The sequence below is a fragment of the Chaetodon auriga genome, chromosome 10 (genome assembly GCF_051107435.1).
Source record: "Chaetodon auriga isolate fChaAug3 chromosome 10, fChaAug3.hap1, whole genome shotgun sequence".
NCBI lineage: Eukaryota > Metazoa > Chordata > Actinopteri > Chaetodontiformes > Chaetodontidae > Chaetodon > Chaetodon auriga.
In genome coordinates this window covers 10792920-10937098 of record NC_135083.1, presented here as the reverse complement: position 1 = coordinate 10937098, position 144179 = coordinate 10792920, and the positions used below count along the sequence as shown (strand labels likewise).

Below are 144179 nucleotides of genomic sequence, written 5' to 3'. Positions count from 1 at the left end.
TTTGCATTTCAGACATTTTTGTCAGGGCAAACTGGAGAGTTTGTGCAGGCTACCCTGCCTGTTGGAACATCGAGTCCACGGTTTTGAAAGAGAAAGGAACAGCGTTAGTGTTTGTGCAGGTGAACAAAGAGGACTGGTTCTCCTCATAGCATGGCCAAAATATCTCATTGTTCTTGCCTGTACCCAGTCTCTTCGAGGACCAGCAAGCTCAAAAATTAAGACTGTGGTCGATCCTATGTGCATTTGTATGTATTTTCAACTTCATCAGAGTCAAAACTAGGATTTGTACTCGTATTTCTTATTGTTAAAGTTGATGACACAGTAGTTTACAAGGAGTACAACCTAAAAATTGCTTTTAACATAAATGCTCAACCACTCTCTGCACTTTCTATCGACTGAGTTTTGTTGATTTATTTTAGTTCCATAGGTACCACTTTATTTACACATGGCAGCTGAGTGGCATCATACCCCAAAGTTTTAGTTATTTCTGACTGTATGACATCATGAGCTATTTAAGCCAATAATGTACAGTACATACACCCAGGACTTGTATGGTTATCTCCGTCTCTCAGGGTACAATCAACCACAAAGCCTATAGGACGCCTTTAAAGGTCTCTGTCTGCATTCATAGATCTATAGTTAGCATGCACAACCACCACCTTCATCATCAACTCACTCGTGCATGTATCACATTCCTCATTCTCTGTCTTTGTCTTTGTCTTTCTTACTGTGTCTCTTTGTCTTACTCTTGAGTTTTGGAAAACAGCCCTTTTGATACATGGGCCAGGACAGTGTGTTTTATTTCATGAAAGCCAGGGGAAAAAAAGAAAAGTCTCATGGGAATAGAGGAAGTGAGAACTGTTTTGTTGGGGAGAAAAAAAGAGAGGAGGAGAGTCACATTGCAGTACACGTTTGACTGTAACTAATCAATCTTCGTCATTCCTCTTGTAGCTAGTCCAGCAGGGATTCAGTAAGACACACGCAGGTGCACTTCCTATGATGTTGTCAAGAGGAGGTTATCAGACACCACAAATGGCTCTTACACTGACACGTGTGAGACCACGAGGAATGAGCACATCTGCACATTCTGATGGATCAAAGCTTGTTTCATTTATTGTCACACGTGGATCCTTTTTAAAATGACCATGCACGTATGTACCGCGTATGGAAAAGTGTCCTCTATCATTTCATTATCATGCAGCCATCAGTCACTCAGGTACTGTTGTCCCACTATAGCATGTTTAGCTGTGATAATATGCATTTCCACTGTGTAATTAAAGCAGGGCATAACAGCCGCTGACAACCTCAACTAAACTGTTTCAGAACTGATTAACTAAATATGTGATGTCAAGCTGCAGACTTAGAATGCAGTGTAGACTTATTCTATGGTCATTTGTGGTATACTGTCTGCTCTTCATTCATCATTCTAAAGTGCTCGCACTTCCTTTTCTGCCTATGATACTTTTGCATGCAGTCTAACAGACAGTAGAGTGTGCATGCTGCAAAATGAACCAGTTCACCATGCTCACCTATCAGTGGTAGAGTCCCTGCTGCATGTTTTGATCCTCTCTTAAATTCCTTACTTTCATCTAACAGACAGCAGGAACTGCCACAGCTCAGCAGGAGTCTGACACGCGTCTCAGCAAGAAGGCTTAGGCAGTGTGCTTGTAACAATAGTCACAAAAACAAAAATAGGAAGGGTGGGCAACAGGCAAGCAGACTAATCCAAAGGCCTGAGGCAGGACGTAAGAGGTTGGCAGCAGGTTATACACAGGTTGGCAACAAGCAAACTGATTTCAAACAAGTAACAAGCAATAGCGGGGAAGCAGAAAGCTATAAAACTTTGTGATACAAAGGAAAAATGGACAAAACTGGGCAAAATAGGACAGAAAACTGTCAGGAGAGCAAGCTGACTGTGAAAGCAAGAGGAGATTGGGCTTTAATTCAGCTTTAACAGGCAGTTTAGTTAAAACGATGGCAAACAAGAGTAACAAAACGGCTCCAGCTGGCTCCATGTGTTGACCTATGCAATCTTTTCCTGTCCCCACTGTCCACAACAGTTTTATGTGTGACTGACCGACTTGCGCAAGGTCTCGTTCATGCATGAGTTGCCATCTCCGACACTGTAGTGCATTGTTTTTCAATCAGTGTGTCTTGGAAGTAGGCAGAAAATGATTTGATTCGTTCAGGTTTCCACAGACCCATGAGCCAATCATCACCAAGGATCTGCATGCATTTAGCATGACTGCAGACCTTGATGTGTAAAAATTTGAAAGGCAAGCCTTGGCAAGATCTGAACAGGTTCTGAACACTTGAATTCACCGTAGTGATAAACAGACTGACTGACTTGCGTCCATCAGATGCTTGAAAACTCTTTTGTGCATGACAGAATTGAGCTTTCGCATCAACTTGAGATCAAGATTTGATTTCCTCCATGCACCACACACACAGTGATGAGTTTGAGTGTCAGTTTGAGTCAAATCCCACAGAAGCGGCTTATCTGCTCAGCCAACTGAAACAAAGTGATTAATGACTAATTGAGTTTTATAACTTGACAAAGCGATAATAATGACCTTGAGCTGCAGTAAACATGCAGTACAGTGAAGGGAAAAGGCTCACACATTATCTTGCTTGGCGGTATGAGCTCTGAAAGACAATCCCATGAAGTATGTGCGGTCTCTTCATACATAAATTCCATCATCCATGCAAGCCCCAAGGCCATAATAAGTTTACATTGTCATTGTCTCCATTGTCTAACAGTTTTCAACAATGAAAGGTGGTCAGGTTACACCACTGAAGGTAAACAGCGTGAGAAACACACTCACGTGGTTTTGTATTTTTTGTATTTTCTTTGTGCCAAACATATTCTGTGAAAGTGCATCTATCTTGAACTGTATGTGTTGGCAATAAATCACACTTTTGCAGCTGGCTGCCTTTAATCTTCTCCTATTGTCTTTATTTCATTGGACCCTGTCCCATGTTCTATTGACCATGTTTCATTTTTCACGGCTGCTGCACACGTGAAATTTTTTTGCCCCTCAGGCTGAGAAAACTGCATTATGTCCTCTGCTGCTTGCTTGCTCTACTTATTACTCCTCCCTCCTCTGCCCCTCGTGGCGGCATCTCATATCTCATGTCATTTGTTTGAACTGCCTGGGTCTTCTTCGTTTGTGCTGATGTTCACACCATCTTTCAAGCCTCACTCATTCAAGATGACCCCCCTTCTTCATCTTCCAGTGTTTCTGAGTGTATCATAAAAAGTTACCAAAGATACTTGGGATATTTGTTTGGAGAGGATTGTCAAGCTGTTAAGCTTTACTCCAACAGGCACCACGTCTCCAGACTTCTGTTTATCAATGAGCCACCAGAGCAATTCTCAGAGGGAAAATTACAGGTGACGTTTTTGAATTCAAACTTTTTTTTTCTACCTTGCAGCAGTTTGATATGTTCCGGCAATCATGTTTTTTTTTTTTTCCCCCCCAACTTAGGAGCTTAAAAGTTTTGTCAGTAGTGTAGGTTATCAAGTTCCAGCTGAAGTGAAACTTTGGCAGCGAATAAAACTGCAGGTGCTGCAAAAGAGCAACACTCATATTGAGCTCCTTCTAAAGGGAAGCAGCTCAGAAGTCAAATGCTGTGGCTTACAGAGCAGCGTGTTGTGAGGGGGTCAATATGTTTACGGGTCAATGTGTTCAATTGATGGGAAAATAATGGACTGTAAGCATATTTTCAGATAGCAATGACATAATGTTTGCTGCTGAGATGGGGTGATCATAATAGGCTTTGCATGTGTGAGTCAGAGGTTTGCCTGAGACCACCTCGAGTTAAAGTCAAGTGGAGAATTTTACCCTCTGCTGCAGTCCTTTCATGTGGTCAGGAGCAAGTTTAACAGGAACAACATGATAAAAAATGATCTGCGCTCCAGTGATCTGTCACAGAAGCAAAAAGGTGAGCGATTACGATTCTTTTTCACTATCACAAACCAACCAAACGTAAATTAATGAAAGGAATGAGAAATAAGAGCTAAGTTGTAATAAATAGAAGCACAAAGTGAGGGCACGCAATAATTAAGTTTCCATTCAAGCACAAATCCAAATTTCCAAATAATACAAATAAAATCTACTACTGCTATGTGAATATTAAGATTTGGGCCTGTCCAGAAAAACAGTTGTTAGTGATAATGTTCTTGTCAGGTGTCACTAATCCCTTGCAGAAGAAAAGCATGCAATGAGATGATGCAATCAAAAGAGTCCCCGACAAATTTGAAACAATAGAAAACCTTATGGAAAACATGATGGAAATTTCTGATGTTTACTTCATATGTTATTTTGTGTCTGATCTGATGCCTCTGCCATCACGCTTCATCTTTTTCCATCAAATTTAGAGCTTCTTCCACTGAGAGCTCCACAAGTCGCCCCCCCGCCACACATTCAAACCCCCATCCTGCGGCCTCTACAGTCAGCAAGCCGGTGGACTCCGTTTCCCAGTTGGTTTGTCACCCTGTTTTCTCATTATGTAACCTCTCTGCTTCTCAGTCACTCTCTTGCTGCTTTTCTCTGCCTCACAGATCGTCTGTGTCTCAAGCTACTCTCTCTGTTTCTTATTTCTCATGTTGCTACCTCTTAATTAGGCGACTCTTCCACAGTCTCTTCGCCAACTGTCTGCTTTGATGCCTCTTTCCTTCTCTGTCTCCTAGCACCTTCAGTCTCTGGCCCATGTGTAGCTCACCTTTGTCTACTGCCTTTCCTCCCCAGGTCCTCTCCTTCTGATGAACCACGATGCTTTCTTTCTGTCTCTAGATATATTATTTCTCTCCCTCTCCCTGATTGATTAAATTTGACCAACTTTCTTTCTTATTCTGAATTAATTAGCAGAATTTCCTGACTGCCAACTTGTTGACAGGTTGACCAAAATGTGGCCAGGTTTCCAAAACACCTCGGCGGTCCCGATGCTGTGCATTTGTATTTGTCTGTGGTCCGAAATGAGACAAGTCCTGGGTTGCACTTTTCTCCTGGATCCAGAGTCTCTGGACAGTTTGGTTGCTGACAGTATTACAATCTTACAATTCCATAAAATAGCTGTTGACAGCAAGCCTTGCACAGTTACACTTACAAATCCTCAGATTTACAGAAATATTTGTCATCCACGTCATCATCTCCAAGGTCATAACTCTTATTGTATCTGCCTGTCATTCCCTTCAGTTTGGCCTGCACTATTTCAGTCATTGTTACTTGTGATGTCCAGGGGGCGGATGATGTGCCCTGCTTCATTTCATGGTCAACTTGTATTGCAATGCTTGAAACTTAAGGCTAAGTTTTTCCTCACTCTTGAGGACACTTTCACTTGATTACATCCCAGATTAGGGTTATTGATTGGTCTAGAACTCACTGATCCTTCAGTAATTACCTTGAACAGACACTATGCTGTGGAAAAATGCTGTGGGTCACTGACACACAAAGAGCATTTCGTTGAAAAAGGGAATGAATTTATCCTATTTTTTCCAGCCATAACTTTTAGAGATTCAGTCAAATCAGACAACAAAATGAGCAATAAAGGATTCCACATATCCCAGCTTTATTACTTTCCACACATCTGAGGTCCACGTGGGCTCAGAATCTCTTTCCACTCTTCATCTTTTCTATTAGTTCAATGTCTGTGGTCTCTGAGATATGGATTAGCCCTACCGGGGGTCAATTCATCATTTCTAAACAGTATGGCACTCCTTCTCATCACAGCACTGCTCTTTCTGCTGCTGCCACTGCTCCTCTGGCAGCTACATATCTCTCTCTACACCGTCAACATTTAATCAGTTTCCCTGCCTTTTGATATAATATACTTGCTTTCCATTGAGCATATTAAGTCTTCTCCATGTCTGTCGACACTTACTGTATGTCAGATGATATAGAACAATTTATTATAGACATGGTTACACATATTGGCAGAATAGGCTCCACTCCTGTCTGTACTCCCCAGTGAATGCAAGCAGCAGCACAGAACTCTGCTATATAGAGCAGAACCCAACTGACACACGTCATTGTGAAATGGGAGATGCCATTGCCAAGTATGTATATGAAACTAGTATGAGAAAAGAGTGGGGTGGTGGAGGGGCAGATGATTGCCTCAGTGACTTGTTTGTAATTTATGACAATGACAATTGACAATTAGGGCAAGCCTACATGTCAGATCCTACACCTCTGTTCAGTGGTTGAACAGTCAGATACAGAGATGATCCTTTTGACAGCTCTCAGTCTCATTTTGGCTGCTGAGCTAACATTATAATCAGCATTAAATGTCCAGGGAGCTAAAGAGATATTGAGATATTGATGAGACAAAGGAATAACAGATAATGTGACAGTCATTTTAGTTTAGCTACCAGAAATGACATGTAGCCAGCTAACATATGAGAACTGGACACAGGGAGGTTGAAGTGACAGGACACATGATGTCATAAAGGGATCAATGTGGTAATGGCGTACTCTGGCTCAGACCCTTCAATTACTTATCTGGCCGAATGATTGTGCCAAGCTTGAGTAAAATGGTTAGATTCCAGTGAAACTGACAGAGCAGTGACAATCTGGCAAGTAGTGAAACTTCAGCTCCAATACCAGATTCTACAAACTGTAACTGTATTGACATGAATGTCAAGACTCTTGAACTGCAAATCTTGCAACTAGGTGTAATATTGTAAAGGGAGAGGCTGTCCGCACTCTACAATTGGCAAGTTCCCAAGTTTTTATTAATGTAACGTTTCACAAAAACACCTTTGGAGCTTGCAAGTTCCAGTATGCAGCAGACTCCTTTTCTTTGTTGCTGTTATTTGTCCTATACTCATGCAGTGTTTGGTAGCTCAGCAAGTAGGCTCCAGATGGACAACAGAACCACCCCCAAGTGATTACTCAGAGTGACAGCCTGCTATTTATCTACATCTATGACCCCATAGTGAGAGGAACACACAACTGAGGGTTCAACTCATCAGTTATTGTTAGTTGGCTCTCTTGCTGCCTTGCTTTCGCTCGCTCAACCTCTTTTGTTTCACCCGCCCTTTTAATCCCATCTCTCTATTTCTGCACATCTATCTTTTTCACTCTGAACCTAAATATTAAGGTAAAATGAACAAGGACAGAGATAAATATTGTTTTGCCCTGCGGTAAATGAGGGATAAACAACACTGGAAAAGTTCAAGACAGAGTAAGTGAAGCACAGAAGCCAGGAGGAAGAAAAATAGAAGCAGTAATAATTATCTGTTACTGAGCTGGCATTACTCAAAGTCCAAGACCAAGAATCACATTTATAGTGAACCCACAGAAATGTACAATATCCTAAAATGGGGCTCAGAGTTTGCATTGCTTTGTTTACCCAAATGTTTACCCAGTGTTTGAAATTATTCCTGTGGCTCCCAACCATTTGGGCTTGCAACCCCTCATAGAACAAACAGTGCCTGGTTGGGGAACCTTGTCACGTTCCAGATGTCTATGAGCAGTTCAACCAAAGAGGGATTTCCCCTCTAAACTTCTCAGGTTTGACAGACTGAACTCAACTGGCTATATATAATGTACCAGTACTGCCACAACTATAATTCTTCTGTCATATATAATAATACATCAGGTACAGGGACCATTTTTCTGCTTTACAAATGACAGTTTCAGTGCATTTTGGTAATAATATTTCTTACTTAAGTAGGAGTACACATTTTTATATGAACATATTGGTACTTTTACATGGATAAAGGACCTCAGTACTTCCTCCACCGCTGGCTGTGTGTTTGTCTTCACTGCTCTCTGGTGTCTATTGTTGCCTCGAGGGTTGTGTTTGCATAGATAATGGGATGTGTTAATCAAACAATAGTAAAGGCACACCTGCATGACAACACAATGTAAATACTTTTTGTCCCACCCAGGTCGCTGTTCGACGAGCCTCCAGGAATGCAGAGCAATCCTGTGCTCAGACTGCATACAGGTAAATGAAATCAAGTAAATTCAGATGCATATGTCACACCATTATACAGTTAGGAATCAGCTGTCTCTCCTAATATGCTCCTTTATTAAAGGATAAGCATAATGTGTCCGTGGCTTTTTTCGGTAGTGGTAGATCCAGTCTTTTGCAAAGACACAGGCAGGCAGGGCATGGATGGAGACAGGTGAGGACAAAGCACCTGAGCATATACAAAATCAAGGGTCAGGCAAGCAGGCAAGAAAAAAGGAGCAAAAAATACACTTAGGCATACTTGCACGAGTCTCAGTCATTACCACTTAGCGTAACGGGCGATTCAGTGAGTACTAAGTAAAGAGCCATACTATGGCGGCAGGTGAGTCTTGATTGAATGACTGAGTGCAGCTGAGCTCAGGGGAGGAGGAGGCCAAGCTCAACCTGTCAGCCACATCCTGCGGGGGAATCATACTCACACTAGCTAGACACGAGAGAGACGGACAGGAGACAGAGGGAGAGGGGAAACACAAGACACAAAGGGGAAAAAGGTGGGGAAACTGGAGATCCCCACAGCTGTGCTCTTTGTAGAAAGTCTAGAAAGTAGATATGATCATATATAATATACTGTATTACTTGAGATAGACTTGAAAATATTATATTTCCCTTCTCTCATGTGTTACCACAGGTTGAATTGCTTATGAAACATCACAGTGTTACAGTGGTACATGTGGGGGTGCTGGCGACACAGAATGACTTCTTACTTGCTTTCTCTTTGTGTGGTGCAATAGCTCTGTGTTGTCATGAATGTCTTTCAGCTACAACCTGCATAGACATCAGACATGCACCTCCTGATCTAGTCTATTGCATGTGCAGAAAAAAAGCTACTGTAAAAGTAGAACCGCAGTAGTGAGCATAGAGTGTCTGGCTGTTGCAACTTTCCAATATAGACACAAAAGCTGGACAGTATGAGTCAAAGGAGTCTGACTGGATTAGTTATTCTCTCCATTAGGACCAAAGGAAGATGCTGGAAGTGGAGTGCACTGTTTATGATGTCTTCAAGCAATCTGAATGCCCCTCAGACAGGTGAGTAAACACCGTTATGTAACTTGGATGTTATGTTGTGACTATGCAAGGAGAGAGAAAAGATGAAAGTGAGTTTTACTGTGGAAGATTGCCCTTTCTCCCCCAACATGAATTCGCAACTGCAGCCTTGTACTGTAGTGCAAATAAGGACTGTATGTGTCAATATGTTCAAGTTTTTCCATAGAATATGAATAATATTACTCAGAATTGCTTTAATTCTTGACATCGTTATGTCTTCACCATGGTTGACGGCAGAATATTTAGTCAACCCAGGTTGGTGGGCTGAGTCAGTCTGGAGAAAGATTATTGATATTACCATCTCTCCTTCTCCACAATGCGATTATATGCTAGCATGTCACATTTCCCTTCCCTCTCCCTCCTACGAGGATGAGCACTACCTGTTGCTGATTGGCTGGAACAGTGTTGTGTGGTTCAATCTGAGCCACTGTTTCCCATTTACCGAACCAGAGCTGTAAAAAACTGATTTTCTTTCAGCGCACACACAGAACGGACTGTCAGTGGACTGTGAGGAGATGCTCCCTGAATTTTAAATTCAGTGAATAGCAACAAACTTTTTCCAGAATGACTCACTTTTAAATAAGTTATTAGTCAACACATACTGAACCTACTGCAAGCATTACATTCAGTATTGGCACTGGCATTATCTATCACCCTAGTCCGTCTTTCTTGGTCAATAAAAGTCATACATCAGTAAAATAATCAAATTAATGACTGTTTTCATTATTCATTAATATGCTGATTATGTTCTCAATTAACTGATTAATCATTTCCTCTATAAAACAACAGAAAACAGTGAAAAATGCTCATTACAATATCCAAGAGCACAAAGTGACATTGTCCAAGGTCTTTGTTTGCCCAACCAACACTCCAGCGCCTAAAAATGTTTAATTTACTATGAAGTAAGACCTAGAAAAGTGACAAATTTGTATTGAATATTTAGCATTTTAACATTTTAGCATTTTTGAGATACTATGGGGTATGTCTTCCTCCTACCTTGCTGTTGCAAAGGTTGCCTAAACCCCTTGAGCTCCAAACCTCCAGAGAGGGAAAAAATCGGATCCTGTGGATAATGTGTGAAAGAGAGATTATCTGAGATTTACAACACCGGATAGATAGTCAATATACTGTCTCAGTGCTACTTAAGGGCACTGGAAAGTACAGTGTAAGTGCTACTGTAAAGAAAAATATGCTCAGGAAGTGCTGCTTCAGCCATCCTCCTGATCAGGATGCAGACTTGGATAGGAATGGGCAAGCATGAAATTTCTCATGACAAACAGAGGGGAGGAAAAAAAAAAAACATTTGCCTTGCTGGGAAATCAAAATGACACCATAGACACCGAAGAAGTGAAAGTGTTGTTGATCCTACACCCTCAACTTGTCCTCTTGTGTCTTACTGCATTAGACAAACCACCTCCTTCTCTTACTACCTATTCCCTGTCAATTCTTTGAATACATCGTGTGGAGTGTTGCGTATGTTTTGGGCTTCACGGTCACTTTCCTCTCTCTCCCTTCTCTCTCCTTTTCACCCCAACTTTTTCTTTGTCTCTAAAAATGAACTAGGTCTCCAGTAGTCTCACCAGTATCACCTGCTACACTCTGCAGGCTTTGACCCTCATCTTTATTTGAATGGTTTGTGCATTGAAAGTCTGAAAAGAGGACACGAACGTATTCAGCTCTATAACGGACTAACCCAAGAGGAGTGATTATATCCTGTATCTAATCCATTCTTCTTCAGTGACAGCAGGTGACAGCGTAGCCTGGTCACCTGTTCTGTGATGACCTTGCTCTTGCCTTGATCTCATCGGAAGGAAAGGGCTTTTATTCTTCATTGACCTTCATTGATTGAATTCTATGACTGAGCGACCCTCCTGCCCACCTCTGTCCATGTTATTCCTACTTGCCACTGTGAAGGATGATGATCCCACATTGCTTCTCTACTGTGGCATCGTCCTGAAACACTGAAGCTGTGCAGCCTCTTTTCTCCACATTCTGTGTGGTGGACATGTTTCAGGACAAGCTACTATTTCCTTTCTGTCAGCCCCACTTTGAGCAAAGATGATATGTATGTGTGAACAGCTGAAAAATGGGTCACCACCGGCGTAGATATCGATCGTGCAGCAGGCCCAGAAACAGTTAAGGGTTCTCTTCCGTGGTAGGACAGAGAAAATTTGTGCTTGTCTCGCTTAGCTTTTTCTGTTCATTTTTCCATTCACTCTCTATTTTAGTTTTGGCCACAAGTGGGATGTTGGTGCATAGTGCATAGGGCATAGTGCATAGTGCATTTGGAGGGGCTGTTTCTGTTGTTTCTGTTGTTTCTGCTGTTGTAGTTCCTCCATTTTCGATAAAAATAAATAGGGTACAAAGTTGCTTTTTCTTTCTCCATTCTACAGCATTTTGTCACAGCTCTGTTGCCTAACTTTTCACAATGACATTTTTTTTTCATGTGTTAAATTAACCCTTCTCAGTCATATATGAGCAAGCTATTTTCATAATAGCTGAATTTAAGAAGTAAGGTTGTCTCAGTATTGGCAGGTTCAAACTCAGTTTACAGGCTGGGAGTTGCATTGTGAGCCTCTCCATGGTGACATAACAAGTGCCTGCTTTGCAACTGTCCTCTAGCCGTCATTAGCAGTAGCTATAACTCTTGTCCCCTGGAAGTACAGGAGAAGGTCAGGTGATGTTATTAAAAAGTGACAGTCTGCAGAGGGAAGAGGTTGCAGTGGGTGGATGCATCCACAAAAAGTTGGACTATAACATAGGATACTTCAGTCCAAACCCATGTTACCAGCAGGTAAAAAGACCTATTTTTTAAAAGAATTTCTGATATTTCTTTCACCTCAACCAAGTATTTATTCTAACCAAAACCATGATCTTTCCCTAACCCTAACCAAGTTTTTTTTTTTAAACATAACCAAATTTTATCCACTTAATCGTAGCCTTCTTGGAACAGTGATGTCATCCTGTCGATAACAGTGCTAGATCAGATGAAGTGTGCGTCATTGTAGAGGACAACAACCAAAGATCTATTTTTTCATTGAATTTTGGAGGACTTGTTCGATCAAAGGGAACCAAGCCCATGTACTGTGGCTTTTTCCTGCTCTCAGCCTCATGAGCTAGAACGGAGAGCAGATTGACCGTTGACAACAAGTGTAAGAAACACACCTTGTCAAAGGGATAAAATGTTAATTCATATGAATAACAAATATACTTGCCTCCTGAAAAAATACCTGCTCTAGTGCTCTAAAAAGGTGATTTCTCTCAGTTATTTTTTCTTCCAATCGTGTCTTCCTGCAGCATTGTTCCCTGTTGTGGGTCACCTCCTCTGAGCCTTGACTATCAGAAGGGCGAGAGTGTTATGGCCACTGCATGTAGTCCGTAAGCGCTACCTCTCTGGAGACAAAGTTGCTTTCCAAGCAACTCTTTGTGGCCTTGGCCGCAGGCCACACGTCAATGCATCAGTACTGTGCTGCTCTCTTCCTTGTTACATGACCATCACATCTTAGCAATCCCACATATTTGAGGAAAGGTTAAACAATTCCGCCTCTTCCACTGCCTTAATCAACATACCTAAGTGGAGTTAGCAGCCGGTTCATAGGATCAGGATGTATTAGCTACAATGAAATCGCGGTCATTTCCATTCCATGAAGGACATATATGTGGGGTCACTTTCTTCAGGCGTTTTCACACCTGTACTTTGATTCATTTGTTGCAGAATAAGACAAATAAGACACACAAGGACCTGTGCCATTTGAAACCAACAGGTCATAGACTTTAAAGGTTATAATATGTCAGGGACATATTAACAGCAGTTTCAACAGCAGTTTGTTTAGATGGTCAGTGAAGAGCTGGAGAATTTGGGGGATTTTTTTGTCATAGCATTCTTTTCACTTCACGCTGAGAGTCAGTTTTGATGTGATGAGCAACTGTCGCAAACAGAGCAGAGCAGGTGAAGCCAAATGGAGACAGCAGGCAGACAGGATCAAAAGCAGAACTATTTATTGAAAATAAAAACTGAGACACAGGGACAGGTAAACAGAGCAGACAAAGACTAAACTGAAAACTGGACTGAAATACAAACTAAACTTATGAGGGAATGTGATGCAGAGATGGATGGAGAAGCTCAGATGAGGAGAATGAGTTGATAAAAGAGGAGAGTGGGAAAGGAGCTGATTGGCTGAGGAAGACACTGGGAGCAGGGCAGGGCTAATGAGGCTGATTCAGGGCGGGAAGAACACAAAGGGGAAACAGTGCAAACAAACAGACAACAAAAACTCAGAAAAAACAAAACCAGACAGGACTGTGACAGGAAGAGGACTGTTTGCTGATCGATGGTTGTGAGTCTTGTGGGGCCGCTTCATCAGTGTACATATGATGGAACTGGTTATCTAATGTTTGGTGCAAGTTACATTACCGCTGCTCACATTTTAATATTAACATATATATTACTTATGTTCCTTGATGAGTCACACAAGAGATATAACAGCACTGGAGACCACATCTTTATCGCCCTGTCGCACTGAATGCATTTTCAGGCTATAATCGAGCAGCCAAAAATAGCACTGCATTAAATCAAACAATGCAGGAAGTCCAGTTTGAGTAATACCAGTGTGATGGCTTGTCAAACACCAAAAAGCAGCACCGTAGTTATAATGCACAGCAGAATAATCATGGCAACAATAATTTTATTTTCCTTTGTCACCACAATTGCAAGGTAAACCACAGGACTATAGGAATGTGGGCTCGCACATATTTGGTTGGTAAATGCAGTGCATTGTTAAATAAACTGCCTTGGGACAAAAGTACCTTGCATTATTTGGCCAGAGACCTCTGCACGCTGCACCCTTGCAGCACCAGTACAGTGATGACACTGAGGTTAATAAGGAAGCTTTGTTTTTGAACGTGGTGCTGTTAACTGTCTGTACAAGACCAGAGAGAGACAGAGAGAGAGTGTTTTAATGTTAAAACTTTAAGGCATCCTTTGTAACGCTAATTTACATCTTGATTAGGACAACAAAAATGGGCATATCACCAATGGTTCATGGTTCAGGGCTTCTGAAGTTTTTCATCTGGATGTGTGTGGGTTAGCATCAGGTGAACCTTCTTACAATATTTTCAGCCTCTCTCTCTTTTCCCTCGTGTTAGCCCTCCCTTCTCCTCTCTGAAGGGCTCACTGATGGATCGCTACTTGAGTGCTGTTCCAGATGTGCTTGGCTGGCCGTGCCATACCATTATGTGGGTTCACGTCTAGGAGTGTGCGAGTGTGTGAAACAGAAAAGTATAAATGAGCAGAAGTGAGCAGTGCAGCAGTGAGCCAGCTGACCAGGGGTCATGGTGAGATGTTTGATGAATGTGTTCCTCAACTCTCCAGCCTTTCCAGCCAATGAAAGGTCACTGGACAAGCATGCAGCCCCCAGGGACAACCAAGACATTGCTGCCCACTCACACCAGCTGTAAGAATCATTTATTGATGTATTTATGATTCCTCTGTATCAATAGAATACAATGATTTGTGTGTGGTTTGTCCAGTAAAATGAGCAAGGAGCAATGGCACAAAGAAAGAAAGCTGTCATTTGGCAAAAGCAGTTTAGTTTCATTTGTAAGCACTAAAGAGTTTGTAAGGCCAAAAATGCTAAATAGTAAACAATTAAAAAGTGCAGCTTTCTAAAGATCTATAAACAGGAAAGTAAGATCTTACAGTTTGTGTGCCTCTTTAAAGGTAATAAATAACAACACTCAAATCAGGGTTTTCAGCACAGTGTAGAACTTGAAGGACCACATACTCATAGGAGCATATCACTTTTTTTGTCAGGTACTCAAGCACGTACCAAGAGATGGTATCTGGTACTTATCCCATACATAGCATGGTCTTAATAAACACAGTCTTCCTTGTTGTCCTGTGTCTCCCTCACTGTCCTCTGCTTCAGCCTCCTGCATGACATGATGGAGATACACCTCCCAGTTCCTGGTTGAGCCTCTGATTAGCTGTCTCCATCCACAAATGAACAGCTGGCTTGGAGTCAAATGCCTCTGTGGTCATCTTTGACTCCCCTCCGGCAATTTGTGCTCTGCATTATCCTCCCCCCCCCTTCATATCAATATGCCCCTCTGACATTCACTCCTAGCTGCTTCAATAAAGGAAAATCGTTAGCGTAGGAATACACAGGATGTGTGCGTTTAGCCTTATGAAATGAGCGTAGAAAAACATTACACAGAGCTTGCTATTGTTCTTCATTCAGCTTGTTTCACCTCTTAGTGGGCAACTGGACTTTTCATCATGACTCGCTTTTTTGTTAGTAATAGCCTGTGCCACATTCGTGTGCTCCTTTCTCTTCGTGTTTATCAATCTGCTGGATGTGAACACAGGCGACATATCTTGCACCACATTTTGGTGCACCCGTTAGCTTCAAGCCACGGCGCATCTTGAAGCCACAGAAAAATCTTTTCTTCTCTTCTGGTTCAGTATGATGTTTCTTTGAGGGTGGTGGAACTCCAAAGTAGCTAATGTCTGCTGTTTTTTGGACATCTCCTACAGTGTTTTGAAACAACAGGACATTATGTATTTGTGATTTTTGTCACGAATGCCTGACAATACAATGCATTTCTGACAATATTTCTGACATACCGCTGTCAGTTCAAGTGTGTGATGCTTTCAAGGTCATCCATAGTGTTCCTGAAACATAGCAGACAATGGAATTTACTCCACTACTGCTTCCTCGACTGCATACCAGGGTGACTGCCATCTCAGCGACCTTCAAACTGCAACTAAAGCAAAGAGGCTATTCAGGCTATTCTTCCCACATATTAATGAATAAGAATGCTTTCTTTGCCTTTGTGACAATTGCTGTAACTGTCAATTCAAGACCATGCAATGTCAAGAACAGACACTTAAATGAAAACATGTACTGTGTGGTTTAGAGCTGAAGTGATACTGTAAGTTGACTCCACAATCAAAAGAATCGACAGTGTATACTATAATCTGAAGAGGTCAAAACTCTAGCAACACTTGTAGTATAAAGGACAACTTTATTGTGAGACCGACACCTCTTGGCTTGATAAAGGCCTTTGATGATGACCACAATGAAGGTCAAAAGCTTGCATTGCATATACATTCATTAAGTGGCCAGAAACCCAACTTTGTCAGTGGGGTGACCTCCAGTCAGCACTAGTCCAAGCACGAGTCTACCATGCATGTGTTGCAATTAGCTTTTCTGCGAACCAGTTAATGCAGCTGTACATTCCTTCAGCTATGGTTATTTTCTCCTATGCAATACCCCGCTTGTAACACAATCATGTCACGTTACTGTGCAGCATCTCTACTCATCTGTGCATGACTGAGCACCATTGTAACAGCTGTCAATGGGAGGAGGAATCAGCAGATATTATTAACTCACAGTTATCTACCATCACTTTGATTATGCTATTTGTCAGTCACACAGACACTGGAAGAGGCTATACAATAGTACAGAGTCCTGCCTCATGCTGCTTGTCATCTTGTATTTAATGCCATCATTAGCTGGGGTGATGGCCGATATTAACTGAAATCATGTGATCTAACAACAGGCTATAAACTGCAAATGGTCTGTGCCTACATATTCATAGTCAATACTGTCTGTATAACATATAATAACATATAATATCAATACTGTTAGTTGCATAAAAAGTCGTGTGTAATTCTGAAATTGAAGGCATCAGAAAAAAAACATTTTTACTGTAATTATTTTGTGATCACATATATTTAATAGTATTTAAATCTTCATGCAGTATATAATGTTTATATAACACTGTAAATGAATAATGATTGAGTCAGTGACTCCAGGCTGAAGATTACAGGCCTGAAAAATAAATTTAAAAGGTGTGAGCTGGAGAGAAGTGAGGTCACTAGACCTCTGTGCTTGACATTTGCAGCTCAAGGCTTAGCTACTGACAGTATCACACACCTGAATTTCCATCTGAACTGTTGGTGGGTGAGTGGAATTGTGGGTAATTAATATAGGCGTGGAATGAAAAAGACAATATCGCTGGTTATGCTGCATTGAGTTAACACTTTTTTAACTGTCCATCGCGAAGTCAGACAATGCTGTAGGAGTGCAATGCGAAATTATTGGAGAACTCCTTTAAATTATCCTAATACTTCTGTCTTCGCAAAATAAATCTAAGCATAATTTTCTGCATAGAACTATGTATTCTATATTTCTGTACTCTGTTATTGTTTCTGCTGTTGGCAGAAGTAGTTGTGTTAATTACGTCTTTAAAAAAATTTGCAGCATCTTCGCTACTTTCACATAAATGCACATAAAAGAGCTTTGTATTAGCAACACCACAATGTATTGCCAATTTTCTACATCCTTGTCCTTGCCTCAGAGTGGACCATAATGTGAATTTGATTAACACTACTCAATCAAAGAGAAAAATGATTTCACATCCTGTGATGAATCCATCTTCATGCAGTTCATCATCAACGTGAGGTAGTGAGTAGTGGGTGAAACAGATGGAGGATAGGTATAGTATAAACTGAATGTCAGTTGAATGAGCTGTTGAGCATGGAAGAGAGTAGGGTGGTAATTAAGTGTGTGCATGATTTAGCCTAAGGTTTCAGACAGTTTAATGAAATATGGTAATTTGATAAAAGAAAATATGACAGTATTACTTTTAACCTTAACTCCAGAACTGAGGTTATTCACTTCCACCCTGCGTTTCTGGCATATAATGAGCTGCAGGTTTAATTTCAGAACTGAAGGTAAACCAAGGTCTGTAGTCACTGTGTTGGCGCTGGACCAAAAAATTGCAATGCATGTTTATCAGTCTTTGAAAGCTCTTTACGAGAGGAGAAAATGAATGAATCACGCAAACACACAGGTGCTGGCTTGTGTGTGACATGGGCATATTTCACAGGCTTTTTCTTTGTCCATTCCAATCATTCCCTCACATTCAAAACATGCATACAAATAGAGTATGCATGTTTATCACATGCATCCCCAGATGAATTCTGTCAGGCAGACACTGCTTGGTGGCTAATCGCTGTAGGGCACCAGCTGCTGAAAGCAAAATATATAAAAAGCATGTTTGGATTGCGCCACAGCCCTCTTGCAGCTCGCAGAACCTTTTCATAGAAGTCTCAATTTAATTATTCCACATTTTCCAACAGAATCCAACCAGCTACATTATATGACAGGCCACCTTATAAACCACCACCACACCAACTCTATATGTAAGTGGAAAGAGAACTATTGTGTACATGTATTGACCCTCAAAATGACTGTGGCTGATAAAAGTGACAGACACAGTGAGGACTAGGCCACTCTGAGGATGTGATGACCTTTAATGCAATGCAGCCGCCATGCTATAACACACAGATGGTTTGTGGGACTTTAATCAACATCTAAGAGGTTTAAACTGCTCTGGAGAATAAGGTACAATAAACCCGATCTCGACTGCCTCAATCACTTACGTCCTGCTGCACCAAGCTCGTGTTGCGCTCCCATGCAGTCAAATACCTTAAGGGATACAGGTCGAGTGTTTGTGCTCGCGTGCATGCACAAGTGTCAACTTGAGCTTGTGTGTGTCCTCTGCTTCACTCGGGTTTGGATTTCAATTGCATCATACAGTACAGTGTGTCGAAGCGGTGCCTGCTTCTGATGATGAATATGATATAAATAGGTTTGATGATTGCATTGGAGAGATGTATTCAAACAACCTTTGCCAGCTTGGAAATTGGTTCTGCTGTTGCTGAAAGAATCCCACATTCCTCATTCATATTGTAAGTTGAAATGTGTGCGAGATCAAGAGGTGCTTTGGTTGCAGCTGTTAAAATAGATTTTTTTTTTTTTTTTTATTGCAGTTCATAAAGATTGCCCACACTCAACACAACATAAATGACCAGGGGTATCAAATTCATGCCGACAATCACACTTGCACACAAAGCTCAACTGGAATCCTGGAGAAAACTTGAGATTGAAATCTATTCCTCAAAGTCAAAACTCGCTCTGGCCAGTACAAATACAGATGTATGCACATGCATGCGCAGACATAATCAACTCACAGGCAAGACAGACAAGAACTAATGTTGTACGGTTCAGTAGGTTTAAAGCAAAATTCAAATGTAATCTTTTAAGATTTTGGATCATTTTAATTTGTATTCGTGTAAGAAAAGAGCAAAAATGGACCTGGAATATGAGTTTCAGTTTGTCTTGAATGGTAATGAGTTTGTTCATGTCCAACTTGGCAGAGGTGTGGGCAATAGAAGGAAGCAGAATGTGTTGAATGAAAAACATGATATCTCTGGTGCTGCTACATTGACTTTTAATCTTTTCTTTTTAATAAGTTTGGCAATGTTACAGTGCAATGCTAAATCGGTGCAGTGCTCTTCTAAACTGACTTTCTTTAGGGACAGACAAATATATTTCTCTAATTTATAACTACTGAAGCTGACGTAGTTGTACAATTACATCATTGGGTTAATTACACAATACATTATATGTGAGAATTCAAGTACAAAAAAATACACTAGATGGCAAATTAAGCAGCAAATGGTCTCATTTCTCAAACATAGGAGACACATGATGACTGCTCTGTTCATGAACGGCAGTGATGTGCATGTGGTTTAATGACCTCAGTGCGCCAATGATGAGTGAAGATTCTGAGTCATTCATTTCATCTTGTGTTTGGTCTTGCTGGTGGCATATAGTCTCCTCATCAGTGTCTAATTACTGCTGTCTTATGCTGGGCGGTTGTGTCTGTGTGTGTGTGTAAAATGAGCGCGCTCTCACTTTTCTTATGACACCCTCTGACTACCCCAGCCTTCTCAATCTCTCCTCATTCTGCAAAGTTTTATAACTCTCCCACCATTTTCCGCTCTCTGGGGATGGAGACAGATGAGGTGGAGAAATATTTGTCTATCTAGACATCTCCCCGTGTTGCTAAATATCTATCCTGCAGGCAGCAAATGTGACCCAGACCCTGACTGATAACTCAAATTGAAAACCAACATGCCAAAACCTCTATTGACGAACTGTCAGATTTCAAATACATGCTGACCAATCTGTCTGTCCAAGCCAGCCAAGTGCTATTGTGGTCCAGTGCACACAGGCCTCATTTGTTCAACAAAGTGTTTCATGCCACACTTACACATTTTATTACAGGGCAAATGCTGACAAAAACACAATGATTCAATTTTATACAGAATGATGATTTTTAATGATGTTTAGTTTATACTTTGTAGAAAAATGCATGCAACATATCAGCATACTGTAGAATGAATGTGCATGCTGATTCCCTTGCAGCTCAAAATCAGATCCACTTTGCTTCAGTCTGTATTTTGTTCCAAACACACTCAGTACAATATACTGTACATTAAAGTAAGCCAGCACTTAGAGAAATTAAACATGTAGTACTGTAAATGTGTCTGACAAGCTTATCAGAGTGAATTCCCTGGCATTTTAAACCAGGCAGGTGATTGCATTGTAATGATCTAAAGCACCTTGAGGACAAAGCACACAAATGGCAACTCAATAACCTGTCCAATCGACAGAAAAATCAACATGTTGACCTTTGAGCTTAATTGTGTCCTTCCACGGCTTAGACCACATATGTCAAACTCAAGGCCCGCGGGCCAAAACGGGCCCACAATTGAATTATATTTGGCCCGGATGATAATATCTAATTATTATTAGAGCTGGCCCACTGGTATAGTGCACGCACCACTAGTACTACAAATCCCACAATGCACTGCCAATACGTTGGCATGTCAATCAAAGGCCCGCAAGCGTGAGTCCCTGTCCCACTTGTTCATCAGCAGTCTGATGGAGCTTGTTTCCTGTAGACAACTTTCAGTTACTCTCTCCCCAAAAAATGGCTAAACGGAAGGTGGATTTTGAAAAAAGGGGTTTTCAAGGCAGGCAGGAGGCAGAGTATGTGTTCGCGGATATGAAGGACAAAGCTGTTTGTCTTCTGTGCGGAGACAGTGTGGCTGGCCTGAAAGAATATAACATAAGAAGACACAATGAAACGAAACACCATGACAGGTAAATGACTCTGGAAAAGTGGCATAAAGAGCCAGACAAAATGAATGCAACTGATTTTTCTTGTATTTAATGTTTAATGTTGTTGTTTATAGATAAAAATGTCATATAAACTGTGTTAGTGTCAGGTTCCATTATCTGGCTGAGGCTAGAGTGCATCAGAGAGCAGCAAACTCAGGTCTTTGGGCATGTTTGGTTTTTCTTTGCGGGAAATGATTTTTTGCCTGTTGTTGGCCTGTGGGAAAATGTTTTCATTTGAAATTACTATGGAAAGCTACAGATAAAGCCATAAGAAATGATTGCAACTGATTTTTCATTTATTTAATGATTAATGTTGTTTTACATGCAATAAATTATAGGCTGTGTTAGTTCCAGGTTCAAAATGTGCAGTAAGGTCATTTCGATCAGTTTTCAACAAACATTGAACCAGTCCGGCCCTCGACTTAGAACAATTTTGAGTTTGAGTTCGACACCCCTGGCTTGGACGATGAACACACACACACAGGAACCTTCATATGTCTTTTACTTTCTGAGAAGATAGGTGAAAAGACATAGACTACAATGGAAACACAGAAGAGGAGAATGGTGTTTATAGCTGACTGGTCAACTAATTAATTAGTCTATCAACAGAAAGTCAGTCGATGATAATTTTAGTAATTTCAAAGCAAATCAAGCAAATTGAACTGAGCTCTGTAAGTGGTTGTGGGTATTCTTACTGTTTTTAGACATTTTATATGTCCTATTCCAATGAAATAATCTGCTGATTATAGTAATTATAGTAATTGTTAGTTGAAGTCCTACTGGTGTGCTCTGTGGGGTTTAAGATGGGAAATGGTGTTCATTAAAGGCCGCTAAAAAAAGAAATGTTAAATAAGCAACAAGATTAGGGCCCTGTCCCAAATTCCATAATAACATACTATTGAGTACGTGTATGCCAAAATAGCATGTGAGATTTTTAGTATTTCCAAAACCAAAGTATGAACTAAGTCGTTAATGAGGCGAATACTATTTCTAGTAAATATTTCAGTATGCAAACACTAGACACTATGGCAGCACAAATATCCCACTATTCAATGCAGTATTGACAACCAACAATGATGGATGGCAACACATGGCAATGTTGGAATAATTGTAGTTGCTTTCCAATTATTTCTCGATTATTTGGCAACAAAGATGCCCCATAGATGCACAATAAATTTGTGTGTGGCTTGCATAATACATGCATGTCAAGGATTTATTACGTGATTATTGTTACTATAATGAATACTGCTAGATATTGGATTATTGCAAATGCTTGGAGAAGTGAGGTTGATTGCACGGGTTACCACAGTGACGCATCTCCAAGGAGGCTGTCAGAAAGTGGCACACACGTCTCTTCTGTGCTGACAGGACGTTTGAGAAGATACATACTACTATTTATTTCACAAAAGTATGTTGAACAATAGTACACATAGTGTGGAATTTTGGACAGGCCTTAGACCTTCATTTTAAAGGTACCAACCTTATCTGGATATATGGAGTGAATTCCATGACATACTATTGACTAATGTTCCCAGGATGGACTTCATTAATTTGTATTATTAGAGACTAAGAGAAATCAGAATGTATTTATATCTGTGAACCAAAAAATTTGGAATTTGTGGGGCTCAGTGGCTTCCCATGCTGCCCAGATGGAGACATTTCCTTTATAACTACAAGTGATGGAATAAGCTAAGCATATTTACTCAGATTCAGGAGGTACTTGTATTTCCATGACTGCCTCCCTATGGAAAACATCCACTATCATAGCAGTACCCAAGAAACCCCTCCGCTCAGAGCCAAACTACTGCCGCTCAGTTGCACTCACCTCAATAATCAAGGCCAAAAAGGGGACTGAGGATGCAGTAGCATGTCTCTCCCACCCCCTTCTTCAACACCTCAAATCACCCGGTAACTTCACCAGACTCCTCCTCACTGACTTTAGCTCAGCATTTAATACCGTTCAGCTACACCAGATGATCAGGAAACTTAATCACCTGAATGTCCCACCACTTCTCATCCACTGGGTACACAGCTTCCTCAGTGACCACAATCCATTACAGTAGGTAGCACAACATCCTCATCCTCCATCACCAACACTGGAGCCCCACAAGGTTGTGTCCTAAGCCCCTTCCTGTTCACCATCTACACCAATGACTGTGTCAGCCCCTCACCCGTCATCCTCAAATATTCAGACGACACTGCTGTACTTGCACTCTTCAATATTGACAACTTGGTTGCAAGCCACCATGACTCCATCTCCCATCTCACACAGTGGTGGACGAACAATCACTTGCAGTTAAATGTCTCCAAAACAAAAGAACTGGTCTTGGACTCCACGCAGGTCGGCCTCAAACCGCACCCACTCCCCCATCAGCATCAATGGTGAAGTTGTTGAAATGGTGGAGAGCTACCTGACTCACCCTGGACAATAAACCAAGCTTTGAACAACATCCCAGTGACATCCATAAACGCTGTCAACAAAGACTCTCCATCATCCACAAACTCAAAGCACTTTCCGTTGCCCCCCACCTTTTGCTGCTACTCTACAAATGCAGAGTTCAACCTATCCTCCTATACTGCTTCCCCTGTTTCTTTAATATGCTGTCAAGAACAGACACAATTTACACACAAGGCTGCCAAGATCAATGGCCTCTCAACCCTCAGCCTCCCAGACCTCGAAAGCACAGCCACTGCACGCAGAGCACACCATAGCACTTGACACCAGCCACCCTGTCAACCCACACTTTGTACCCCTCCCATCTGGTCACCATTACAGGTCACTGGCATAGAGGAAAGTGAAGTTAAGCAGGAGTTTTGTCCCCTGAGCTACAACAGAACTGAAAAGAACATGCAGACTGTCATGTGCCCGAGTTTGTGTGTTTATGCGTGCAAAGTTTGAGAACAACAAACCATTTTCCTTGCAAATGGACAAATAAATCTAAATCTAATCTAATCTAAGAAAAACTTCAGAAAGGGCTTGGATGCTCTTCTGATCAGCATCAATAGCAACCAATGATGATTCATTTACTATAAGCCTCCTTGCCAATTGCAGAGGATATGACACCGTGGCATTTAGAATTTCTTTATAGATACTGAAGGATAAGGAATGAATGGCTGCAAATGGCTCCTTTTGAAGATGTGAAATGAAAGTACTCCTCATGACACCAGACAGACATTAATGTAACATTATGATTCATTATTTTCCATTGATGACCACCATAAATGAATAACCTTGCATGTGCTTAGAACTACATATGATGCAGCTCCACAGAAGCAGATGATTGTAAACAAACACAGATGGAAAGAGGCAGAAAGATATTTAGACATGTCATATGTTCAAAATCATCCACAGTGAGTATAGTACATGTTCGGCGGCTCTTGCCTTTTCTCTGGATCTTTGATTTTTCATTTTCTTAATGCATAGATATATCTGTGAACTCTTTGAACGGAGCATCTCAACATGTTCTCATCGCAGGTTGATGAATACTGATGCTGCTTTGTCTCGCTCCTCGGCATCTCATACAGTCACACGAGGCACCCTTTGGCATCTGTGTGCGACGTGCAAAGCCTTCCTGCCAGGAAGCTTTTCTAACTCATGGCTGGATGGAAATTTCTCTTCCTTTGAGGAACGCTGCAGTCTCCCCATCACTCCACACATATCTGAAGATGTCACTAAGTCTGTGTCTATTTGCTTTTGTAATACACCAACTTTTCCACCTCAACCAAGCACAAGAGTGTTTTTTTACTAATTTTTGCATTTCGACCTCCAGTATTTGGATTGAGTAGCTCCCAGAAAACAAGCTAAAGGTGTGCTGCAAAGGTGTTGTTGTCACATTCTGCATCCCTGTCCCTCCAGCCACATTCCCCCATCCCCAAACCTGTTCATATCATTCTCTACCTGTCTAACCGATGCCCTCTGACTTTTCCACCTGTCCCAGTCACTGACCCTGACTCCAGTCACTCTATCCTGCCCTGCACTTTTTCCTCTAATCCCAGTCACCTGACCTTCTGACCTCCATTCTCTTGTTCACCTACCTGCCTACATACCTACCTATCTGTTAACTCATACACCTTAATTTGGAAGATGTATATGTATATGCAAGGTTGTAAAGAAAAATGAGACAATCAGAGACAGACTCACAATGGCTTACACTTATGCTCCCAACTAGGCTCCCAGTAGTGGGATCCCCACTATTTTCTAGTAGTTTTAACTCCACTTAATGTTCTTTTGGGAGTTCTCTAACATTTCAATACTTGGTTGCCAAAGCACGACAGCCTGTAGTCACTGTACTCACCCAAACATGATAACAAGTTCATCTCTGATTTTAATTATTTTATGATCATTGTTCTTACCAGTCATGATAAAATCATTTTACTTCTAATTTTCATATCCATAACCACACTGATTTGAGGCTTTGGGTTTCTTGGATTTTGTTGCTTGCCTCAGTCTTGTTCAGCTTGTATAGAGTGCCACCCACATTCATGGAAACACACTGGATTTAGTTATTACGAGGGGTGTTGATGTTGACATTTCATTCATTGCCAAGGTCCCTGTTTCCGATCATTTTTGTGTCTTTTTTAATACCACTCTTTTTTACATCAAATGTCCAGAGGCTAATATTGTAAGGCATAAGTTGATGACCTTGTTGACAGTTGCTCCTGCACAAACCAAAAAAAGGCCATTAATCCACAAATCACCACAGCAAAACTGCTGCAATTTGTCAGCTGAAAAGTTGTCAAAAGGATGAGAGACGACGGAGGAAAACCAAACTATATTTTCTGCTCAGCATTTTTATAGCTCAAGTTATAATTTGCAATAATGAAGTCAGGAAGGAAGGAGAAGCCCTTTTCTCAAAGATGATTTCAAAAAACCATAACAATCCAAAACAGTGCTTTTTTCTAGTCTTCTAAACCCATCACCTGCTCTCTGTCTTCAGAACAACTGATCAGTTTATAAATGTGAAGAATTTGCTTTATTTTTTAAAGGGAAAAAAAAAAAAACATTTCTTTTAGAGCCAGTAATGTGAATGAAGACACTCAAACTCGCTGAGGACTTGCCCATTGGCCTCCATCTATGATGTCTATCCTTTGGCATGTTGTCAGAAGATGCCATCAATGCAGTGTTTAGCAGGATGAAGTCTATGTGTATGTGTCCTATTCCTCATCCCACTCAAGCTGTTTAAATCCTGCTTCCAAAGCCTCTCAAGTATCAGCAAAAACTCCTCTTTCACTTCTGGCATCTTCCCCACAGCTTTCAAGACTTCAATGATAAAACCTCTGCTGCAGACCCATTTCTAATTTACCTTTCCTTTGTGAACATGGTTCTTAATCGACTACTCATCTTACCAACAGTGGCATTTTAGAAAAGCTCCAATCTGGTTATTGAGCAAACCACAGCACAGAGTCTGCCCTATTGAAAGTTTTATTATTGTGGAAGTTGTGAATTATTGTGGATGCAAACAATGTGGTCTCCTTCTTTTTCTCTTAGACCTCAGTGCAGCATTTGATACAGCTGACCACCATATTTTAATTGACAGACAGACCATGTGATAGCTTGGTTCTGTCATATTTAACTCGGTAACATTATTAACCATCACCATGTCAATTATCATTTTTACGCTGATGACACACAGTTGTGCAATGCATGCTCCCATTTCCTGGAGGAGTAAACACTTTTAAAGCAGTGAGGAAAAAAGATTCCTTTGATAGGATCCAAAGCAGCAAGAGAAAAACTGCACTTTGCAAACAGATTAAAATTGGAAGCAATTTTAGATTCTGATTAAAAATATAATTCTCATTTTAACAAGGTCATTGAAACATCATTATTTCATCTTCAGGATTCTGCCGAAGTCAGACCTTTTTTAACTCAGAAAGATGCTGAAATACTCACAACCTCTTTTAGTACAGGCCGTTTCAGCTGGCTGCAGCCAGGATGGTAACTAAAACAGAGAAAACAGATCACATTATTTCATTAAGACACTGCTTTTCTTTTAAATGTTCCTTTCGTGTCACATGAAAGTACCAGGAGGGTGCCTTATTTTCATACCTTTAAACAGTGGAAATCACTGTCTCACTGCCTTACATTATTTTGTCTTATTGTACTGACTTTCATTTACTGAATTTCAATATTTTATTGTCATAAAATTGAAGTTATTGTTGTTTATTGTTTTCATTTTTTGGCTGTGTGGTTTTGATTTTGTTATGTGAGGCATGGTGGGCTGCATATCTGTAAGAAATAAATAGAGTTGAGTTGAGCTTTTCTTGGCCAAAAAGGCAAACTTGCAGTTGAACAGGAGTCATGTAGTCTTTGAAGTCTGTAGCTACAAACCGAATATATCATTAGACGTGAAACCCAATTTTTGGTGTTCACACTTTTGCAAGACACTGTGCAGTAAAATGTTACATGCAAAGTTACATGTTGACTGTTGCATTTTGGAGAAAACAGTCACTTCAGAGTGGAGTGAAAAATTCTTGTTAGTCTGGTCAGGTGAGGAGAAGTGAGTCCAGTTTGGGGACGTGACCTCTTTGGAAAATAACCCATGACTAGATGTACGTTTGCTTCCAAGGCCTGTTTATTAGAGCATGTATCTCTCAATTTATCCTCATTCACTGTCTCCCTGCCTCACTTCCGAAACCATTTTTTTTGTTCGCCTCATTCATGTCTGTCCTTTCTTATTTTCAAGCGTATTTCATCTTTAATAATTTGCATCTTATCAATTAATCTGCACTTTATCACATTAGATAAGGCTGCAATTTGATTTTACATTGACCTTATAATTATGGTGTATAATCGTATAATTTCAACATATTACTGTAATTTTGTCACTCACAGTAACTGTGAAATATTTATAAGATTATCATGTGCCACAAAGGATAGTAGGGCAATGTAATTTTAAGTCACTCTGAACAGAAAGCAGACCGGAAAGGGCAAATTAGCAGAATGTTTGATAGATAGTACTGTAGTACATATTAGATCATATTTGTTTAATGTGGCAGAACTGAGGAACTAATGTACATCAGCATCTTATCACAGTAAACAAGGCAGCAACCTCAGATTCTCAGTTGTTTGTGTGGGAATTTGTTTACGAGGATGTGTGCATGTATATACTGCATGTATATACTTGATGGTATGCCTCCTTGTATGTGTGTATGCGCGCTTTCTTGCAAATGTGTGAATGTCACTATAAGTCATGTCTCAGTCTGTGTTCCTGTGAACAGAGTTACATAATCAAAACCCCAACAGAGAGAAATAAAAAGAGGGGAAAAACATTACAGAAGTCATTGTGAGATGAGGCTTGTTATCCTCCTGGCTTAGACCCCTAACACGATTGCCAGTTACTTAAAATAGCCCCCTGTGTTGTTATCTGCATTAGAGAGACAACAGCATCCCACTGTGGATCAAGACCAGAAAGAGAGAGAGAGAAATCAGTTGCCTAATGTGGGACAATAAGATTAGGCAAGATGCCAGGCTGTAGAGCTGTGTGTGTTTAAAGTCAGTGTGAAGGCAATGATATGAATAATGCCACATATCAACTGGTCTTGAATGTCCAGTCAGATTTGTAAAATTATTGACTTCTTGTATGACAGCATGGGAGTTTCGACAACATTTAAAGGACTAGTTCAACATTTTGGGAAACAAGCTTATTCGTTTTATTTGTGAGAATGTGATCAGGGGATCGATATCAAACTCGTATCGGTGTGCTAAGCATGGAGCTGGATTTTGGAAGTGTTTACCTGAGCTTGGCAATCAGACTGGAGTCAGGGAAATGGCAAGGCTGCCTCCAGCTAAAGTTTAAAAATATCCTTATCACGTCCAACACCGGATTTTCGAGGGTTGATACCGATATCAGACCTACATGACAGGACAAAGAATTGACAAAATGACAAAGATAAACTGACTTTATTTTACAATTGAAAAATAAACTTGCACTGCTCTCTTGACATTTCAGTCTTACAGCTGAAATGCATGGGGCAGGGGGTTAAACTCTTCCTTTAACACTTGACCTCAATCCAGCCAGTGGTTGTAGAGACATTTCACTTGAAACCACAAATGTCAACCCTTTGGTGGCCCTAGAGGATAATTCAGGGGATCATCAATACAAAATGTCATGGAAATTTATCCAATAGTTGTGAAGCTATTTCAGTGCAGGCCAAAGTGGTAGATCGAGCATGGCTAACATACTTAAACATATTGATGTTTCTCCAAAGAGGGTATTGAGAAAAGCATAATTTTGGTATCTGTTTAATTCTAATTTCAAACCTTTCTCATCCCTAAATATCAATGGGTTGAAACATACTCTTAGTTGATGGAATGAATGTATTGTATTATGCTGGTAGTGTGGCACAGGAATAAAACTGTGGGGTGGGGAGGTGAAGCCACAGACAGCAAAGAGGAATCACAAAGCAGAGCAGTCCTTGTTCTGCCTGATATCCTTCTCTACGACACCTTCTCCCTTAGGGCATCGTGACATCCAGAGGACACATTCAAGCAACTTCCAGCCTTTGCAACACACACAAACGCACAGACGCAGGATGATTCCCACTCAGGTCCCAGTTTGATGAGAGTGCGCACTGTGCAGGTACGTGATAACAAAACTGTTCTGAGTGATTTATTCGACTTCTTTCCCTTTCAGTGGTGATCCATCACTGTTATGGTCTCTGACACAAGCTCATGGCCCCACTTCAATTCCAACAGCCAATTAAGTAAGAAAGATAATGACTTTGATGTGAGGTCTATATGATCCGTGCAGACATGCATATGTGCACTGCATCATTAGGAGGACTCTCTATCTTCAAACCTTTAGTAAGCCAGGCACTGTTCAGGGACTATTTCTGTCCTACACATCATCCGGAAAGCCCTTCAGTAACATGTATGAGGGGACATTTCTCACGTGTGGCCATCATGTGCTCTCTGCATATGACACTTACAGTACATGGCACTATGGGGACTATAAACAGCAGAAGCTGCAGCGCAGATAAACGTCATCATGGTTTTAGGCAGCCTACCATGTGGGCATGTAAGAGGTGAAGACAAGGTGATAAGTAAAAGAGGTGGGGCTTTTATTGTTGTTGTAATGCTGGGGTGTTTGTGGTTCGTGGTTCATGGTGAGGCAGTGATTATAGACCATAAATAGCAGCACATTGCTAACTGGAAGAGTGCACTCAGCAGCACCAGTGATATAAATGCACCGGCTATGTGAGGGCTTGCACCTCAGCTGCTTCTCACAGTGATAACCAGGACCTAAAGCTTTTATTTTTGCCTGAAGTCTATTTTTTCAACATTACACAAATAAACATGAGGTTGATGCCCAATAAGAAGTCAATGAATTCATATATTTATCTACATTTTGCAACGCAGTGACGAGCACTCTGTGTTCCAGTTTGTAATCCCAAAGACTTGCAGCATCCATTGGCCTGTTTGATTATAGATAAGAGACATAATCTATCCTTGCCACACTCGTCTTCTTTCCTCTCTCAAACTTTATCAGAGCCTATAGGATTATATTAGGCAAACATTGTTTCATATGAGATCATCATATAGCAGTCAAAAATAATTAAGGCCCGAATAGTTCAACCTCAGAGAAAACTGCTCCCAAACAAACACACACGTCTTTTGCACAGTTTGCCAAAATCTATTTAATGTAATTTCAAACTATGAAAATAGCCTACTTGGCCTTCAGGCTCAGTGTAAAATTATGAATGACATCAGAGTCAGTCATATACTTTGCATCAGTTTTTTAATGGTAAAATAGGTCATGAGTGCACAGAAACTTTGGCTGCTCCTTTGCTGCTTGAAATTTTCAATCATAGTACTTTTCAAATATTTGAAATGTGAGGACAAAACAGATCCGGTACAGACAGTCGTTTATCGCAATCATGATGCCGATGTCACATTTGCTGACTAGACACATGACCACCACATATATTGTCCCTATGGCAGAAACAAGAGTCCAAATTGATGCAGCTGTTGATGACTTGCAGGCCCCACTGGCTGCTTAAAAGGAGTGAGGAGTCAGCAGTCAGTGGCAGTATACAATCAAAGAACAGTCAATAACAGGTTTTTTAAAAAGTGTGACCACAAGAGATCTGTGAGCATGCAGTCATATATGTTCAAAAAATATATTGATTGATCCAGTAGTATGTGAGATGAGCTTCAGACAGACGGACACACGCATGCACACACATGACCGAACACATGATCCCCTCAAGACTAACGCCTGGCGGAAATAATTACAGTGCTCATCCATGAGACCTTTAGTGCTAAGCTGTTATTGCTGTGGGGCGAAAAAGATGATTGCAGTCTTGTCGGTTTTTGTTCTGCCATGGTGAGTCACTGGTTCATGGTGACTGGGTCAATTCCCCACCTCAGGATATGTGTAAGGCTTGTCAAAAATGCTGTCCCTGCCCCTGTTAGTTGGCCAGGGAGCAAGAGGCATGCCCCTTTTTACCAAGTCTGAACCCCAGCAGGAGCTAGGTTATTAAATTGTACAGCCTAAGCAGAAAGATATTCCCATACCGCTATGAGAGGGAACCAGCTGTGAGGGGAGGATTCAGATCCTTTCAAGGTCCAGTGTTTAAGGTTTATGCTGATCTACTGGCAGAAATAGAATACAATATTTGCAAGTATGTTTTCATTAGTGTATAACCACATGAAAATACGAATCACTGAATTTTCATCATCTTAGAATGAGCTCTATTATGTCTACAGAGAGCGCAGGTGCTCTTCCTCAGAGTCTGCCCAGTTTCTTCAGTAGCCCAGAAGGGACAAATCAAACACCGACTTGGGAGAGCACCTTTCACGTTCTTCACATTTTTAAAGGCCACCATAGGGGAGGGTGAGGCATGTGGTATTAAGTTGGCTGGAATCTGCAGCCTCACCACCAGGTGGCACTAAATACTACACACTGGACCTTTAAAGTAAAAGTATCATTATAATAGTGCAAAAATACTCCTGCATTCAAAATCCAGATCCCACAATAATTAGCATCTTCCAATACCAATATCAATCCAACATTTCTATTTACATGAAGGAGCTGCCCAGTGCGCCTTCAAGCTTCAGTGCAACCTGAAAATGAGATAAAATAGAACTCAATTCATCCAGGATTACATTTTATTGATCATGATTATGTTGTTCAACCGGGAGAATGAAACTCCTTAAATGTCACAGGCACATACTCTGATTTTCACTTGCATATGGAGCGAAGTGTTTGCACTGTAAGCTGTCATTAAGGAGAGCAGTGCAGCACTAGCAGTCTGAGGTGGACAACACACAGCAGAGGCGGCCTACAGTAAAGAAAGGATTGGATTTTGATCAGGATTATTTAACCAGTAATAATCCATTAAAATATGCCTCTATCATCTCAAATCAGATCCCATCAGCTTGGGACATCATTGATGCATTTTAAAGTAGTAGCTGATCGAGGAGGAGCCCATTGTTGCATATACTCGAGCCCCTATGCAAATACTTGAATAAAGTATCTCAAAACATCACTTAAGTTGTATTTCAGCAAATGTGTTAGTTGCTGTCCAACACTTGATGGGAATTACTGATCACACTACTCAGTTTAGCTGCTGGGCAGGTTGGCCATGTTTACTAATAGGTACCTACAGCTTTTATCCCTGGTTAAACTGTGTGCTGTGGCCATGGAGAAAAATTGGAGTGTAAATTGGAAAAAAGGATTCTTCCCTCAGAGCTCAGTACCTGAGCCGTGTCAGACAGTAAAGTAAAATCTGCTAAAAACAAAAACAAAACAAAATGATCTCTTTAAAAAGTCAGATTTACTTTGATTAATATACTCTGCATCTGCGTTCAGCCATATTCTGCACACTTATGCCTGTGCACAGCTGCATCTTCAGATCCAGCACTGCCAGACTTTCAACTGCGTGTGTGTTGGTGCAAGTGCAACAGCTGGAGGGAGCAGCTGTTAGATGGTGTCCCAGGGGTAGCAGAAGGCCACGCACCATCTCGTGCTGTCCCTGTGCTTACACAGACAGGCTGGCTTTGGGTGAGGACTAGACAGGCTGGGTGCTGCAGGGGGCCAGAGTATAGAATCCCACTCATCACTGACGCTAATTAATACTGAGAGAAGTACTGCTGCATACTGTAACTCCAACTCACCTCATTAAAAATGGTCAAATCCCATGTCCTGTCTTGCTCCCTTGTGCTTGGTCTTTTCTTTCCCCTCTCCTCTGTACTTACTCCTTTTTTTTTTCCTTTTATACACATTGATCCAAGTTCTCGTTCCTTTCATAAATGCCATGCTTCATTTCTATACCTTAATCAGTTTGTCTCATCATTTAAAAGGCAATTCTCTCTTTTTCATGGCGGCACGTGTATCCCTCCAGTTCCAGGCATCTGCGTCTGAGAATTTCTTTTGAAGGCAATTTCCACCAAATGATGTGATTTTTTTTTTTTTTTTTAAACCAACAAGTAATCAATCATGTCATTGCATGAAAAACGAAGCCTTTGTTCAGCTTGTAACTTACTGGTTCTGAAAACACACACAGCCTTAAATCAAGAGAGGAAGCAGTAAACGTCACTGAGACTTTTTTTTTTAACCTCTGCAGTCATATTTTCCAAGGATTGACTTCTCAGAATTCACTGTTCCTCAAACTATTTATGTGTCTCCTTTGTCTTCTTTCCTGCACAAGGCTTTTTCATTCAAAGCCCAGCACATTAGTGAAAACTGTCTCTTAGCTGCAAGCAGCTGCATGGTATCTATCTTTCTGTCCGTTCTGCCTTCCTGGTGCTGTGTTGTGTCCTGCCCACCCATCTGCCCAGACTGCTGGAGGGCCTGTTCTTGGGGAGCTCAGGTGGGGGGGGGGCTGGCCCCAGGAATTTTCAGCAGACAACTGATGTCTCTCATCCACACACCTTATAACATGCACCTCATGTAGAACATTCGTAGGAGGGCAGCTGTCCACACCCACTGTGAACACACCATATGTTTAATCCATCACGTACTATATAGAATCTCAACCCAAACCATCTCTGCTTTAAACAATTAAGTACAAATATGCAGGCATTAAACTCAGCAGCCATCTCCTTCATACAGTGCTGGTTCAAATAGCCACTGGCACCTTGATGCACGCTATGCCCACACCGTACATTTTCATTAGACTTCATTAGCACACAACCCAGCCCTGTAATGCTGTAATGCATACATGTGACAGCTCCTGACTTTGTAAGTGCTTCTTCTACTGTCCCTTTCAAGGTTGCCTGAAGATAGAGATGAGTGAAGCCTGTAGGTCATTTTAGGGGATAATGAGGTGAGACACTAGGCCAGCATGGTAATCTGTAATCGCCCCCCCCCCCCCCCCGGTCACTAATAGGTTGGGGTCCCCACCCAGATGCCATCTTATCCGGACACAGATCTATGATCGCTGACTGAGAATTATTCAATCTTGATGCAGCATTTCTATTCTAACCAGCACAGCATTTCTAGCCTTTGGGGCGCTGGTTTACTGGCCCAGGAAAGTCACTGACCAATTGCGATTGTAAATCATCAATCACGTGAGGCTACTCAGCCAATCAGTGCATTCCATTTAAAATTGCAACAGTGAGATACACACAAACAAAGAGGACAGAGGAGAGAAGAGTCAGTCAGTGAAAAAAAATGAGTTAGAGAAAAGCAATTTCACATGGTATGCTCTTAAAAGAGAAAACTAGACAGTGATAAACAGAGTATTTAATCATGAATAGACAGCCGCTCACGTGTTTATTCTTCCCACAAGTAGTTCAAAACCAGTCGGTCTCATTTCCTCTGAGACTGTGGCAATTATTAAAAGTATGAAAATGTGAAGCATGAGACGAAGCACAGAGCGTCTTTTGAACAAACAAACCCACTCAAATCCAAACTGAGGAGACAGAAAATAAAATATTTTATATGGCATTGAAGCAAGTTAGACATCATGATGTTTTGGATCTTTGCTTAAGGACATAATCGAATACCCCTGCACAGGAATGCAAGCAGCATGGCCCACTTGCATGCACACATACATTTAACACTGCAGTTACCACTGACTTACAGAATACAGATTCACTCATTACATTGCTTTTGTATTAGTTTCAAATGACATATTGTTTAAATTACTTTCACTCGTGTGCGCTCTCCTTCTTTGTCGAGCTCACTGAACCGGAGCTGTGATAGCAGCAGCTCATTTCACACCAGTTTTCTCCAGGTGGTGCATTTCAGTTCAAGACTATTGATGGACAAGAGCGCCATTCACAAATGCCTTTTCAAGTCTGTGCATAACATGAGATCTCACAGTATGGTAGGCGCATATAACACCTGACTTTTAGCTCATTGTAAGTCACATCACGCCTCATGGTACTTTAGCCGGCCAGCACCCTGCACTCATGCTCAATTATGATTCCTCGGCTTTATAGGGTGCTGTTTGGTAGGAATGCAAGGGGTGTTTATGTTCAAGGGCAAGTCCCTGCAGAGTAAATGACACCAATCCACCCCCCGCACTCCATCACTCATCCTCCCCTCATCTCTCATTGATCCAGAGTGGAGACAGTAAACAGCCCTACTGATTTCGCTTTGCAGAGTGACAATTTCCACATGTAAATCCCATCGAGTAGAATCTGACATCAGTGCACATATGGGCCTGTAACAGTCTATATAGGTGATCCTTTTCATTTCATTCAAAGCGGCCTTGTTATGGAAAACATTTCAGCCACAAACATTTTTGTGTGACACTGTTTTAATACAGCATCTATTGAGAAGAAATGTCCAAATGGAAGGGAGCATGACAGACAAATATTATTGTCACTTTAGTAGAGAGATGACAACAGCATAAAGCACATAGTGCTGCACATAAGCTGTGATAAATACTGTTAGTTTGCTCACAAATTTGCTTTGATATATATATATAAAAAAAAGTCTGCTGGCACTGTCTGATATGCATGAATGCATTCAAGCTTCCTTCGTACATCCGTTTTCGTAAATTTGTTTTTGTGCAGTGTGGGCTTTAAGAAAAGTCACTGGGCTGCAATGACAACCGCATTTCAAGCTTCTTTTGCTTCCTAAGACAAACGTCTTTCTCATTATTGTTGCCTTGAAGAGAGATCCTAACACTTCAAACATTGCAGTACATCAAATCAAGATGACCCTGGACAGAAAGGTGGCCTTGTTAGACAGCATAGATTTAGTCCCGAGTCATTACCAGCCTACGTGCCCTTTCAGAGCATCCTAGAGCAGCAACCACACTGCACCCTTCCCTGCTCAATTACAGTAAGAGCATCAATCAAACTTAATTTACGTTCTGTCTCGAACCCTTTTTCTGAGACGTTTCTGATTCATTTTTCTTTTAAATTGAGCAGATTAGACATTTTCACACCTTTAACCAACTCATACATTTTGCTCTCCATCCCAGAGAGGCCAGTGCTTACACTTTGTAACGGTTTATTTGTTTCAGGAGTGCAAGATAAAGAAAAGCAATCCCAGAATGTGACTGTGGGAAGCAGTAGCAGTCATGAGGATTGCTAAACATTCTCAGTGTCTTTTCATAAAATGGGTACATGTCCTCTGCAATTACAATTTTACATCCTGTTTCCTGCTCATATATGTGAGGGGGAGGAAGTATGATGTCATCCAGATGCAAATACATATTGATCCTCACTCTCTGGAGAAGAGTGGACTAGTCCACTGCTCACTCCAGTCAGACCAAAAAAAAAAAAAAAATGACTCTGGCCAACCATTTCACACTGTTGAATTTCTTTCCTAACTGAACTGTCGCCTTGCGCCACAGGGAGAGTGGTGAAATATTACTACTAAGATCTACAGATATGTGGTAATTGCAACTGAGCTTGGTAAGATGTCTCAGTACTGCCTGATAAAGAACGCTCAGACTATGAATGCTGCAATATCTCTGATGCTGTTGTACAGCTCATCAAGCAAAAGATAATAGCTATAGTTTTTTAAGATGTTCCCTGAAGGAAGACAAAGCAATAGAGCGTGTGGGTTGAGTCTCCATAAACACTGATCAAAGCCAGAGTGAACCTCGATAATTAAAGTCACTGCCCGCAGCTCTTTCCCAGGGACATTGATGTTGCATATGTGTCAGCCGTTAATCTGTGCATTTCCTGGTAGGTATGGGATGTAAAATCATGTTTAGAATCGATCGGGGATGAGGACACTGATCTGGATTATTTAAGAGGAAAGAAGAAATGAGCTGTACAGAAAACAAGGAAACAATTGGCATGTTTACACCAGTGTGTGTCAATACATTTTCCTTTCTGCAGTTAAACCACAAATGAAAATGATTACATATTATTATATCATCAGACATTTCACTACGCAGACCTGAACCAATGACAGATGCAAGAAAAGGTTACATACATGTAATTTAAGGCTACATGTACACCGTGGGCAAAAAAGATTTAGTGTTTAGCTTTAGTTTAGTTTCTTGGGGCACGAGGAAAGTGTGTGTGTGTGTGTGTGTGTGTGGTTTGGCACTTATTATGTATTTTATCACATTGCAAGATTCAGGCCTAAGAGCAGAGATCAGATAAGCATGTGATGTTCTTTCATTATAGTTTCTTATAATGACACTAGTTCTCTAGAAAGGAAATCTACAAACTCTAGTGCTAAGAAGGGCATTTTTACTAAGAACAGCCGAGTCACCACACACAGCGCCTACAGTGAAAACAGGTGCAGTCTATAATCCTTAAATCAACAAGGAAGTAAATTATCACATGTGCTGAATGTCTCGCTGTGGGATTGAACGTGGCCTTGGTCTCAAAGTCAGATCAGTACCATGGACAGCAGCCAGGGAACCCCGTTGACATAGAGTGGAAGCATCGACACAGCAGTCAGCAAAGGTTTGTTTCTGCGTCTGTGCAGCAAAGTACACAGAGAGGTGCAGTAGGGTGTATCTGAGGGTATATGGGCATATGGGTTATCTTCACTTTGCTTGTACATTCTTTAACCAGTAGATGCAGTACAGCACAGCTAAATACAACTACAAAGACTTCCCCTCCTAAACTGCTGCCAGATTTATGCAGTGTTGGAGATGATGACACACAGTTCACGAGTTCACTGGTGGTTCAGTTAGCACTCGTTTTAGTGTGCAGCATTTCAGAAGTCGAATCAGACAGATCATCTCAAGAATTAAGGTATAAAGTCGGCCAGTATGGCCTTTTATCCACAAAGTGAACAACCTCTAGTTAGCTATTAAAGCTAACAGCGTTGAGAAATAATTAGTTACATGGAACAATGTTACGTAACTAAATTACAATGTAATGGAGCTGTAATCTGTTACAGTTAGAGAATAAATGTGCAATTAAATTACAGTTTCTAATCAAAATGTTGGTGATTGCAAAGGGGTTACATCCAAATATATTATTTCTGTGGAATATAACATTCATTCTGCATCTTTTCACCATGAAGGAATGTCTTCTTTTAGCATACTTGCAGACAACACAGGTCAGCAAATCAGTGGGGGCAAATCTGAGTGCAACACCATCAAAGAAAGGATGGCCTGCAAAGAGCTGCCTGGACAGACTGCATTCATTGGGAGGTATGGGTTCATACTTTGAGTGTTGTTTTCTCTTGTTTGGGTTTAAATTGTGCATTGATCTATGCCGCATCGCTGGACAAAAGTCCCTTTCAGTGCTGGAAATTCAACAATATTTTCCTCATGAAATCAGAAAAGGAATCTAACATTACTGTAGAGTGTAAAGCTTGTTTACAGTGAAAATGCTGACAAACAATGAAATACTCTACAGTAGATATTTATTATTTGTTATCCAATTTAAAACTTTTGTCAGAAAAGTAATCAAATGTAATAAGTCACATTATTTTGATGTAATGAAAATAATGTAATGAAGTAATTCAAACGGGTAACATGAATGCGATCTGATTGTTTTTGCACATTTCAAGGATGACAACTTTACCTTTCTTTCCTTCGGTAGACTAGATTAGATTTGATCAAAATGACAGTGATAAATAAAACACCACTTCATTTTAAGGGGGCTCCAATAAGCTCCTTGTTTTCTCTCCCATGCTCAACAGACAGCACAATTCATTGTGTACAGCCATGTAAAATCATTTTTTGTCCAGCAGGGGGTGTTTCATGTGTCCTTGTACCACGACAACATCCATTATAACACTTAGGTGAATTATTAAAGACTAGGGGCCATGACTTCAATTCAGTCTCAAAAGCCTGTTGTGTAGCTGCAGGATGATGGGATTATGATTAATTACTTGTGTGCACTTCACTGTTCGCCACATGAGAGTAAAAGAATACGTTCGCTGCGGAGGTGGATCCTTGGGTTATTGTTCTGAAAAACAGCAACTTCACCTCAATAACATCAGTTGTGAATGTGATCATGACGGAATGTGACATGTGGCTTTCAGAGGGAGAACAAATCTCTCTCACACTCTGTTCTTCTCTCTCAATCTCATTGTGTTTTCCTTTATTCCTCATTCTGTCACTCTTCATATTCCTCTCTTCACCACTGCTGCCTTGGACTCAAATAGCTCTGTTGCAATGCACACTATAGCACTTTGTCATTGTGTTAGGTAAGGGCAATTTGTTGATGATGCAAATTCCAAGGTTACTTTACCTCTCTGGATGCTCGTCAGAGATTTTAAGTATTCAGCTGGGATCGTTCTGGTACAAACACCATGGATGCACATATCTCTTAATTTATTTACACTCCTGTACTGCGTCATATTTATGCACACATCCTGCTTTATGCTCTGAAAGTGAAGGTCGACATGCAATCCCCAGCATTATGAAACACTATCTCGGGGGGCAATGAAAGTTTAACATGTATTGTGAATGTGTGTGCATGTGTGATTACAAGTCTATGCTCAGCTACACATAGGCGGTTGGATTTTAACCGGACTTGCTGAAATTGTGCTGCTTTATTTATGTGCAACCATGTAAGCTTTGCAGCTTATAGCCAGAATAGGGGCCACTGACCTCAGGAACGACTATGCATGCCAATCGTGGGTAAAATTGCTGCTTAATCAATGTCTTATATGCCACTCACACTCATGCTCACATAAGGTCATCATCTGCCTATCAACCCTTGCCATCTCTTACTGCTGACATGTTTGTGTCTATTATGCTTCTTAACCAGAAACTCTGTGAATATATCCATATCCATATCATTCTGTTCAAAGCAGAGTCCAACACACTCAAACTGACATGTTTCATGCCATGTTTGTTTTTGATGCATGAAAATTTCACGCATCAAAATCGTAGACCGTCAGCCTGAGTTTCTCAACTGAAGCGGCAGGAACCCTTGAAGGGGTCACCTGATGTGCAGATGCGGTGACAGGGAATTAGAATAGAGATATATTCATACTTGTTATATCTGTGAATGAATTAAACACATTTGAAACACATCCCCCTGGAGTTGCACCAGTATTCCCAAAATATAATGCAAACATATGGCAAAATAAAAGAAACATTACAACGCAAAAACAAATAAACAAGCACTGTCCTAATGAAGGGTCCTGCTTTATATTAGCCCTTATATTATATAAATTGCTATCTTAATTAACACATTATTTGTAGTATTTAATAAATACATTTCCTATGAGTACATGAGTGATAGAGAACTTAATAGAGAACTGTGTGGGGTTTGTCAAAGGTCAGAGCATTTATGTCTCCATGCTGGCGACTGCCTGCATCATGTGATGAAGCTCTGTATCAGTCCTAACGCGTCTTATTAGAAGGACATTTTTCTTCTGTTCTTCTGTTGTTGGAGTCCCACTTTCTCTCTCCCACTCATTGTCAGTCTTCATTCATATATTTCCAGCATCTCTACCATTTCATCTTCAGTCAGCTGTCTCAGCACCTTCCATCAGCCAGCTGGTGGACGCAGGTCTTTTAATATCACTGCAATAACGTCAATGGGTTGACTGTGTATTGAGTTATATGATTGACTGTACCATGCAACCCTATACCTCCTTAACAGCCACCATGATCTTTAGGTTGTCTCCGGAGATTTCATCAAAGAGGCTCCATCAACCCTCTGGTGTCTCTTCACCACTAACAGCACACTGCACTTACGCTGTGAGCAGAGAATGTGTCCTAATTCTTATCTTAAAGTAGGGGTGGAGCTAGGATTTTTATAAATCACGGGTAACAAAAAGGCCACAGTTTTCACAGAGGGGCCAAGTCTATATCCAACATCGTTTGCCAGTGGCTCTATAACTTTGAGCAAAGACACATCATTGAATATATGTTGCAAATGAAGCCTTGTTCAATTACACGGTGTACTTCAGAAAAGCAGACAAAATAAAGCCTTAACAGTTTTCATATGTATTGTATTTTAACCCCTTACCAGTAGAAAATAGCCTAAATAGCCAAAGGAAATGGATAGCTGTTCTTGAGCTATTTGGAGTACATGCATGCTTTTGGTCTCTTTCGAAAGGTAACACTCTTTTTTTATCCCCTGCAGTCAAAATCGGTGTAAGTGCTACTGGCATTGAGTAATAGAAGTCTGAACACACTTTTTGTTTTGGTCTGATTATTTTATTATTATTATTATTTTATTTTATTTATTAACACAGCAGGACCACAGCATGACGCCTTACCCTACAGTCCAAGTTAAAAAGACAAAACAAAACAATAAAATAAAAATACCACAGAAACATATTTATGTGCATGAAATCTAAATTTTGGTATCTGTACCTATATTTTGTCTATGTATCTGTATATGGAGGTGATTTACTATATTTATCAACTCAGATTGTGTGAATACTTGCTGACTGTATTGACTTAATTTCCCTAGTGTGGGATCAGCAAAGTCCTATCTTGTCTTATCTATCTTAATATCCCCATTTGCATCTGGAGATGTAAATAAACCACTGAAGTGGCTTATTACCATGTTCATTGCATTGCATGTGCATTTTACTGGTTTTTCAAAGCATCATTTGCAAAATTGGCTGTGACTGGCTCCATCTTCACAAGAAAGAAGGTCACGTCAGAATTACCAGTTCCCACTCACAGATATGATTGTCATTAACATCCAATCTGCATCATGTACTACTTGTACATGCAAATAATGCACAAGAGAAGATAATATCCGCAGACACCTCCTTAGATACTACAAGAGTTGACATGGCAACTACTAAAGCACAACAAGCCATATTATAGCAGTAATTAACAGCATGGAATATATCAGTGTGAGAGTTTGAAATCAGACAGCTGAGAGGAAACTATTCATAGTTATGGGTGTCATGAGACATGCACCCATCAATTAAGATCAGAAGGATCTGGAGCCTACAGTCGCTGGGTGTTTCTGTTCTTGTTGTTCTTGTTCTTGTTGCTCCAAACTGACTGCCAATTCAGGTTTGGACAAATTAAAATAGTTCATACCCTAGAATCAACAACTGTGTTTTCATTAACTGAATCTCACAAAGAAAGGGTTTGTGGCAGAGTCAATGGATTGAATGAGACTGTATGGATGTACCTAACTCAGTTTACTTCCAACCTGAAGCTCTACTTAAAGCCATCACAGCAGACAAAGATGTCTTTTGTGCATTTCTGATGCTTAATTAATTATACAGACCTCACTTCAGGCCGTTTGAGAGGCACAGTGGAGCCTGTTCGTATATCATTCTGCCGTTCAAAGTGAATTGCCTGTTAATGCTGCTGCCTGCTGTTCTGTTGGGTCAGGTAATGAATGAGCAGCAACCTGCCAGATAAGAGGCATCTAGTAAGCTTATTTTTGAGATCCATATTGCTTAAAATGTTTATGCTAGCTCGCCTCTAAATTTTCTTATGTTAATCCACCAGGTGGCTGCAAGATGTTTAACTACAATGTCCTTGTTTCAATATCAGTCCCATTAAAAATCTCACACCACCTTATGTCGAAAATCTGAATATTGTTTATGGCCATGTCCGGCTGCATAACTCTATGGATGGCAATGTTGGCCTGTCGGTCCACCACTATGGCCCATACTGAGATGTCTCAACAACCATACCTGTACCAAACATCATGTTTGGTACAGGTATTCCAAAGGATAAATCCTAATTGGTGATCCCCTGATTTTTCCTCTACTGCCACCAGAAGGCCTAAGTTTTTACTTTGTATACAAAATATTTCAGTACCTCCTTCATGGAATGGCAAAAAAAAAATTTAGACAGACATCAGTGATTCCCACGTGTTGAATCCTAACTACTTTGGTGATCCTCTGACTTTTCCATTAGCATTAGCCATGAAATATAGCACACTGCCCAACAGATGAATCCTCATGACTTGGTGATCCTGTGACATTTCTTCCAGCACCATCAACAGTTTGCACTGATCCATGGAAATATATCAACATCTACCAAATGGACTGGCAAAAGATTTTGATTCAGACATTGACAGTGCCCAAAGGATGAATTCCTAATGGCTGAGGTGATCTGCTGATTTTTCATATAGTACCATCTAACATTTGTACTTTCAGTGACATGTGTCAACAACTATCAAATGATTTGCCATCAAAAATGACACTCCCATCAACCTCATAGTGCTTTGTGCTTGCTGCTAATTAACATGTGCAAGCATGCTTACACGACATGCTAAGATAGTGAACATGGTAAACGTTATATCTGCTTTGCATCAGCATGTTAGCATTGTCATTCTGATCGATCCTCAATACCTTGAACTTTGTCCTTTGTTACAAATTTGCAGAACCACTTCCTTGATGCTCTTACCCTTGTTAAAATACAATCTGTGTGGACACCGCTTTACAGCATTGCTTTTTGTACTCAAATCAAGTTGTATCAAACGGGCATATGTGCAATGTAAATAGCCTACGGAAAGCACGGGGGGGGGGGCATAGGTCTTTCAATCCAGTCGACAATACACAGGCTGAAGTTATTGATGTTTTTTATAGATGGATGGATGTCCAATGAAATGTCAATGTGGTTAGCCACCATAAGCCTCTTAATCCTATCATCTAATTACCACCAAAACGTTAATCATCAGTCTGTACTGTGTATTATTGACTGCTCTCATTGCCACCATTGACTTTATGCCTCTTTCTGCTGAGTGTTCAGTTCAACCCACTCACGTCCACTCCATGTCCTCCTCTCTCCAGTGTACAGTTTATCAATTGGGCACACATACACACACACAAACACATGGGGAAACATGCTTGCAGTTGTTGAGATGTATTGTAAAAGTGGCTGACTGACAGAACAAACACACACATTAACATGTCACGAATGTGTTACCTCCAAGCCCAGAGCATTTAGAGTCACACTCAACAGTCTTCACAAGGTTTGTGTGAGACGTGTGGTTTATAAAAAACGAAATACATGTGCACAATTGTTTCTGTTCAGTTCACCATGTGAACCAAATAATTAGTCTTTTTTTAGTCAAATGCACTCCAATTACAGTCCATAACTTGGTGTAAACTGCCTATTGAAACATGATTTAATCAGGTGAAACGTTCAGCTGTTTATAGCCAAATCTTGCGCTCCACATCTCTTTGAGCTCCATTGCCAATATAACAACACAGGGGTACTGCTTTGGTCTTCGCAGCTCCTTGGCTATGCAGCTAGCCCTATGCAGGCTCTCACAGGACCTTCACTCAGCTCTCCTCTGCAAGAAACACCCAAGCCCCTATAATTACGATTATACTGGGTACCTGTCCTTGTACCCAGCGCATGCATTTGGGAATATTACACCATGACAACGGTGTGTCGTAGCCCCACATTACAGCTCTAGATCCCTGCTAGCACCTCACCTTACCTGAGCATCAAAAAATCTGTGATATTGTCCTTTCTTTTGAGTAACAGTCCTGACAATTACAATTAAAATTCTGCCATTTGTCTGCTCTTTGAGGTTGTAATTCTGCTCTCCTCCAGATGTTAGAGAGAGAGAAAAAGAAGTTCCACTTTGAGGATCACAGCAGCTGGAAGCAGTGGACCCACTGAGGTTGACTTTACTGCACCTCAGAGATGAGGACTACATGGCCCTTTGAAATGAATTACTTTATAACTTTTGTGGAACAGCACAATGAGCTGACATTTGGGCTCCAAAGGCGAGAAGTCTTACTAGAAAGCAATTAATGTCTCTGAATAGCTGCTAGGCTTGTTTCTGTCATGTTTTTCTTTATAAGTGAGCGCTGGTCAGACCTATCCCCTTCAGTCTATTTAACACAACTACTTCAGAGATACTGTAGGTAGATTAGGCTGAATACAAAATGACTAGAAGCCTATGGACACTGCTCCTCTTAACATCCAGATTTTTTCCCCACTTTTATCCCTGTAAGCTGTTCCCATTTAGTTTTACATTTCGGAAAAATCTTTTCATTCAACACTACAGGACATGACAGTATCACAGTACATATGTTGTTGGTCAAAAGTTTGGAATCGCCTGTTACAAAGCTTTAAAACGCTATACAATGGTTCAACCAGGCTGACTTCAAGCATCAAAATGTGTGCACATATAAACAGGTTCATGTATCAGGGTTAAGTAGATGGTAATAATGCCTAAAGCAAGCTCAACAGATGTGTTGTTTTAACAAAACTATTCTTGAAATTTCAGAATAGAAAAAGAAGGTTAGTGTTGGGTTAGCACTGTTGGAACTGAATCACAGAATATCAGAGGAACATACTATTGTCTGACAAACCAAATCAAATCTAATAACTGGGTAAACTGCCGAAGGCCCAAAGAGCACAATTTCAAGCACAATTCTGATAAAAATCTGGGGTCAGTTACACTTTTCTGGACTGGAAAACAAAACTCAGAAGGGAAATAAATGGGGGAAAAATGGTTAGAACAGTACTGACTAGAAGTTTTAATGATTTCATTCTTATTCTTCTGGGGGCCAAAAGGAAAGAAGAAAAACATGTTATGAATAGTAGGATATATATTCAGCTTGTCCCAGCTCTTCAATCCTATGTGATGTTTCCAGTGAAGGAAATAGTCCATGATTGGTACGGCTGCACCATTCCACCAAATGGAAATACTCCATAAATGCATGCAGGCCCTGTGCATCATTTCATTGACGTTTCTCCAAGATTAATCCTGATAAATCTGGTATGTGTGGAAACGAACAGATACAGTAGCTCCTCTGCTAGAATGAGCTGACATTGTAAATTTCACCAGCACCTTCTTTAAATTTCACACATGACATATAGGTTGTACCTAGAACAGCTTCAAGCAACTCCCCAAGCCAGACATTGTGCCGAAATCCTCCCCCAGTGGCAAGAGGAAGTGGCTGTGACAGTATCCAACTCCAAAAACTTACCACTGACCTGAAGTCAGTTCCCATGGTAACTCTGTCAGTCTGGACGTGGCGAGTTCAGCACAGCGCTCGCTCAGACGCAGACAGACCGGGCAGACAGACATGTACTAAAGTGCTGCCCCGATGTCCCTCACTGTCGTCTGACCGCTGATATGATAGACTTAATGCTTACTTTACAAGATTATCTGCCCACTCACAAGTTCAGAGCTAAGACACAGCATTATGTGTGGAAGTACAAGAAAAAGCTAAGTACTTAGCAACATCCCCACTAGATTGAGTTAGTTCAGACAGATTACAGGGAAGAGGAGTGAAAGGAACAGTCAGTCACAGTGTTTCACTTAGTATTTGTGCTGTTTTAAAGTAGGTGGATATTGTTCTTAGAGAGCGCTCCATCAGCAGAAACTTTGAAGTAACTTGATGTGTTATATCCCAGAACAGATTAAAGTGATTTCCTGCAGAATGCTTTTCAAAGGAAAAGCTGTTGGTGGATTTTGTTTCTGTCTGTTTCCCCGTTTCCACTCTTTGTGCTAAGCTAAGCTTATCGGCTGCTTGTGGTAGCTTCATCAAGCCTATAGACAGTGAAAGTGGTGTCAATCTTCTCATCCCAAAACTAAATATTGACCTATGGCTGGGTTAGAGTTAGGGGGTGACCCTTGTTACCTCATGTATAGAGGTGACTCAAACTTTCTAACTGTAGCCAACTGAATTTCAAATGTCTGCTCCACTTCAGCAGTTTTCTCAATGGCTAAATTCGTGCCATTCTCACTTGTTTAGACAGAGAATCAATGAGAACATTAATGGAGTGATTCAAGGAGTCAGTAGCTGAAAACGGAGCCTTTGGGAGGAGCATAAAGACAGTGGCAAAAAGAATAAAGAAATGGAATGAGGAGCAAGTGAGTGAAAAAAAGAGACAGAACTACATTCGACTATTTCTGTTTTTGGAAAACACAAAAGACACAGTTCATTGTTTGATTGAATGTTTGCAGTTCATGTGCAGTTCGTGTGCGTTTGTCGTTGTAGTTCTCCGCTGACCCCGCTCAACCCTCCTGCCAAACACCTGGAATGAAGCTGCAATATGTGTGTTTTTTTTCTTCCTGTCTACATGCTGCCAACAAAATGATTTTGTGGGGGTTGAGGTGCAGAATTACTACAGTAAATATATGCATGAATAAATTCCCACATTTAGGGATGAAAACTGATCAATTACAGCTTCTCATTTCACAGATCAGTTATTTATCTTCTGATTGAAGGCATGTTAATCAGTGAAATTCCCTGCTGTAATCCACAGGCCTGATGCTAACTATAAAATGCGACACACGGCCATGTTTGCATGCACATACGAGTGCACGCGCGAGAACGTAATGTATATGCACAGAAGCTGTCTGCATGCCAGTTTGAGACATTAATTCATCACCTGTGCAAACCAGGATGGTAATTACATTCTCTCATTTATTCATCCAACATGTTTTCATTTGCTGTTTGGCAGGGGATCTGGCTGGATGCACTCGCCTCAATCTTTCATCTGGTCTCTAAGAGAACACTGCAAGTTGTAAAACAAGCAGTGATGAGTGATCATACTTGTTCGCTCCAGATTGAGAGGATTTGGCTCAGGTGAAGGATAATGGATAGATCCTACTTTAGGGTTTGTGGACAGGAAGAATTACAAAATTTGCTGATATTCCAACAACATGATAACATACTGCTGAGGGCTCTTGGCACTGAGGTGAGTCTAAACAGAGAAAGAATAAACACCTAAACTCTGCTGTTGGAAGCACAGCGAGGACCCAGAGTGTTAACACATTGCAATATCACAAATGAGAGAGTTTATGTTTTGTAAAGAAAGTCATGTTGATTCGCCTCAGTATGCAAATGATTGATGAACTAGCTGTCTGTCTTATTAAAACTCCAGATGGCAAGTTGTTCAAGGTGTATGAGTATTGTTTGATGGAGGTATCACATCATATAAACTCACAAATAATAGTAAGCTATAAATACTCCATGACTGTATCAGCTCAGTATAGACAGTGTAGGTTGTGCTTTGTTAGTATTTTGAACAAATCATCATTGCATGTGGAGAAAATTAAACTGTAAGTCTCTCCTTTTCTCTGGTGTACAATTATCTGCATTTCAACCAGTTTCACAGCCATGTTAATGCACAGCGAGGAGTTCTTGCGTAATGAGAGAGGTAAATCCCCTATTAAGTGGTATTGTTAATTTTTCACGGACCAATACCGTGGATTTAGACGCCCCCTACTGGCTATACACTCTTATTACAAAAATCAAGTTGCCAGTCAAATGGCAAGTGCTTTACAAAAACAATCTTTAACAGTACTGGCCTCTTTAGACATTCAAAGTCAGCTGCATACTTTGCTTTCAGGCTGACATCCATTGTGTATGGGTTAGGTGCTGATGGCAATATGCTGCTTTCTCGTGTTACAGTTAACGGTGTAAACACTTTATAAATAGGAACTGCACTAACTGAATTTTTCTATTACATGGTGTTTAGATGAAAAAAAAATGCATTTTCACATCCTCCAAAGTGGCAAAGCATGCATTAGTCTACTCGCCTTACACAGACATGCTCTGCCCGGAGATACAGAGAGGAGCCACTGACAACAGTAATTACATTACTGATGTGGACATTGTGACTTCTTCCTCCAATTTAACACTGTCTTCTCCTCATCAATATGGCTAATGAGATCCCATGAGACGTTTCAAGCATGTGCCAGCTGGGTGGTCCTCAGGGTTGGACACAAGAGTTTTGCTCATAGGTTACAGGATATTGTCCCCAGCATGACGACACATTAACCTTTTTATGTATTCTAATTACTCTGAGGACTGGTCTGGCACCCCGTCTTAGCCTGACACATAATAATCTCCCACTTTACAATCTATAGACTAATTAGCACCTGCTGCTCACAAAATGAGTAGAGGAACGCCACTCATGACATTGTCATTGAAACTCACACTGGAGTATGTAAGTGTTGTTCTTAAAGTCATCAAAGTCATGATATGAATGATACATGAGGTGTCAGGATGGTATGGAGGCAACATTGATCATTTGTTTACTCACATGAGACTGTAGTACTTTTCCCTGCTAATTATCTTGTTGTTTAAGAAGTGTGTTAAGAAGTCTTACCAGCTCAATTAAAAAAAAGGTGAGTGTATTACCCATACCACAAAATGATGTATGTTTTGTCCATTTTCTGTTTGGCAGGCTTTCGTATGTGTTAAGTACTCTTTTAAATTAGCAAAGGTTTATTTATTGTTTCGAGTTCACGTTGAATCCCTTTAAAAAATCCTTATATGTTCACGTTACAATTCTTTCCACATGGCATTTGAGGAAATTAGCGAAAGACAAACTCTTTCAGATATGCAGCTCTTCTCCCATTAAAGTAGCATTCGATACAACATGTGGGGTGTCAATAGGTTTTATTATAGATTTTCTTTTCTATAATTCTGCAGTGCTCATAGAGCTTGTATAAAAGCTTTTATCTCACAAACAGCACAGAAACATTTAAACATAGATAAATAGGCTTCAAAAAAAAACAAAAAAAACAAAATACATAGACATTCACAAGACATCATTCCCAGTTACCGTAACATTCATTGGTGCCCATCTTCTTTAGAAATGAAGAGTGAAAATCACGAAAGCAACATTTCAAAATCTACTTGAAACACAACTTTGTAGAAAGAGAATGAAAATAATGAGACAAGTTCGTTCACGGAAACCAAACTGGAACCATCCCTGGAAAGAAACTGGAAATTTCCAATATTCTGGAGAATAATTATCATCCCATAAGAGAAGTTTTTAGAATTTTGAAAATGATCAGTTTTACCCAGCCACATTTCACCAGCTTTAACTTTCCTGCATTTCTCTTGTTACCTTGTTGCTGGAGGGTGTAGTAGTAGCAGCTCATGTGTCACTTCTAGCATTTTACCGTCATTACATATGCATGAATATATGTGTTAACTTTGAATCATCAATGCATACAAATGTGGAGACTCAGGGGGATTAAATATAGCTACACAGGAAGCTATTCAAGGCAGCCACCTGTAGCTTATTACAAATTCCACTTCAAACATTGAGCCTTTAGCGTCATTATGTGCTAACCTTCAACTGAGTAAAACTTCCAGCAGAGCTTAAAGCCAGTGCCACATAAACAATACAAAAGTGAAGAGAAAAAGTTAAAAGGTGCTCTAGTATTGCTTTACATAGAAAGTCCCTCTCAGCTTCCCTGCCATCGTCCCTTCAGGCCTAAACCGGGAATTGGGAAGTGTCTTTAGCACGTAACAATATGGCATTTGCATGAGGAACATCACTCTCACAGATTATATTTTTGCTTCATCCAGTGTTACAATTTTCAAAATCCAGTCTCACTGGGACTACGCTTTGATTTGACACATTCCAGCCCACTGCATGCACTAAAAATGCACTGTGGGCTCTGACTGAGACTCTTCTGTCACATAAAGTTGGAGGCAGGTGAACAAACGAGAAGTGCATGTGACTGACACTGAAAAGAGTGCTTGTCTTCACACACACACACACACACACACACACACACGCACACACGCGCACGCACACACACACACACACACACACACACTCACACACACACACACTCCCTCAGGCCAGGACACACAATGTCCATTCATTGTTTTCATATGAACTGAAAGTGTCTGTTCAGTTCACAGAAGTTCTGCTTCATCCTCGTCATCCTCAGAGCCCGAGGGCCCCTGACGAACTTCTTCGTACCACTTGTTGGTCAGGGTCTTCATCTGGATCCGGCCGTGTAACAGGTCCTATTAGACGCACATTAAACACAGAGCGGCACTTCAGCACACTTGCAAGAATGAAAGAACACAGAGTAATGTCATACACACAATAACACATCTAAAACTTAATTTGGTGAATCCCTCAATGTTTTGTTTTTGTTGATATTGTCATATGGGTTTTTTTTGGCTGAGTTTATTATGACTTCTCCACCAGCGATTCAGGCAGAAACAACCATAAATCGTAATTACAAAGGCTGCTACGCAAGAAAGTGGCAGCTACAGTGTGTACCCTTCAGAGGTTTGACAGTCACAGTTTCACAGGTGAATGTTTGAAGGCGACAACAGAAGAAGAGGAGGCTAAAGATATTTGCCAAATGGCGAAATACAGCAAATATTTAATTAGCCTACAGCAAATTAGCATCACAGGCGCATTTTGTGTCAATGCAAAGGTTCAGTTCAATGGAGTATTTACTGCAACCCCAATTCCAAAAAAGTTAAGACGTTATGCAACAATGGCTTCATGATGTGTTCCTAATTTGCCCCATCTTTGCCTGTGAATGACTGAGCCTTTCAGCTTCATTAGCAGTGCTGTTCTTCAATAAAAAACAGGTTTAATGAACTAAATATGGACATATTCTGTGCTATTTGGTCAGTGGATATGTTTTTAAAATTACAGGGAAGAATAGTTGACACAGGAACAGTCACAGTGAGCAGAAACGGGCTGCAGGTGACTAACCTGACGTGCCAGATGGTTTCTTACACTGAACCATCTTGGATGTCATCCATGGAATTGGTTTGGAAAAGGGCAGGCACTGCCTATCACGAGCTAACTTCAACCAATCAGATCAACAAACCACATGACACAGTACGACTAGAGTGAAAAAGTCCAGACCAGACTAGAGTGAAAGCTTCGACTGTGGTTCCTCCAGAAATGTTTAACTTGAAGCCTGACATGTTGGATTCTTGGCTCGCGTGATCTCATGAAACCAGCTGCCTCATAAGGTAAGCAGGTGACAGGCTCTTGTGATTTGTCACCACCGCACCTCCAAAACGTCATCAATGGAAACAACTGTGCTGTGCAGAGCAGTGGGGCTCGAGTGCCAGTGGCTGTCCACAGCATGGCCCAGTACGACAATTAGGTGATTTACTGCATGGTTTTTGTACTGAGAAGCATTTCTGTTTACTGGATGTCAAACACAAGGACTCTGACTAGAAAACAATGATATCTGTTTACGGCAGCACAAGCAATATCATGTGCCCCCCAAGATTTCTGTCTCCCTTTCTCACTTACCTCTTGGGTGAGCCTGCGAGTGAAAAAGGGGTTCAGGTATTTAGCATCTAGCCACATAAAGCCCTTCAGATCTTGTCTTTGGTAGATTTGAGCCTCGTACTCCTCCTCTGTCAGTTCTGATAGGTGCTCTGACTCAATGGTGTTACCCTAGAGAGAAAAGAACAGGAAAGAGAGTGGGAGGTCAGATAGATCGAATGAAATGAAAGGAGAGGGGGCCAACAAATGAAGCAGATGTGAAAGACATGGGAGAGTGGAAGGTGAGGTGAGGTGAGGGTGGTGGAGTGAGATCACACGCAGAAGGACCAGAGATGAGGGAGAAAGAGCAGAGGGAGCGAAGAGAGGGAATTACATCAAAGAGGGCCTGAGAGCCATAAGGGGAAAAATGGAGGGTTGATAGATCTAGTTGCTGGCGCCCCGGGGTGTAACACTAAGCTTGAGAAGACATCAAACATGCAAATACAGCACACATAAGTCATGCAATCTCACCACCACACGCCACCAGTGATCTCAACAGTAGCACGTACATCAAAAGAAAGGCCCATTATCTGGAGTTAGAGCTAATGGAGTCAACTGAAATATTCAACACAATAGCTACTCTGGTGTGTCTGGGAAAATGTGTTCATGGCAGTTGTTAGAGTTTATTTGTGCTTGTCCAAGTTTTTCTGTTTGGAAGTGTGCATCTCTGTGATGAGAGTGGCTTTCTCCCTGCTGATCCGGTGTCCTTCACACAAACCACAATGAACCCTTTGATGTTTTTCCCTCTGAAGAGAACAGTAAGAGTCTGATGGCAGATGAGAGCATGGCGCGGCTAGTGTCAATGCAGCCAATAAACTGTGTGAGTGTGCGCGTGTGTATACAGGCTGAAGTGAGTGCTTCATCCGTTACCATTTTCTGTGTCTTGCTGAGATTAATGTCTTTCTTGTTCTTGCGCCGTGACTGGCTTTCCTCGATGTCCATGATGCGAATGAGTGGCATGGTCCCGCCCCCCAGGAAGAGGATGGTAAAGAGCACGATGATGATGGTGGTGGTGCCAATTAGCTGCCGCTTCTCAATGGGCTCCAGGCCCAGATGAAGGCTCAGTGCGTAGGGGATAGCACCTCGCAAACCTGCCAGCAGAGAAGAAGACGAATGAACGGGACTGTGAAATGGCAGAACACGACATGTTAATCCTCAGAGACAAAGACATTGTAAATACTGTTATATCTATTTCTTTCTAATAATTACACATTATTAAACTGGATTCTGAACACTAGTGAACTTGATATGTTTTAATTGTTTCTTTTGGCAGCAAATAATGATGATTTTTATTTAGATTAATCTACTGGTTATTCTCTGTATTATCGTTAATCGTTTTGTCAATAAAATGTCAGATAATAGTGAAAAACTCTCATTTTACATTACCAGAGCGATTTAAATGCCTTTTCTATCCGACCAGCTGTCCAAATGTCCAAAGTTTGGACAGTCCATTTGCCATTATATGACATAGAATAGCAGCAATTTTTGAGTTTTTTTTTAACAATTCTTACTTGAAAAATGACAAAAACAGTTAACCGATATTAATGCAGATTCATTTCCTGTCTACGGACTTATCAACTATGACATTTGCAGACAGAGACATGCACAGCACGTTTGGGCCGACTGCCTCACGTTCTCATAACACATTAAAGGTTCGCTGTATCATCTTACCACTAAACCACATGATGAACATCATTTTGGGCGTGATCTTGTGGTCTCTGAAGAAGTTCAGCAGGAATGATAGAGGGAAGATGTTCACCGCTCGGCCGAGAAGAACCAGGACCTACGGAAAGAACAACAGCTGTCACACTGACAAACATGGGAATGACACTGATAATTAGGTGAAATCGACATTCAGGTGGCATTTACTTACTATGCACCAGATGACAAAGGATATTTCAAAGTTGTGAGGGAAGCTGAAGATGGAGAGCCCAAGGAAGGCAAACACACACGTCTCTGAAGAGAAAAAGTAAAAAATGGCATTAAGAACTTATTGCAAAATTCAAATAAAAGGGTAATTGTGCTGGAAACGAGAGACTTTACTGACCACACATGAAGGCCACTGTCCGCAGGGTCTGCTGCATGAGGATCTGGGTGACGGGAGACAAGTTGTGATGGGTGTAATGAGACATCACGATTCCCGCAAACAGGATGGACATTATTCCTGTCGGTGGAGAGAGAGCATTGCTTTAAAAAAAAAAAAAAAAAAAAAAAGGCTTACAAAATTAAACATTAATATGCCTGCGTATGCATGCACCCACCGGACAGTTTGATGCCTTCGGCCAGGCCGTAGGGAAGGTACGCAAAGATTATCATCATACCAAACTCCAGTGAAGGAGTCTTCCTCAGATCGAAGTGTTTTAGAAACTAATCAGTGAGTTAGGGAGTTTAAATATGATGTATCACACACACACAGACATACACACACAGATTAAATATCTCTCAGACACAGTGGATCTGGATACAAGGGCCGAGATGAGTCCAGTGAGGGTTCCCAGGGCAGCAGAACCAAAAAACATTTTAAGGAAATAACTCAGCGCTTGCAAAAAAGTCTCCCATCCAGTAACCATGGAGTTGTCTGAACGGGAAAAGAAGCCCTCCGCTGTGCTGAAAGACAGAAGAAGAAAAGAGGAAAACCATAAATGAGGCCACAATAGTACCTTTATACATCATGTGTTGTAATATCTCTATCTGACACTAGAGGGCAGGAAAACTCCACCACTGAATCCTACACTGAATGTTTGTGTGGGTGTGTCTGTGTGTGAGTGTGTGTGTGTGTGTCTGTGTGTGAGTGTGTGTGTGTGTGTGTGTGGATTTGAGGGTATACAGTTTGTAATCCTGTAATCAAAATCAAGTTTGGTAAACAGAGGTTGGGTGTATTGTGTCACAACAGAGGCTTAACAGGAATACAGTTTGAAGGAATTTATTGTGAAACTGTGCCACACATTGAATATATCTGGATACTACTGGAGCCACAATCATTTGTTTTTCAGTGTCAAATGTACATTTCATCAGATCTTAAAAAGTAGCGTGACCTTTAAAGACATCTAGAACCATAACTAAGCAACAAACTATAATGATGCATTCAGGCTCAAGCCTTTACTCTCATCTGTGATATGCTACTTAGCTAAGAAAGCTGTCAGTTGTGAGCTACAAAGTCCTCCCACTTAATTCACTCTTCGGACTTCATCTTCGATGATTTGTCAAGTTTCCATCCCCGCAAAAAACAAAATAAATATAAACTTATACCTTATGTAGTTATTAACGTAGTAGAAACACAGACAACTTTATTGTGCAATTTAAGTCCTTTTTATAATAACAGTTATCTAGACAAACAGCCAGACAACACAGCGTAACTAGTAATCTTTAATACTTATTAACAAGCTCCTAAGCAAGGCATTTACTGTGTGGCTGTTATAAACAACTGGGCCAAACTGTAACTGTAGCTTTCCAAGAAAGCCAGTCTGTGAGGTGCTAACAACAAGCAAACTGCCAGGGCTGTTCAGCCTATCTATTATTCATGCATTCATTTACTCTACGGGGGCATGCAGACACTTGAGATCACTTTGCACATTTAGTTGGTTGTGAGTAGAAGAGATACGGCAGCAATGAAGTGCAGAGCACAGAGAGAACAGATAAGGTGACAGCGACCCGTATCAGCAAGGGAATCCTGTCAACTGTCTGCTTCTATCAAACTTGTCTATCAAGATTTTGTTGATGTGTCGGTGCGTGTGGCCGTCTGTTGGCACAAAACAATCTTGATAAAAAATTCTGAGAATGATACTCTTAGTTAACGGTCCCCTGTGTCTACAGCAAGTTTCATGACACAACAGTCCTCCTCTTTGAACGCCATTCACGTTCATCAGGTCACAATTTCAAGTGCGAGCTCTTGGACTTCACGTTGGGTTAGGGTTAGGGTTAGGGTATTTTTTCTAAAACTGTACCCACATCCTCTGCATTTGAAACCATGGCTTTGCCACAAAGTGCATGTCTACAGTGGTGATATAGGTCACGGGTTCTATTCTGCTCCCCACTTCCTGTCACAGTGGAAATTGCAAAAGGCAGATAGGAGTTCAAGGTTGCAATATGGCTGACTACACCCCGGCTAGCATTTCCAATGCTGAGCAAACCTCACACTATACAACAGTAATTTGAACAGTTAATGTCCACCAACCTCACAAACTCCAACAGTTCAATGTTTACATATTATTTGCACTCCAATATTGCACATTACTCTTTATTGGTATAATAGATTGGTATACAGTTTATAGCTCTAGAATGGGTGTAATTCTTTGTTTATATACTTATATTGTATTTTATTATATATTATAATACATATTACATAACTATATACTTAGTTATATTTTTGACAATTGCTGCTATTCTGTGTTTATATACTTGGTTATATTTTTCTTTTCTAAGTTTTATTCTCATCCTTATTCTTCTTTATTGTTTTATGTTTATGTGTATGTTTAACCTGCTGCTGCAACAAAAGAATTTCACAATTGGGATCAATAAAGTCTAAGTCCACTATACACTCAGTCCTCACAGCAGCAGGTGATAAAATTAAGATAAATATACAAATAATTTTTAAAACCATGGCCGTATGTTTTCATTGTGCTATTTAAGATTTTTTTTTGGCTACAAGTGATTTGTCGAGGCCAGTTTTGAGGTCCAAAAAAGTAAAGTGAATTGTAAATACTATGGTTGTCTAACAAAGTCAATGGTGTCAAAGTCATTTTCAGCCCAGGCCACATTAGCATTATGGTGGCCCTTAAACAGCTGGTAGTAACTGTAAAACTGTATAAAAGTAACTACTCCTTAACATATTGTTAAACAACTGTCTCTGCATTTGATTATCATTCAATCAACTGTGCAAATATTGTACATGCGTTTACATAAATGTAAGAATACATGTACGCACACTGCTCTGTCATCATAACAAAAATCCCTTTAATGTATCATAAATTCTATTCCTTCATCACAGACACTGCCTTGTAACGCAGAAGACATACCAGTTTTTCTCCTTGAAGCACAAACATGTATTCCCTTTCCCATCTTTCATTGCACTCTAGTGACAGGATGCCATCATTTCACAGGTCACAAAATCGACACGCATTGTGGGAGATGTAGTGTATGGTCGCTGCACGCTGTAAAGCAGCACAGACAAAATGACGCGGTGGGCGAGAGTTTGACACATGTGCTCTTAGCTTTCTTCCACTATATGACATCACAGTCATATACAGTCATATCACAACCTATGACTTTGAGAGTGTGTCTCTGTGTGTGTGCATGTCTTTCTTAGGGGTGCTGTTGATGAAAAGCTGTACAAACATCATGCAAGGGCAAATGTACATGTGCCCTGGAGAAAGAACAAGCTGCGAGGGAATGGATAGAGACTCTTACTTTGTGAGGACAATGGAGACTGCGTCATTGAGGATGCTCTCACCAAACACCAGCATGTTGAGGACCGGGTCCACGTTGAGTGCGTTAAAGATGGCGATGGTCGCTACGGGGTCCACAGCTGAGATCAGTGAGCCAAAGGCAAAGCTGCAGCAAGGGAGTGAAAACTGTAACAGTTCATCGGTAACCATAAGACGCTTTTACAGGCATACTCAAGAGCAAAAAACATGCATGGACAAGAGGGGCACACAGTAAAAAAACATGTCCTTTGTGGTGGTTGTAAGTTCAGTAACTGACAATAGAGCACACGCTTTTGTTAAGGCGACACCGTCCTAGAAATTGTTATTTCAATATACAGCATGTCATGATTTTTGGACAATGCATACATCCTGTCCCAAAATATTATCTATTGTGACCAGCTCAAGGCACACCTGTGCCATCGCTGCCAGGTGGATGGAGTATCAGGATTTTAACAAACTTGCAATGCTGCAACGATTAAGTCGATCGAAAGAAAACTAATCCTCATTTTGATAATCCATTAATAATTGCAGTCATCTTTCAAGTAAAAATGTCAAACGTTTGCTTGTTTCAAAGCCTTAAATGTGATGAGCATTTTTCACAATTTTTTTGACATTTTATAGACTAAAACATTAATAGAGATAAACCTTTAGATCTTTCACTTCAACTCCTGAAAAATGGGAATAACAACAAAAGCGTTCAATTTATTATGTTTCTTGTGTCTTGTTACTTGTACAAATAAACAATTTAAACTAAAACTAAATAAATGAATAACTTCTTTAGGGCCTCCACATATGGTATGACACATTTTGGTAAAGTTTGGATGAAATCACTGTAGGTGAAGGAGCAGTGATCGAAAAAAAACTCAGGAAAGAAAAAGATATCTATGTTTTGGGACTCTTTTTTGGTCATGTCCTGAGTTCCCCCCGAATGCCATTGTTTCTGAGATATCCTGAACGGACAGACAAACAGAAAGACAAATGGGACTGAAAATATTTCCTCTCTGCTGAAAGAAATGAAAAGGCAAAATCCCTGTTTGGACGCAAGACACACATTAATTCTCATGCTGACTGTGCACCAGGAAGGATACACGCTTTACACACAGCAACTACCCCTAAAAAAAAACCACATGGCTGTGGAGAAGCAAACTGCTCATGTGTCAGTCATCTCTGACAGCTGGATTATTACCGTCTTACTGATTACTGTCTGGAACTTGCTAATAGTTAAACTCTTAAGTTTCAGTGGGCTTGTTTCTTTCCATCTTTAAGCTAGACTGAATCTGTCAGTGGGTAATGCAACTATATATTACATACAAACACTATATGAAATACAATTATTAATACTAATATCCAATTTCACTTCAAGTCTTTTTGGACAGAAATTGTGCTTTGTGTGAATAGTCTACTAGTACAAAAGTTAAATCCCTGGAGCTTTGGAGAAATCCCGTTATTCTGATGTAGGAATGGAAGAAACATGTTAGTTAGAGTGGGATACCAACACTCACCTATCAGTCATGGTCATCTTATAGATCACATCGGCCTGGAAAAACAAAAAACAAACACATATATATACAAAAAGTCACACACCAAGACACGATGTTAAGAGTTGTAACATTCATGGAGCAAGAACGACTCTTAATGAAGAGATAATGACGGTTATTTGTAACTACACGCATGCTCTCTGTAAACAGGTTTGCCCTCCGAACAGGCCCTGACAGTGCCAGAGCTGTTAACAGATACTGCTACAATCCTCACCTGACCAAGGAAATAGATACCTCCTCCGACTATGAAGGCAGAGATAGCTGTGCCGATCACAGCAAAGAGCGTAATGGAGCCGATGTTCTGGAAGAAGTTACCCTGAACGTACATGGACACAGCTTTAGCATTCATGGGTTCAGAAGCATGACATTTTAAGTTACACAGTGTTACTTCACATGTATCCGGCATTAAAATGAAAAGTAGGGCAGAGTACAGGTCCAGAGAAAATGGTTATCACTGCTCTGTGAGCAATGGAGCAGAAAGTGTCTGAACAGGCCCGATGCCTTTGAGATATCAGCAAGTTATTTCAAAAGGGACAGGAGGCCATTAAGATAATTAAAATCAAATAACAAAATGTGTCATTAGCCACTTTTTTGCATTCGTGAATCCATTTTAAATCTTAAAAGTTATGTGACAACAGTGCATAGAAATGATAGCTGACTGCAACACAAAAAGAGCGGTGCTGCCGGCTGTCATAGCCAGGCAGAAGCAAACTTCCAGCCTGCTTAGGTCCATGGTTCATTTTTTGTTTTATTATTATTGTAAATTCCACAATAAGTACAATAAAAGTACTTTCCGTTATAGCAAATTTTAGATTTCTTTTGGTGACTTTAATTGTGGCTTGGACTCTTGTTCTGCACATCTGGAAAATGTCTTTCTGTAATTGCTAGCCAAATGATTTGGCACCGAAAACAATATATGTTTAAATGGACATCCTGTTTGTTTTAAGCACATCACATGCATAGTGTGCCAAGCCTTATTTTTCTGATGGTCTTAAGATGTGTAAATTCACCTTTATGCACACACTCTCTGTACCTTATGTAAAGAGTATCCAGATTCAAAGATGATGGGCGGCAGGAGCAAAAGGAAGAACATGTTGGGTCGGAACATTTCCTCCTCCTTTCAGAGAAGGACAGAGGCAAAGTTACATACAATCCACAGTAGAGAAAGCAACAGCAGCCAGGTAACAGCGATTCTAACCTTGGCCTGGAAAACAGTAACACATTGTAGCAAAAAGGGGAAAAGGCAAAGTCAATCTAGCTGGAGCAGGGAGTAAGCATTCAGAAATCCTGTCCACTTGAGTAAATTACAAAGTACAATGATCAGGAAACAGTTTTAATTGATCAAATTACTTGAATGAACCTACCATGATCTCTAATTCAAACACTTTAATCCTAATGCTAATCGGTACATGACCGATGAAACATGTGCTTGTGTCTATTACACAATCCTGAACAAACATTCCCCACTACTCATCTGACCACTGAATGTCAGTTCAGTGATGATCAGCTGACTTCATACTGAGTCACTGCAGAGGGGAAAGGGTGACGAGGAAGGCCATGCCTGAGCTGTCAGGAACAGCTCTTTTTTTTGACAAAACACACTTGGATGTTGCCTTCAGGATGACAAACACGCTCACACACGAGAAATGCAGCAATACTGATATCAGTCCGATACCTACTTAAATAGCTGAATTGTGTATTGGTGACAATGGGTCAATCTGCTATCAAATATCACTATTTCAATAAATAACAATTCATGACAGTTATATATATATATATTTTGTTTTACAAAGTTAGGAAAGCAACGTTTAAGTGAAGCCTGATGTTGCCTAACACAAAGGAGAATGATCCCAGTCTCCTCCACACAGTGTGGAATACAGCTTATCAAATAAACGCTGGTTTGGGATCAGTACTCGGTATGGGCCGAAACCCAAAGGCCGGGGATCAGTGTATCTCTAATGCACACACACATCAGGTGCTCATCAGGGGAAATGTCTGTCTGCCAGCTAATTCATGCACATCACTCATTCTCTCTCTTCTTTCACACACACAAACACACGCTCACACTCGCACGCACACACACACACAGGATCCCGGTGACCTTAGCTCTGTGATTATTTCAGCAATATAATGAAATCATTGTTGCTTCTCAGCTAAATGGGCCAGCCTCCCAGATCAGGCGTAGGCATCATGTGCCCATGCATTACGCTCTGGCTGCCAATGTGTCTGTGCATGATGCACCATGTGTGCTTGTATAAGCCTGTGTGTGTTCTGTACATACTCTGAGTTAGTAATGTAAATGTCAATATAGGGTGTGCATTACTGAGTGGTCAAAGGGAGGGTGTATTTCTGGGCTGTGGTTGACAATGCAGTTGTGTTTGTCAGAAAGATGGAAGACGGCAAGCCCATATTTACTCCATCCAGTCAACAATCTCTCTCATTGTATTATGGAAGCCAGTTTTGACAGCTTGTAGAGACTGACTCAACCTCAACAACCCCTCAAGCAGATGGACTAGAAGACAATTACTTCCATATTTGATGTATATTTCCAATAAAGTATCTATGTATTTCTGTAAAACCTGCACAGATATGAGTTGCTGTATGTTAACAATGAATGAGCTAAGACAGATATCAGCATGATTTACTTTCCTCTGACAAGCACAGTTTTAATCTACAATTATCTATCATTTCACATAGACACACAGTGTGACTTGTGGTATTCATTGTTCATAAATGATATTGCTGGTGATACATTATAAACACGATGGCACAACTGGTTTTATAATCTTCTGAATTTATTATCTATTTGTTGCCACCTGACCAATTATTCAGAGCAAAGACCAGAGGAGCATGAGGTGACTGGGGAATGAGGCGAGACCATATCACAGCACATTGTTTAATTAAAGACTGCACACTGGCTGTCAAGATGGTAACTACGGCTCAAATGATAGATTTGTCTACACCAAATGACACTATTCTGGCTATAAAGTCTTAAAAATAGGTCAGGCATAGAGGACAGCCTACACAAGATATATGCTGGAGTAAAAGGCTATGCTCCTGCTTACTTTGTCTTATTATGCATTCAAATTTCAGGAAAAGTAGGCCAACAAGAACTGCTTCCAGGTTACCACTTCTTCTTGACATTTATCGCTAGCAGGGCTCTGCCATTCATGGCAGGTGAAAGGTCAAGAATGAATATTAATACATGAGACAGAAGGTATGCCATGCATGCACCTAAATCTGACATCTACAGCAGTAATGCTGCACGCACACACGTTTCATGACCATGTATAAGAATGTCTACTGCCGTGACAGAACAAGCACAAAGAGACTTTGCATGCACATACAGTACCAACACAGATTTAAATAAGCAGGTATCAGTAAGGTCGTACTTTGCAGTATTTGTTGATGTGAGACTGATTTTTGCAGGGCTGACATAAAATAAAACATAAAACACACAAAACTAAGGAAAGCTGCAGTTCACATTTTAGAAATTGAAACCAGTAAATGCTTGCCATATTTTGCTTGACAATTAACAAAATTTTTGGACATTCACTCACTGTGGATTAACTTGTGGATAGGGAAGCACAATATGGATTTTTTTTTTCAGCCAGTACTGATAACTGACAATCACCTGTTTCCAATGGCTGATATCAATAAGACAGCCGATAAGTTCACAACCGGTAGATAATGCACACCTAAGGTACGAAAGGCTAACATGTAATAAGCAAAGATGGATGATTTGATATTCTATCGCTCTGGCCTAACGGAATTTGATATCACTCTTTAAGTTTTGCTGTGTTGCAAATTGCAATAATGTCGTCTTCCTCTGAAACTGTAAAACAGCAAAACAGTTTCAGAGGCTCTAGTCTACACTGCGTGAGATGAAAATAAAAACATGTTACTGAACTGTGTCAATGTGACAATGGCCACATGTGAACACTGAAAAAATACTTCCTTTTTCTCAGCAGCAGCAGTTTGGCATCATGTGCGAACAGCATGCGGTGCTTGTTCTTCTTCTAGTCTTTTTTTTTATTGATCAGTGTAAGCAATTTAGCTCCATATTATCATTGTATTACCATTCGTATTTCCATTATTGGCTGAAAATGCATCAGCCTGATGTATATCATCCATCCCTATTGATCGATTCAGCACCTGATTGACCTCATCCTGAAACCATGCTGAAAAATGTGGTCTGAGAACGGTTAAAGAGCTTTCAGAACCACTGATGTTGATAGACAGCAGAGACATATGTTGTAAGAGATGGAAAGATGAAATGGATAAAACCGGAGAGCAGAGCATGGGCATTCTCCAGGGAAGTGCTGAGACAGAACTTGAACTAAATGAGAAAAGATGAATGCCAAAGATGAAGGGAGCATAGTTAAAAGAGGGTTGAGAGATAACAGAAAAATATGTGCGGGAACGATGGAGAGACCTTCGTTCGGAGTACAGCCTCCCTAGAGGCTCGGCTTTGACACACAGTGACATCACCACATGGGAAAAAGGCCCCTGAAACCACAATTAAAACTGCTCTCCCTGTGTCGCTCTCTCTCTGCGGCGTGGGAGAGATCTATTAAAAATATGTGCTGCCCTTTGGGGCTTAAAACACACCACTGCAGCCACTGAGGAGAAATGATAATAGATAATACAGTACAGGCTAGAACACTAAAACAGAGAGAGAAAACTAAATTATTATCTGGAGTACACTGGAGATGCAACTGCATGCACCTATGTGTCTCTCTATGTGCTTTGTCTGAGAGACAAATTGCTGCTGGTGTGTTACTTCTTACCAGCACCAGCTATTTCTTCTTCAATCTGTGTCAGAGCACAGGGGAGAGATGGGCAGATGAGTAAAAAGGAAAAGCAGTGAACGCTACCAGAAAAGCACATAAGGGAACAGCTTTTCATATGCTGGACTGGTCGGAAGAGGACTGAAGATAGAGCGGTTGGTAGCAAATGGTAAAGGAAGCAGAGTGCTGGTGAAAGGTGAGGGCAAAGCCGCTGATGACAGGATGCTGCTGGCTGAGGGGTTTGTTCACCCTTGGTGGTTTCTCGGGCAGTCCCGCAGCTTAGCTTAGCTTAGTGGGCCAGCTTTGGAAACATGCTAATTGGAGGAGATGACGCTGGCTACGTGCATGAGGGTGCATTTCAGTTCAAACCTGCTAACTTAGGTTGTGAGAGTGGAAATAAGACATATGCCTTCCATTGACTGTGATGGTAAAAGATGGATGTAAGTAAGTGCACTGTATGCACAGTTTCAAAAGAGTTGCAGTTGAAAAAAAATGATGTTGACAGAATCACAGATTTGCCACTGGCTATGTTACTCACTGAACAGGTTATATGGTGCATCTTGCTTTTAGGTGCTCTCTCAAAAACAAATAGGTCAGACATAATGGATTTGCATCGTGGCCTGGGTCTTTTGAAGTCTTCAGTGGCCTATAAACCACTTGGCATATCCATGTTCCTGCTAAGACTCCACTGCATAACACAGTGTAACTTCACAACACTCGAGTATAGAGATAATAAGTCATTAAGCCACTGCCTTTACCATATATGGACAGGTGAGCGGGTCTACTTGCTGTGAACTAAACGCAAACACAGAGATAGCAGTCTAGAGATTCACAGGAACAAGGGGCGTAAAGGGGCTCTAGGGGCTCTGGTTACTAGTGCCGATGACTCAGCAACACCCTGGGGCCCCCAAGCTAAAAAACAATGGACCCCAGTGTGCAAGAAACATTGACACAACCTGTCCTCTTTTCCTGTTCCCTCCCCCAACTCTGGATCTCTCTCTCTCTCTACCTCTCTTGTTCATTCGTTCACTCACTCACTGGCAGAGAACAAGGAATGTTAATTAAAGGCTGTGAGAACCAGGAGAAAAAAGGAGGGCTCGTAGGGACACAAAGGGAAAGATAGCAGGCAAAGAATGCGTGTCTCGCTATGAATAGGTAACAGAGTGGAGATCGAGAGATGAGATTTGTGACAAAGACAGTGGCCAGGAAATGAATGACTGAGCAAAAAGGCAGGCAAAGAAAGATAGATGAAAAACTACAGCACAAGGACGGCAGATGTTTATTGGATTGGGATGGGTGGGGGATTCCCAGAGAATTTGCTGTGGGATAAATTGCATCATACGAGAACTAGGAAAAGTGGTTTTATACTCTAAGCTTGGTACAGTATGTTTTCAATAAGCCAGTGCTTCGGCAAAGCTTATGTTTGTTCCTACCCGCTAAATTACAGTTAATATGAAGAATGCAGTGGGTGTAGCTCTTTTGTTTATAGATTTCATGCAACTTTATCCTGTAATTCATGGGGTTACGCTGAATCAGATGCAACATCTGCACAGAACAAACCTGTGCGAAACGTTCATGCACCACATACTGTATGTGGTTGTCTCCTTTGATTGTGTGTGTGGTTTACAGAGGAATGTGGTTGTTTTGCTTGAGGCTAAACAAGTCTAATCAAACTAAGCACCGTTACTAGTGAACTGTGCTTTAACTGTGAACAAGAGTTGTGGCCAGTGCAATCTGGACACAATGAGCTGTGCAGCAGGGTGTGAAGAAGGAATCCAACTATACCTTCCAGTTGGCCAGTTCCTGGAACTCAATGATCTTAATGAAGCCTCCCATTAGAATCCCTGGAAAGAGTGAGCACATGAGAAAACTAAACCGCTGTTCAAATATTTTACTACTTCATATGAAAATTTCAATACAAGCAGAAGACAGAGGGAGTGCAAACATGAGGCAAAGTGCTATTTAAGTAGTTAAAGCACTGTTAAATGGCTTGCCTTGAGCCACATTTCAAGCAAGCACTTTCAGCATAGTACCCTTGACACCCAGACTTACCCATACGTGCATGTGCCTAAATTGGAGAAGCTGCAGCATTTATTTACTGACACACCGTAACCTATACTGTACATTTACTGCCAGTTTGACACCATGCTGCTAACCTTCTCTTATGCTTTGCTCACAATCAGCGTCACTTTTCTGCCACTCGCACTTCACTCCCTCGCTCAACCACACACTCATTATGCACAAACAGCACTGAGCAACTCGTGTAACAACAAGAACACAAGGGAGGACACTGAACGTTTCATATTCTTTCTTCTTAATATGTGCTTGTATGACAGCCAGTCTTTTTGAGAAAAGACTGCAGGCTGCAAGACAAAAGTCTGCTGGAAACAAAAAGAAAAAAAAAAAAAAAAAAAAAAAAAAAAAACAGGCCAAGGAAATCATACATCAGAGCACAGATGATGAAATGACCCTGGTTGCTCCTCTCTGGCCAATCAATGGACTACAGTGTTTCAAGCTCGACCTTTCAGTACCGGATCGGTGTGCTCAACAGATAACAAAAAAACGGCATTGGTTCTATTGGCATCTTCCACAACATTTAACAATAGAAATGTGTAAATAACTGAACTGAACTGATCTGAACTGGACTGGACTGCTTGGTGGAAACATGGCTTTAGTTCTGATTTGAGGCCCCTTGGGCCCTCAGCTCTCTTGTTACACAGCCAAGCTGAACATTAATTAAAAGGGCGAGGAAAGCACAAAGATGCATAAAGGACAGAGAAAGGAAGACATTAGATGGAAAAAGAAATTAAGTATAAGCATCAAAGCTTTGTATAGGACCCTGATATACGAGCCGATGGAAAGAGATCGCGAGGAGGAAGACACATTATGAGTAGACGAGAGAGAGGGAGTGATGAGGAAGGAAACGCAGTCCTTCCTGATTTGTAAGCAGAGTGTTATCTTCCCACAGCAGCGTGCCCTGCTCCAAACACTAGACGAGCACCGTCTCACATGCAGTATGCAGGACACGCTTGAGGAAAAGGCCTCCAGGGTCAAGACAGATGTGTGTCACTGAGTTTGAGTGTGTTTAATTGCATAAACATGTAGAGAGGGAGACAATGGAAAGCATTAAAGGGAGCCGAATTAACCTGAAGTGACCTCACACAAGGAGCAAAACTGATTTTCTGGAAAAACAAATAAATCTTTTGGAACAAAGAACTTCCTAAATCTTGAATAAGGCTGCCAATGATACCACTGGGTTAGCCGTTTCTCATCTGAAAAGACACATACTTGACCTAGATGAAAATTATTTTAGCACTGTAATCTTACAGAGGTTTACTGCTCTGAGCCTGTTCATTAATTTACTGCTGCACACACACAAACTGGCAAAAATGTTAGGACATTACTATGACACACATTAAGAGAGAAAACACGAGGGAGCGAGGCCGAAGTAAAAAATGGAAATCTTTAGCATTAACTATTTGTACCTGCTTTAAAAAAGCAAAAGTTGAATATTCTGGCAAACTCGTAAATCAGTCTCAACATTACGTAGCACACTCTTAAATACATTAAACAAGAAACATTGTCTTTTCCTAGTTGAAGTCTGTGCAACATGGCAACTTGTGACATAAGAAGAACTCACCGAGGGACACGACAGCCACGCTCTCTGGAAGAAAATGCAGCTTGAACTTGATAAGCAGGTGCACCAATATGATGCAGATACCTGAGGTGAGTGAGGAGAGCAAAGACCACTGAATGAATATTCAGGACAAATACATCCATGTCCCGATCATTCATGTCACACCAACTCAGATCAGCCCAAAAATAATGCCCACATCACATAGCATCAAAATCTTCTCTCTGGCCGCTGTCCTCCACGTGGCCTGCAGTGGACTGGACAGGGATGTCTATGAAAAACATATCTAGCTCTAACCTGATTTCCTCTCCTTGAAGTCTAAATGGGCACTTGAATTCCCATCATATTCATCTGACTATAACAATGTTATGCAAATTAGTTTAAATACACTTGCTTGACATAATTATGACTACAAAGCAGTTGGCTGACATTTAATGTTTTAGTTCTGACTGAGACTTTACAATAAAAGATAATTGCCCCTAATTAAAACATAAATTAGCTTGTGACAGTACCATAGCACATATACCACTTATATCAATGTGCTAAATCAGTGCGTACGCATATTAGCATAATTATGATGAGAAAACCCAAGGCCACAATGAAGTAAAGTAAATAGCAATTCATACATACAGTAAAAATGCTGTGCAGAAAATGGGATAATTGTGTAACAGTGTAAAGCCAACAGAGGTCAGATCAACAAAGCTGTACTGTTTTGTCATAAGGGAGATGTTATATTCAGGCCTAATTAACGCACATGCACTTGTTGAGGGAACTGCAACATAATGTTGATATGGTTTCTTGGAAGAGCTTGAAAGTGTTTTTGAGGCTGTACTCTGGGGCGGTTTCTCAGTTATTGCCTATACCATCTCAGTCAAACCACTGATGAGATGGTATTAACTTTAGACTATGATTCTGCATGATGTGCTTCTCGCAACCAGTCGAATGTTTGTTACACTGAAACACTTCAGAAAATAACATTTTTATGTGTGGACAACGTGAATTAGTCTAATTGGTAACGTTATGCATGATTTATGCAATTTTCTTGGTCTAAACCCATAAAGTGGTAAGCATGTGACTTAACCTGCAGTGAGCTAAAGTGCATAATGGGCACTTTGTGTCTGAAGAAGCACTTTGTGACATTAATCTGTAACCACATCCTTTCCTTTATCCACTTCCTTCATCCTAAATCACCAGCCACACAACTGATTTAATGAAACACTAAAGTGGCGGTACATTTGCCCTCCATTAATAGCTGTATGAGGACTAAATTTTGTACATTGTGGGAACCACAATGATAATATTTCCTGTAGTGGGTTCATTTCTTTCTCCGTTCCCATCCTGTATGCTCAGCGGGACACAAGACTAGATTCCTCTTGGAACACAAGAAAATAAAACTGAGTCAAACAGATATTCAGCGATGCATCATCAGAGATGCCACCAACCAATAACCAGCAGGCTGAAGAATATGGTCAACCCGCTGGACTGCTCCTCTTCTTGGGCCTTGACTCCTGTCTGCACAGGCAGAATGGGTTTGGGGGTCGGGGGTGCTGGGGTTGTCGGCTTGACAGCAGGTGTTGTAGATTGGAGGGTCTCGTTGCTGTAGCTATCAGTGTCATTGGACTTGCTGCAAGGACACAGTCAGGAGAAAAAGCATGTTAGTGTGAAGCATACAATCAATCAGATAGATAACTTTTAAGACACATCACAAATCACAGAATTCACATCAGTCAAGTTGTGTTAGTTTTAAAAGCGCTGTTGAACAATATAGTGCTATAATTAAAGAGAGATGGACGTTACATCAATTTCATTTCAGCCTCACTTATACCGAATTTAAGGGTTATAACACCTGACTTAGCTTAAGAGGTTCAAATGAAGGGACGTTAGAAAAACAATTAGATGTGATTAAGACAGTTTTTATATAGCTATGTCAAGGCAAGGTGCCCCCCTTGAAATTACTTTAACACCATATTTGTTGAATGGTCATCATGCTGTTAATCAGAAAAGTCTTATTTTAACGTACTAAAAATCTACAATAACTATCAGCCCTAATTACATAAGATGACTCAACACGTCTTTAAGTTGTTCGTTAGCTGGACACAATACATTGGACACCTGTTTAATTGCATAAACGTGACGAGTGAAGCTATTGCTACCTAGTTAGCTACAGTAGCCCAAGTTATTCCACAGAGAGAGCACTGAAATCAATATTTATTGGCTCAAACCTGACAGACGGTCCATCCTTCTGTTTCGTATCATCGTTTGAATCGAGTCCATGTTCGTTTTCATGTTTTATTAATGGTTGCTGCTTATCAGATGGATTATCCGTTTGGCTCACATCCCCTCCGTCATCCTTCTCAGGCACGTCTAACGTGTTCTTCCTCTCGGTTCGCTCTGGCAGGCACGGACTTACGAATAACAGAAAAAGGGACAGAAACAAAACTTTATGGCCAAAGCCTCTCATTGTCAAACTAATGACTTTAAGCCCAAAAACAACGTTTTGTCATAAACAAGACTGGAAGTTCCATGTCGACAGCTCCATGTATCTGTTGACATCACGACTCCTCTTCCGGGTAAAGGCTTTGTAGGGAGTTGTAGTCTTTACATTACATGGACAGCACGACAGAATAACAAATAGATAAACGGACGCAGTTTGATGCAGCTGAAGACATATTATACATATTTTCGTTTTGTCACAGTGTGTAACATTCACTTACACTGATTTAGATAAGCTGTCGATGGTGCACAGTAATTCTTGTGTACTCGATTTCCCATGAGTCTGTGTAATAGTGTCGCGTCAGCCGTCCTCCTACTAGTTCATGGATATTGTAGTTTTTACTATAGTCCGAGCTTTCCGTAAATTACTCACAGATGCAGGAAACACTTAAAATAGATGCAGCTTTGCACTTATTATACCGCAAGATTCCCCGCAAAATTGTATACTTGTATTCGGTTTCTAGGTTTAAGCTTTCGTATAGTGTAGCGTCTCTCACAGCGTACACGGTTCATTATTTACCACTCAAAAATTGAAGATAAGATAAAACTTTATTGATCCCACGCCAGGGAAATTAAGTTGTTACGGGCCGCAAGTATTAAATAATAACAGTAATAATAATAATAAAAACAGGGTAAAACAGTGACATAAAGGTGACATAACGATCAAAGACAAAAAGGATATAGGATAGAAAAAATACAACTATGTATATGTACATTATGTACAGATCATAAAAAAGACTGTTGCCATTATTATGAATAATCCACCAATGTCATATGTTGAATTGCACTTAAGAAATACTGTTGCATGAAAAAGAAATTGCACGAGTCAAATATAGACAGTAAATACAGTGTTTGTACTATTGCACAGTTGGGAAAAAAAAAATACAACACAGTAAAACAAATGCACAAGATGCAATGGATGTGAACATAGATTAGCATAAATAACAGCAGGGAAACAACATCAACACAGTGCAACATTAAATGATGCTGGAGTTTAACAGTGTGACGGATGTTGGGATGAAGGACCTGCAGTAGCGTCCTGTCTTTGACAATATTTGAAACACATATCGGTCCACTAGAACATGCACACACACACACAACAATAAAACAGGTTCAGCAATACGGAACATTATAACCTTAGTGGCGATAGGATAGGTCTCAGTTTAGATGTTAAACCAAAAAGAAAAAGGAAAAATAGGATCTATACAATAGCAATAGTTCAATCGGTGCTTTGATTAGTCGTACAGTAGAGCCTATGTAATATGATTCCTGTTAAGCTAAATAGCTAGCTTATGATCATGCCATATGCCAAAACGTGGTGACGACGTCGCGCGACTGTTGCCAAAGTGATTGCACTGCAACGAATTTTTGGTTTCCAAGATCAAGCGCGCGTACTTGTTTGTTGGGCACTGTTAACGCCCACTTTAGGTATTGCTCATTTTGCGGAGGGGCTGCCCCATTCATAGACGCTAGCAGGCAGGCAAGCAAAGCGCAGGAGCGGCCAAACACCAGCAGCGACGCAGAGTGTGAGCCAAATGATGGTCACCCACTGAAAATACCAGGCCAGGTGAAACTGCGCTATCACCGTCAGCCGTTTCGACATACCCTCCCGACTAAAGCCGAACCATCCTCTCAGGAATGGGATTTGAATGTCTTGATTGAATACTAGAGGAGCTCCCTGCGCTCGACCTGCCGCGGAAATAGACTGACTTCCTCGTCGCCAGGCTCCTCACCCCTGCCGCAGACCGGCCACCCCGCTCGGCTCATTGAACCCAGTCAGTCCGCCGACCGCTCTGTCATCTGGACACATCGGAACCGGTCGTTGAAGACACATAAACGTGCCTGTGTGTGCTTTTGCTGCCTGTATAATGCCGACACATTTGCGGTTCCGGAGAAGGTCATTCCTTGGGCTTTTATTCCTTTTTTCACTGTCCACCTCCGCATTGTATTTCATCTACTCCGCCCCCGGAATCGGTAAGTGAAATCACACCGATGGTATTATTTTAACGTTATGATGAAGTGAGGTTGTTTGTATGGACTGTTAGGTCATGTGTGACAGCTCTGCTTGCCATTGGGAGTGAATAGACGGCGAGGGGGCCATGCGCCTCTGCCGAGCCTTGATCTCCCCCAATCGATGATGAGACTCAGCTGGATGCTGGAACTCAATCCTATAATATCCATGTACCTGACCATGATAATAACAGTGCTACTGATGAGCATCATGGCTACTGTAATCATGCTGATGTTAGTAGGCCTAACAGCTATGATTATAATGCTTACACTGACTGGCGCCACGGGCATAATATGGTATTTTGGCTTGGAGTTTGGGTTCTCTGTTGGCATTCATGGCATAGTCAAAGTTGACCCATGTGTAGACCATGATTCTCACCCTGTCTGACTTTTTTTTTTTTTTTTCTAAGCGGGGCTAGAAGTCAGGTTTGAGTCATAGAATCATAGGCCTAAAATTTTGTGAAGTCAGACAGAGCTTAGAGATCACTGACTAACAAACACGTTCTGACATCATTAGCTGCCTGTAAGTCACATGCAGTTGTGTGATATCGCATGTCCTGAATCCCTCATATCATTAATTCATCTATGTGTCTCATCATCCCCTCCCTTGTCTTTTTTTTTTCGTTTTATTTTCTTGTTGTCACTCTCTGCTTCTCCCTTTGAATATATGTGTAGACTCATGTGTCCTCTTCATTATCAGCGGTCTCACCCTTTTCTTGGACGCCTTGTCACTCAGGCAATGGTCCAGGTATCCTATCAGCCACGTGGGGATAGGCATGATTGCCGTTTTGGTCATTATCATCTATTTTTATGTCCAAATATCAGTCACTTTATTGCAGCTAAAGAGGCAGAGCTTATCTTGAGGCATTGTACTTGCTGTCATTTTCACATGGCTCTGTCCTTGACTCTGTGCCAACCAGGTCTGTTATAACTTTCCACTGAGTGGGTTTAAGAGCACTAATGAACACAAATGAGCAGCGTTAAAATGGTTGCTTATTTTTTCTACATTGAGCAAGAAGGCAGGAAAGTTTACAAGGAAATATTTGAGGAAACACAAGGTGCAGATAACAGATGGCCACTGGGACCGTTTCCTATTTACTGCTTAAGCCACCATTGGTTGGATATCCTGTTCTGCGGAGTGAACAGGCATGATTGGCAATGGTGGACTTCCTTAAAACATCATTATACAGTAACTGCTCCACTTAAAACAATCCACCCCAAGAGGCTTGAATAATCTATTTTAGGCCAAATACAATAACAGACCGCTGCAATAGTTTACAGAAGAAAGTCTAAAAAACATTTTTATTTTTACAACTTAAAAGCTTTTCTCCTCCCAAAAAGAGAGCCCGTCATGGTAGGCGTGGGGAGTGAGTGTGTGAGTGAAATAGTGTCTATGTCATGTAAATATAGCCTTTCTAAAACACCAAAGAGAGAGCTGGTCCATCTTACTCATCAAAATGGGTATTGATCCATTCACGCTTTTTACCTGCTGTGGACAGCTTAATCAATAATTGAATCAATTCTCATATGGAGGACACATTACTGACAGGAATAGCCTGTGTAAGTCCCAATAACAGACAGTAATGATGCCTGTAAATGTGAAACTAATAAACAAATAAATCAGCCAAGATAAAAATAATGCTTCATTCAGTTGTTCGCTATTTTTCCAGCTCCTGTGGCTGACGGAGAGAGCGGCCGTATCCGTCCTCCTGGGTGTTGACCGCTGTAGGGCTGTAATGGCCACATGCTTTACTGGTACAAAAACGGAACAAGGACCAGCAGCACCAGTCCATTAATTATAGATGGTAACCAGGAGCTAGGCGGCTTCTGCTGCTGTTACTAAAAGCTGCAGTTTAGTCTTTACACTCAGGTTGCCCGGTGGAGCTCGAGCAGCAGGCCCGAACAGGAAAATCAGCTGGGGGTTGGGGAGCTTGTGCTTTAAAGGAGAAATGGCAATTTTTTTTGACATAAGACGGTATGGTGTACTCAGTCACTGGTAGTGGTATTGATGCATGCTCATTAGCTGTGGTTTTAGAAGCTGTGGTCAGAGATAAACAGCAGCGAGTGTTGGCCGTTAACAAAAACATTTAACCATCCCCAGCAGAATACACCACCACCATGGACCCATTCAACAGAGAACATGGTTCCGAGAAGTCTGAGAGATACAAGAGCACATGTTGTATTCTGCTGTGCGTGTTTCAAAGCATTGAGTGCTGTGTCGGTGTGACTGTCAGCTTCTGTTTTCATCTGACAAACTGGAGCCTTGCTGGGGCATCTCCCAGATGGTCGTAGCCTGAGTTAATGTCCACAATAAATCAATATTATTTCCAGTAAGTGACCTTAACTACTATGCTGTATCTCTGAAATACTGCTCTATCCCTTTAAGAGCAGGTGAAGGCAGATGTAGTTGTCAGAGTGGGTTTCGGAGATGCCTGTTCACATCATTTCCCTACAGCTAGATTCCCATAAATAATCCGAAGGATCACTCTAGCTTTCCCTGTTGATGTTAATAGGTGTAGTGATTATGATCTTTCAGTATACAGTGTGAGTTTATTGAAGGGACAACAAAATTCTCCCATCTGCGCGCTCCTGTAGCATTAACATGGAGAATTCTCGGGACAAACACGTCCAATATATCATTGTATGATGGCAGCCACCCTTTGAAGGTGAGGAGATTTGCTGAAAGGGACCATACGGGAGGGGACACTACAAAGAATTAGCAGAATAATTCAGACCAAAAAGAAGGGTGGAAAAGGGCAAGAGATGGAATAGGAGGGGAAATGGAGAGGGAAAGGATGAAAGAGATGAGCTGAACTCCTTTCCTTCTGCCAGTTTGCACATCGGGGAACCCATCCAGAACACCTGAGCAGGGCTTCCTATGATACCCAGGTGGCTTCAGTGCAGAATGCCCCAATTTCACGGTTTAGTCCATTTCTCTCTCTCTCTCTCTCCCTGCTCCCTTCTTCCTCTGTCTCTCTCTCTCTCGCCTTCTCTGTCTCCATGTACTCGTATGCACTGACACCCCAGCCTCTATGTTGCCCCTGAGCATGGCTGCTGACTGATGCGGGCTGGAAATGCGGGGCACAGCTGGGCCTGATTGCAGCAGTTTATTTAATTAAAACATGAGAGGATCCCACTGGAGCGAGAGCTAGGGAAGACACAGGCTCTATTTATAGGTTTGAATACAGATGCACACACGCATACACACACACACACACATACACCTCTACATCCTGGGAGAGCAATGAAGACAGGTGCTTCCCTTTGTCTTTGGAGACCAGGCTCATCCTCTCATGTGAATGGCTGTTTTTGTGCGCATGTGTACCTTGTGTGCACAGACGCGTGCATGTGTAAGCCTTGTCTATCGTTGGTGCAACTGTATATCCCTTAGTATGTGCTCGATTAACTGCTAGGTGTGGCCTGCTGATAGCCAGCAGCGGATCTCAACGGCGTATTTCAGGTTGCTTCACAGCGTGTGAAGCAATGCAGACACATAGTTGGCAAGAAATGACAAGATCCACCAACGTGCCATATAGTCCCATGCATATTTTGTCAGACAATACAAAGGTGACTTAGACAGATTTACCACTTTGATTCAACAAGCAACAATGAGGCATTTGCTAACAGCATTAAACTGTTTCTAGTGATTACGCATTTGCCATTGAAAGAACCTGTACCTCTGTAGCTCCACTTCAGATTATTGACACCTACACATGTCTCATCTTGTTGTCAGGCTTTCCTCAGAACTGAGGGTGTAGACTGCCAGTAGGTACATGCAGTATCTCAGAAGCATACCTCCTGCTCTTACAGCAAGGAAATACTTGTGGATTTGCAGGTGTCATGTTTTCAAGTTGCTCAGCTTTGTCAGAATGAATGTAACTGAGGATAATCATGAACATGCTCTCAGCTGCCCATTACAACTTTGTCTGACCCTTATTTTCAGGCTTTTGAGAGTATGCCTGCCATTGTGAATGCAGAACGTGAATGCATAAGCATCCCGAGAGGAGAAACCCATGTGAATCTCAGCCTTTGACTGAGCCCCCCCACGAAAGTGTCCTTACTCTGCTTTTACAGTTTGCCATAACAACAGTTGTCTCCTCCATCAATGTCTTTTGCTTGAAACTGTGAAACACACCTCGTAGTAAACTTTATAAGATAAAAAAGCATGACTAATGTGGGACAAATCATTATCGCGGTGCATCTTGAGATACTGTGTTGCAGTACGTTATCAACTCTGGCACAAGTACAGCAACATATGAGCATGAGAAAATGAAGCTTCTTCCTTTACTATAGGTATTTGATCTTTGCACCTGTTTGCTGTCTGGCATTTGGGTCCTGCAGTTTATGATTCATTGACATTTAAATGGTGTCACTTGTCTTGGTAGTTTGTATATGTGTGTGATAGTATATTCTGGCGCAGCAGTCTATAGAATTCTTCATAAGACAACATGTGACTGCTGATGTCAACTGTTTGTCTTTGGCATTTGAGGGTTATTGTTCCATTATATTGAGATGTTTCGTAGTTAACTTTCTTGCATTGTGACAAATTGCAGAGTCTGCCTGCACAGTGACACCGCCATTGTGAGCAACATATCAGTATATTATCAGTTCATGAGCTGTTCATAATTACATAGTTTGAGAATTGAATGTGTTCAGTGTTTCTCCAGTACTTTAAGGGATTCATTTGCGGAGACTAGCAAAAGGTCCATGTTTTTGATTTGTGCTTGCCTGGTGCCATGTCATCACTTTCATAGAAGGGATATCATGGGCCACTTATGAGCAATCACTCTGTGCACTCTCAGTCCTAATGGCACTGTACCCCCCCCCCCCCCCCCCCCCCCCCCCCCCCCCCCCCAGTGTTTGGAGAAAGCAGTTTTCCCAGAGCAGTTTTCACATTTCCTCTGGTCACACCCACCAAGCTGTGTGCGAGTGCGCACTTTTCAGATTGTCCATCTATATATGTACGTCTGTTTGTTTGTGCAGCCACTTCCTGCAGAGCGGACTTTCCAACGTAACAATGCACGGGTGCCTTTCCCCAGGAACATTTGAATCCTAATTTGGGTAAAAACTGGCGCTTGTAAAGATCAACCAGATTATCTTGATGTTATGCAGTTTGGTGCTTTGCATTAGATGGAAATGAAAAAAGCACACATGTTGCTAGCTTTAAGCTAGATTATCATTTGTTTGTGACAGCATTGTTTGGACAGTAACCTGTTAACATGGCTGGCTTAATGGGGATAAATCATTAAATTTGTTGATTAAATTAAATTCATGGCGTCGAACTTCCTTGAAACTTTTGTTTGTCATGCTACATAGATTAGCTTAATCTGCGCTGTTGATAAATGAATACACACCTCTATTATTTACACCAATGGTGGGACATAAACCCCAAATAACGGCAAGCTGTAGATTAAGTGCTCCTTCTAAGTCTTGTAAAGTTGGTTTTCTTCACAAGTTTATAGACATCAAAATTTATAGCGTTTCCGGTGGTAACCATAGTGCTCTGCATCGCCAGGTTCAAACGCAGATCCTGTAGGGATGTGGTAATGGTGGTGTCTGTCTTTGTGCGAAACAGTGGTGAGTGAGTGTGTTTGTTTTTATCTGTGTAGTAGTGTAGATGTCTCTGCAGGTTGGTATCTATGGCAATAGCTGTCCCCATGTGTGCTTAGTGGCCACGCTGCTTCTGTGCTGATGCCTCGCTCCTCGTATTGATGCGGCACAGCTTCTCTGGCACTCTTAAAGCCATCCATCTCTCGTCTTCAAGGACCACTGTAATGCTACCCCCACCCCACCTCCCACCCTCCGTCTGCTGCTTAATTGATCCATCCATTTCGCTCAGCCCAGTCAGCCTCTTAAGGCTAATTTCCAGAGGCTCGGGGTAGCCAGGGTGAAATATTAACTTGGTGCCAAGCTGCCTCAGACAGACTCCGTTGTGAATAAACAAGTTAAATGTGATAAAGTTTGCAGCTTCTCTGTTTAAAGTCTGCAAAGGTCTGCAGCCATTTGAAAGTTGAACACCTACAGAAAACGAGTGAAATCACAGCGGAAGGAAAACTACAAAGCTGGATTCGCAGCAGTTCAATCACTGAAATTCCTCCGGCTGGAGCACTTAAGGCCTGGCGTTTGACATTTTCACTGCAGTTGCCATGGTTCCCCGAGGGCTTGTTCCCAACCAGGACTGACTTTTTTTTCATTGTCACAGCAACCACAGAAACATGCCATCCTCGTTCCCATGATGATTAGGGTGACAATAAATCCCCAAGAATACAGTCATTACAGTCATTGGGATAGAGCCATGGACTGTCTTTTTGTCAGAGACATCTGTACACTGTAAAGGGGACCCTTCAGTAAAAGTCATTTGGACTGCTATAAACACCTTTAGATAATATCTTTTTTTTTTTTTCTTTTTGCACTTTACCACTCATAGGTCAAACAACTCTTGCCCCGTTACAGGAATAGGCATGACAAAAATGTTATTTCTACTTCCATCTACACCTTTGGCACTTGTAAATCTGCCTGCTGTGGGGCGGTCCAAGGACATGTGAGTCTGAATAGCTTATTAACAAAGGACTCTAGTTAAACATCAATAAAGTGGGAGTTCATTGCACCGTGTGAGTCACTCAGAGGCAGAAGCAACCCTCTCAAAGCCTTTCATTGACTGTGTGGTACCCTACCCTTTATCCCCCAATTCTCTCTCTCTCTCACACACACACACACACACACACCTACTGTACACTCCAAATATGGTTTACTAGTATACGCAGGAACGCTGAGCGCCACCCTAAAAAGGACATGGATTACGTAACTGTTTTTTTTCTGTGACACTGTAATATCTCAAACATTCTTATCCCCATGATTGCAAAAGACATGAAGCACTAAGTCCGTGCTTTTATCTGCACCTTTATGCAGCTTATAGTGAAAATCACTTCATCCAATGTTTTCAAGACAATTCGGTCTATATTTGTGGATATTCATAATTCTGCCATAGCCAATAGCAGGAAACAAGAGATTAGTCTGACCTAAAATGTGATAACATGCTATGCACAGATCTGCAAAGGATCAATTTTGAACAGATGGTTCGAACGTGTTGCTGCTGATGCCTTGTGATATTTATTTGGGTATAAACAAGGAAACATTATGAGAGTCTCCTGTTCAAAGTGAATGGATTTGCTGTGCGTCACAGAATGTAACCTGCTTGGTTTATGGCACTGTAAGACAGTTGATTACATTCACAAATAGCAATTAAACTAAGTGAAAGATAAACTCTGATATTGTTTGATAGGGTTTCCTGTTACTGAAGATGACAGGCTCTGTGTGGTGAGTCACACTTGGCTTCGTTTTTGTGTTACACAATTTAAATATGATTGATTAATTGATTTGGCTTTCCCCTTCAAGTACACAGCCACTCTTGTATGAAAAGTTCAAGACCGTGTGTACACAGTAATCCATAAGTGCCAGTGTTTTTCCCTATGTTACTGTTTGGATAGCCAACCTCGGAAACTCTCGTTAAATCTGAATCTAAATGTTATAATATGTTTAGAAAATGGTCCAATCCAGGCACATTTCTCCTCAGATTCTCAACCGTTCTAAAGGGGAATGGATTGGAAAAGTTTTGAACAGATAATCCACAAACCCCTCTCGGTTTAATTATTTTAGACACGGGATGAATGGCATTCCTTGGTGTGTTTCATGAGGAAATACAATGCTAAAAAAATGCAGCAATAAATGCTGAACTCTGGTCTTGCATTATACTTAGAACTGCAGCTTCCTTCAACCTAAATTCCTGTTCCTGTTATAGATACTCCAAAGCGATTGGAGTCAGTTTGGGCACCTTTAGAAAGACATAGCAACGAGAGGCAATCCCTGTACACGTGTAGTAACTCTAGTCTTATGTATTATACTGTTGTTTGTAACATGACCCATGTCCAACCCCTATAGTCTTGATATTTGACCACAGACAGATGGTGGAGCTGAGTGCCGTAGAGATGGAGGGAGTGGAGGTGTACTAACCTTGAGATGGAGAGTTGTGAGTCATTTCAGAGGCAGCCCGAAGGTCTCATTTTGAGGTACTAATCATTATGTAACCTAATCATCCTGAGGAGAATCCCAGTCTTTGTTGACCTGGTCTGGGCCTCCCTTTGTCATTGAGAGTGTTACCGTGGTTACTTTGGTCATGTGTTTGAGAGTGGTCAAACTGTAACTTGTGATGAGCTGGTGCACAGAAGTGATGATGCCAGTGAGGCCGAAACCAAACACGAAACTGCTGATGGTAGGGATCATGTCTGGGATGACTGTGCCTGTTTTTCCAAAAAGTGTTTAATGAAAGCAATTATTACTCTGTCTGAAGTTTACTTCTGGACACGCACAGGCAGTCTGTTGTTTTCCATGCAGACCTTACATACTTTTGCGTGTCTGCTTTTATTTTTTTAATGTATGTGCATTTAATGTGCATGAAATATATAGTTGAAGCACTCACTTATTACTCTTTATTCAGTATGTGTGTCTTAGCAGCACAGCGGTACACCCTGTGCAATTCACTCACGTTTAAAGAGATTGATAAAAAGTGGTGCCCGTTGCCAGTTATTGTATGTCCTGTTTGGAAATAAGATAGTCCCCCTTTTCCAGTATCCAAACAATATGAAAAATGAAGGAGGTGGAGGGATGGACATGCAAAGAGGGAATTTCCTGCTAAAAAACACTGGAGCTTTGTAAAATACCTGCTTAGCCCCAACACTGGAATCACATGCGGAAGGGCATCTCTTAAATGCCGATAGTGTGAGGAGGAATGATTGAAATGACTGATAACTCTTTCAATATTGTTATGTAAATGTGAGCCTGTCCTTTAAGGTTAAACTTTATGTTTCCACCCAGTGGCCAAAGACTGAAATACCTGTTTGACAGGTATTAGTCCGTCGGAAAATGGTTGAGGAACCGTTTTCGCTGTCTGACTGTGGGAAATGTTTGCCAGTAAAATGAAAACATTAACATTTCTGGAAGTCCAAGAACAGCTTTATTGAATGGTTGTAAATGATGCTTGTGGGAAAATTCCAGTGAACCCTAGAAACCAAACTATAGTGCATAACTGCTGAATCCATATGACAGATATTTTTGCTTTAACTTTGTAATGAAAGTTTATTTTGTTTCGGAGATGGAATATTATCCCTGTCATGTTACAATAGATATATTCGAACAGACGTTTTTGGTCAAAAATACGCTGGTGTGGGCGTTGTGCAACAGGTGTGATGTGTGACGATGTGATGATGAAACACAAACCATTAAGTCCAGGTTGAAGGCCTCCCAGATGCCATGACACTTGCCAGTATTTTCTCATCCCTTTGAGGAGGAGGCACAGCACCTTGTGTCTTTATTATTGCAACTTAAACAGCATAATTAGCCCAATGCTACACAATATGAGCTACAACTCCAACGTGAGCTTGCAGGCCAGTGTAGCGTCTCCCCCACAACGGAGGCATCCCCACTATGCCAAATACGTGGTCACATAAAAATGCTAAGTAGGCTGCATACGTAATTCTTTGCGCTGCTATTGTCAATCTGACAGTGTGGATGTCACGGTGCTGCATCCTGTCACACACCTGCCTCAGGTATCCAGATCAACATCTTAGGTTGGCTATGGCAGCACAGGCAAACAATCAGCAGCATAGCATCTACGTAGGAGCTTCATTAGAGGGCTCCTCTAATAAAACCTCAGGAGGGCAGCTTAGTTGATTAACAAAGCGCAGTGGGGGTCAGAGCTGCTTTACATGCCCTGTATGACAATAGCACAGATTCACTGAAGGCTAATTACCAGCTGCTTTACTGCGGCGTGGCCACTAAGACTAGAGGTTAGGTGACATCATGTATTATATCTTCAGCTAGAGTTGTAGTTGCACAGCATGTAGTTTTTGTAGTTTTCTTATCTCTGTTGTCTCACTGGGAAAGACCCTCTTTCTGCATCGACTACATTCTTATAAATTCATGCAGTGTTCATCAACTGTGTGATACCAGCACCCAGTTCATATTTGAATCTCACTGCCTTCACGTCTTGTGTGCGCAGCTAATTTAATTCCTCAGCCTCTCCTGTAAAACATGTTTTTCTGTGGCGCATCAACAGAATTGGTGTTGTGACCTGGATTCATGTTGGAAGAAATTAATTGGTTTGTAGCTTAAATCAGAAATTCATTAATCAGTTTACTTCCACTTTGAGTTGTTTACATAACCCTCAGTGCATTAAAGCAACAAATATGGTCTCTCTCATGAAATATTAAAGGCAGCAACTGCAGCAACCAAGCATGCACAATTTCTTAATGTTTTCCAATTAATACACAGACAAATATTTAATGCGTGCAGGATAACACAATGCAGTACCAAATACCCTCTTTCTCCTACACTAATTACGCTGTCCTTATCTTTTCCCAAGGACAGTCTTATGTTTTAGTCTCGCAGAATAAGGTTTTAATTTAGCATTGGTGTGATTAGCCAGACTAGCTTGTGTCTGGGAGCATACACACACCACAGTGCCCTGTGCAATATCTGTGTTTAGTGGACTAACAGAAGCCTTAATGTACAGCTGCCGTATAGGCCGTTGCAGAGAACTGGATGTAGAAATCCACAGGGAAGGGCATGTGTGGTGTTTTTGCGTCTTGCTCAACGGTATGAAGCTACTGTGGCAGTGTGGTGTTCTAGCTGCCTGCTCTGGCCCATTTGTTCAGTCAACAGGAGTAACCTCCAGCTGTGAAGAGACCTCATCTTTCTGCTGAGGGGGGAATAGGAAAATAGAGCAAGCAAGAGAAAATAGCCAGTGCGTGCGCGTGCGTGCATGTGTGTTTGCATGCGCGTGCGTGTGTGTGGAGGCTGCGGATACTTGTCATTAGGTACTGTGTTTGTGTGCATATATGTACCTGTCTGTGTATGTCCTCTGTACACCCTGTACGCTGAGCCACTGCAATAACACAAGAATGTCCTGGATAGCTGCCAAATTTAAAAGCAGGCGGAAGTGGGCTGGCAGAGGAGAGCGCCAGGGGTACTACAGGGATGAATTACTACTCAGCGGCGCAGTCGTACCAACACCAACTGTCTCGCTTACTGGAAGTCCTGAGATTGATTGAGACAATGAACTCTATGCTTTTAACTCAGAGGTTGTGAAAAGATGCAAGGAGGGGGGTGGGGGGGTTGGCATTTGAGATCTTAGGCAAGAGAAAGACTGAGAAGTTGTGGTGAGACAGGAAGTGGTGAGGGCACATGGAGGGAAGATACCGAAATGAATCTTGACATGTTTTAATGATGTGCAGTGTAGTTGTATGTGGCAGGAGTTGCGTTAAGAGGTGATGAAACCTGCTGTTTCTGTCCTCCTGCGCACGCAGAACAATGTAATCAAATGGGCATGGAGAACAGAAGCGGACAGGGAGGGGAAGGCTGGGGAGGGTTAGCACCATATGGAGGCACACTCACTACAGCAGCCAAGAGCCACTGGAGAACCACCCAACAGGCCACACAGAATCCAAAACTTGGATCCTTGTTGTTCATCAGCAGCAGCCCTGTATGCATTCCTGGTGTCTAAAGTTTTATTGCTGAAGATTTGACTTTTATTCATAACACTTTCCTCCAGCAGCTGCAGATTATGTAAAAAAAAAAAAAAAAAAAAAAAAAAAGCTCTGCTGTGTTCACCAGCTCGTTGCTAACTGGGCCTGTCTGCTATGTGGTGTCGAGCAGGTATTATACACAGTGGGTCTTTGGAGCTTTTTCGCTCTGCTGGCTGTGGCCAAAAAGTGGAAAGTTTAGTTAGTATTTTTTTTTTTCTAAATACGCTGATATTATAAGATTTTAACCTGTAAAAGTTCAATGGATGAATTCATAAATGGAGGCAGTTCATACTATGATTGACTTTGCACCCTGAAATCACCCACATAAATCAGCGAAAAACCTGTTCTGTTTTTTTCTGACCACACTGACAGATATCAGCTTGTTTCTTTTAAACTTTGTTCCAAATACAGGAACTTTACCTCTCCGCAACTTCTCACTCTTTCCAATCTCTTTCTTCCTCAACTCAAACTGCGTGCCTCTTTATAACAGTGCTCTTTCCTCCTCGGTCCACATTCCTGTCTACGTACTGATATCCTTTCAGACCAAAGGTAGGACCTGGGTTAAACTGGCATTTTCCCTGAATGCTATGAATGAGTGTTGTATTTCCACCTTCACGTATTCTTTTATCCTCCCAGGAAATGATATAGGCAGCAGCAGAATAGAGAAAAACACGAGAGAGTGAGAGCATATACTCGGAAAAGAAAGTGTTTTCTCTCATGCTATTGCTCATATATGCACACAGTCTGTCTTTCACTCTCCTTCTCTCGCTTTCCCTTCCTCAGATCTGTTTCCAGTGTTTGCTTGCAGCAGAATGAAAACAAGGGGTCCTGGCACCACTGTGTCATTTATGTAATTCTCCTCACCGCGTCTGGTCCCTGTGTTTCTCTGCCATGTAGTGGCTCGACAGACACAGTGACTCAGGGGAGGGTCACACATGCACACAAACAGGCGGATGTATGCTCGTGCACCCACACACACACGTACGTGGGACAGCAGAGCAGATGGAGGGGCAGAGTGACGAGTGCAAGACCAAAAATGAACTCAAGCTAGACCCCATGCTGTCCCTGCTGGCATGTGTTAGTGTATACTGTGTTTTGATATTACACAATACATTTTCTATCACACTCATTTTTCCAATCACACTGTACTTAATTACCAATATAAATTATCTATATAATATGTGTTATCAGCTCAACTCTCTTTTCTGCTATCTCTGGTATTTAGAAGTATTAATCCTTACAATGCACTGCTGTGTTGCTCAGCAAAGATGTCCGCAGGTTAATGAGTCAGTTAGCATCATTGATTAACCAGGGCACTTAAAAGTGGCCTTGAAGCTGAGAGATTGAGGAAGAAGGAAATCTATGGAAGGAGACTGAGTTTGACATGAGCAGTATAGAGTTAAGAGGTGTGAGTACAGTCATGTGTACAGAAAAGAGGTGTGAAAGCAATACATGTACCCACTTCTTTTTTTTTTTTTTTTAAGCAGAGGCCACTGTAGCCGTAGCTAAGAATAAACTGGTAGTGTTTAGTGTAATGCTGCTGAGAAGTGGCCACCAGTTACAGTAACTGCAGCCCCGAGGAAGGGAGTTCATTTTTAAAAGTATTCCCACATGTTTACGGACTTTCCTTTCTGTTTGCTTTCACCTCTCCTCTGCATTGTCGCACAGCACGGCCGATCTAAAGATCATCTAAAGACCTTTTCAAGAGGGTTAAATGTAATCTGGGTCAGTCTTCTCGTGTGTGCTCTGTTCATATGGAACTGACAATATGGCCTAGTAACTATTCAGGTGTAGTGGCAGTTTTGGTCACTCAGACACAGGCCTCTGTGCGTTGTGTGTTGCCACACCACAACACCTGGCATCTGTCATGCTCACTTTAACTTCACATGTGAGAACAACCGGCATTAATTAAGCTGACTCTTTTGTCTCTCTCACTCAGTCTGTGCTAAACTGTCGTGTGTGAGAATGTCAAGTTTTACATAATTAAAGAGAGCTGTTACAGTCAAAGAAATCATGGGAAAAGCACTTGGTGATGTAACTGCAAAAAAAAAAAAAAAAAAAGTCAATATTTTTTAAGCCTTTTGATAATAATATCTCAATATTTGCAGAATTTTTTAAAACCTTTTTTACAACGTATCACTTTTTTTTTGCGTGGTTTCTTCTTGTGTACAGAAGAGACAATCATTGTCTGACTCACATCTTTGCTTAGTTTGATTGCTGTCACAAAGAACCTGTAGGGCTTCAATCACTGTTCAATCACTGCAGGCTCATGATGACCTCTGGAAAGTGTGAAGAATATGACCCTAAACTGTGCAATCATCATATTTGAAATGCCACCTAGCTAGAATAGTAAAAAGCAGCGAGCACGGTCTGGTAGGACAGTATGGTTGCCTGCACGTGTCTGTGTGTGCGCTATTATGTCTGTGTTTGTTTAGATCAGTTTAGTTTGTGGGTGGAGGCTACAAAAGGCGGTGTAGGGATGAGCAGCTGCTTGCAATGTGTAGCACAAGTTATGAAGAGTACAGGGAAGTGTCTGCATTTCTTAATGCTGGTTCACCCGATGGTTTGTTCAGTCGTTTACTGTGGCGACATGCAGGGATTTTAGAGAACGCTCCATTACTATCACCCTCATTGCACGTTACGGGCAGGAAATTGATACAAAAGCTTGCCTTGAAGTGCAAGAGTGAAAGTTTTGCTAACGTCACATGAATGATTTTGCCGCCTGCATTTGAGAAAAAGTAGTAAAACAAGTAAATCAGAAAATGATAGGGGTCATGAGCACAGGTGTTTAACCCCTGTGCAGAGTGGGGAGAAGGCAAAGAAGAGCAAGAATCGGGAGACAGATGTCAGTTGAATGAATGAATGAATGAAATTGGCCAGCCAAGGGGAGAAGAGGGGAATGGGAGCACAAGTGGTTTGGATGCTCTCAGGAAGTGTGCGGGATGCCAAGAGACTGTGATAAGTGCTGACATCATTACTGTTGCAATAAATGAGGAGTAGTCGGCCTGTCAAGGAGACAGCTGCTCTGAGAATCTTGTCTTTCGCGTCTTTTTTGTTGTTTTTTTCTGCCATGGACTCTTGCTGTCTCTATCTCCTGTCAGCCAGCCAGACAATCTGTTTCTGGCCTTCAGTCCAATGGAGGAACTGAGCTCTTCGGATCTTTTTTTTTGGAATTCCTGTGTACATGACGAGGGATCTGGTTAATGCAGTCATGATGGGTTTTCCTGCCATTGTAGTTCACACACACACACACACACACACACACACAGAGTCCTTTCACACCACACCCAGACTCTGTGTGTGTGTGTGTGTGTGTGTGTGTGTGTGTGTGTGTGTGTGTGTGTGTGTGTTTGTCTGTAGTGCAGTTGTGTGGTTTGGAGGAAGTCTCATGATCCACTTCTGACCGACTGTCATGTGACCAGAACTAGCACTGGGCTAACGTCATTATCAGCTGCAGCTGCTTGTGTTCATGTTGGTATGTTTCTGTACACCAAGAAAACAGATTCACAGTGCACGGTGGCTTTTTTATTCGTCCTCCATCTTTGTTTCTAACCACTCTCTTGAGGACCGTGTCCATGTCTCAAAAACTGACTGATTCCTGAGTGACTGAATGTGTGAGTGTCACCTTCCCATTTACTATTTGGGAGTATCTCATGACAAACATGGAGAAAGAGACTTTACAAATCATTCCATGGAGCCATCAGTCAGCCAGCTAGCTAACATTTACTTCTAATGTTAGCTAGCCAGTCAACTTGCTATACTCACTAACACTCGCTCAAGCATTATATACACATATGTATATGTGTGTGTGTGTGTGTGTGTGTGTGTGTGTGTGTGTACACACTCTGGAATTAAAGTCAATTGATTGATTATTTATTAGCATTTAAATAATTGTTGCTATACATCATTTACAATGTCAGCCCAATGTGAAAATGACTCTTGTGAGATCCCATCAGCATCCACATACATTTTATAACACAAGTATTCAGTCATGACCAGTTGCAGGCATTTCTTTCCCCTGCTGATGCATACGCTATTTTTGCATGAAGGATGCAGCAACATTATGCGTTTGCATATATGTGTCTCTCGAGGTGTGTACAGAATGGCCCCGGGGGAAAGCAGTACACACCGCTGCTTACATAACCTTAAGCTACCCATGACAACAGCAGTGGTTGGGAGAGGGGATGGGAGGAGGGGGGTTAGGAGGTGGCAAGATATGAGGAAGAAGGAGAGGGAAAGATAAATAAAGACAAAGATAAGAGTGAGTGAGACTGAACACAGGCGAAAAAACAAAACAAGTGACAAATTCCACCTCAGAAAGCAGTGGAGATTTTTTCCATGACGGAGTCAAGATGAGATGAATGAATGCTACGTTTGATGTAGTTCCTTCTCTTTTTTGTCAATTTCAAATATGGAAGGAGGATATATCTGCCAGTGTTGATCGTGGAAATGGCATTTATTCAACAACTCAAATATTTATAAATACCAGAGCTGTGCAGGCTTCCTGATGTGGTGCAGCCTTCGTGTTTTTGCCATGGCACGGCATCGGAGGAATCTGTTAACAATAGTGTGGATTTACACAGAAACCAGCTGTACTTTTTGTCAAAATACTCATGAACTAAGACTCTCCCCAGAGCACGGCAACGTTTCCTGAGGTTTTACTCTTGTTTAAACAAAATACCTCCCCCAAGGAGTGATTTAACTATATATTTTTGTTCAAATACTCAAATGAACTCAGCCGCTCCTGAGGGATCATTGTCTGGCTCTGAAATGCTCGATAATAACTCGCAAGGATGTTGTGTTGCAATAACAGTGAGTCACACAAATTCACGGTAAGAGGAAACATGAGTGGTTTTTGAAGTATGCGCGCACGCAAGGGCAAGAGTGGGTTTAGTTCCGATGATGGTGGTGAACAAACAGGATGTGAGTTCAGTTATCTCTGTCTGACAAACTCATTGGCACAAGTATTCCCTCCCCTGCAGGAAACACGAGAAAAACAGGATTGTCTCCATGTTTTTGCAGAAAATCACAAACTTTCACAGTGATTTATTTGCACGGCTTTTTTTTAATTCGCAAAGTTTTAACTGATTAAGCAGAAAGAGATGATGCTTCGCCCACTGCTTGTGCGTGTGTTCGTATATTGACCGAGAGACTGCTGTGTGTGTTCGTATTGATCCACCACAATCTCAGGGTTTCTCGGCATCACTTTCAGAGGGTCAGAGGAGGTAATAACACACTGGTCCCTTCAGACGAGATCCGATAATGGTTCAAAAAGAACGCAGGCATGTTTAAAAAAACAAAAAATCAACCTACGTCCAATCAGAAATGTATAATCTATATCACCATCCCATGCCAATGCTCGATAGATCAATACACCCAATTGCATTGGCTGTTCTAGTTAATTGGGAGAGATTTAGTGCTAATGGTTTCAGTAATTGGCTGTTTACTTTCCGATAACGTGTTGGAATGGGTTGCTAAATCATGTCTGTCCTTTTTTAGAGTGTTACATTACTGATAGTGTCATTAATTCAGCTTTTACACTGACATGATACACATTCAGCATTCACTGAGGGATGATGTATTTGCTCCCATAGTGCCCCACTTCCTGGATGTCTTTATGCATGTGCGGGTCTGTGGGTGTCACTGATACGCAGTGGCAGTAAAAATGACCCTTTCTGCGAGTGACAGCTTTAAACCCTGAAAGCTATGAGTGAATGTATGGTGTGTCACTGTGTGTGTGTGTGTGTGTGTGTGTGTGCGTGTGCAGAAACCATCTCTGCTAGGAGAAAAAAAAGCCTTTCAGCTCTTATCAGGGAGCTACCAGAACGGGACCGATCACCTCCCACTGCTGAGCTATCAATGTGGAGTTAATTGCCTTTCAGAGGAAATGTGGGGTGTTGGGGGGGGGGTCTCTCTCTGTGCCTTTCCTTTTTTGCTTGTTTGTTGTCTTTTTTTCTTTTTCTATTAACCTCAGTTACAGTACAGTATGGTGCAGGGTCTGTGCCTGCAGTTGTCCAAGTAAGCCTGCAATCCATCATTCAGATTATTTACTTAAACGATAGGAGAAAATGGACTTGACAGAAACTGATACAAACCACATTACACAGAAACAGCAGCATAGAGAGATGAAGGTAAGATAGAGGGAAGGACAGATAAGTGGAAAGAGGGAGGGATGGAGAGAGAAAGAGAGAGAGGAGAGAAAGAGGGAAGGACAGATAAGTGGAGAGAGACGGAGAGAGGTGGGCCAGGCTTGGCATACAGACAAGCGTGTTCTGTGAGAGCTATAGAGGACAAGGTCGTTCAAGGTCTCCTGTCATGCTTGATGAGTTACAGTGGGGGGGTTTCTGATGGGATGAGGAGCAGTGGGGGTGGGGTTGAGGGGGGTCCTTGTGGTTTACATGTGTAACATGTAGTTGTGTAGGCATGTGATGCCTCTCGCCAGTGACGCATCAGAATACTGTGTGTGTCTGTGTGTATGTGCGTGCGTGCATCCCCTTGCTTATACGTCCAGTGCTAATGGCCTTGTGTTGTAGCCGACTACACTGGCCTCTTTTAAACTCCAGCTCTCTCATGTTTAATTGCATTTGTCACAGTTTGTAGCCTTGAATACCTCGACGCTAACCATTGTATACCCACTGCACACATGCCCGCTGCACTGTGTACAGTAAATCAAGTGTTCACATTTCTCTGCTCAAAGACTTGAAATAACAACTGGCTTTTTGAATAGAGGACCAAAAATGATTCCAGGAAGATATTTTACGACAAAAACCAGACCGAGGCTCTGGTTTGCCATGCTCTGTGGGCAATGAAACTGTGCACGGCAGTACTGTACATACGCAAGAAGCACTTTTGTACCCTGGATTTGTCCTGGTAGAGTTATACATAGATGCTAATACTGTATATCTCAATGTGTTTGGCAGACATGAGGAGAAGACACCATGTCAAAATATGTTGCTGCCTGCAGGACTGGATCACACTCCAGAAGCCTCTTAGCATTTTTCCGTCATATGGTGCCTCACAAGGGCATCAGTGAAATGTGTGTGTGGATTTGTGTATGCACAATGTGTGTATGTGTGTGTCTGGTGATCTACTTCTGCATGTGTTACAGTTGGAGTGAAGAGGATCTAGTCTGCGTTTCTTATTTTCCGTTTCATTATAGTTATCCTTTGCAGATTTATTTGCGTGTTGCAGAGGTGAAATGAGAACATTGATTTCAGTTACCGCTTAGCCACTAGTCTCTAGTCCTGCAAGCCCGGCAGTTTGTACAAAACAAGATGAATGTGATGGAAACTGTAATACAATTACTAATGACAAATCACATCCCGTCGATTTCTAGCTCAGCAGTATTAATGCACGCGCGCACGTCTATGTGCATTCACAGAAGGGTGTGGATCACATTGGGATTGCTTTAAGATAAATACTGATTGGATTAACGGCCACAGATTGTGCAGTTGGATACAGAGTACTGAGGCAGAGATCCATCAATTTGGCAGCATTGTGCCAGCATGCTGCTCCAAATAAAGAAACAGGAGTTGTAGTCAGTGATCCTGCAAGTTATTCCAGAAGTTCTGCGCAAATTGTCTTTTCTCCTCAGTTGTGTGAGTCACATTTCTAGTGAATCGGGAATGCACAGCCGTTTGTTGTACATACAACATACGTTTGTTGCAGGAATTTAGACGTGTATGGATGTGAAGGAAGGGATGGGGTAGCTCACAGTTAGACCGCATTCCCTCTCTTTGTTCCATTACACTGTTTGTTCCTGACAGGTTGACCTCTGTTGTGGTGTTATTTAGGTCAACATGAGCAGAACTGCTTAAGTTCCTGGTAGTGACTGTTATGCAAAACCACTGAACAGTTATTATAAGATATTTTAAACATGATATGAGGATGTAACCACGTCTCTTGATTTGAGGTTGATGTTAAATGGTTAATGGACGGCATTTATTTTTTCCAGTCTAGCGACCACTCAAAGCTCTTTACAGCACATTCATGTCACAGTCGTCAGGAGCAATTTGGGGTTTGGATATTGCCCAAGGACACTTGAACATGCAGACTGGAGGGGCTGGGGATCGGACCGCCAACCGTCTGATTGGTGGGCGACCTCTGCAGCCACTAGTTGCTGGTCATTGTTCGAGATGTACAACATAACACACTTGTATGATGGGTATTGTGGTGTTTTGCAGACTCTGAAGTGCAGGCGTAAACTTTCAGCACCTCTTTGTACCTCTGTTCCACTCATTTCAGATAATGACTGAAAACGCTACCATTATCCACTGGAAGCAGGAACTAGCCAGTCATCTTCAGTTCTTAAATTAGTCTTCCTTCCTCCTCCGTCCTCTTCATGATAGTTTAAGTTTCTAATAGTTGGCCTCTCTAGAATCAGAGCCCCTTGATGGTTGTGGTTGGGAAGTCCCCCCTCGTCACTGCTGGGTTTCCACTTTATGGTGCAACTCGCCTAACCTCAACCCTACGCACTCTTCTTTGGTTTTCCATTGTTAAAGGTTGTGGATAGTACCTGGTAGCTGGTGCTTTTTTTTTTGGCATCACCTTGGGTCGAGGTTCCAAGCAAGTTAAGCCAATGGTGGAGTGAAAATACTGCAGACTGCTTGTTGGTCAGAGAATCATCACTAGAATCTTCACTAGTGTGACAGAAAGTCGTTGTCTGTGCTCTGATGTCGCGTTCCCCAGACTCTCCTGTTTCTTTTTCCAGCAGTCTTTTGTCTTCGTGCATCCAGCCTTTTCTGAAGCATCATATGTCATCGTGTGTCCTTGCCGTGACAAACAGCAGATGCTTTCATATCCTCCATCGATCTGTGTTTTTGTCCCATTGTCGTCATCACAGCAGTTTCGCTTGTCACAATAACGATCAGCTAAGAATCTTGCCTACGTTGAGGGGATGCTATCTGTAAAGGAAATCAAGAAAAGTTCCTGGTGCTAAAAGTGAGTCGAGCCGAGGTGAACCGTGCAGTGGAAACACGGCTTAAATCACCAGGCCAGATAATCACATTGGGCCATATCAGGTAGAGGAGATGGGCTCAATGCGATTATTTTGACAGATATTGCGATCATGATTTTGGTGGGTATGGTTTGCATTTCAATTTCCCTGAAAGAAATATAGAAATAATGATGATGTGATGGTTGTTTCTCGTGGTACGTTGTTGTGATGTGTTTACAATGGTAATGTACCTTTATCCAAACGTTGCACCTACTGCGATTTGCATATCGAACTTGGCCATATTGCGATTTCGATAATATTTCGATTCATTGTTCATCCCTGCGCCAGAGCATGGCAACGAGTGGTATTGTTCTACACTGTTTCCTGCCCAAGCAAGAAGGAGGAATGAAAGAAGGAATATGTTGGTCATGAGTTAAAAAATTTGTGACAATAAGGACCTTTGTTTGGGCTTATTTATTTTTAGAAATAGCTGTTTGCACTTATGCACTATCGTGGGTTATTAAGTCTGAGCAGGTATTGTTTCAAGCTCTTGACTCTCCCCTCTTTACTTTGTTTTTTACTAATGTGACTTCCACCATGTGTCCAAGAATAACATGGCTCAACTCTCTGTCCTTTTCCCCTCTATCCACAGTGAATGAGTACGTATTCATGGTCCAAGCCAGAGGGATCCAGATCAGAGAGAACGTGAAGAACATTGGGGCTCAGGTTCTGGAGCAGGTGGTGAGAGGGGCTTACAACGTCAATGGCACAGGTAAAAATGTACATGTTGATGCATCGAGGTGCATCAGAAATGCTTAGTTGTGTGGATGTGAATGCATTTTCCACCCTGGTCAAATAAAGAAAGTAAAGAAGAAGAGCTCTTGAGCCTGTCCCAGTCTTACTGTTAGTGACTCATACATGTGTAGGGGGCACTTAGCTTAGGCAGCTGTGGAAAGGGTGAAAAGATAAAAAAGTATTTATACAGAACATTAAAGCACCCATGTAGATAACGACTGGCTTAAGCTGATGGTGATGTTGATTCTTGTATGTGTGCGACTCCAGACTATTCCTATGACTTCAACATGAGCGAGAGTGATCCTCCTCCCACCACATACCTGCCTGAGGACTTCACCTACCTCCCCTCTCAGGTCTGTCCTGAGAGGCTGCTCTCCATGAGTAAGTGCACTGTTGAAGCTTTGATTTGAAGTGTGTCTTTCATGCGATCTTGGCTGATGATTCTGTAATATATGTAAGGCACCAGATGAGAAATATGGTACCCGTTCTCCTTGGTTGAGCTTAACTGATCTAAAAAATGTTTTTTCTTCAGGTTTTCTTGGCCCGAGAAAATGTTCCCTGAAGTGGATTTTCATTTTGCTTCTGTATATTTGCTCTAATAACGAGAAGTGAAATGTTTTAGAGTTTGTGTTTTATTTCAGTGTGAATGATGGTGCAGGCAGATATGTTGTAATGGCCCAGAAAAGCTTAACCCAGCAATTTATGCCCCAGATTGCTCTACTGTTAAAGGCTTTGACAAGCATTTTTTTCCCTCTCCTCCCTCCTTTTCCATCCCTCTCTCTATTGTCATTACCATTTTCTTCATTTTATTCCTTTAATCTTTTCCTCTCTTTCCTGTTCCATCTCATTCACATGCCCACCATCTTCACTCTCATGGCTTGTTCTGGCTCAAATACGATCTGTCTCTTCTTCCTCTCCCTCTCTTTTTCTCCCCCGGCACAAACACAGAGGGCAGGTTGGAGGTGAATATGAGCGAGGTATCTTTGGAGGATGTGGAGAGATCCTTGGCGGAGGGCGACCCTGGTGTGGCACCAGGAGGCAACTGGAAGCCCAAAGACTGTTTACCTCGCTGGAAGGTGAGTGCGGGTGGGGCTGAAAAGCACTGTCGGGTGAGTTTCACGAAGCTGAAGTGGAAAAAAAAAAGCAAAATTATCATGAGTAATCATGTCTTTCTTAGAAACAGACATTTCTGTTAAAGATTTCAAATATATTTCTATTTCTTTGAGCTTTAGAGCTGAGCTGTTCACATGAATCTACTCAGACGAGTACATACTACAGGAGAGAGATAAGTATTTGTGAGTCAGGTGCCTTTAGCGTCGCACTGGAAAAGTAACCGGTGGGGAGATTAGCCAGTGTCCAACACAGGAAGTCTGCAGCGTTCACATTGCAGCAGTGCAGTGCACATGCACTAACTGGCATGTGTCCCACACACAGCATGTGTCACATACATGCTTTTACACCACTTGCCTGCATATTCTGTTGCTCACCGTGCATTCTGTTGTTCTGTCATGACATTCAAATGCCAAAAATGTGCACGTGCAGTCATATATCACTAAGTATGAGGTACGAGAAACAGGCAAAACATGACTTCACCCCTTTCTATGTGCTTTGCAGCAGTGTTTCATACTCATTTTTATCGCTCTTTTTTTGTTCAACAGAGCAATCCTGCCTGCCATCTGTCTGTCTGTCTGTCTCTCACATTCATTTGCCCTGAGGGACTGTGTATGCTCTGACAACCGTCTCTGTCTCTCTCTCTCTCTCTCCTCCTCCTCCTCAATAGTCTCCCTCTCTCTCAGCCACTCGTTTTCCATTCCTCTTGCTTTTTGTTCCTTCCTGTGACAGTTTGCTTTTTATTGAGCTTCAAACGAAGCTTAAAAACGGGGACTGTCATAGCGACCGTTCGATGGGGAAAAATAAACACCTTTCACAGACATTTAGTGCCTCAGTGCTTCTGTGATTGATGCATGCCAGATCTCATTGTGGAAATGAGGTTTCAACAACCTGCCACTTCTTTGTCATGAGTCTTCATGGTAATTAATGGGGCTTTGTCCTGTCTTCACCCACACTTTCCCATTCACCTACTGCCAAGAGATCCCAACTCTCAGAAACATACACTTGCAAAACCCTACAGCTCACTTTGTTCATGTTGCTCTGCCTGTCCCCATACACTTATATGCATGTCATTTCATGTCTTTTGTACTATTATCCATTTTGTGTCCCTTAGGTGGCAATCCTAGTTCCATTCAGGAACCGACATGAACACTTACCCATTCTCCTGAGACACCTGGTGCCAGTGCTGCAGAAACAGAGGCTCCAGTTTGGCTTTTATCTCATAGAGCAGGTAAGCGCACACCTATTCACAGTCACAGGCAGGGATTGGCTGCGTTCTCTTGCCAGGTGACAGTAAATTCAAAGTTCAAAAGTTCAAAGTCAACATTTTTGTCCAGTCAGCCATTTGAACAGGACATAAAGAGGATCGAAATGCTGTTCCTCTTATACCTCGGTGTTGACATATACAAGTGCTAAAACAAAACAAGGGTTTTAAAACTAGTATAAAAACTAAGAAAGTACTAAGAACTTAAGTGTTTACAAGTTAAATTAGGGTTCAGGGTGGTACAATAACAAGGCACAGATTAAGTACAAAAACTGTAATCATAAGTATAGGGCAAATAGAAGAAATAAAGTGCAAATAGAGATGAAAAGAAGTGCAAGTGCCATCCACAGGAGTAATTAGCAGCAGTTTGTTGTGTTTGCAGTGTTTTTGGATTGTTCTGCAATGTTTGTGTTTTGCAGTAGATTGTGGGTTGAAATAAACAGCAATCTTTTGCAGAATAATCTACAAAAATAGGAATTATCCTGACATGGAAGTATCTCTTTTCTTTTCTTTAGGGGGGCACGGAGCCGTTTAATCGAGCCATGTTGTTTAACGTGGGCTACAAGGAGGCAATGAAGGACCAGGACTGGGACTGTCTGATCTTCCACGATGTGGACCACCTCATGGAGAACGACAGAAACTACTACGGCTGCACGCACATGCCCCGACACTTTGCTGTCAGACTCGACAAGTACTCCTACATGTGAGTCCTGATTCTGTCCATGGGCATATACAGCAAATGTGTTCTTTACTTAATATCAATTTAATATGTGTAACTGTCCCCCCAAGGCTCCCGTATAATGAGTTCTTCGGTGGTGTCAGTGGCCTGACAGTGAAGCAGTTCAAAAAGATTAATGGATTTCCTAATGCATTCTGGGGCTGGGGAGGAGAGGACGATGACCTCTGGAACAGGTGAGGGGAACACACACACACGCACACGCACGCATGCACACACGCACACACACATTGTCCCAGACCTGACAGTATTGTTGACATTTGGTCATTTGGCACACAGCAGGCTTTTGTAATCATTTTTGTGTGTTTTTTGTTTGTTTTTTCCTTGTTGTCCTCGCCTCCCTCACAGCTCCCAGGCAGCTGTACACACTCAGGGCTCTCAAAATACACCGGCAGCTCTAATTGATTGGCTTGTGTAATGTTTCTGTGTGTAATGATTCCTTTTGTGTGCAGTTACTGTGAAACTTTCCCCTCTTATATTTTTCTCCCTCTATATCATGCTGCGCACTGTGTCAATATGACAGGGTTGTTATGCTTTCTATGAAAATATGACAATGCAATGCTTGCTCACCTGCCTGTGGACATTATGAGCTAACACACATTATTGTTTGTGTAGGGTGCAGTTTGCCAATTACACAGTAAGTAGACCACACGGAGAGCAGGGACGCTACATGTCAATTCCACACCATCATCGTGGGGAAGTCCAGTTCCTGGGAAGGTTAGTGTCTGTGCAAACACAGCACGTTCACACACACACACACACACCCACACACACACTTTGGTTAAAAGTGGAAGCTAATGATTGGAATGAGGCTTAGGCTCATGTGGTGTAAGCCAGTCACATGAACAGCTAGAACAGTGACTTTGAGAGAATTTCAACTCTTTTAAAGACTTTGCATGTGATATGCTTGTATGCCTCAGGGCTGAATTCCAATCATGCTCTCTCTGCTCAAATTCTAAGTCACTTAAAAAAAAAAAAAAAAAAAACCCAAGGCATAAATGTTTCTTTCATTTGTCAGTAAGAAAGTACGAGGAGTTGATAGAAAAATACATATAATGAATTGACTGAACTTGCCTTTGCCTTTCTACAAAGTTAACATGATTAACGTCTGTGTTCATGTCAGTAACAGTGCAGTGATTTGCTGATGAATATTTCCCATGAAAAAAAAAAAAGCAGCTCTCACTTTCTGTCTATGTGAAACTGTGACACTCAGTGTCTTTTACCTTCTAGTAACTCTGAGTAAGCAGATGAAACCTGTTCCTCAGCATATTGTCTCATTGTTTATCAATGCTTAGGTGCCTAACCTGAACTTTAAACCTGCTCTCCATTGCACTGGTTGCAGAAGTGTTGCAAGAACTGTCTCGTCTCCTCTCCTGACTCAGTGACTCATTGTGTGTTATTGCAGGTATAGTCTACTACGCCACTCAAAGGAGAGACAGAAATTGGATGGTCTTAACAACCTAAACTACTCCCCCCTAGTGTCCAGGAGGCCTCTCTTCACGAATATCACAGTCAGCTTGAGCAGAAAGCTTGCACCCATACCTGACTACTGACGTAGGCACAGCTGGACTGCAAAACACATGGGAATCAAAGTCCTCTAGGACATCAGCCATATCTCACCAGTTACAGCACTGCTTTGGACTTTTTAGTTCATTTATTCTTTGCTTTTTTTCTTTTGTCGTATGCAAAAAAAAAAAAGGAGACTCAAATAAGTATGTTGGATAAATCATATAAGAAATGAAAGTTAAATGCTGCACTTGCTTGTGCCACAGTCCATCACTCCTCTCATCTGGGCTTATCTAGTGTTCAGTCTCCACATGCCTTTTGCACCATTTTGGCCTTCAGCATCCATTCATTCAGTCATTTTCTGATTCCGTCAGCCCTACGCTATTGTGCTCGTTTATTAACGTAGGCCACGATACGCGCGCACAGTCATGATGTGGTCCCCCGAGGCTTTGATATTTACTTTGCTCTTGCACTCCTTATTTTAACAAATGCAGTAAACCTGTGAAAACATTTGCATGCACACATGACCACACAGCAACTTGAACCAAGTGGACTCTTGCAGCTGGTTCTGCAGAAGGTATGCCAAATCTACAAGTGAAGAGAGAAAGAGAAGACGATATGAAACAGAGTGCGTGTTTTCTGTCATGTATACTGTATATGAAATAGTTAATCCTAAGTTACAGAATATTAATACCTTACTCATCTCTTACCAACTTATATTTTGTCCTGTGAACATACCATTTAAAGACTGTGATGTTTGTGTTTGCATAGTTGCATTGGATGTTCTGGCTGCCTGCAAGTGGCTGTATGATGGAGAGCAATGCTCATCCTGTTAGCAATAAGCTGTAATATCAGACAGCAGAACTTAGACCTGACTTCCTCACTATACAGATGCAATAGCATGGGTGCTAGCATACCCTTATTGGACTACAGAGAAGGAATGACTGCGTATGCAAACTTCACATTCAACACACCTTTGCCTAAGCAAACATGCCACCCTTTCCAGAACCTGTGCGTGTCTGTGTGTGTGTCTGTGTGTATTAAAGTGAGGGAGAGCTATGCAAATGGCCTGCATGTATCCTGTTGTTGGCACAAGGTCTTCAGGGTGACCTCCATGAGACTTCACCCCTGAGACTGTGACAGACTGACTTTAGACCTCACTTTGTGTGCGGTGTGTAAGTCCAGGCCGGGGAGAGAGAAACCGTTTTATTTTTAGATCCTGCAACGTTTACTCACCCTTCATTTTTTCACGGGAGAGAATTGGAGGAGAGAATACTTGATTGCTGTCACTGTCGCTGGTGTTTACAGAAGCTTTTGCTTTGTTATTTTTCAGATTGTCTAGTGTTTGTAATACTGTTAGCCAGCCCTCGTCCACAGTGGGTGCTGTGAAAAGTATATCTCTACAACCAACCAATCTATGGCTGCCTTTATGTTTTTTAACTGACACTTCTTTATCAAGGCATGGATAGGGAAAAGCAGATCTAAATGTTTATCTAAGACATCAAGAGATAAACCACTGATTAGCTTTGGTAGATTGTGGAGTTTCTCTGTGCAAATCATAATTCGGGATGTCGGTCTAAGTGGAAGTTCGTCGAACGAGAGGTCATCCGGTGGCGTGCAGCCTAACTCTGTGCAGCGACACAGACGGCAGTTGCTAAAATGTCCCTTTTCTGATTTGTGTGTTTGACAGTGTTGATTTTGAGTAAAATATCCCAATACTGTAAACTAGTTCCGTTAAAAAAAAAAAAAAACCCACAAAAAAAAAAAAAAACAGACACGTTCTCCTCACTGTCTGTCCTCTAGTCATGCAGCTACTTCATTTCACACAAATCGCCTTGTATGCATTTCTTATGACGTATCGTTTGGGGAAAATGCGAGTGGTTGACAAACTGTTGTGTTCCCACAATGAAATAAGAAGAGGCAGGACCTCATTTTATTTATTTGATCTGTTATGGATTATTTTCTGTAATTGTTTTTATTTTTCTTGCGGTTGATGTGATGATGTAGTAGGTGACAAACGACAGGCTGTGTTAGATGCACTGAAACTTGTAGTTATGTGTATTTGTGTGGGATTGTGAGGTTCACGTCTGTGTAAGCGGGGAGCCGTTCCATTTCATTTAGAAGCACATTTCGACGCGAGTGGCTGGTTTTGATGAAATGGAACGGGACCTGCAGCCTGGTGTGTATTAATCTGCTGAACAGACACGTTGGAGGAAGCCATTTTGTGTGACGACCACAGGAAGAGCAAGACACCTGATCAGAAAATGCTAGTGGTCACGGTCTTTCACTGAGCACCTCTTTTATACTAATTGATAATCAATGGTGCTGACCTTCCAGAGCTCCCTTTGAGGGGTTCTCTCTCTACGTGCTTACTGGAACCAATCGTAACGTCATAAAGGCTCGTATCGGCAGGCGAACCATCCCTCTAACTTTCATTTAATTCCAGCCTGCTTGGAAATGGCGTAGGTTTTCTGTGTTTTTACACCCATACATCTGTAAACCTGTTGCCTTTTCATCATGCCAGGTGAAGCTAATTCGTGTATTTGTTGTTCTGGTTCGTTGCCACAAACAGAAGCACGTTTTGTTTACCTCCTTAGCCAATCACTCCGGAGGTGCCCAGCGGAAGTCACCGACACTAGCAGCATTTGTGTTAAGTTTTCTTTTCCATGTGTGTTTGAGTGAAATGGCTAAGCCTTTCAGAGGTCTAACTGTCCTCCATCTGGGCTGTTTTTTGTTTTGTTTTCCCGCACTGATGAGAAAATGATTTTTAGTGACCTGGTTGTGAACAACTCACAGCTTCTTTTTCTGGTTCTTGACATTTGCATAACACACTGTACATTATACTTTTGTGTTTTCATTGCTTTAAATTAACAGCTAGATGGAGATATAGCAAAAGCCAAATGTTTAGTTTGAGTGTTTCGGGTGAAAATTCAGACCTTGAGCGTCCTCTCAATATAAAGAGGCCCTCTGGATGACATAGATATTCTTGAGTCAGTGTTAGACTCTTATACTTCACAATCTAGAACAAGCAGCTTCATCAGCCAACACCGTCATCACCGCGATGGGTGTTCTGTGACTGCCAGACAGATTTGTCCACTCGATGACTCAGTAACAAGGGCAAATCAGTCAGCGCACTCTTGCTTTTTATTTAAAACAGGAAGTTGATTGTTTTCAGTTGGTGATAAGAGCATGCCGGCTACTCTTGTTCCTGTCAAATATACTATACGTGGTCTGTCTCTGTCCAGACCAAGACCAAGCCTGCTGCTCACTCAAGAGGCTTCATCGTACCATAATCTCACCTGCTCTGATCCATTCTGTGCCAGTTTACATGAAGAGACCACTCTGTGGGCATCTGACAAGACTGGCAGCCTTAAAGCTTCTTTATTTATTGCAGTGTTTTTTTCACTCAAGTTTTTATTTTTTTTATAAGCAAAAATATTTAAATTGGAAAAAAAAGTGTATATCAAGAAAATGATCATTGTAAATATTGTTGTGTGTAGTGTTTTAGAAATTCTATAAGGTCTTAAATCACTACAGATGCTAGCATAAAGAACAAGGCTTTGGAGGGATTTGGCTGGGGGTTGATCCGGTGCCATTTAAGTGCTAGTGAAGCTTACACAGCGACATCAATGTTTTTACATCACTGCTTCCCTGCACAGCCTTTTTTTTTTTTATTAAAAAAAAAGAAAAAAATATCCCTGTCCCATGAATTTTAGATTTCTCTCACAATCTCTGAGGTGTTCTGCATTCCCGAGGCCTCCCTGTGCTTCATGTGCTGTAGCACTTGAGGAGACACCATCATGGCAGACGCAGGCATCAGTCTTCAGATGAAGTTCGGTGTCCTTGTTTCCGCGTGTGATGTCTCTTTGACAGTGACAGCAGTTGGGGTAAGGTGTAGGTCGGAGGAAAGCACTGCAGGACAGCGAAGTGTCAGCCAAAAACACCATATGCTTACAATGCAATGAAACACAGGCACCCGAACCAGCGACACAATCCACTCTAAAGTCCACACAGATTCATTTTTTTTGTATTCAAGCTAACTATTAGAAAAGAAAAAAAAAAAGATAGGATACAGATTGCTAAATTTAAAATATATCTTCTCTGATTGTAAGGAGAGATATTCTCCTTGAATTGAAGCCATTTGAAGCCACTTGTCAAAACTTGATGTCAGCCTTATGTGGATCTGTTTGTGTATTGGCATATTATCTTTTGATTAATGAAATTTGTATGATGGAGATTTTCTTTTATACCATCATTGTTATTGTCAAAGTACACCAATAAAATGAAACTTGTAAAGATACAGTACCCCGTCTCTGCCTGTGTTTTAGTTCTCTGTTGAGGTCCATCTACTTCCGTTGTGCTACCAGAAACCACTGCTTCTGCCCAATCATTTCCTTACAGTGCGGTCAGTGGCTCTATTTTAAATGTGCAGAATGATGTGTTCGTACTTCTGCACAGACTGCGAACATGTGCACAGAGGCGTAGTTCCTGTACAGAGGCATTTAGTTCACACTTCATTACTTATACAAAACACAGAGCACAAACTGGCCACAGTTAGAGCTCTAGCTGCCAGTGAAAGGGCTCTACTGGGAGTATTATACTGTGGTTTCAAACGATTGCTGTCACTTTCTGTTGCCTGCATGGCCTTTGAGAGGTAATGCTACTAGGTAAGACTGGGAGTGTGTCCAAGAGGATATTCTGCAAAAATTTCAAATATTTCTCTCCATAACTTCATATAATAAAGTTAGACTGAGTCCTATAAAATTACCAATGTGAAGATCCTTAACTAATCTTCCTTGTAGTCTGAAGATGCCTGAATGCCTGTTTGAGCACCAGGGAGCTCTAACTGTAAGCAGAGATATAGACAGCTTCACGTCCCCTCTTAAACACTCTGGCCCATACAGAGGATTATTGTCTGTGTTTTGGCTCTTGTGATCCACAGTTGGCAACAAAATCCAAGCATCTTGGGACCAGATTTTTCTGCTTTAGAGCCCTTCCTTTAATAGTCCCACAGAGTTCTCGGTTGATATTGTGTGTGTGTCTGTGTTTGTGTTTGTGCATGCATGCGTGTACGTGTGCGTGCATGTACACATCCGGAGCCCGAGACAAAGATGATGCTTGTTGGGATTGTCCAGCCTGTCACCCATGGAAGAAAAACAGAGAGCAGAATGAGATGCTTTGAGGAGAGGTCACTTAAGATTCATTGAATCAGAGCAGCTCCAGCCCTGTGGCATTTAGCACATTAACTGCGCATCTCTGCTAGTTAACTGAAGTGACAGCTGATAATTTAATTATGCTCTCGGAAAAGGAAATGCTAAGTGGCAGGGATGAGATATCTACATGGGAGTTTAAATGTATTGGTGCACCACTTCCCACACTGTTTTTCTCAGCAAAACGTAATGAAAAAGATAGCTATGGAAGCAATTAACATAATGTACTGTGTTTGAAAAACACCTCCATTTGTCCTCCCTGAAAATGCCCCTGCATCTCTCCTGCTGTGTCGCTGTAGCTGCAGTGTGTGTGAGAGACTTGGCAGAGGCATAGAGCCCGGCTGGAGTAGCCACATCTTAATGGAGTCTGGGAAACACAAGGCTTTGGTATGCTGACACCAGTGCCACTTAGCTGTCAGACACACATGGAGGGCAGCTCTCGAGATCTCAAGAGTTGCCTTGGCAGGTGTGTACAACACACGCCAGCACACACATACGCACCAGTTATTAATTCACCCACACGCACCCCCTTGAGTGTTGTGCCTCTCAGAGGCTTTGATGTCATTTGTGGCGCCTTTGCCTTTGTATGCTTCCTGTGCGTCCGTGTCAGTGCACCTCCCCGAACAGTCTCTTAAGCTGGAATCTGCATCAGGAAATAGCTGAATAACAAAATCTGTGGCTTTTACTTTTGCAGAATCGTGTCACACTCTTCATCCGCACTTGCTCTGCACTCCTATCTTTGTGCATGTGTGTGTGCGCCTCCTTTACACATACACACACACAGCACTGAGAAACAACGAGAGAGACATGCCCTTTAGCTTTGCACTGTTTTAAGCTTTGTGCGTACCTTCTATATTATATATGTGCTGACATCATGCATTAAAGGGCCCTTGCTCTCATATCTGGTTAAATCAGATGTTTGAGTAATAGAAAACAACAGTGCCTTATGGGAAACTGTGTGTGTCTGTGAGCATGTGGTGTCTCATGCACGCGCAAAAACAAGAAGCATGCAGAGGAAGAGAGAAATCACTGTTCCCATGTGTGGATGTCACATGAATTTCTAACGTCGCTTGGTATTACATAACTGTTTGTCACAGTCTCAGGTATGAGCATTACCCAGCATTACAGCAACCCGCTCCCCCTCCCCTTTGATTCGATTTCCCCTGTCATCCTCCCCCTTCTGCTGCGTCTTCCAGGTCACCAATAGGCCAGTCCCTTGTGTAGTGTCGCCTCCCAAGGGACAGCAGAGCATCCAGCTGCTGTCTGGCCCCTGGGGTTTAGACTTGCACTGCTGCTGTTTGCCCAGTCGGAGCTAACTGTTTGAGTTTATGCTCGTGCATGTGTGTCTGAGCAGGCATGTCTTTTCCCCAGCTCCTGTTGTGACTCCTGCCTGTTTTCCTGTCAGGATACAGCCGAGGGACGAGGAGGTTGTAAACACATCTGCTTCCCATTCGCACATTCCTCATCCTCCCTGACACTGCTGTGCTCCCTTGCCTCAACGTCCATCCTTTGCTCTCCTGCCCGCCCTGCCCTTGTCACATCCCCGTCTATCAGCTTGAGTATTCCTCTTCAGCGAGCCGGGCTCATCCTCTCGGCTCGCCTCCTCCCTATACTGACTGTCACAGCCACGCTCGTTCATTGTCTCTGCTCATTTTTCCTCACTGATGCCATCTCACTGGACTATGTTTTTCAAAATATCTCATTACAATCCTCCTACTTCTTTTCCCCCTGATTATCTCACTATCATCCCATGGCCAATTCTGTTTCTCAATACAGCATATTTGCCTTTGCCTGAGACCTCCACCCTCTCCAGCCACTCTGAATTGCCCTTGCAGCATTTTTATTTTTATGTCTAGCCTCTGGTTTTCATTATGCTGTGATTGCTTCATCCTGTTCTGGTTACTAAGAGATGTTGTCTTTCAAAACTATGTGCTGATGCTGTATAGAAGACCTGCTGACGGCGCTTCACGGTGCAAGGTCAACTAATTTTTACAGCTCACTTCACTCAGCTTCATTCATTATCACTGAGTCTCACCTAACCTCTGACTCTATAAACACTAATATCCTCCGCATGTTCACCTCATGACCTCACCTTATCATCTGACTGCATCATGTGATCACAGTCTTCTGAGCTGGTGGGGTTTGCAACTTAGTAAGTTGAAGTCATGCTGTTTCACTGAATCAAACGAGCACTGTTCCCTTTATCCATTTGGTAAAGTCAGGGATTTTGAACAAAAAAATGGCTTTCTCTACAAAACTGCTTACTCTGTGCAGTCACACACCTCCAATTCCTCCAGCCAATATTCTGCACAGCATATTAATGATACATTTCTTGTCCCCATTACATGCTGACAGCCAGTTAATCAGTGAGAGATGTTGCCATCTTAAACTATGCACTGATATTCTGTGAAACCTGCAGACAGTGCAACCTGACTACAGGCTTAGTCATAATTCAAAATCTGTTTACTGTCCTAAATCTGTGATAAAAGATACTGAGAGAAATAAATGTGATGCTGCTTTTTAAAAGCTGCTTTCATTATTTTCCGGTTAACACTGAGACATTTGTTTTGACCATAAATTACTGATTGCCAATTCCCAGCAAAGAGTTTACATTCCTTACCCGTTAGTTCCACAGCCTGCTGGTGATGGACAGAAACAGCCTGAACCAATGCACAGTGAAACAGAAGGATCTTTTTCTCTTTTTGTGGCCAGCAAATGATTAAGAATTCAAGGAACATATTCAACCCACCTGACCACATCTTAGCAAGTTTACTTGCATTGGTTTATACTATGAAGGCACCATCTGCAGTAACAGCTGCTATCAAAAGAACACATGATGAAAATGTTTGTACTGTTCTGATGGATCACATCATTTGGTGTAACAGTGGTATCCCTTCTCAGCTTTTCATAGCTTATTTTTGATGCTTTCATACAGCTTTATGTGATAATATTCAGATTCATTATCTATGTATTTATTGCCAATTCCACGTGTTAAACTTCTAGCATTTGATCGTTTGGCCTTAAAATTAACAGTGTTTTTTTTTTTTTTTTTTTTTTTCTCATATTTATTGTTTGTATTTGTTGACACACAATAAATGGGTGGAGAGTATAAAGTTCATATTGGCCATTAATGAAAACACAATGAAATGTGGGCTTGCCAAACGTCCAACAATAATAACTCCTAAACGATAACAATAAGAACTCCATAATAAACCCCATTAGCTCCACATGCATGCAAGCTGCTACATAAAACTCCCCTTAAAGGGATAAATAAAGTTGGATTGAATTCAATTCAGTGAATTGTCGTTTTTGGAATAAAAGTACCCACATTCATTTTGGGGAAAAAAAAAAACAAAACAAAACAAAAAAAAGGCTTACATTGCCAGATTTGAGTCTAGGAAACACTGCCACCCTGGAGTGTTTTAGGCTTTATTTCTTTCCATCTACCATGTCATGTAATGTGTTGTCACTGTCCCCTAGTGGTGATGCTTGGAACTTCTCTGCAACTTGGAGCAATGCAGCAGAAAACAAAAACAACTGTCAAAGCAGAAATACATGTCATTTTTGAACATATGTAACACAGAAGTTTACAAAAACGTAAATAGCACCAAGATGACATACAGTATTTTTTTTTTCCACAAAGACGAGACAAGAGTCCACACAGAGGATGTCAAGTGTGCTTGTCAGTAGAAACCCGTAGCAGCGTATTAGTCCCATATCATCCACTTTGTTGTGTTATCATTTCTCTAATACAAACAGTTTAACATCATAATAATGCAGTCACTTCATATAAGTTAAAAAAGGTAAAATGTGAAGACAAAACAATCAGGATCAGATAAAAACAAAAACAAAAACAAAAACAAAAAAAGCAAAACAAATGCCCTATAGAATAAAATCTCAAGGGGGGAAAAATTGCCCAACTATACAACCATAGGTGTGTCTTTGTATTCTGTGACTTCCTCACTTCACTAAACTAAACACCCAAGACATCTGGACGCACTGGGGTGGGGATTCTGTGAGAAATGACTTTCACCAGTTAATTTGCATCTGTGGGATTTGTGATGGAATTTGAAAGCGAGAGGAGAGAAGCAGAGGAAGTCACTTGAGCCTAATGAGAAGCACACATAAGTCTCTCTTTTTTTAAAAAAAATCTGTAGCTCAGCTGCTACTGGTCTCCTTTTTGATTGGCTGCTCCCTTCGCCGCACAGTCTTTGACCTCCCCTTTCAGCTCAGCTAGCTGTTCTGAATGGATGGCCAGGGTACCATTTACCTGGGCCAGGTAGGAGTCTGAGTGTCTCTCAAGCTCTGCCCTGATCCTCTCCAGCTGCTCTGCCAGCTCCCCCAGGCTGCTGCACTGGCCTTCTACCTGGCTCACCCTACTATTAACATCCTTCACCCCCTTCTGTACTTCTATTGCTGTACTCCGGCAGCCCTGCAGCTCCCCGGACAGCTGTCTCTTCAAAGTCACTAGTTCTCCCTTCAGCTGGGCCAGCCGCCTCTCCCCGGCCCCCAGGAGGGCGGCTTGGTGGCCCACTAGTTTGGTGATTCCTTGCACCTGGTTGACTAGCTGGTGCTCTTTCTGCTCCCAGGTGTTGTTAGCGTGGCCCACTTCACTTGCAATTAAGCTAATAGAGTCCTTCAGGCCCTTCAGAGTGCGGTTCACGGAGTTGATGTTGACCTTCAGCAGGGTGATCTCTCCCTGGACGATGTCCTCCGTGTCCTCCTGGGCGATACGGAAGAGCAGATTCTGCAGGGTGTTGTTTAGGCGGTCCAGTTGGTTAGAATGCGTGTCCAGGCGGTTAGTCATCTTCTTCTCCATCCCTTCACACTCTTCCTCTACTTCAGTGACACTGACGCCTCCTGCTGGTGGTGTAGAGGGTGAGCAGGAAGAAGTGCATAGGAGCTCCAAGTCTATTAACTGCTTCTGAATGCCATCCAGGTCTCCCTCCACTCTCCTCCTCACAGACTCAATCTCTGTCTCCAGCGCTGGGACCACCTGACCCTCAAGGAGTGCCGGAGCAGTGGCGTTACTCAGCTCCTCAACAGCCACAAACACTCTCTCCTCCAGGGTCTTCAGCTTGTCCTCCAGCATGGTTTTGAAGCCATCAAGACCACCAGGGAGCCCTCCTACTCCATCAGGTCCACCCTCTGTGGCATTTAGGCGGCCCTCTAAGTCCACCAGACGGGTCTCGATCAGTGTCTCCACGTGTATGCTCTGGTCAGTGAGGGCGGTCTGGAGCTGTCTCTGAGACTCTGTCAAACCTTTAACTGACTCCTCCAGCAGCAGCACACGCTGGGACAGACTGTTCACCTGCAATAATCAATAACTTGTTAGTTCATTGGTAATGCATGAACATGTCCAATTATACAGTGTGTGATTACAGTGTGGCATACAGTAGTCTGAAATGTACACTATTTAGTTAAAGGAAGATCAATACTCATATTTGTGCAATGAATATGAAGCCTCAGCCAGGAACCTGGTTAGCTTAGCTTAGCTTAAAGACTGGGAACAGGAGGAAACACTTACAGGGCTGGCCTGCCTCTCTCCAAAGGAAACAAAATCCATCCACCCACATTTCTAAAGCTGACCAATCAACATGTGATATCTTGTTTGTTTATTCCCAAAAAAAACCAAAGGGAAAAAGTGGGACTACTTCTAAGATGGGCACATAGTCATTGCTGCTGACGTAACGCTGGTTAGGGGATTTTGTTACCTTTGAACAGAGCCAGGCTTCCAGTCCTGTTTCCAGTCTTTATGCCAAGTTGAGCTAATCGTCACCAGGCTGGAGCTTCATATTTATCTCACAGACATCAGAGACATCAACTACTGGCAAGAAAGCAAATCAGCGCACTAGCCAAAATGTTAAACTATTCTTTAAACCTTCTGTTTAAATTTTGGTGTGGTCACACTGTTCTGAGGAGTTTTCCCTACATCGAAAAATTTGTTTAACAACGTTCACTTGACAAATTGGACATGCATGCTGATCACGTTACAGTCACACACCTGTCCACAGCAGCTCTCAGTAAGAGTTAGGCCCTGAATCTGAGCCTGCAAAGAGCCCAACTCCTCCCTGAGCCCGGTCTCTCTTCCTTCCAGAGACTGCTGCATCTGCTCCTGACCATCGATGTGATCCCTATGGCACTGTTGCTGCACTTCCCCAATCTTTGAGTCACAGTGGGTCTCCAGACTGGTCAGCCGGCGCTCAAAGCCATCCAAGAGCTCAGCCCGCATTCCAGCCAGCTTGACATCCAGGATGTCGTCCAGAGCAGTAGAGCTGGGGCCAGGGATGGGCCTGCCTCTAGCTCCTTCCAACAGCTTCTTCAGCTGGCCATCATGACCCAGGACCATCCCCTAACAACACATACAGGTGAGAAGAAGGAAAAGGTAGCATTTAATAAAAGAAGGAGAAGGATAACTGAAGTCTAATCAAGCTGTACAGGTACTGTATCATCTGTCATCATCTTCGCACAAGCATAGCGTACCTGAATCTCCTCTATGATGTGTGTTTTGGCTCGCAGCTCGTCTCTCACTTCTGTCACCCTCCCTGCTAAATCTCCAATACCAGTGAAGCTTTCTCCTCCTTCCAGTCCATCAGGAGTCCCATCTGGGATCACCCCAAATCCCACAGTAGAGTCAGGCACACGGGGAGGGTTGGGCAGCAGGGACACAAGGATTTTATTGGTGTCTTCCCGCAACGATGTACGCAGTCGCTCCTCAAGGCCAGCCACCACTCCGTTCAGAGTGTCCAAACCCTGAGTGAGGCGACGCAGGTCCTCTTCCATACGGTCCAAACGTTCACCAGTCACTCCTGAAATCCCAAATTTGTTTCCTGTATTTCCAAGGATTAAACAGAAAGGAGATTATTTTTTAGACAGTCTGCTGGCACTGAAGAAAAAATGATGTGTACATGTATTTGGAATTTGTATTTGAAAGGGAGAAAGAGAAAACATGTGTTTGCTTAGATGCACACACATAGCAGTAGAGGAAGTTTAAATCCTGGGGTATTAATTGGTTGATGTTTGTTCTCACCATAGTTTGGTCTTCCATTCCCAGCAGGCAGCTGTCCTGTGGGTATTGTCCTGTGGTCAGGTACACCGGGGTACGGTTTGCCAGGCTCCAGCTGGCCTCCTCCTGGCCTCTGGTCTGTGGGGGGTCTAGGTCCATGGGGGAAGCCCTTCATCCCTGGGCGATGGGGCAAACCTGCACCCTTGAAAGGTGGTATCATGACATCGGGCAGCGATGTGGGTCCATCATAGCAGTTTTCTCCAGAGTAGCCGGGACAACATCTCCACTCCAGCTCGGTCACTGTTTTATAACCCACCTTGTACTTTGGCTTGTAGAATGTCCTGTACCTGAAGGAAACATGATAGAAAACACGTGTACTGTCAGAGGTTAAGAGTATGTCACATCACAGGTTCTATCAGAGGGGCTGCGGGTGCTTTTACTAATAAAGGGCACAGAGCCAGGACAGAAGGTGGGAAGATGGGAGGTGCACAGCAGAGATAAAAGGATGAAGTTGATCTCAGTGGGACATGGATTAGAGGGAGATTAGGAGATTAAGATAAAGTGTAACATAAATGATGTGGCATCAGAGGACTGAACCAGGGTTAGCACCCAACTTAAGTGTTATCCTGTTTAAAGTGATTTTCTTTATGATTGTGGATCAAACTTTCTCTTTCTTACACACACACACACACACACACACACACACACACACACACACACACACACACACAGAGTTGTGTTTCCATCACTTCAGATGACATTATGTAGATTTACATTAATTCCTAACTATAACCCTCAATCACTTCTTGTCTAACCTTATCACTAACCATCACTGAAAGTAAACATGGACTTACCCTTACCTTAAACCAAATCGTCACCCTAAAATTTAAAGATTTATATCATTGGGTTGTATTTTGTCCCCATAAGGAAGGCTAGCCCCCACACTGTGATTTTGTAAACCTCAGTGCCTGTCCACATGCACCGCATGCATGAGCATGGTTCCACGGACGCACACACATCTGCTGCAGATAAAGTTAAGGTTAAATTAGACTTTAATTAGTATCACGCTACATAAATTTCACTATTGAGATTTTTTTTTTTGTTTTACTTTTAGAATTTCATAAAGGTAAGGCAAAAATACCCAGATTAATCAAAAAAATTGGGGCTCCTCAGCATTTGTAATGGGCAGAAAGAGACATGGAGCTCACAGTAGCTGGTGTCATTTGAACTTTGAAACAATCTATTACATTTTATTAGGACTGAATAAACACAATTTTCCCCCAGTGGCATTTCTCTATAGAAGAACTCTGACTACAAACACAGATGTGCATGCAGCGAGGACCTGCACCTCGTCACACAGATGGCACATCATTTCAACACTAGAGGGCAGCACTGATTTAGAGTATATTCCACATTGTTCCACATGCTGCAGCCTACTGAACGTGTAATAAGTAAGTAATAATTCCACATTTTAAACTTCACAACCAAATTCCTCAAGACTAAACTGTTAAAGGTTTCAGGTGTAACTTGAACTATTTCATTTCTTGCATTCTTGCGTCTGAAAAACGTACATGACAACAGGACACTTCTGACCCCAGATGCACTTGGTGGTGTACTCGGCCTTCACATAGGTAGCCACTCCATCCTGCATGGTGCAGGAGATGTTCTTCTGGACCACATAGGCACAGTGGTTTCTGTGGGGACAGCAGAGTGACATTTGAGTTAAACAAGACACAGCACTGATAAATCAACACTGCAATACTCATCATATTGAGATGAAAACAGTGCTTGTGTTGCTCTCTTCCTGTCAATCTCAGTGTATTAAAGTTAGAGTACATAGCTTTTGCTGAACACCAATGACTGTGGTGACAAGTGACGATGATAAAGTAATTGCTAAAATGTCGTGTAACAGTTGCACAATTGAAGAACAGTCATCACATTGGCCCATTCACTCATCAATGTCAGTTACACAGAAATATCTACCCAAATTTAGCTAACATTATTTAGCATAAGCTAACATATACCAGACCATGTAAGGTTGTATCATTAAATCCCAGAGTGTATTACATTTAGGAAGGGTCCATTTTATTAACATTTAAACTCATGATTTGTAGGAAGATTATGTAATTTCTTTTCTCAGAATAACTTTTAGCAAACAGTTGCTCAAACAACACTTAATCCCATTCAGTGATATTTCCCTTTAAAGCACTGCTGCTGCTCCACCTCCAGCTGGTCGATGAGATTATTTCTTCCTGACAAATATGTGATTAAAGTGTGAAGCCTCCCTCCTCTTCAGTCTGTGTGAAAGCTTTCCTGCACTGCTTACTGGTTTGATTCTTCTGTCTGTCTTCTATTCTGTTGTATGGTCCTTTTTTATACTGCTCAGTAGAAAGTCAAGTCTTCTGTTATTCATGCAGACCGTCATGCGGAATGGTACACCACACTTCTTTGGTGGTAAACTGGCATATTCTGGTTTTTGTCATGGGTATAGGATGCATCCAGTGAGTACTATTCATCTGCTCCATGAACAAACTGCATGACGAGAACTGTTTTTTATAGATGTTCCTCTGCCTGGAATATGCTTCCAGCCAAGTGCCAACAGATGAAAAACAGGTCCTTGTTCAGAAAGCCACTGGAGCAGGATTTCATGTGTCTCATCTCAATGTTATTTTGTTGCAGCTGTTTTTGGAACACTTTTTTGTTTATTTGCGTTTATTTTTGGTGCTGCGGGTGTGTGCCAGTTTTTTCTTGTCTTCACTGCAGGTTGCTACTGTTTGCACTTTCATGTGTTAAGTGGGTGAAGTCTTTGTATTTGGCTTGTGTTGTGTTTTTTTTGTTGACGCTATGTGACTCTGATGTCTTTTCATTGTTCTTGTTTTGCATGGACCCCAGGTAGACTATAGACCACTTCGTGTAAACTACTGGAGATCTGAATAAAGAATAAAGAACATACTGAGTGATGTTTGGCTGTTTAATATTAAAAACCACAAATTTATGGATACCTCTGGCATTAGGCAGAATGATGGCAGAGGATATTTGCTGAGCTTTGTCTGGATGGATTGCCTTTTGTTTTGCTCTTTTTGAAAATGGTAATTCAGTGACTTCCCTTCCAATTCAAAACACACTTATTATTGACATGTTCATTGGGTTACAATTATTAAATCTGAGCTCAAATCATTTGCACAGACAAGAAATACTGCTGGGACTATTTTCAATCCCGAAAGTGCTCAGACATGTCCAGAATCCAACACATACCATAATAACTTCACTATAACTACTTTTAGCAGTTGTTGCATCATGCTGGAGTTGGACCTTCTCTCTCCTTCTCTCGCTTCTTTACCAGTGCAGCAACTGCCTAATGTTCCCTTGGCCCCCGTGCAACACAGGAAACGATGATCTGCGCTCTTTAGGCTCACATGTGAAGCATTTCTTGCACTCAGAGGGGAGCATTTAGCAACACATGCGGTACTTAATGTTGCTCCACAGCTGTTTCAGGACAAATAGAAGTGTTTGGAGGAGCAGGGCGGGACGAAGAGGGTCCATACGCCAAGTTAACAGGTTCAGAGGGCGAACACGCAGAACAGTCTGTCAGAATCTGTGAGAAACCGCTGCACTGCTGCTGCTTTCTGCAAATCGCTGACTGTGTTGACAGCGTTTGTGTGTGTATCACCACTCTCCCTGTGTTGACATATGTTAATAGCAGTGGAAGGAAAAGGGCAGGAGCCAGGATGACAGACCTTCTTTCATACCAGCCTGACAACCTGCTGCTAGGTCATGCGTTGTTAAGGAAGTGGTGGTTACGACCTGAACTGATGTGGTATGATGGGAGTTCTTAAAGCTCTTTAAACTCACACACGCAGTTTACCGGTTGCTGCAGAAGATTTTTGAGGGGTAAAAAAGCAAAGAAATCTTGGCCGGAAAGATTGTTTTTATGTATCACATGGTGTTTTTTTATGAAATGGAGACAGTAAGTTTAACCTGCCAACGCAAATTGAACTGAATCATAATTTCTGGCACATTTTCTGTCTCATGAAACCTACTGACAAACTCATGAACTATTTCCCTGCTCAGATGTTACAATCCTGCAACTAATTTGCTTTCATGCATTTTCTTCCCGCCACCACCCCACCTGCAGGCTCTTTTCCTCACTATTCCTAAGGGGGTGGGGGGTTAACACTGGTCACTCCCACTGCTCTCATCTGCTACTCACAGAAAACACACAGTGCCAAAACAAATTACATTTGTCTTCATTTTTGGCACAAATATATTTGTATAAGATCGCATATACATGGTGATGGTAACAGAGATTCCCGGAATAAAGAACGTCTGTCAATACTGTCACCCAGAGAATATCAGCACTATAGTGAGTGGTTTAAGTATTACATTGTAAAACTTCAGTAGTGTTAAATGGGTATGGCTTCCTCCTCATAAATGACAGATTTATCGATTGCAACAAAGAGCTTTATGACTTTGTGTATGTATGTGTGTGTGTGTGTGTGTGTGTGTGTGTGTATGGGGGGAGGGGGGGTGAGAGAGAGAGAGAGAGAGAGAGAGTGAGAGAGAGAGAGAGAAAGTTAGGAAAAGCCACAAGGACTTTTTGACAGTTGATGGACAGCAGAGTGCATGAGCATATCTGCGTATGCGGTACAGTTCGTGTGTGACCCCTCTGACATTACATATAGAGCTCATCCCTGGTGTGAAAAGTGACCATGTTCACCGATTTGTTTGTCAGGTGCACATCTGGGATTGGAGCCAATGACCTTCAGACTCATACACATCGCCTGAAAAGTGCACGAATCCAGATGTAAAAGGCATGAAAAAAAAAAAAAAAAAACCCAACCTTTCGCCTGGTCTCTGTTACTGCCTCCCTGTCCCCCAGTCTGCTCTTTGCCTGTTTTCACAGATCTGTCAATGTCATTTGGGCCTGTGTGTGATATTTTATCCTCAGTGTCTTTCAGACAGAGGGGTTCTGGCTTTGTGAGAATCAAAGTGGAGTGCTGAGATAAATCCTGTCCCTCTGTGTGTTGGTCAGGGCAACCACAGGTCACCTCCTCTGCTGTGTAAAATCAGCTCTTCATAGGAGGAATGTTGAGTTTTAGCTTGAGAGATAGTGATAGTGTGTGTGAGCTACACAGACACTCACACACATGCACAAATCATACACACACAATGAAGTTCTTGGCCCTTTTATCTCACATCTACAGAGACCACATAGCTCTGCGGTATGAGGATTACACAAGCTTTATCGCCAGAATTACGAGCCTAATATGTGTAAGCGGTCATACTGTATGTGAGAAGAAAAGGGCTGTTTTCAGCCATTGTATATGTCTGCACCTGCTGCAGGATAGGTGAGAGTGTAGATAAGTGTTTTGCCGCCTTGTGTGTGTGTGTGAGGAGAAAACACTAATCTGGACACCTCAGGAGGGGAAAAAAGGATGAGAAGTCCTGATCCAGCATGATCTGAGATCAGAGGAATATAGGGAGGAGGGAGAAAAGGAGAGAGAGGGGAGTTCTGGAACTCTCTGAGTTATTTTCACACCTCATCCCTCAACCAATGCGGCACAAGGAGACTGCTTTTAAAGAGTATAAATACTTTGTGATGTTTGTTTTAGCACTCGTTGCTGACAGATGGGAAGGGTTGGCCACACAGGATAAGCCAGTTAGTGCCAGACAGTAAAAGTCATGTCGGTCAAATGAACTTTATTTATGACTCGCATTTACAAACAACTAGCATTGGGAAACATACCACAAAACTGCAAAGGTAATTGCATTTGCAATAATTAGAATTATTAGTAATAATAAAAACGTAACAGATATTTTCAAAATATGGAAGCGCATTATGATATTGTGGAGCTTGATCTGACAAAACCGGTCAAAGAGAAATTAATTGCTTTCAAACAAGACTTTAGGATGTAAATCAAGGGCAGAAGAACTATTCCTAAGCTTTGGGGCAGCAAAAGCAAAGGCAGGAGGGACCTGAGGAATAGGAAATCACCAACCTATATAATAAATCATAACAAGATCTGACAGCCCAGCTAGCTCTGTGAGCTAAATGCTAATGCTAACATGATGATGATGTTTAGCAGATATAATGACGTTCATTATCTTAAAATGTTAGCGTGCTAGCATTTGCTAATTATTCACATATTTGGTCATCAACTTAAACTTCATCCTGAGGGGGACATTTGTGTATGTACCAAGTGTCATCCATCCAAAAGTCCTAAAGCTGTTTCACTGAAAACCAAAAATGTCAGAATTGTAGTAGATAGAGGAAATGTCAGTGACACCAAAGTTGTTCGGATTCATCATAAATACAATGGCGGCACCAAATTTCATTGCGATCCATTCAATAATTTGTGAGATATTTAGGCTTAGACCAAAGTGGACTGACCAACAGATTAACTGACGCTGCCATCCCTGCATGGAGCCGCGCTGCCAGCATGGCTAAAAATCTCTATCAGCTGCTGATTAGCTTGCTCTCTTTGACTGAACTTACCAACCTCATCTAATGTATCTAATGCGATTACATTCCACTCGTCTGGCATGCAGTTTAAAACACAATTAGGCCTCGAAGGACAACCATACTAATTTACCCAGGTCTGAGTCAAACATTACTCATTGCCTGTTTGAGTCTTTCATTGTACAGAGCCACTAAAAAGCTTTTTGGACCAAAATGTAAATTGGCCTCCTGCATTTTACTCTATGGTTGCTGGAAATTGAATTGTTGAATGACACTTTTTTCATGTAAAAACAATTCTTGTGTGTGTTACAAGAATCTTACAAGCTGAATCCCACTGTAAACAACACAAAAACACCCAAAATATTACAAAGAAATCTTTCCATTTGACCCACACCCTCACTGAACCACCCAACCCCAAATGACTCCACACTGATTCAAATTCATCAGAGTATTAAACTCTCATGTGCGCCTCCCATCTTCACCTGACCTTGCTCTCTTCCTCCCCAAACAATATCAAAACATTCTTTGCCTCCTTTCACCATGACAGGAAAGCCACGCTTACTATTTTTCTTGCCTCACTTTCCCCCCCTCTCTCCTAACACACTTCCCCCTTTTGACGCCAAAATATTGTCTTTTTTCTGTCATTGCAGCATGTCATTTTTTGACTGCTAGTCTGGTCCCACTGTAAATATTTCCAGTATAACATTACAGTTCCTAAATCGCCTCACAGCCTCCCAGGGGGAAAGGAGAATTCCCATCTCAGATTCTCACGTGGAGCGTTTTCGGCAAATATTATTGCTGCCAGACCTCCACCCTCTGCTGGGCCCAAAACAACTCACCTTTCAATCCCCCTTTTTTCTCATAACGCACTGCTCCTTTTTACTGCAGAATCTGCTAACTGTAGGTAATCTCTGTTTACTTATCTAAGCATACCAGTGCTGCTCTTGCCTCTGTTTCTAATACTGTTTTTCACGCAGCCCCCGTGTGTTGCCTCATCCTGACCCTGACATCTCGGGCCCTCTAACCTGCCACTTTTCCCTCCACTGCCTCCATAGTCTTGACGCTGTGGCACTAAAGGCCTCACCTTCCTCATTACTGACCGCTCTATCACCTGCAGGGTTCCTGACTGTTTGAACCTGGGCCACTGTTGCCTCTGACAGATTTATGACTGGAGCAGACCACATAGAGAACCGTGCAATCTTTAATAAGACTTTTAACAACCATGTCTATGAGCTAACCACTCTCCTCCAGGGCCCATCTCTTTCCATATATGCTTTTAATGAAACTTATTTCTAGCCAACTGGCAGGTCTTAGCGGCCCCAAGGTGCAGGGTTGATTGACGCTGCTCTTGTGGCTACTGATTAGGGTTAAGGAAAGATGTGATACTCCAAACTCTAGGACCGAGGGGATTATATTGTCATTCACTGCCAGCTCTGGTTATTACAGCTAAAAGGCAGACCAGCATTTTTACATGTGCTTAAATGTTGGCTACCAGCCTCTAATTGTTACTACAACAATAAAAGCATGTAGATTTGGAAACTGTTAACATTTTTACAATTTTGCTGTTAAAATGTGATAACTAGTGCTACTAATAAGGTACTTTATTGTTGGACAGTCATGCATTCTTTATGTTGTTGTGTTGTATTTTTATGTTGGAGTACAGTAAGAGGCTCAAACACCAGTAAAAAACACACCAGTGACTTATCCTCAGGCATTTCCCAAAGCATATAATCTCCTTCGAGTAAGAATAGCTCTCTGTGTTTTTGAAATAAAAGCGTATTCAAATGGAATTGTTAGATTTGTTAAGCTCAGTGTAGTGTTTATGGTTGGGGATTAAATCAACAGCAATGCGAAAGTTGGAGACCAAAAGTCTCATAAGTAAGACGATCAGGTGAATCACCAGGCAGCTTGAAACCAGGACTGAGCAATATGGTTAAAACAAATAAACACTGAAAATATTTTCTGCTAATGATAGGCACTATGTAATATTTATAGAGAGCCAAAGTGAAACCAGAACTTCCAGGCTTTGTTCCAGTAGTAAGAAAGCCTCATTTAAAATCCCATTGATATTCGTAAAATTGCTAATAACCAAAAAACCAGCCTTGGAACAGAGCCTTTCTCAACAGTGTGCTGCACGGCTCGCTTCATATAAGGGCAGTAGTTCTTTGAAAAAGTAACCATGGTTATTACTCTCTATATGTATGTCGTGATATGGAAATTAATGAAAAACCACATATGAAATGGTGTTAGCTGCAATGAACCTATTCACACTATATTATATAAAACTCTTCATCCATCCATCCATCCATCCATCCATTTTCTGCTGCTTATCTGAGAACGGGTCACAGTGCAGCAGTCTAAGCAAGGTAGTCTAGACATCTTTCCTCAGCAACATTTTCCAGCTCCTCCTGTGGGATCCCGAGGCATTCACAAGCCAGATGCAATACAATATATATAGCCTCCATGTTTTGAGTCTACCCCAGGGTCTCCTTTGACTTAATGGAAAACCTCCAAAGAAACTCATTCAGGAGGCATCCGGATTAGATGCCCGAACCACCTCAACTGGCTCCTTTTGACATGATGGAGCTGTGGCTCTGGCTCTACTCAGAGCTCCCTCCTGATGTCTGAATCAGCTGCCAATGGCCAACAATTTTGGCTGCTTGTATCCGCGATCTCATCCTTTCAGATATTACCCAAAGCTGACCTTAGGTAAGGGTTGCAACATAGATTGACTGGTAAAGTGATGCCATTTGAGAAGTTAAAGTGGGTCTCTTCACACATGTATGGCAAAAATTTAAAGCAATAGTTTGATATCTTACGAAATACACATTGGTTTCTTGCAGAGAGTTTGATAAGGAGGCCAATATCTGTCAAATTATTCCTTTCAAAATCTTATTTTGACAGTCTTGAAAAACCATTTGATCAGAGTCAATCAATTTGATAACAGAATTTGGTGTATTGATAAGATAAAATAAGATAAGAAAAAACTTTTAATCCCACACCAGGGAAATAAAATAACATCATATGATTTTTTCAACTATCACAGTTGAAATGCAAAGATTGTAATGCATTGGCCTTTTAAATGGTATAACCCACATTCACTGTGTGTTTACTTAGAAATCCCAAACATTTTAGCAGAAAGGTCAGTGAAAGCAGTTAAGTTAGATAAATATGTGTTGGTAAAGGGCTTGGGAATTTACTGCCCAGCCAACGTGACCCTTAGCAGGAGACTGGCTCCATTCTTGTCCTCCACTGGACACTCAACACAAACTTACAACAGCAACCCATCACCTCTAACCTCTACCAACTCAGTGACCTTTCCCCCTTGATCTCTGTCCCATACATCATCGGAAAGCCTTCGGATATGTCTCTAATCTGATCAGTGAAGACGTGTGGCATCTGCTGGGATCCTAATTGATTTACACAAAAGCCATTTCCCAGTGATGGGTATGACCTGTGGATTATGTTTCACCTGTTGCGCATTTTATGTTATAGTGCAACATGGCGAGAGGTACTTGATGAGATGTGAGAGATCATACAGTTATATTAGGAATGTGTTACACATAATAACTTAGAAAGACAGTTTTATATGAACAGCCTAACCATACAAACTGACAGACACAAATGCAACATCTGCGATATCAGAATGAAGGACGCTGGATCGACTGCATCAAACTGCATCAGGCACCTGAAAACTTACCCAGATAGGTCAGTCACTTGGGAATGTGAAAGTTAATGCTTAGCTTAGCATCAGCTAACATTAGCTTGCTGCTACCTACATAGCTAAAGCCGGTGAATTTGATCAGATTGGCTTTTGGTGAGTATTTCGAAAGGATGAGTGAGTGCATGTTTGCTTGCCACGCTTATTTGCATAAAGTGCTGGCTTTCCCATGACTATAAAAATGGTCAAGCAACTTAATCTGCTCCAAAATACTATAGCTATAGCTATTAACTTTGAAGAAAAGCCTGCATTCTGTGTTTTCTTCCCTATTGCATTGCAACTAGCCTGTCTAAAGTGATCATATGCAAAATCAATGCTAATACTGTACACTAAGGAGTGATGATAATACAGTACATGCTTTGAATTCCTTAGATATATGCATGCAGTCCTCCAAGCAGATCGGATGGCATGGAGCAGATGACTGAACGCTCATTACAACCAAAGGAGACTTGAGACTTAACTTGGATTTGTGACCAAATGCCTGACACTTGACTTAGACCTGCCTGTCAAAGACTTGAGACTTGTGTTGGACTTGCAAAAATGGCTTGTGAGCATATCTGGCCACAGTCAGTGACTAGAGGGCTATATATTTTCTCACTGTAGCAAGTGGTTGCAGTCAGTGAAAGGACTGACTGTGAAATCACATCACTTGCTTTGCTGCCAAAACACAGATAATAACTCAACACGAAGAAAAAAAAATTCTGAAGTGCACCAACAGCTGAGAATTTTTAAATATCTCACAAAAAACAGGCGTGTTTTGTCCATGTGACTGTGTGGTCAGTCAGAAACCAGTTTGTATTTACAAGCTGTAAAAGCACATGAGTTGAAATCCTTCACAAAAATACACGTTAACAAACATACTCCCATGCATACACACACACACACACACACACACACACACACACACACACACACACACACGTCATTGCACGTGAGTTATTTTTAACTCTCTATTTCCACTGACAAGTCAGCCCGACAACAACTGAACTCATATATCTGTGGTGGTGGTCTGACAGTGACATGTCCCCAGGGTCCACTGTGTTCAAGGTGGGACAACAGCTCTTGTATCAACACTATAGTTGGACACAGACATATGTGGGGGAATATTACCAGCAACAGCCAAGTACTGATCATCTGATGAGTTAGTAATGTCTGGTGAATCTATCGATCTTGGGATTCAAGCTTGGAAGTGTATCTGGCACAAATGGCATCAGCATGAGCACTGAAGTTTAAAGACTCGTAAGGAAATGTGAGGCAAAATAAGATGCAATCCATATAGCAAAGGCAAAGTCAAGGCAATTTCTTTTGTTTTGCACCTTTCCACTGCAAGGCAAAGCTAGGTACTTTTCATCTACGTCATTAAGAAATTGAACACAAGGGAATATAAAAAACACACATTAACAGGGTGTAAAAGATGAAATATGAGACAAAAATAGGATAAAGGTTAATTAAGATTCAGATTAATTGGTGGAATTAAGTATTGGGGACACGAGAATGATATTGAAAATTTGATCATGTCATTGCTGAGTGACGTGTTACAGTATTGTAATTACTTTTTTCAGAAACATGTATCGTAAGGATTACAATTTGAAACTCAGTAATTTAATGACTGTGTTATCCCAATTACACAGTCACTCAGACAGTTTGAAGGTAACTCTCTTGGTAACTCCAACGTGGTCAAATTTACATTTAGTGTGTTCTTGCTCACATTAGCAACACTGGTAAGCCTACAATTAGGATTTACGTATTTATATCCGGAGTTGGAGGTTGTGTGAAACCTGTAACCTCACTATGAGAACGGGACTTCTGTTAAGCTAGCTGTTGATGGGTAAATACCTCAAAAATGTATGTGTCTACACATGTTGAATAATACAGTAAATGAGACATGTGAGTGTGTAGTTGTTTAAAGGCACCTCTAACAGAGCTGTGCTGAGTGACACATCCGCACATACGCTTAGCTATATGCTCCCACACACCAATACATATTACACCACTCTCCATACTGTATATGTATCTACCCTATAGTGTATTTATATTCATACTGCTGTCTGTGTTATACTAACATTGCTCATTCTTACACCTGCACTATATATCTGCATTTACACCTGCATTTGCCAACAGCTGCACATGCAGTATACATCTGTATTCATTTCACTCTGTTCACAATGCTAATACTGTCCATATTGTATTTATCTTAACATATTCACATGTGACATATGTCCTTCACTGTTATTCATAAACCTATGTACATATGTACATCATTCTGCATTTTACTGCTTTTTGCACCTCTGGTTAGACGCTAAACTGTATTGCATTGTCTCAGTACTTCTTTTCTGTGCAATGACAATGAAGTTGAATCTAATCTAATCTAATGTAATGGGTAATGTAGCAAATTACTTTTGCTGTTAACACTGATTACGTGTGGCAGTGACGTTGCAAGTGGTGCTCTTGTTTTAAGTGCTAGGAGACTGAACATAAAATGACAAGCTGCCTGGAAATGGAGGTAAGGAAAGAGATAAATGAAGGTTATATTCTTAGGTGAGGAAGTTAAAGGTGCAGGGAGAATATGGGTGTTGCACTCAGGGTGAGGGCAGCTGGAGAGCTGTTCCCTGGAGGTGAGGGTACATGGCAGGCTAAGCAGGGCTGGACGATCAGCAGTGCTCTGTGGCAGTTTGAGTGAAGCAGCAGGTAGCAGGGGAGCTGTCCAAAGACATAACAGCTCTCAGGGGAAGCCAAGCAAAAGAGACGGGAAAGGGAGGAAAAACCGAAAGAGCCCTGCAGGCCAAACATCAACCATCTCTATCCAGGCAAAATATATCTGAAAGGCTCTGTTTCGTCTCACAGCTTCACGGCTTTCAAACAGCATGCGTAGAAAATTTTATTTCTCTCCACTCGTGTGGTCCTGACAGTATCAGCGCAGTGTATTTACATACATGACACACACCACTGATTAAAAACAGAGGAGGATCCACCACCACTTCTTGTTGATACTGGAAGAGTTAGATTGAAAAAAAAAAAACCAAAGCTTTCAATAGCAATTTCAATGCAAATTCAGTTGAGACCCCCGTCTTATTGCTTTATTATTGATTGGAGATTAGTTGTACCACTCCCATCGGGCAGTGGGTGCCCAGCTGTACTGCAAGTCTTGCCTCTAATTGAATCCCCCTCCCACCATACACACAAACAGACACACACACACACACACACAGTGGCTTCAAGGGATCAATACTCTTGTCATCAACTCAGCACCCCCCTCGCTGCACTATAAAGACCATAATGACGGCTTTGTTTTCATAACGCCGCATGTCATTGTTGCTCTATAATGTTTATCCCCAGCCACAGATGGTTTTAGGTGTGAACCACAGAAAAGGATGGTGAGTAATAGAGAAACAGAGAGTCAATTCAGGGATCTGTTACCAAGCCAATGCCATAACTAAAACCATATTTCTGCAACTTGCTGGTGACATGTGGGTCTTGCTTGCAAGTGCTCTGGCTAACTTGGAATGATTTTTGAATTCAATACCCGACAGAGTGGGAAGGGAAATAAAACGTGCATTAGTGATTGAGACATGTCCAAAACGTTGCACTTACTTGTGACGGGTCATGGGCTTGTTTGGTGAATGGTGAGGGTTGAGTCCAGCCTTGTACAGGTTGTATCTGTTTCCATAGAAAGGGTTGACCTGACCTCCATAAAAAGTTCCTTTACTGTCCACCACAGATTGCAACACTCCTAAGAGAAATAACTGTGCAACCAGTTGACACAACTTGGTCCTCATTGTTATTTCTTTTTTTCTCTAAGTCTTTAAAAACTTAAATAATTCCAGTCTTGAAAATGCAAAATCCAGAGTCTTCAAAATACAACTGGTTGGCTGTCTTTCTCAGAGTGTTGTGCTGAAGCTCCCTGGCTCACGTGCAGTCTTGTCTTCTTCAGTGGGCCCTGAAGGAGACATGGAGCCCAAACAGCTGTAGCATCAGCAGCATCTTGCCCAGTACACTTCCAGTTCGCACACTAACCGCACTCTGAGCACATAGGACAGAGCAGAGGGAAAACTAGTGAAGCTGAAGAGGGAGGGGAGAGGAAGAGGGGGCAAGGAAAACAACACAAAGGTGTGCTGGAGGAGGGGAAAGGAGAAAGAGGAGAGCAGGACAGAGGAAAGAAGGAGGAAAGAGTGTGTGAGTGAGTCTTTAGGAAAGTTTCAGCTCCATACACACACACGCAAGCGTGTGTGAGACCTGCTGACTGGGCTCGACCCTCCCAAGTCCTCTGCACTCTGCATGAGTGAGGGTGTGTGTGCAAGAAGCAGCGTGCTGCTCTACTGCCTCTGAAGGGGCAGGCAGACAGACAGCCTGTATTTGCATATCCCACCCCAACTGCAGGCCGGCTGCTCTGCACTACGGGGGGGCAGACTGCTAATATGATTTCTTTGCCTCTTTCTATCGTTTCCTCTTTCTCACACATACAGAAATACAAACATGCAAATAAACACACAAATTCAAATCAGATTCAGAGAACAAGAAAAGCTCTGTTGCTTAATTCTTTAGCTCTGTTCGTCACCCCCTCTCCTGGTCTGTCCCCTTTCTGCTCAGTCTCCATCGAGTTTTTGTCTTTTTAATCCCTTAACGATTTTATTCCTTTACCCTCTCCTTTTCTGTCTCCATCTGCTCTGGGAGCAGCTTTACATCAAAGCGCTGCCCCAGTGTGCAGTGCCATGTGCAAGGCTGTGGCTGCGGCCAGCTAAGACGCTGCAGATCTGGACACAATGGACCTCCTCCTTGCCTCGCCGCGGTCAGTCATTAAAAATCCCAGCCACAGCTTCAGTTGCGATCCACACTCCGACCCCCTGCTTATGTCCGCATTTCCATGTAGTTCTTGAATTCATGCATAACTGCCTCCTGTGTCTTTCAGAAGGTTTGCCCTGGGAATTACACTAATCAATTCAGTTTCTTTAATAAGAGAGCGTCCGTGTTTAATCAGTGTTTGAATTAATGTCTGTTGAGCCCTAAAAAAAGTCTATAAACCTTTACTGTAATGGAGACTAGATTCTTGTAAATTGATGACTTTTGTCAATTTTTTGAACTATAATGTTCACAATCAATCACGATAATAATAATAGTCATAATGTTTACCTCCTTCCAGGAACATCTTTTTAGTTTGTTCTCAGTTGTTGGTGCCTTTTTATATCAGAGAGCGGCACAGCAAAATTACTTGCAGCAACCAGAATAGGTTGGAAATAACTTGTGCTGGCCTGGTACTTTCATACATGCAGGAGCTGACGTTGGTGGTAGCTGATGTTGTTAATGGTAAAATGGAAACAAACAGGAAAGCGTGGCTGGTGCAACATCAGTCAGTTTTGTGCATCGATGTTCCCCAAAGATGAACTCAATGGCAAAGCACTGTGCAACTTTCCTTTGCCTCTGCAAGAACTGATCGCTGTGTTTCTGTTGAAATTATTTCAGATTTTGATGCTTGGATCACAATTTTATCTTGTGTAGTTGCCATGTTATCAGTAGAAGGACAACAGTTGCATGTTTTGCCCCAGCATGACTTGTCAGTGAGCATGGCTGATTTTAAAAGCTGCCTTGAGAGGGAAGACTCGAAGGAAGAGACCAGTGTTTGAAATGGCCTCTTTGTTTGGACGGTCGGTTTGCAGAGTCCTTCTCACCTGTGTGTGGACTACGCACCATTTAACCTGCTTTGTTTACTCTTCATTTACAGGTCAGTGTGAAAGAAAAACACACAGCTTCACAGTTTGCCTAGACACATAAGTGGAAGAGTCTCCAAATACGTATATCTCAGACCCAAGAGGGCTCAAACAGCCATGGTCGATCTATTGACCAATGGATGGACAAAACCTTTGACAAAGACCCTGCAACACTTTTGATTCATGGTTCTTTGGTTACCTTTTCGTCTTACTCCACGCTATGCACTGGAGTGTGGAATTTAACCTGTTGAGGCTCTTTTGGTCTGTTTGCTGCACAGATTCAAAGCTCTACAGTGTGCGAAACTTCTGAAGTGTTTAACTTCCTGCCGAAGATTCATCCTGTCGCTTGCTCCAGAAACACCTCAGGAAAGCAGGGAGACAGTGAAAAGGAAACTATTTCTAAATCTTTGTCTATTTTGGCAGACAGCTCTGCACTGAAATATCATTTTTCACAGGAATGACTGGCACAAATTTAAGCAGATGTCTGCCCCAGCAGACTGTGCAGATGTTAAAGAAAAATGAGAGAAATCTGTGAATCTCTCAGTTGTGAGTTTATGATTGAGAACATTGAAAAGAATCACATTGTCCCCATGAAAGAAAAATATTCCCAACATATACATAACATAACAAATATATATATAAAATAATAAGAATCAAAATTTAGTTATAATGGAATATTTTGCTAACACTAACCCTAATCCTAACCCAAAATAGTTCCTGTTGGCTATAAGTCTCATAAGTCTGAGTTTGTTCCATTTGTTCTCTTCTTCTTTGTACATTTTATGTAGAATAGATAGTCATTCTGCCAATATTCAACTTTTTGTCTTTTGTGCTACATCTGTGAATAGTTTCAAGCAAGTACCCTTATCTGTGTCTGACGGATTCCACACTCTGAATGGAAATCTGAGATGAAATTCATGCAATAGTTTAAAAGTCTGTAGCCTCTTGAACTCTGGCTGCTTTGGCTTTTATATTGAATACAAGGCAGTGACCAAAAATATTACACCGCACAATTAGCAATTTCCTTATCTTTATATGGTTTTGGACTCAGGATGCCGTATCCTGTTCCAAGTGACATGCAGCCTGAGTCCAGTTTTTCTCTTTAGCCTCCTGTGCCTGAGGGGAGCCATCATTATGTAGAACCCCTCGCATAGTCCTGTAGTGATGAGACACAACGTTAACAAATCCATTTTAGCGAAACAGGACACCAGTCACTTAGTTTCATTGCTCTAACCCCTCAATGAACCATCCCCATGGTTTGCTATCAGTCTTCTCCAGGATTTTTACAGGACACACTTTCACTTAGATTCAGGCACAGGGGTACGGACACAGTGAGGGGGAAGTAGAGAAAATGGATGGATTCCAGTCTAGTGACATCAACTACTTAGCAATGAGAAGGACACTTGATCCTTTCTTACAGTAGTAACCTGGGAAGTGACCCAATCTTCCTAAACAAAGGAGGACAGGGAGTATAGCTGTCATTTATTTCCCTATCCCCAAGCAGAGACAGAGAGAGTTGGTGCATGTGTACAAAAAAGTAAAATAAAATCTTTGCAAGTGTCAAAGGTATGTTAGGGCGAGCACTTCAGCTGTAAGGTGAAGCTCACCCTTACTCCCCCCCCACAAAGAGAAAAAGTCTCCTAAAAAAATTAATTTGCAGTCAAGCCACTTGGTGTGTTAATTTCTACGTGGTCTGACCCTCCATCACTTCCACCATAAAATCCGCTCGTTAACATGTGACACCAGCAGTAAAATCAGGCCTCCATCCACAACAGTTCAAGATGGACAGTGATAAACGACCCACTCTCTCCACTCTGCGGGTATTAAAGGCCCACTGGTGGTTTCTAACCAAAGAGAGCGGAAGTATTCTGAACTGGCTTGGGTATGATAAGATTTCACATGGAGTGCACAGAAAGCTTCACAGGGAGCCTGCTATCACAAGAACAGATGAGACTGGTAAGCTTGATTTCATCTTAAAGGCTCTGAAAACATATTCTTCTCCACCAGCCTCTTAGCATAATCCAACACACTCACTAGTTTCTGCCAAAGTCAGAACAAAATTGCTTATTATACATGCAAGATGTCTCTATTCTCTTTATGCTCTTGTCATTGGATAAAAGTCTATTTTGGATTTTTCCAAACAACACTTCCAATAGTTGTCAAGTGTATTTTTTGTTAACAATACACCACAGAGCAGCCATTGTGGATTGAGCCATTACAGGCCCTCAAATAAGGGGGACAAACACAGGATTTTCACAGGGGTCAGAGGGGTCTTCCTGTGATGGAAACAGCTTCTTTTTCCACAATAGGACCAGGAGGATATGCAGCCATAAAGATGTAGGTGTGGGAATGGATTGGCATTTCAGAGTGTACACATGAATGCACAGCAGCCGCTTTCTCCTCTTCTCTTTGCAACCACACAAGTCCTGAAGAAGAAGAAGAAATGCCGGTGTTTACTTTCTGTCCAGACCTTCGAATAAGACCGAAACGGGATGAATGGATTACAGACAGAGGATAGCCATATGTGTTTGAGACAGCGATCCCACCGCGAGCTGGAGATGACCTCTAAGCTTCCTGCATGTTTCATCAGAGAGAGATGACAAAGCTGTACTTGCAGATTAATGTCTGGAGCTCTTTGTTTGAACACTTTGTTGTTTGTTTCTGACACTGGCAAATAAGTACAAGATGTTGATGCACTGCAATGAAGGGCTCACTGTGTTTCTTGTTAATATAATACAGTTTTTGCACTTGCACCAATCATAAAGTCAAAATGTCAGTATTGGATTATTCTGCAAAACCACTGATTACACTCTCTGGCAATGTTTTTAAACATTTTTAATATTTTTGCTTTCTGCATCTATACTACGATTAAGGAACAGCAAAACTTGTGGTTATGGGAAATCAACTCACTCACTCAATCAAAAGTTGGTTTGACTAGGGAACGACTGTTACAGTCTTACGCACAGTTAAGGAAAAGATACATGTTATATGTGGGTCTGTGACGGAATGCAAACTCCAGTCTCTTACATGAATGTCAGACTTGCTCCTCGCCCAACTTCAACACCTGTTTTTTACCTCACTAAATAAATGATGCTTGCAACCAGCACTTGCACTGGACCTAAAACATGAGGTGCAAAAATCATCCAACATGGACCTAATTCATAGGATACTGGGCTGTCTTTGCACTTTGTTCATTATACAAGGGAAACAAGATCTGCATGCCACATTCATCTTTGTGCTTTACTCATATTCTTCCCTCCTTCATGTGACGGCAGAAAAATCAATGAGGCAAAATAACTTTCTTGTTGACAGAGATTTTTGTTGACGGCGCTGTAGCATAAATCTGTTGAAATTTCACGTGATGTTGTAACACAGTTGTCATCAGAAATGAAAGGCATTTGTTTAAGCTGAAAATGCTCTGTCCATTTGCTTATGTGGCAATTATTTGGTGAGTATACTCAGCTTGCACCTTTGGGATAATGATGTCGACAAGTTGTCAGCCGTAGTGGTTCATTCTTCACTGCAAAGATGGAGATGGCTGCTGCTGCGAGCATGCTTCCCCTGGATAAATATGTCTTATCGATGCAGAAGGTGTTTGGCAAAGTTAGTTCAAATGGCTGTTTTTTGTTCAGGTATTTTATCGCTCTCCCACAGTTTTGATTGTAAGCAACGGCCTGCTGGCTAATCCCTGCTACTTTCAGACTGTTGAATCTTCTTGTGTGCGCTTACTTGCTCTGCCATTTATTGTAAATTCAGTTGTAATGGTGGCTGTTCAGAGTACCAGAGGGAGAAAATCAAGTTGAGTGAGATCCTGATCTGAGCCAGAAGTCAAGACCATTTTTCATTCCCTGTGCATCCCTGGTAATATCTGAGGTCATTTTTCTTGTGTTGTTTGACAGATGCCTTATGATGCATTGTGATACTTTCCTGCAGCCCATTTCCGAAGCGGTGGAATATGAATGCTAATATTTATACGTGTGGGTTGAACTGATCATATCCATTGTGGGGGCTCGCTGCACACACAGCCCATTCGCATAATGATTTTGCTGTAACATGATCTTCGTGGAATTTAAGAACGTCTTTGTCACACACAGGAGAGGTAGCTACACACTTTTTTTTTAAATTTCATTTTAACTCAAAAACATCCATGTGAGAGTCTGCTCTTAAAGTCATGATTAGTTCTGTTCCTGTGTACACATTATGCTGCTGTTACAGCTGCCCCCATCACTAACCTTAAATCCGTATCCATGTACTGATGGTCATCTGCGTATTATCAATGCTACGTAAGACTTCATAAGAAGAGACTGCTCCCATATGTGTACTTTGATAATTAAATGCTGCATAGCTGGTTTGTCTCAGCCAAGATTGGCATGTCAGTGGACTGCTGACTTTACACTTATGTATCTAAATTCTCTACAGAGAGTATGTTTCTCATTGGTTGGAGGTGCCCAGTAGACGAATGGCCACACAGCGGCTGGTGTGGAGATCACAGCATAGACGCCATACATACACTATACATACCGTATATTCATATAATGGTAAATCCATTCCATGTGAGTCTGCTCACTGAACTCTCTTTTCTTCACAACTATCCCACTTCACTCACGCCAAACTTAATCTTTTTTTATAAGTTGAAGACATCTGACCACTTGAGTGAGTGTATTCTTTCTCCTCCAGCGGTGTTTTCTGAAAATATAACGAAGACAGGATACATCCGCCTGAAGAGATCAACAATTGGATTGGAGTTGATACACATGAAGCATTGTACACCCCAACATGAACCCAGTGTACTCTGTCCAGAACAGATAGGTTGATTAGATTTTGCTAATTTAAAAGTTCTGCAGAGAATTTCAGCTCATTCCAACTGTCGGTTTTGTTGTGAAATCACATTTACTATTTCAGATGTTTTGTCTCAAGTGGCCTTCCTGATAAAAGTGGTTTTAAAATAAATCTCATGATGACTTGTTCTCTATCTTAATTTCTACATCTACTGAAATGAAATACACGTTGGCCTGGAGGCTTGCAGGTTAAACAGAATCGTCATGTATTGACATAGTTTATCTAACACTGCTTTTAAATGACTGTAAGAATATCAGTATTCTTCAACTGCAGAGCCCTGTGACAGTATGCAGTTTATATGATTTATGGGTCAGTTGTATGAAGCATGAGCTCATTCCAGCCAGCACAGTATCCGCGCTCTGCCAAATGTGGTTGGTGCAGTACAAAATTACATTGGATTTGTAATCAATGCTGGCGCTCTGCACGCACCAACATACACACACGCACAGGATTCATTCTCCCTCCAGTGGGTACAATAGTCTGCATCCAGTCCACATCTGGTTTACATCATAGCCAGACCACCACCACCACCCAACCCAGATCTATCATGAGACACACACACACACACAGACACACACACACACATTTCGATCTCACTCATTTTTAATACCTCATCATGCACAGTTCTAGCGGAGTGAAACACAGAAGCACAATGTTGTACTTATCCCCCAGCAAGCAGACTTCACATTAATCCTCGGTGCTTGAACACGGTCACATACAGCATCACGACCTGCTCTTGGAATACGTCAGCACAGAGAAGTGTACAAATGTTAAGAGTGTCTGCATATGAGCGTGCATGCATACACTTAGTACTTTAATTGCTGGCTTTATGTTTTATTGTAAATTCTGCAGAGCTGGTGGGGGTCAGCGGTCTGCTGAAAATATGAGGTGTGTTGAGATGAACACGCACTAACAATGAGCCCCTTGTTTCCTCAGCAATGTGTTCTCAGTTGCAATGCAATTAAAGACTAGTTTACGGGCCAGGACTGCTCTTTTCTCTGCCTGTGACGCAATCCTCCAGGTTTGCCCAGCTGAGGGCTGAGTGATGGGCATGCACACACACCGACAAGCACAAACGCAGGCACATGTGCACGTGCATGCAGAGGGAGACCTAAACACACGTGGTCTCGTGTGTGTGTGTGTGTGTGTGCACACATGCACAAACATATACACTTCATTTAAGCCTAGCCAGAGCTGGCAGAAGGTAAACACTCTACGTTATTGCAGCACAAGGCATGCCCTGTATGAAGCAGTGTGAGGCTCTCACTTTACCAACCTCATACGATAAATCTAGATGAGTGACTTGTGAAGTCGCAGTCATTAATGTGTTGACTCAACATAGATTTATTGAACACAGACCACAGTGTTAAACTTTTATCTACACAGCAACATATAAATGCATGGGTGGAGTAGCTCATATTCATGATGTCAGCTTCCACCTGTTCAGCCTTTTCCATAGATAAAGAAAAAAGGAAACAGCAAAGAACTGCGCCGACCAAGTCAAACTTTCCCACCACTTCCTCTGTAATGTTTCCTCAATGAACTCATTGTTCAGATTTTTTCTTTTCATTTCACTCTGCCCTGAGAGATGAAAACTCTGTGTCTTTTTGAGCTATGAAAAATAGGCAAAGTAATGATTTATTATTGATGAAATTTAGCAAAGTGCAGTAAATATGCAAGTTTTTACTGCTTTCCTCCTTATGGGTTTATTTACCATGCACTGATGGATGGATTCATAGGTATAATTTCATCAAAATATTAATTCATTAGTCACATTTAATCACTGTCTTTAAACAAGAAAAGGTTAAACTGTTCTTACTGTTACAAAAAAAGCAAATCTTTGAGTATGAGTGTATAATGAGGCTAAATATTATTGGTTCTCAGCCGGTCACTATGCACGGCTCAGACTGGTATGTGCTGCACAGGTTGTGTTTTTTCTTAGAGAGGCTACCACATCGGGCCAGTGTAGCTTATGATAGCACTGCAGGGTGTGTGAACGGGCATAACTTTCTCCATGTGTGTAAGACGTGGTCTTTATCTTTTTTTCCACTCTATCTGAAAGCTCTCCAGCTGTAAAATAGACACACATGATGAAGAAGGATTACTGTTATTTGGAGAGACTTGAAACAGGGTTCCACAGTATTTGGCCCACTCAGGGTTAGTGGGTTTAGGATTTTTTGCTGTGGCTTAAGTGGGTGATGGGGTGGAAGAAGTCTTGGCCATAACTTTTTTTTTTTCTCTCTTTATTTTCATAATGAGAAGTAGTGAAAAAACTCAGCCCTGCCGATCTGTACCGCACAGTTAGGGCTCTCATGTCACTGCAGACTGAGTTAGCATGCCAAAAAAGAAATAAATAGGCTTTGGTTATTTTTGTCTGATAACTGCTCGTGTTATCCTTTCCTTATCTGTGGTAGAGGCTGGAGCACACAATAGCAGCCCTGTGTTCTTGTGTTTGTTCTCTTTCCTGCAGCTTCTGGTGAAAACAACAGGAATGAGCCAATCACTCTTACAACTTTGTGTGGTTTGTGTGAAGATGCATGAGTTTGTGTGTGCCCTCATTTGTGCGAGTTGAAGTGTGTGTATTTTTCCCACATACACTGGGGGGTTGTTAATGGTTCACGTGAGGTCAACACTTAAAAGGGTCATAAACCCACAATACTAAAGCCATCATTGCCTTTCCTTGCCCATATCCTTGAATATCACTCATCTGTCTGAAGAACTTGTCGGGTCTCATTCCTGAATCCCTTCTTCTCGTCTACCCCTGAATATACATGGTGTAACACTGACAGTAATCTCTCTCTCTGTTCCATCCTTCAGATGCCTACCGACTCTCCCACCCTGTCCTCCTTCATCATTCCATCATAATGGAGGAATTTAACTCTGGAGGGTGGCCAGTGTAGTTATCCAGCCACAGCTTGGCTCCCCTTCTAAGCTGATTCTGTAGTGTGTTAACTGTGATTGGTGCCGGTGTCACCGCCCTCTGAAACACTCCAACTACTCTTTACAATGAGACCAGGCACCGGGAATCACAATAAGCTTTCACTGTGCCTCAGCACCAATGACTGGTGCCAACTGGTTTCTCCTGGGCTGTCTGTGTAAAAAGCTTTTGGCTAAAAAGCCCCTTGGAGTGACACTCAAGAACACCAAACTCCAAACACCCAGCCACTCATTTTCAGGCTCCAAAAACTAAAAGAGCTCACACAGTTAATAGCAAATTGTCTCTCCACGCAGAGGGTGAGAGGACCAAAAATTGAAAATAGAAATGCTTGATGAGCAGATACTAAAATAGCAACCCTGTGTCAGGCCAAAGCCTATAATACACCTGCAGGTCTAGGACGGGCAGCTCAGCCTTATTAAGTCAATGACGCATGAATTCACAGTCAGGCTTGCTGCTCCATCAGGCTGTCCTGAGGCACAGTGGTGCTTTGAGCTAAATGCTAACAATAGCATGTTAACTTACTAACAATGACAAAGCTAACATGTTGATGCTTGTCATGTATAATGTTTATCGAGTTCACAACATTCACAGCAACCCATCGAAAAGTTGTTGAGATATTTCAATTCGGTGGTGGACATTTCACTTTAAACTCATTAATGTCATCCTCATGGTGTCATGGTGGTACCATGAGTGCCTGTGCAAACATTCACAGCAACCCATTGAAAAGCTGTTGAGATATTTCAATCCGGTGGTCGACCAACCAACAAATTGACTGCTGCTGGCATCCCCAGAGCCGTGACGATAGTGTGACTACAAATGAATCAAACAAGCAAAAGAGAAAAAGAGGAAAACTTTTCTGATGAAACAGATGTCCCCCTAATCCATCCAGACCATCCTTTGCTGCAACGGGAATTCAGAAAATGTGCTTTTTGCAATCATCTCAAACCAGTGGCCATGATTTAAGCCATGTCAAAGTAGGTTTATTTGTACAGCCCTTAATCAAAGTTGCAATCTCAAAGGACTTCACAACAGCCACATAATGACACAATAAATAAAACACCCCCACTAAACTACAGCCTCAATCAGAACAAAGGAAAACACAGAAGAAAACCTATTTACGGAAGAAAATGGAGGAAACCTTGTGAGGACTAGGATGCCCCTTAAGGACCACCAGGCATACAGTGGTGTGACTGTGTGTCAAATAGTTCATGCTAGTTACAGCTAGCATGAACCTGGGCTTTAGGCCGTTTGATGCTGCTTTAAGTTTTGACCTCTACATACTATCAATGAACGAATGAATGAATTTCTTTAATAATTACAAACCAAATCACACTGGTTAAAGACAATAAAAAAAATGAAGGCTTATTTCCACTGCATTGCACCGAACACAGTACAAGATAAAAAATAAGTAACAAACAACACAAGCGAGGCAAATACAATTAACACATGAACAGAAATAGCTGGCGGCTGTGCAGCTACGTCAACATGCTCATGTTTTCTTGGTCATGTAAAGTTCAAATTAGAGTTGAAAATGCTACAGTACCTTGTAACCTTTGTGAAACACTCAGTTTCAGATTCATAGGCAAATTCTTCCACTGCATTGCTGCACTTTAGAGAAACGTGTTTTTGCCCATTAGGCTAGGGTCGGCCCATAAGGTAAGTTTTAGGATCAGCTTTGATCCTCGTGAAATAAGAAACACGTCTCGCAAAGTATTTCAGAAGTACGAGTAGGGAACTAAAACCAGGTTGTTGGTTGAAGAATTAGACACGCCATACCACACTTTTTCATGCTCTGGGCACAGAAATCTTCCATTTGAGACAGTGTGCTCCTTTTGGGAAGTTTCGGGAGAGTGAATTTGTAACTTCCACATGCAGGCGCACAGGGAGCAGAATGGATATGTGTCCATAGAGTGCAGCAGACGTGCTTCCCTGCCTGTGCGGTGAGTTTATGATTTATAAACATCACTGACAGAGAAGAAGAAAGGAGAGCAGAGGACCACTTGGCAGGAGCTGCAGGCCGAGGGGGACGATTTACCGTGCTGTGATCTAGGACTGCGATGAAGGCTTTTATCACTCTGGTGGAATTAGTATCCCTGCTTGCAATCTGTTTCTCTTTTTTGACCTTCACCACCAGCACAGCACTCCCAGAACACATGCATGAAAACATTCGCTAGCATTGTTTAACAGAAAATGCGGCAGCCTGTTTTCTGTGACATTTATGAGTTTCTTAAATGAGCTTTCTGAGCATCCACCGGAAAAACGAGATATTTATTTTCTGTATCAGAAGTCACCGTCTCGGTAGACTCCTCATCAAGTAAGTGGAAAATGAGTGCAGTAACTACAGCCCTTCATCGCCTATCTGTTATTCAACTTAAATGGACATCCCAGTCAACTGAGTTCATATACAGTATTCTTCAACTCAAAATAGCCAAATCGTGTCTCTGAGTTTAAGTCTCACTTTTTTCCTCTCTAATTTCCTGTGAGTGGAGCACGGCAGACATGTAGTAAAGTCGGTCTCATCTGGGCTGCAGTCTCAAGCTGTGGATGCCAAGAACCCCTGGCCTGCATACCGAGGGGAGCTGAGACAGGATAGAGGAGACAAGGGAGAGGCATCAAACACACCGCCCTGCAGTTCAAACACTGCACCAGGCTGGGGCTCTTCACCAGCCTCTGAAGTAGAATCAGCAGCACTGATCTGATCCTTTGTTGTGTATGTGAACAGAGATCATGCGTTCCCCTCTTACTTGTCTGGACACTAAGGAGCTTAACTTCAGGCTGCAGTTACAGCAAACTGGCAAATAAGGAGCACAAATGGAAGGATAATAGACACAATGGAGCGATTAAGTTGTCCACTTGTTGGCTGTGACAATCCAATGACTGCACTGAGATTCAGATAATTCCAGAGTATATCTTGCACAGACATTATCAAGGGGTTACAGATGTGTTGTTTTTGGAATGCATGCACATGTTTGATGTCTGAATGATGCACATCTGGCCTTTAACATGTTAGACATGTTGACTGGTCACATAGCAGGAAAATCTGGACAATATAGCCAATATGCACAGGGAATAGCGAAAGTTTTTTTTTTTTTTTTTGGTAGCCCAAAGGTATTCTCATGAGTTTTCTCAGTAGGTAATGCTGTAATGTAACAAGTTACCTTTAAAAGTAATGTTACCCAGCATTGATCTTTGCTTGCAGGCATTTGTACTGTTGCATTCATTTGCGATTACAAAAGAGGATGTGAATGTTGGATTGCCAATTTCAGAAAATCAATGAAAATGAAAACTTACTCCATTTGTTAGAAATGTGTGGGGCAGGGGATATTTTTTCACCATCTGACAAGCACTTGTTGGCTGAAGCATCCTGGTGCCTTTACCAACACTTCAAATTTATGACATAATTCATACTAATTTGTATTTCCATTGCAAATTTTAGTTAAGATGTTCTGATTTTTAAAACTTATGGATTTGGTCCTCCTCTCCTCTCCTCTCCTCTCCATTCACATTCATAAATAGAGCAATCTGCTGCCCCACACACCTGACTGAATTATCCCAGTATAATTAATGGATCACACGTGCCACAGACTGTATTGGCACTTGGTCCAGTCACTCTCCACTCCCTGGGGCCCGGTCTAGTAAAAAGGCTTCTATAAATAAGGCCAACTGTTTCCCTGAAGCCAATAAATCTTAGAGAGCTGGATTTCTCTCCATTGTGGCATCTGGCGTCATTTGTCACATATGTGGTGAGCAATTAGGTATAAAAGAAAACCAGGAAACCCAGCAGAGGCCGCACCGGCTGGTGCCAGCAGCCATTGCTATGTTAAACTTCACCACAGGGAAACCACGATCCAGAGACTGTAGTAGGGTGTGAGAGAAAGTGAAAAATGACAGAAAAAACAAAGTATTGGGTCTGGGAAATGACATCACTGTTTTCCAGTGAATGATGTGGCTTGAGTTACAGCATTCTTGTTTATGTCCATGACAGGCTAACAAGCGTTTCAGCATGAGCATAGATTGCAATCAAAGTCCTTAGCTCTCATAATCTGGGGATGTTAACCTTAGATCTGCAGTTTCAAACAGACTGAGAGATATGGTGTAATTACAGACAATACAAACCTATGCACACACAAAGGGTGCATGCACACACACACGACTCATGACTCATAGACTTTTTAGGCTGGTATTAATTTGACAAATCATGTTGACGTTTCTTAAGAATTTAATGCAATTTCAGACACCATGATGTATGGTGTCATTGTGCAGCATTTCCTGACTCTCTCGGAGGTGGATTTATTTCTGTCTCCTTAGTCAAACAGCACTATTCAGCACAAACCAAAAACTAAAATAGGGCTTCCTGTGTCACGCCCAATCACTTCCTGGTGCCAGTCACCATGCTGCAACAGGCCTACTCGAGATGAGAGGTTTCAGGCAAGGTTTCAAGAATCATGAAGAACAAAGTCTGTGTACTATAAATACTGACACATTGAAAGGAAAATTGAATCTCAGAGAATGTTATGTGATTTTGATTACAGCCCAGCTAACTTACTACACATCCTGGCAGGACCTTTCAAGCAGTCAGGACAGAGATTCCCGCTCTGGCTCCAAAGACTCCCCAGATCTTCCTCTACCTAAACCCAAGAGGAGTCTAATTGCTGCATCTGTTTCCCTTCACAATTCAACTGCAATTAGGAGGTTTCACAGTGTGGGGGTCAAACAGCAGAGCTACCGTCCGAAAAGAAACACTATTAGACACTCTAATGACTGTAGACAGAACAAGTCGCAAGACGCAAGTCAGGCCTGCAGGACTGAGAGCTGTAAAGGACCTGTTCTCCATAAATGTTAACAGAAATGTCTGCAGTCATATGCTAATGTTTTATATTTTACAGTTAGAATAAGTCAGATGTAAGGCTCAACCATGGGTACCAAAACCACTTGTAGAATCCATCTGGTGTAAGTAAAACATTCACCTCCACCTTTCACCAGTCCTCCACTTCTCTTTCATCAGAACCCCTCCTATTTCTCCTGACTTCCTGATCTGGCATCTTCAAAGTGGTGGACTACGCTGCAGCATGCACCTGTGCCAATAAACATAAAAGGATAACATCAGCACGTGTGTATGCACACTCACTCACAGATACAATCTCACTTCACTGAGGGTGAAATATCACATCAAAATAGCCAGATAATCACCTTGTTTCTAAGAGTATAATGAAAACAGGGGAAGTAAGTTTCCATATGGACACACAATGGACACACAAACTGCTGCTGTCTAGACAAGTATCAAAGCCCGAGTGTGTGGGAGCAGTGACAACCCAAGTGGGAACTGTTGGGAGTCCGATGTGGTAGAGAGAGGGGGGGGGGTGCTGGAGCAAATTCTTTCTATTACCAGGCTACCCTTTCTACTTACTATCCCCACAACAAACACAAAATAGCAACAAAATGCTCTCTTAATGGGGCTTTGACCTTCCCAGTGGGAAAGTGCTTCTGAATGCCAGAGTTAGAATAGGGGGACGAGTGTGTATGGACTGAGAGTGGACTGGGATCAGTGAAGCACGTCGAGCTATCAGATCCAAACCCGTCAACCCTTCAACATCTCAGTCCCATCGCTCTCCAAAGCCCCTCCCACTGCCATCTCTCTCTATGACATTCTTTCACCTTCCACCCCACTCTTTGCCTCTCTTTCTATACCTCTTTCATTCACGCTTTCCCATTCTCCTCCTCTCTGGATCATGCTGTAAAGAGAGGGGCCGATTTCAGTTCATTGATAGTGGAGTGCCATTCACATCCTCTTCCTCTAGTTTAAGGGTTGAGTATGGTATCTTTGTCATATTTAAACCAAGCCTGAGATATGGAGCTTTGTCATAATTGTGTGCAGACCCTTCAGCAAAGGTCAACCCTTTTTAAAAGTAAAATATGTCCCATGTCTGCAGCAACTATCATGGTCAAACCTATAAGTTCAAGTCATATCCTCTTGTTAAGAGACTTCAGCACTCACCTTTGACCCCTTTCTATTAGAGAGAAGCTGTGGCAGCAAGTTCAAAGGGTTACAGGACATACCTGAGGCATTACTGGCATTACCACTATATTGCTTTTTATTTGTGTGTGCGTGTGTGTGTCTGTGTGCTTGTGTGTGCACAAAAGCACATTTATGCATGCATGCACACTACCTTGCATGCTGACATTAGCGCACTGGCATGTCACTTTGTGTGATGGTAACCATTCAGTAAGCGCTGTGAGCCAACACTTGGAGCTCCTGGGTCACAAAAAAAGAACATAATGCACCTAAATTAGACAAAGCACAATGCAGCTTCTGTTGTTACAGTGAAACTCGCCCCTCTCTGTCCCCAACACACATCTGCAAAATCATTAACAGATGTCTAAAGAGCCTCCTTCGGCCAGCGTATCGCAAACACACTCTGTCTACCTCACTGTATTATTCCATTTTCTCAGTCACCATGTCTGGCTTCGTTCCTTTGCATTTCCTCAATTCCATCTCCACTGCTCACGTGCTGATGCACTGAAGCCACAAACACATGCAAACACTCACAGAGAAAAACACTGAAGTTCATATGTTCACCTCTGTGCTCAAGCTTATTCCATTCCAACAAAACCATAATCACCAGAAATACATACCTCTCTCGTGTTTTGTGCCTTTTGCTGAAGCGGCCTATGCTTTCCTGTGGTGTCTTTAATCTCTCATGACATGCTGAAGTGTCCACCACCTCATAGACTGACTATGTGTCACTTCTCTTCATCTTTTTACTCCATAAATCCTTTTACTTTTGGGGCAATATAAATACCTAACTTCTACTTTGTGACAAAATACAGAAAGATATTTAAAACTTCTACTACTAGAAAGTATGCTTGTTGTCTTTCCATTGTGTCTGTGAAAAACATTGAGTCTTTCAGAGCTCATTAAGCCGCACACCTTTTGAGGGAAATGGACAGAAAGGGAGTGCTGCTCACTAAACGACAACCAGCACGCCCTTCATCAGCTGCACTCAATAATTATCACCTCATAATTAGTGGTCCAGGTTTTCACGAGCCAAACAGAACGTGTAAAAGGTGTGCCAGGGCAAGTGCTTGCCATGCAGTGAAATTGAGAGAAGCAGAATTCAGCAGGGTGAAGGAAAAACTGGATGGAGTCCACTGTGAGACACAACACACTCAGGAATTTACAGTTGGTCTCATAAAGCCAATGAAAAGCAGAGCTCTAAAACAGCAGGCGTAGTCATCTGAAGGAAAACACTGGGAGGAAGAAAGACAAGAGCCAGTTAAAAGTTCTGAATGGACAACAACAAGCAGAGGGACGGAGAACCAGAGACAGGTGGAACATCACAAGATGTCACTCAGTTGTCATTAACAATGAAGTATTACTCCATTAACACCTGCAGAATTGTCCTTGCTAATAATCAACCACACCATGAAAAGTAATACACCCAAACTGACTGGTGCCGCACTTAAACACACCAGCACTTGGCTGCAGGATCAGTGCAGCCGGGTTTAATTAAATGCCGTGTGGTTTTCAGACTAAAGTGATAATATCTATTAGGGCTTACAGGATTAGCGGCGAACACTGGAATGTAGAGAGAGTGTGGTTTCTCTCGTCGATCAGTGCAAATCCACCAGGCATTAGTCTGCTTATAGATTTAGAGGTTAGGGAGCCAGTGTTGCTTGGTCAAGGCTGGAACACAGTGGCCCTGTTTGGACCAAAACTAAGGGAGTCCTGCCACAGACTACCTCATAACCAGGATTTGGCTTGGTTACACTGGCACTGGATTAGTGTGTGTGTGTGTGTGTGTGTGTGTGTGTGTGTGTGTGTGTGTGTGTGTGTAAGAGAGAGCGAAAGAGAGAGCTAGGATACAAGGCAAAGCCATGAACTACTAACCACCATAGCAGCTGTGCTGGTGCACACATTCATCACTGTGTGATTGTGTTCAACTGTGTTTCTGTACGTTTGTGCGTAAGTGTGTATATGGGAGTCCTGAGAGGGTATAAATGGGCAGAAAGTAGAGTACACAGGTTCAAATCCAAATCACTCCCAAAGCTCTCAGAAATACAGCAAATGGAGGGGAAAGGGTGAGCCTCACCCAAGACGGACAAGAAAATCTAACAGTTTGGAGCCAAATGATCGTGAGTGAATATGTAAACAAAGCTGAGTTGGATTTCCATCAGACATCTGAATGAACTCCGGGCTGCTGCTGATGCTGGCCTCTCACTTCATGTTCCAGTGTTGAATTAGCACACTAACCACTGAGGCTTTCCAGAGGACACAAGGAGATGGAGTGAAGGAGAGACATGGGGAGAAAGGAGCTCATTACAGAGATCGCATAGGAACCCTTGCTGCTTGTTTTGCTTTTGTTTGTTTGGCATTTGGCTGGTGTTTACCATTAACGTGTAGGGTCAACATTCAGACCCTGGCTGTTAGGCTTTCTCACAGGGCAGCGCTCAACAAAGGCAGGAGTCTGCGAGTCTGCACAGGGAGGCCCCTAGCCATGCCAAACAGGGGCCCGGGGTCACCTCATCTATGTTGTCTGCCCATGTGTGACCACGGAGGACAAGCCAGGGCAAGTAAGCAAACCTCATGACTCTATGATTGACTCATGATTGGATAGTGTGTACAAGATGAGCGTGTGTGTGTGTTGGTAGAATTAAGGGCATTCAGCAGCAGCTACAACATACATGCTGGGAACATTCTCTGTCTGCAGCTCTCATTCTGATGTGTTCATTCAGCTGTAGTTTGATGGATAACACGGAGGATTTAGTGGACACTTTCAATGAACTGTCTCTTTTGTGAGTCACACTTAACACAAGCCCCTTTCAGACACGCACTTCCTTACACAAATGTGCTGGCAATTTTTCATGTCCGCCTCACATTTGAGTAAGCCCCCTGAGTCACTTTTCATTTAATGGCATGCCAATGGCATCTAAGTTGGACGTGTGCATTTTCATAGGGCTTTGAGCATAGCTCAAGTCTGGAGGCTTATATAATAGAAAAGTTACAGCACGGACAAGGGTCTTTCAAAGAGAGAAGTGTGTCTCCTTCTTCCTTTTTAGGAATATAAACTTATCACTCAATAATCATTTGTTGTGCAAAAAGACAATAAATAAATGGACACAACAATCTGACCACAAGATCCCTTCTGTGGCTTTTTTTCTTTCACTCAATCTCCCTCAGCAGAAGGAAGGGAAGCAGGCAATCGTGCATGTTTACAAATTGTCTTTAAGGGCTTCTCATCCGTGTTGGCTTAAAATTCAAGACTAAAAGTTCACTCTTGACCCTGGAAACAGTCAGTGACACAACAATCAAACCACAAGACCCATTCAGCACCTGAATGTCTTTGTTCAATCAATCAGTTCAAAAGATTCAGAGGTTAACGACAATGCAGATGCTGTATTTGATAAGGACTTTTTTTTTTATTGATGCCATTCATTAGATATCTCTAACTCTACAAATAGCAGCCAATCGGAGATCAGCCCAAGAGAGTCATTGACAGCGGTGGCAGAGGGGCAGAGCTGCAATGCGAGATATAGAGAAAGCATAGAAAGAAAAGAGGTAAGGCAGTTTAAAGGCCACAAACAAACCCCGGTGAAATCAGTGGATAATAACCTGAGCCTCATTTTAATGATGAAATAAAACAGTAATTGTCTTCCTGTCTGAATTGGCGCTACAAGCTTCCTGAGTAACATTAACTAATAGTGAACAGATTGGCTTTGTGGTGAGATTCATTTTATAAAATGTATTTTCAGTGATCAAGGGGGATTTTTTTCACTCTTCAAATGCAGGGCAAAGAGTAAAGAAGACTCAGAAAATGGCACCAATGATCAGATCATCAGATGCTCTTACACTGTTTACAGGATACATATCCAGCAAAACACTGACAGAGAACATGTAAGCCAATGGGAATCACAACTAAGCATTTTTACAATGCTTGAGCACTGATGACATTGATGAGAAAATGTGTAATGGGATTCATTAGTGACAAGCAGGCGCGAGTGTCCCTTGTGTTCATGGTGGTCTCGGATGTAGGCTTCAACTGCAAAACAAGTTTTAAAATCCATCATCACTGCAGACTGTGAGAGAAGTCTCCTCCTCCTTGATATCATTATTTCCCAACTGGTCGTTTAC

General features: G+C 41.8%; 3 protein-coding genes across 3 annotated transcripts; 1 reads left to right on the top strand and 2 right to left on the bottom strand.

The window, feature by feature from the left end:
• Positions 1–49693: 49693 nt before the first annotated feature.
• Positions 49694–70318, bottom strand: slc9a8 (solute carrier family 9 member 8). The gene is made up of 16 exons (XM_076742069.1): positions 69969–70318; positions 69189–69370; positions 67753–67833; positions 65898–65956; positions 60356–60439; positions 59537–59638; positions 59287–59321; positions 57768–57911; positions 54827–54968; positions 54623–54728; positions 54409–54525; positions 54235–54317; positions 54033–54144; positions 53232–53452; positions 52347–52493; positions 49694–51082 (listed from the first exon to the last, which is right to left on the bottom strand). The coding sequence occupies exons 1-16, from the start codon at positions 70205–70207 to the stop codon at positions 50969–50971; spliced, it is 1968 nt and encodes a 655-aa protein (XP_076598184.1). The 5' UTR covers positions 70208–70318; the 3' UTR covers positions 49694–50968.
• A 1224-nt stretch (positions 70319–71542) lies between these two features.
• Positions 71543–99911, top strand: b4galt5 (UDP-Gal:betaGlcNAc beta 1,4- galactosyltransferase, polypeptide 5). The gene is made up of 9 exons (XM_076742070.1): positions 71543–72213; positions 93416–93535; positions 93826–93939; positions 94507–94634; positions 95783–95899; positions 96448–96635; positions 96722–96844; positions 97284–97385; positions 98074–99911. The coding sequence occupies exons 1-9, from the start codon at positions 72108–72110 to the stop codon at positions 98219–98221; spliced, it is 1146 nt and encodes a 381-aa protein (XP_076598185.1). The 5' UTR covers positions 71543–72107; the 3' UTR covers positions 98222–99911.
• Positions 99912–106525: 6614 nt separating this feature from the next.
• emilin3b (elastin microfibril interfacer 3b) lies at positions 106526–124659 on the bottom strand. The gene is made up of 6 exons (XM_076741542.1): positions 124163–124659; positions 111962–112084; positions 110415–110737; positions 109868–110214; positions 109389–109736; positions 106526–108695 (listed from the first exon to the last, which is right to left on the bottom strand). Exons 1-6 carry the CDS (start codon positions 124345–124347, stop codon positions 107550–107552), a joined length of 2472 nt encoding a protein of 823 aa, XP_076597657.1. The 5' UTR covers positions 124348–124659; the 3' UTR covers positions 106526–107549.
• Between the last annotated feature and the right edge of the window lie 19520 nt (positions 124660–144179).

Coding starts and splice junctions, on each gene's coding strand:
- b4galt5 (XM_076742070.1), top strand. CDS start 72,108: ATGCCGACACATTTGCGGTTCCGGAGAAGGTCATTCCTTGGGCTTTTA. Junction 93,536..93,825: donor TTACAACGTCAATGGCACAG/GTAAAAATGTAC, acceptor GTGCGACTCCAG/ACTATTCCTATGACTTCAAC. Junction 95,900..96,447: donor GCTTTTATCTCATAGAGCAG/GTAAGCGCACAC, acceptor TCTTTTCTTTAG/GGGGGCACGGAGCCGTTTAA.
- slc9a8 (XM_076742069.1), bottom strand. CDS start 70,207: ATGAGAGGCTTTGGCCATAAAGTTTTGTTTCTGTCCCTTTTTCTGTTA. Junction 54,969..57,767: donor GTCTCCATTGTCCTCACAAA/GTAAGAGTCTCT, acceptor TCTGTCTTTCAG/CACAGCGGAGGGCTTCTTTT. Junction 54,729..54,826: donor CTGGACTCATCTCGGCCCTT/GTATCCAGATCC, acceptor CTCACTGATTAG/TTTCTAAAACACTTCGATCT.
- emilin3b (XM_076741542.1), bottom strand. CDS start 124,347: ATGAGGACCAAGTTGTGTCAACTGGTTGCACAGTTATTTCTCTTAGGA. Junction 112,085..124,162: donor AAGCCCATGACCCGTCACAA/GTAAGTGCAACG, acceptor CTGTCCCCACAG/AAACCACTGTGCCTATGTGG. Junction 110,738..111,961: donor CAGAAGTGTCCTGTTGTCAT/GTACGTTTTTCA, acceptor TGTTTCCTTCAG/GTACAGGACATTCTACAAGC.